The sequence below is a fragment of the Ochotona princeps genome, chromosome 5, assembly GCF_030435755.1.
Source record: "Ochotona princeps isolate mOchPri1 chromosome 5, mOchPri1.hap1, whole genome shotgun sequence".
Classification (NCBI taxonomy): Eukaryota; Metazoa; Chordata; class Mammalia; order Lagomorpha; family Ochotonidae; genus Ochotona; species Ochotona princeps.
The window spans coordinates 91,158,594-91,273,630 of NC_080836.1; the positions used below are offsets into that span (position 1 = coordinate 91,158,594).

The following is a 115,037-nucleotide window of genomic DNA, read 5'->3' on the forward strand; positions in this document are numbered from 1 at the left end:
GCCGATGCGCACCGATCCGAAGCCGGGAACCTGGAACCTCTTCCGGGTCTCCCACACAGGTGCAGGGTCCCAATGCATTGGGCCGTCCTCGACTGCTTTCCCAGGCCACCAGCAGGGAGCTGGATGGGAAGTGGAGCTGCCGGGATTAGGACCGGCGCCCATATGGGATCCCGGTGCATTCAAGGCGAGGACTCTAGCCACCAGGCCACGCTGCACCACTTTTAACTACCCTACTTGAGTGTTCCTGTCTTACATGAGCAACATGAGTTCTGAGGTACCACCCTAGCTGCTTCTCCATCATGACATGCTGTTGTCCTTGGCAGGTGGGTGGAAGCAGCTTGCCATTATACATTCTCCCCAGGATAACAGCTTCTCCTTCTCACATGCACCTCCTTCATGTGGCCAATGAAAGGGGACTGCTTTTTTGAGGGACAATTAAATGGCCTGGAGGATTGCCCTCTCTGCAGGTTCCACAATGCTCACAAAATACCTGCTAGCAGGCTATGCAGCCAGCAGGTAGAGGCTGGAGGCCTACAGGCGAGTAGAGGCTGCAGCTGTTCTTTCAGTCCTTTCTCTCCTGGGCTCTTCATGGTAAGTGCTAGGATTACTGGTGCTATCCAAAAACCTCTGGAGAGTTCCACAGGCTCCTTAAATGACTACCAAAGAAACTCGGTGGTAATCTGCACTAAACTGAAGTTCATTTTCTTTATAATGTGACCGGTGCTGTAGGAAGTCCAGGCAATTTGTACAACTTCACATAACTGGTTGTTAATAGTGTCTAGTGTCTGTAAGAATGTTTCCTTTTTCAGAAATAACAGTCAAAATCTAGAGAAGGTTAATAAAGGCTTTAATTTCAAACACAAAAAAACTCTATGCATAATTTAAAAAGGAAACAAAAACAAGGGAAAACTGTGAAGGACACAGAGGAACAGTTCTGCTAAAACACAGATAAAGTGCCGCTCCTTACAAAAACCACATAAAGACCTGGAATCAGAAGTCCACTCTGAGCACAAAGAGAAAAGATCACCTCGTAAATCATGTGACCAAAGCTGCCAGCAAACCTGCTCGTGGCTCAATCAGGCAAACTCACTTCTGTCCATCTCCCTAAGGACAAAGAAAGCACGGAGGGTGGGTCAGACTAAAGTTAGGGTACTTCTGAGAAGCAAGGAAGGGAAACTGGGAGACACCCAATATGAGGTCTCTCTTGGCATGGGCCCATTCATTATGAAACACCCCTTCTTGGCTCTAGCATTTGACAAGACACACTTAGATCCTAATCCAGACCCTATTCCACTCCATATTCTCTTGTCAGTGGACATACCTATAATTTGAACTTAGTTCTTTAAGACAAGTATGCTACTAAAATCAAATGCTTATATTCATACTGTTACATTTTTCATTAAAAAATTCAAAACCTCAGACACACAGCACCTATGGGAAGGAAATGAGTTACTAAGTAGGTATAAATAAACCAACAAAGGATTGCTCAAAGTACAGAAACCAAAGCATGCCTTGGGTGTTCATGACTGCAGTAAGACACAGCAAAACTGTCACAAAATGGTCAAGCCTCATAAGTGATTGTTTTCCAAGAGGGAGAATAATAAGAATTCTGAGGCAACACTACAGAAAGACGTCAGAGGGCAGAAACCTTTGCATAGGTCTGCACACATTTGCAGTGTAAAGCAAAATAGGAAGGAAAAGGACTTCTGTTTTGTCAGAACTCCTTCATGCAATCTACATCTGCTGGATTGTTGACGATTTTCCTAATAATCTCCCTAGACAAATGTACGCTCTTTTTGTAGTTGGAGATTAGCTGTTTCCTAGATTTAAGATAGAAGTCCACATTGGAAAGTCAATTAAATTCAACAGGGAACAAAAAATAGACCCCCAAGCCAACCCCCCAACCAAGCAGCCAATAAGCGGCTGCCTAACTAGTATTTGTTGATTTGCTGTAGTTGACAGAGGACGGGGGAGAAGATTATCTGTCGTTGTTTTAACACAACCTTTCCGGTAGGTCACAAATCAGTTTACAAAACTATCTTCTCTCTTTGGTTTGGTGTTTCCAGACAACTTTCATTACACAATTGTATCTGCAGCTCTCCATATAACAGTAATTGCAGTATGGAAGGATAATCATCTCACGGCTTACTTTGTTGAGGTTTTACATCTTAAAGCTTCTCTTTTGTAAGAATTTTACCCTATAAAAAGAAAACTGGAAGAAATGTGTAGTCTAGCATTTGCCTTCTGGAGTTAATGTCTCTGTAAGTATGCTGCTGTGTCTCAAAATGTAAACAATTTACATGTGTTATACTGTTATCGAGCCATTAAAATTAGGCCTGGAATGAACAGATCCTAGCAAGTAAACAGCAAGACCAATTCATGGAGTTCCTGCTGCTTCCATTCTGTCCAGGCAAAATGTATGTGTACCTTCCTCTAAATTATAATCATTGGCTACTAAAGAAAAATGGCATTTAGCCACAAGCAACTTGCCAACAAGTTTGAACTGTAGTTTACTTTTTCTTTCAAAAAAAAAAAAAAAATCCAACTAATAGTCAAAAGCTGTGTTTAGAACTTATTGCTATCAAGTCCCAATTTAGTGTCACTTAAAGTAAGCATCCATTTGGTGTTTTCAACAGGAAGGTTCATTAGTTAAGTGTGCAAACTGCCTGGGACGGAAGGACTCTATCCTTTCCTGACCCCAGGATGCTAACTGCCCCTTCCTCCAATGCTGGGCTAGCTGATCACACTGTGCAAACAATAATATATTATCTTTTTAAAAAATCATTTTTAAATATATACAGCTCAAAAATCAACAAATCTCATGAACAAAATCCAACTGCATCTGTTTTAAAAGTCAAAGTGGAAAGCTGACAGAGTGAAGAGAGAATGAAAAGGCTACCAAGGCCACAATGATCAAACAGATCCCAAGTCCAAGTCCTAGACCTGCCAGTATATGAACACCAAGGGAACTCTTCCACCCAGTAACCAGTTCTCAACTAACAAGGCCTGTCCAAGATGTGACGCTCACATGGAAGCAGGTGCTTGAGTCAAGTGCACATTTAAACCACACACACATGCAAGCTAGGGGAGCAATCCAAATGAACCTGCCTCCCAAGGCAATCTAGGCGGATGCATCATTTCTCGTTTTCTCTATGTCTTAGTGCAGCCCTTACTTTAAAGCATTTCCATTTTTAACAGTGCTTCTCAAAATTCACTAAGGTGACAGGGAAGAGAAGTAATAATCAGCTAAGGCATTTCCTAACCACTTCACCTGTTGATTAGAAAACCAATTCTCTTCAAGCACAAAATAAAATGAGACTCCTGCTAGAAATGAAATAAAATCTCTAGGCCTGGCTTCTGAAGCACATATACTTAAATGGGAAAGAAGTGAAGCAAAATCTCAAAAGCTAGTATTTTCCACTGTCCTGAACTACTGCACCTGGACTTCCTATCACTGCAACATCTGCAGGGAGATGGTGGAGGCAAAGCATTTATAAGCAGTTAGGCCCATGTGCCGAGGCCCTTCACAATTCAATGACAACTTTAGTAGAGGTGGAACCGTTAGAGCCCTTCCAAGTTCTAAGAGTGAGGTGGGAGTTCTTGGAAGGTAATTACCCAAAAATGACATTGTACCCTCCATGAGAATGGATTTTATAAGTCCTCCAGAGATAATTGCATTTAGCTGAATTTCTACCTCAAAACTGAAGAAAACTGGAAAAGCATGAGAGGAAATAATGAAGGTTTCCTTTTGTTATAGTTAACTCTGGTTGATCCTAATGATAAATTGGAGCTCAGACAACCATTCTGTAGACTTAAGTCCCAGTCAAACTCAGTTCTTTACAGGGTTTCCTAAGCTGCTTGACCAAGCTAGTTTTGCAAGTTCTGTCAATTCAGTGATGAAAGTGGTACTGATGCTGCATACCCACTGGGCCTCAAATCACAGCACCTGGAAAGTCAGAGTCACTGTGTTATACGTCCGTGCAACTGGCTAGTTCCTGGGATTACCTAATCAATCACTTTTGAATTTTTATTCTGTTTAAGGGTAAAGTCAGAAAGCAAATGATTAAATGATCAAGTTGCATCCTACAGCTGGTGTGTTTAATTTCATGCTGATGGGGTTTTAGCTTTAGTGGCTCAGAGTTTCAGTTCTGACACAAGAACACTTCTCATGACTGCTCTCTGAGAGACAGACAGAAAAGCAAGTGTTGGCCTAACCTCCAGGAATACCCGCTGCTGGATGCTAATTAGCGCAATACTACTCTTCTAGGTTTTGCAATTTTGATTACTGTCTTTTAGGTTAATGTATGCTCCTTCGAAGAATGATACAGATGAAAAGACTCTATTTTCATTATCAAAATAATGTAGGAATCTTTCTAGAGGAAACCAAATATATCATAAATGCCAAATGTGAGATCATAATACATTCCAAAGCACCAACAATCCAAATGGGACTGCATGTAAACAGCAAAGGTATTACTGATTCATGAACTTAAACCGTCATTAGTGTAACATGGACAGCTGGTTTTCCAGTGAACTGTACTAGACAGACACACATCCAAAAGGTGACAGACTTGAGTGTAGCTGCTCAAAGAACACAAAAGTGCAGTATCAACTGCTGTGTGCATCCTCACACATTTCTCAGGCGGGCAGACTCTTGGGACAACCTCATTTCTTCTCCAAACTGTTGTGCTATTAATTTTGACCAGGCAAACTTCGGTGGCTCATCCTAACTCTTTAAGGCTACATTCATTCTGTGTGTGCATGTACACACACACATGTATACACATATATATTTACAACACACATTTCTAAGACAAAAGGAAGTGCCACTCTTGCAGGAGGAAAAAAAAAGATGATAATCAGTTACAGATGTGAGACCAAGGTTTCCATAAAACAATTAGCATGGAACATTCCATCTAACTACAATTTTTGTCTTTTGGTTTGGCCCTGAGCTGTTTGTTCCTCCCACATCAAGTAGAGGAGGGGTGAGGTGGGTAGCAGAAGGAGAAGCCGCAGTGCACACTGCCAGCCCAGGTGTGCTCCTCACAAGGCCTGCCGAGTTGTCTTCCCCACGTCCATGCTGGGTGCCTGGGAGTTCTTTTCTGTTTCCAGCAGCTCATCAAAGATCTCCCTTAAAATGAAACAAACAATTAAACAAGGAATGCAGTGGACAGACAGAAGGTAATGATAAAGCCCACACAATCCCATTTGGTGCCTAAATTTCATCAAAGAACCAGATTTCCATCTTTTTTCTCTGTCACTAAATTTTTAAAAAGAGTAGGTATTATGGCACAAAGGGTTAAGCTGTCAGAGGGGTGATTCTAGTCTTGGCTACCCTCCTTCTGGTCCAGCTTTTTGAGAGTATGTGTGGGAAGACAGCAAGATGATAGCTCAGGCACTGCTGGTTTTGGCCTGGCCCAGCTCTGGCTACTGTGGTCAAATTGGTAGTAAATCAACAAAAGGAAGAGATCTTTTTCTTTTATTCAGAAGCCCTGTCTTTCAAAAAAATACTGAAAAAAATTTCTGAGGCTGACACTGTGACGTGGTGGTTAATCTGTGGCCTGTGACACCAGCATTTCATATGAGTGCTGGGTTGAATCTTGGTTGCTCTGTTTCCTATTTAGCTTCCTGCTAATGTACCTGGGAAAGCAGTGGAAAATGACCTAAACACCTGGGCTGGGCCCCCTGCCATCCAAGCAGAAGATCCTAATGGAGTTCCTGGCTTCAGTCTGGCTCAGTGTTGGCTACTACATCTGAGTAGTGAACCAGTGGATGAAAGAACTCTTTCAAATAAATAAAACTAAAAAAAAAGGCAGCTCACTTCTTTGTTCAATATCCTACTGGGTGCTGCTGACTGGCAAGAACTGGTAACAGTCCTAACAAATATGCTATCTGAGGGCTGGCGTCTAGCCTAATAATTGAAATGCTGGATGCTGGTTAGGACACCTGCTTCCCATAGCAGAGAACCTGGATTTCATTTCCAGCTCTGGCTCTAGCTCCCAGACAGCAGGGGCAACAGGTCAAGTAACTTAGCCCCTGCCACCTATCTAGGGCACCTGGACTGAGCTTCTGGCTCCAGGCTTCAATTCTATCTGAACCCCAGGCACTGCAGGCAACTGGGCAGGAATCCAGCAAATGGGAGCTCTCTCTGCATTTGTCAAACAAACAAACAAACAAAAACTACAAAGTTTCCCCATCTATATAAAGCAGATTCTCTAGCTGATAAAACTGGAGGATAAAAAGAATTTATGAGCGGCTGGCATGATGGCCCAAATGGCTAATCCTCTACAGCAAGCATCAGTCCCCTTATGGGTACTGGTTTGTGTCCTGGGTACCCCACTTCCTATTCAGCTCCCTTCTTCAGGCATGGGAAAGCAGAGAAGGATGGCCCAAGTCCTTGGGTCCTTGCAATCATGTGGGAAACCCAGGGAAAGCTCCTGACTCCTGGATTCAGGTCGGCTCAGGTCTGGCTGACGTGGCCATTTGGGGAGTGAACCAATGGACGTCTTTTTCTTTCCTCTGTAATCCACCTCTCCAATTAAAAGAAAAAAAAAAAAAACCTTTATGATAGGATAGCTTCTATCATAAAAAGTTTTAAAGTTCCATACCTAGATACAATATGGTAAATAATTAATGTTGGATTAAAGGAGAAAATACTCTGTTTAAGGAAATATCAAAGATGAGCCCCAACTACAGAAAACAAAACCCCAAACTCAACCAATCAAGTGGCAGGAAGCAGAAGGTATGTGGGTGCTCTTTAGTCCATGACCTTAGCCCCAGCAGTTTCTCACTTGTGCATATAAAAGAAGATGTAACCGCTCCGATCCCGATTATTCTGCACAGCAGCCTCCTGGATTTTCGAGACTTCCAGGTCATTGTAAGTAAACCAAGACTGTTTCTTAATGTCATACACATCACTAATGTAATGACCTGAAACAAATAACATCTTAAGACAGAGGTTTTTAAGAAACATACTAGATTCTTCTCAGCTGTAAGGAGTTTGGGGTAGAATGTAATTGGAGTCCTGTCTATCTGTCAGCAATAATGCTCATAAAAAGCCATTCCAAAACAGGTATGAAGAATTAAGACAGGAATAGGACTACAATCGGGTAGCTTTTTTTGATAAATATAGTTTGTTCTGAGGAATTTGGGTCATTTAAGAACAGAAAAATCAAAATAGTCATATCTATTAACAATCCACACTGAGATGATCAATAAAGACTTGAGAGCTTTTCTTTGCATTCATTTTTGACTTCTTAATGGTGGGTCAGGAACAATGTGAGAGTAGTTACTGCTGGCTACCACGCTTCCATGCACAGTGAGTTTGATGTGCATTTACCTGAAGAAGAGGTGCTGCCAATGTGACTGACAACGCTGATGAGTCGATAGGAATGAGGAAGATTTCCTGTCTGGGAAACAGAAATGCACGTTACTTTGTTTGTACAAAAACAAAGCACTGGAGGCTGGCATCCCACAAAAGGGTGCTGGTTTGAGTCCCACCTGCTCCATTTGCAACCTAGCTCCCTGCTAATGGCCCCGGGAAAGCATTGAAGGATGGTTCAAGTCCTTGGGCTCCTATATCCATATGGGAGACCCAAAAGAAGCTCCTAGGTCTTAGCTTTAAATTTAGCCAGCCAATGTAGGCATCTGGGGGGCAAACCAGTGGTTTGAAGATCCTCTCTCTTTGTGTCTCTCCTCCTCTCTGTAAATCTGCCTTTCAAATAAGAATAAAATAAACCTTAACAAAATCAAAAAAAAAAGAAAGAGCTGCCAGGACTTAAACTGCTACCCATATGAGATGCTAGCCATGCAAATCACACCAACAACAGATTCCATTTTTTCTTTAAAGAGAAAAAGCAAGAGAAGGTTGCTGTGTTGCTAAGAGATTATAAACAGCTTTTCACATTTTGGGTTATTTTTAAAAACATCTTAACACTTTTATGTGGAAGGCGGGAGTACAGAAAGGGACACACACACACGCATGCACACAGAGATCTTCCATCTGCTGGTTCACTTCCTGATTGGCTGCCAGACTGGGGCTTAGCCAGGGCAAAACCAGCAGCCAGAGACTTCACCCAGGGCTGCCATGGAGGTGGCAGGGGCTATCTTCCACTGCTTTGCCAAGTGCATTTGCAGGGAATAGCTTGGAAGTGGAGCAGTAAAGAACCCAAACCAGTGTTCATAATGGATCCTGGTGCCACAGGTGGGAGTGTAATGTGCTATGCCACAAATGCCAGCTCCCTGTTTTGTTTTTTTAAATCTATATTGAAATATTATAAGTGAGTAAAAACAACAAAAACATCTAAAAAGTGATATTCACCCATTCCAGCAGCAGTGCAAGGTTAAATTTTGGCCAAGAATTTAGGTCTATGTAAATCATACACTACCAAAATGCCCATTAGGTATGATACAGTAAAATACTTTTACAGATTTGTCATATGCTTTTTAAACTCCCTATTTACATATCTCTTTATTTGAATAGCAAAGACAGAAAGATTGGGAGTATGCTCCTGATTTCCCAAATGCCTATAAAAGGCAGAGTTGGGCAAGGCCAACACTTGGGAGCCAGGAACTCAATTCCGATCTGCCATATGGGTGGCACAGGCCCAAGTTCTTGAGTCTTTATTTGCTGCTCTCCAGGGTGAATATACACCTAGCAGGAAGGCAGACTTTGCAGCAGAGCTGAACTTGAACCCAGGCACTCTGATCCAGGACATGGGTATCCCAAGTGATATCTGAATGGCTGCACCAAAACTCATCCTTTCCCCCTCCCCCGGAATTTACCTTAACCAAAACTTGAAATACGGAAACATAATAATCATACAGTTTTTCTTGATGTACAGTACCTTAAACATGTTTAAGGTATTAAGAAATACTTTAGGGCCCGGTGGCGTGGCCTAGCGGCTAAAGTCCTCGCCTTGAACGCCCTGGGATCCCATATGGGCGCTGGTTCTAATCCCGGCAGCTCCACTTCCCATCCAGCTCCCTGCTTGTGGCCTGGGAAAGCAGTCGAGGACGGCCCCAATGCATTGGGACCCTGCACCCGCGTGGGAGACCCGGAAGAGGTTCCTGGTTCCCGGCTTCGGATTGGCACGAGCCGGCCCGTTGCGGCTCACTTGGGGAGTGAATCATCAGACGGAAGATCTTCCTCTCTGTCTCTCCTCCTCTCTGTATATCTGACTTTGTAATGAAAATAAATAAATCTTTAAAAAAAAAAAAAAGAAATACTTTAAACGAGTGTTTAAAACAAAATGCTTGTGGCCAGTGCCATGGGTTTATAAGTTAATCTTCTCTGCTGTGCCAGCATCCCACATAGACACTGGTTTGAATACCAGCCGTCCTACTTACAATCCAGCTCCCTGCTGGTCTGGGAAAGCAGCAGAGGATGTCACAAGTCTCTGTGCCCTTGGACCTACATGGGAGAGCTCCTGGCTCAGCCATTTGGGAATGAATAAGAGGACTGAATCTTTCTCCCTCTGTAATCCTTTCAAACTAAAATGAATAGCAGCGCAAGAGTCCAGAGTGGTCTAGTTAATATTATTCAACAGTTTTCACTGAATAATAAATAACTGAGTTTGGAATCAAGCTATAAAGATAATACTGCTACTGGGTAGAACTAAAGGTGTTTTTGTATTTATATGCCATCATTCAATTTCTCTCTATATGAACATAAAGTGTTTAGGATGAATTTCTATTTTATTTTTTTGAATTTTACATGTAAGGCAAAGCAAAGCCTAGGAGAAAAAAGAGTGCACTGATGGCTGCTCTGGACACTGCCATGGGGCCTCTGCAGACAAAAACCAGGAGGAATTCTGGCCATCGGATCCAGTCCACGTGGAATGAGCCTTACCTCGGCGTTTCTTTTCAATTCTTCAGCTTCAGCCTCTGTGTACTCCATATCAAAAACATCCTCATTTCCAGAGTCCTCATCAGAACCCAAGGAGTCCATGAAAGAGTTGTTAAACTCTGGAGAATACAAAGATAAGTTTTCACACAAGATCTTAGGATAGACACAGAGATACGATTAGCAAGATAAAATTGTGTCAGGTACATATATTTTAATTACTCTAAGAAAACAATACATTATTAGTGTTGACTTCACCCACAATATAGAATTTAGTGAATTCGGATTATCTGTAGAATTATATTTTTCATCTTTCTGAAAAAAAAAAAATCTATTATTGGAAATGCAGATTTACAGAGAAAAGGAAAGACAGAAAGGTCTTTCACGTGCTGGTTCACTACCCAAACGACCACAAAAGCAGCACTGAGATGACTGCAAACCGGGAACTTCTTTTGGGTCTCCCACATGGGTGCAGGATCCCAAGGACTTGTGCCATTCTCCACTGCTTTCACAGACCATAAGTAGGAACCTGAATGGGAAGCAGAGCAGCCAGGACATGAACTGGTGCCCATATGAGATCCCAGTTTCTGCAAGTGGAGGATTAGCCAACTGAGCCATTGTGCCGCACTGTTCAGCTTTATTTATTTATTTTAGATTTATTTCATTTATTTAGTTATTTTTATCAGAAAAGCTGATATACAGAGAAGGAGATACAGAGAGAAAGATCTTCCATTTGCTGATTCACTCCCCAAGTAGCTGTAGCAGCTATAGCTGAGCTGATCTGAACCAGGAGCCAGGAGCCTCTTATGGGTCTCCCATCCTTGACTGCGTTCCTAGGCCACAAGTAGGGAGCTGGGAGGGAAGTGGAACAGCTGGGACACAAATTGGTGCCCACATGGTATCCCAGTACATGCATGGTGAGGACTTTAGCCACTAGCTATCACGCTGGGCCCCAGCTTTGTTATTTATTTATTTATTTTAAAGATTCCATTTTTAAAAAAAAATTTTTTTTTTAAAGATTTATTTCATTTTCATTACAAAGTCAGATATACTGAGAGGAGGAGAGATAGAGAGGAAGTGGAGCTGCCGAGACCAGAACCAGCGGCCACATGGGATCAAGGCGAGGACCTTAGCCACCAGGCCACACCGCCAAGCCCAATTCCATTTATTTTTATTGCAAAATCAGCTACACACAGAGGAGGAGAGACATTAAGGAAGCTCTTTCGTCCGACGGTTCATTCCCCAAGCGGACACAACGGCTGGTGCTGTGCCAATCTGAAGCAAGCAGCCAGGAGCTTTCTAGGTCTCTTACACAGGTGCAGGGTCCCAAGGTTTTGGGCTGTCCTCGACTGCTTTCCCAGGCCACAAGCATGGAGCTGGGTGGGAAATGGGGCTGCCAGGATTAGAACCAGTGCCTTCAAGGCAAGGACTTTAGCCACTAGGCCACACCGTCGGGCGCCCCAGCTTTATTTTTTATGAGGTTTAGATTCCTTCATCATTTCTTACTGGTAGTCTGAATAGTCATGTCTGGGCCAGGCTGAAGCCAGGAGCCAGGAACGCCATTCAGGTGTCCCACGAGGATGACACAGTCAGATCTCCTACCTTCCTAGATGCATCAGTAGGAGGCTGCATCAGAAACAGCAGCTAAAATGCGATACTGGGACCTGGCACGATAGCGTAGTGGTTAAAGTCCTGGCCTTGCATTGCATGCCCAGAATCGCATATGGGCGCCGGTTCTAATCCTGGCAGCCCTACTTCCCATTCAGCTGCCTGCTTGTGGCCTGGGAAAGCAGTCGAACACGGCCCAAAGCCTTGGGACCCTGCACCCACGTGGGAGACCCAGAAGAAGCTCCTGGCTCCTGGCTTTGGATTGGCTCAGCTCCAGCCTTTGTGGCAGCTTGGGGAGTGAATCATCAGACGGAAGACCTTCCTCTCTGTCTCTCCTCTTCTATGTATATCTGATTTTCCAATAAAAATAAATAAATCTTTAAAAATAAATGAATAAATAAAATAAAATGTGATACTGGTGTTGCAACTGCAGGCTTAACCAGCAATGCCACAAGACTTGTCCCTCCAAATGTTTTTTCTTTTTTTAAAGATTTATTTACTTTATTACAAAGTCAGATATACATAGAGGAGGAGAGAAGGAGAGGAAGATCTTCCATCCGATGATTCACTCCCCAAGTGAGCCGCAACGGCTGCTGCGCGCCAATCTGAAGCCACGAACCTGGAACCTCTTCCGGGTCTCCCACACAGGTGCAGGGTCCCAATGCGTTGGGCCGTCCTCGACTGCTTTCCCAGGCCACAAGCAGGGAGCTGGACGGGAAGTGGAGCTGCTGGGATCAGAACCGGTGCCCATATGGGATCCCAGGGCGTTCAAGGCGAGGACTTTAGCCGCTAGGCCACGCTGCCGGGCCCCAAATGTTTTTTCTTTTAAATATATCTCTATGCTAAAGAAATCTAACCCTCATAAAATAAAGGTGAAAATAGAATGTAATCCTACAGATAATCCAGATGCACTAAATTCTATATGAAGTAAACTTCATGTAGATTAGAAGTCACAGAAGAGACTATAAAATAAATAAAAGATCCATTCTAAAAAAGCAGTATGCCTGTACTGGAAGAATCCATCTTTACTTATTTTTTTAAAACCAGATTTATTTATTTATTTGAAAGACAGAGTTAGGGAGAGGGAAAGAAACCGAATTTTTCTGCTGGTTCACTCCTGAAAAAGCCTCACAAAGACTGGACCTGCACAGATCTGAAGCCAGGATCCAGGAATTTCTTCTGGGTTTCTCAGGTGGGTGACAAGTGGTCATATACTTGGATATACTTGGGCCATCTTCCACTTCTTTCTCAGGCACATTAGCAGGGAGACCGATTAGAAGCAGGGCAGCTGATGGGTCCACCATGATGGCTCAATGGCTAAATCCTTACTTTGCAAGTGCTGGGATCTCATATGGGCGCCAGTTCATGTCCCAGCTGCTCCATTTCCCATCCAAAACAGTTGAGGATGGCCAAAACCTTGGGACCCTGCACCCGCATGGGAGACCCGGAAGAGGTTCCTGGCTCCTGGCATCGGATTGGCGCGTACCGGCCCATTGCGGCTCACTTGGGGAGTGAAACATCGGACGGAAGATCTTCCTCTCTGTCTCTCCTCCTCTCTGTATATCCGGCTTTCCAATAACAATAAAATCTTTAAAAATATATATATATATAACTGAAATGCCCTTCATACCTTGAAGACTTAGCTCAGTGGCTTTTTTGAGGTCATCATCTTCTTTCTCTTTCCAAGCCTCCTAAAAAGACAAGAACAAAGACAAGATATTTAAGAGGTACTGTTTAGGCTTATTTTTCAGCTTCTTTTGAAGTAACTGCTAATAATACTTTCTGTAACCTTATGGAGGTCTGGAATACAATCTTTGGGCTCACAAAGAAAAAAAGTTACTTACTGGCCCCTTACAACATAATGTTGGGTCTCGGTACAGCAGCCTAGTGGGCTGAGGTTCTTGCCTTGTAAGCACCAGGATCCCATATGGGCGCCAGTTTGTACCCTGGCCGCTCCACTTTTCTTTCAGCTCCCTGATTGTGGCCTGGGAAAGCAGTCGAGGATGGCCCCCGGCCTTGGGACGCTGCACCCATGTGGGAGACCTGGAAGAGCTCCTGGCTCCTGGCTTTGGATAGGCTCAGCTCTGGCAATTGCGGCCACTTGAGGAATGAATTACAAGATGGAAGACCTTCCTCTTTGTCTCTCCTCCTCTCTGTATATCTTTCCAACAAAAATAAATAATACCTAAATACACACACATATAAAAAATACTGGTTCCTAAAAATTTTGTTTTAAAGATTTATTTCTTATTTGAAAGGCAAAGACAGAGAGACAGACACTATCAGAGCCATCTGCTGGTTCATTCTCCATCTGATCCCAACAGCCAGGCTTGGGCTAGACTGAAGCCAGGAGCCTGGAACTCCTCATTCAAGATTTTCCATACAGGAAGGACCCAGTACGTGGGCCATCTTATACTATTTTCTTAGGCACATCAGCAGGGAGCCAGATGGCAATTGGAGCATCAGGACTCAAGCTGGTATTCATAAGGAAAGCTGGTGTCAGAGATGGCAGTTTAAATTGTATCATCATGCCAGCTGCAATGTTGGGGGTTAAAATGATTGAAATGTTAAATTTTCTCACCAGTGACATTTGGTTTATTAACCAATAACCACTCAATGTGAAATTTACATTGTAATTTCTTTTGTTCTTACATGCGCAGATGCCCAGCACATTGTAAATACTCTTTAAATTGCTGCTTCTCCTTTCTCCTGACTTAATGGCATTTGTTGATTTCCATGATATAATTACTCCCACAACGGGCCATACAAAACTACCCACATGATTCTGCACGTAGAGCTAGGCAGAAGGGGGTTTTGTTTCCTGAGCTGACAGTGAGCTGCCTCTAGCATACCCTTCACCCTATGAGACAAAGATGAATAATGCAAGATTATGATTGACAGGTTCTGGTTTCTTTTTTTTTTTTTAAGATTTATTTATTTTTATTACAAAGTCAGATACACATAGAGGAGGAGATAGAGAGGAAGATCTTCCATCCGATGACTCACTCCCCAAGTGAGCACAATGGCTGGTGCTGTGCCAATCCGATCCGAAGCCAGGAGCCAGGAACTTCCTCCAGTCGCCCACACAGGTGCAGGATCCCAAAGCATTGGGCAGTCCTCGACTGCTTTCCCAGGCCACAAGCACGGAGCTGGATGGGAAGTGGAGCTGCCGGGATTAGAACCAGCGCTCATATGGGATCCCAGCGCGTTCAAGGCGAGGACTTTAGCCACTAGGCCACGCTGCTGGGCCCAGGTTCTAGTTTCTTAATTGAACCACCATCACCTGTTGCCTTAAAGCTTGTGCTTTATCAGGAAGTTGGCATGACTCTGAGACTGGAATCCAGGAATTTGGATATGAGACACAGGCACTGAAAGTGACATCTGTTGCATCGAATGTCTGCCCTGGGGAAGCTGTCCCAATCAAGGCTTCCAATCTAGCTGCCCACTAGTACATCTGGGAAGCCAGTGGATGATGGCTCAAGTGCTTGGGCACCTGTCCTCCAAATGGGAGACCTGAATGGAATTCTGGGCTCTCAGTAAGACTACCTGGTTCTCCCTTTCCTGTAACTTTGCCATTCAAAATTCACTAGTTTATATGAAAGGCAAATTGGTGCTGGTGTTCTGGCACAGTAGGCTAAGCCACTGCCTGCATCACTGATGCTTCATATGGCCACCGGTTCTAGACCTGGCTGCTCCAATTCTGATCCAGTCCCTGCTAATGTGTCTGGAAAGTAATGGAAGATGGCCCAAATGGCTGGACCTCTGGCATCCATGTGGGAGATTCAGATGGAGATTCAACCTCCTGGCTTTGACCTACCCCAACACTGGCTATTGTGGTCATTTTGGGCAGTAACCCAGTTGCTGGAAGATCTCTGTGTCAACTGGCTTAAAAAAAAAAAAAAAGGCAGACTGATTGTTTACTTCTCAATGGCTCTAATAGCAGCGACTGGGTCAAGCTAAAGCCAGGAGCTGGAAATTCCATGTAGGTCTCCCATATGGATGGCCAAGGCTCAAGCATCATCTGCCTTCCCAGGAATTTTAGCAGGAAGCTGGACTGAAAACAGTGCACCTGGGACTCCAACTGGCCATGCTAAAATGAGATGAAAGCACTGCAAACAGCAGTTTAACCTGCAGAGACAAAACACCAGCACACACTGGCTATTTTTACAACCTACAAAATAAAAGTTGGACCAGAATAATCTCTAGCATGCCTTCTTCTAGCGTGATTTCCTGTTGCATACTATGGTAACGGAGAGCAACCAAAAATACATTTTGTTTCCAAATAGATTTGGATTTCAGAAATAAGTACAATGAGCAATATACCTGTTTCATAACTAAGTAAGCCTTGCTAAAGTACCCCCAAAATTTTCTTTTTCTTTTTTGGATCAAAGACACATCACAGGTAAATTATTTAAAACAACATGTGATACCCAGTTAAGCACTCAAAACCCGTTAGTCACTATTATTCTACTTTGCGGGGGAAGACAGGTACAGAGAGCTCCGTTCCATGACTCTCTTACTTGCTCTTGCAGGCTCTGAGCCAGCGCCTGCTGAAGCTCTTGCTCTTCCCGTTCCCGCTCCACGTCGTACTGCTGGAGCCAATCAACATCTCCCTGAGATCCCTCTGGAGTCTTGTTTTCTTTATTCTCATCACAGTCTTTAGTTATCTCAGCAAAACTGGCAGGATCTGTGGAAACACAACATGACAGGATCTTCGAAAATCCTTTCTAACAAATTGAAGTTTCTGGACTAGAGTGACATTTACTGTTTGGAAAGCAATTTACCTTAATCTCATCTGTAACTGGTTTCAAGCATGTCAGGGTCTCAGCTTCCTCAGCACTGCTGCCATTTTGGCAAGGACAAGATTTTGTGTGTGGGGGGATTTGTTGTACATTTTGTAGCATGTGTAACTGCATCCTTGGTCTCTTCCTATTAGATACCAAAAACACGCCTCTCCAGCTATGACAACTAAAAATGACAGACAATGCTACAGGTTCTGTGGGGACAACACTGCCCTTGGCTGAGAACCACTGATTTATTGTGAAATTAGGTCATCATCAGAAGCTAGGGTTGAGGACAGGAAAGAACAAACTTCCGTATTCATAGGAAGTATCCATAATGTCATGGGATCAACTGCTAGAAATACAACATTTAGAGTAAGTGAAAAAATTAGGGCATGACTGGTACTGAGGCATACAGTGGGTTAAGCTGCAGTTTCCAATGCTAGCATCCCACAATGAATGCCACTGGGAGTCATGGATGCTCTGCTTCTGATCTGGCTTTCTACTATTGTACCTGGGAAAGCAGGGGATGATGGCCCAAGGACTTGGGCCTCTGCCACCAATGCGGGAGAAAAGGATGGAGTTTATAGCTCCTGGCTTCCACCTAGTCCATTCCTGGCTGGAAAGTTGTGGCTATCTGGGGAATAAGCCAGTGAATGGAAGATCTTTATTGGTCTCTTCCTCTGTTTCTCAGCCTTTCAAATAAACAAACAAATAAATCTAAAAATCTAAAAAACATATAAAACCAATCAAGCTAAAAAGATATTTTTCTACATATTACATGTCAACTGAGCATATTTTTGCATTAATAAACAAAATGTATGCATTCTAAATGAAAAGAGTTAAGTTCAAAATAAATACTACACAAGTCTACAACAACCTGTATATTAGGGCAGCTAAAAGTCTATGGAAAAATGGAACAAAAAAATGTGTTTCAATCTAAGTTTTTGTTGTTGTTTTGTTTTGTTTTTGGTTAATCCTCTCCTTGTTAGCACCAGGATGCCATACAGCAATGATTTGTGTCTTGGTTACTCCACTCCTCATCCAGCTCCCTGCTCGTGGCCTGGGAAAGCACTGGAGAATGGCCCAAGGTCTCAGGATCCTGCACCCATCTGGGAGCTGGAAGAGGTTCCAGGCTCTGGGCTTCAGACTGCTTCAGCTCTGGCTGTTGTGGTCATTTGGGAATGAATAAATAAATATTAAAAAATAAAAATAAAGTACGTACATTTTATAACATTAGGCTTTAAAAAGTATGTTTTGGATACCAGACATTTGTTTTCATGAAACCTACCTGGCTCTGTGATTGTTTTGGGTTTCTCAGTTTCCACAGGGTCAGGATTTTCAGGCATTTCTTGAATGTCATCATCTGCAAACCCAGTATCTGGACTGCTGGTTGGCTTGTCATCATCCTCATGATTTGGAGATGGAGAAGCTTCTCTCTTACTTATCTCTAGGACGGCTGCTATTAGCTCTTCTTCATTCATCCTGTCAAATCCTGTATTTTCCAATTCAGGCTTACCAGGCTCTATTCTGCATAATTTTGGATCCTGAAGAAGATAATTACTTTTAGATCTCACAAGGATGCCTACAAATACAGCACATCACCCGATTTTGACCTGGCTCAGCCCAGGCTGTTTCAGGCATCTGGAGAGTAAAGCAGGAGATGGAGGGGCTCTATCCGTCTGTCTTTCAAATAAAATGAAAAAAAAAAAAGCTTCAGCTTTTAGACTATTAACTACCCTTAAATATCATAACAGAGATGATGCAGCTATGTGTTCACATTCATCATTCAAATGATTTGATTAATTGGTTGTTTTTGTCACTGTGAGCATTTACTATTGTTCCTTTCACAAAATGAAGTACTATCAAAATAAAGCAAGTAACTATTTGAGGACCAATATGTGTGAAGGGAATGGGAGAAAGGAATTTGTCTAGAATGACTAAGTTCTCCACAGTCCTGATGTAGCAGTAAATAGACTGATTTTATAGTCTAACATATTTATTTGCTGATGATGGATATATAAAAGGACAGAAAAAGTTACACAACCCCCCCTGGTTACATGTTTAGAGGAAAAGCTACCTACTTTTTCCAGGTCTTCCTGCTGCTGTTCATTGCCTGATAGTTCACAAAGTCTTTGGCTGAAGGCCACAGAGCGCTTTAGCTCATCCTCACTGTCTGAATCAAGGCATAAAGGCAAAGAGCTCTTGGATTTGAAGGTAAATTTCCTGTAATTTATGGAGAAAGAAATCATGTTAAGTATGATAAACATTTGTTTTTGCTATGATTTTCATGTACAAATTCCAAAGCAAAAAGCTTTTTCATTATAGAAAAGCATTGAACAAAAGAGCTCTTAGAATACTAAAGCATTATTTTTGTCCCACTTTAAAAGAGCCATGCTTTGCTTTGAAAACTAGACAACTCTCACGCCAATACACAGCATCAGGGTAAACTCATCACTTTATGCCTATTTTTTTTCCTTGATGATCAACCCCAATGAAGTTTGCTCTTGTCTTTATAAAGTACCCTATTGAATTCATGCAGGCATAGCAATGAGTACCTGTTTTTGACAGCGAGTGCATGAGGACTAATTATTGATCTTTTAAATTATATTCCATGCACTTTAAAAAGAACAGTAACATTCCACTTATTTACTTATCTGTAGGTCAGACTTCTGGCAATCTCTATGTTCTAGAACACAGAGAATCCAAAATAAGAAAAAAAAGACTTCTGAGGAAAGCAGTTCCAAAGCTCAAGCATTTAGAGACCCTTTCTCGCCCACGAAATGGTGTATAAAATAGTACAGCAAGTTTATCAAGAAATGAGAGCCAAGAAATGAGATAGAATAACTATAACAAAAGGGCAAAAAGTTATAAAGTCATTTAATGTAAATTAAAACTGTCTTGCATTAATTAAGAGCCTTTGAGGGCAATAACATTCTAAAATACAGTGCAATAACTGATATAATACTATTCCATGTCATTAAAATACAATTGTTGCCTCCAGTGCATTTTATTTCAAAAAACAGAGTAGTGTTAACATTTTAGAAAGATTTTCATCTAAAATGGCTAAAATGTTTAAAATCTAAAAGCTTAGAAAGGCAAGTTTCAATTATATAGAAATTCATTTACGTGGAATATCAAACATTACTCCTCAGTGATATCAGATAAGTAAGGTGTTACTGTGTGTTTTTTCTAGGTGAACTGAAAATAAACTAAACGAACAAGTGGCAAAAGTCAGAAACAAGAATTTTCATGAAAGACAACATTCACACGCTTTATTTTAAAAAGAAATTAGAACAATGCAATTGATCCAAATGGGAAAGCTGTAAATAAACATAAAGAAAGATGGCACTAAGGATTAAGAGGCCACAATGGAGATCAGAACTGCACAATGGAGAGCAAAGAAAAGAGGCAAGTGGTCCACAAGGAGCCCAAGCAGTCTGTGGCCAACAGCAGCCAGAAGTCACCGCACGGCAGCCTGAACACTTCAGAGCCTCCCATCACGCTCTCAAGAGCTCCTTTTTTTGGGCCCAGAGCAGTAGCCTAGCATTTGCCAATCAGGGATCCTAGATCCTTATTTCTGATTTTATGTTCTTGCAAACCTGAACATATGAATCAGCTTATCCAGATAAATATTTTGTTGCTGGAGGGTGACATCTGGCTACTGCCTGTACCAGGGTCAAATGTTACAAAAGAAACTGCAAAAGTATCAATGGTATTCTGGTTCATAGCTCAGCCTCTTTTAAGTTTGATCGGCATGACAGGTCTTCGAGGGTCTAATCACCTTTTATTAACCACCTCTCATTCTCATACCAGTAGACCCCGGAGAACGGATGACCATGCCAAGGTAAAATGAAGCCCAATGAAACCGCCACTTGCTTGCAAATATGGTGATTTGGTACATAAAGAGTGCATTCCATTAATAATTACTACATCCACAGAAGGCAGCTTGCCTGTAGCAATGAAAAATATTCATCCTGTAAATGCATCACTTGCTCACTTTCTAAGCAGCCAAGTGGTATTGTTCATTTGTATCTTGAGAACGGATAAGAGTATTCATATCGGTACCATTTCAGAATTCTAGCCAAGTTAGTCATCTGGTTTTAATTGCACTGAAAAATAATTAACAGGAGGAAAAGAAAACAGCAGTTCCCAAATGTCATTTTATGATTATATAAACCCCTCCCTCAAAGTTCCTAAATAACGAACGAGTTAATTTTTTTTTAAAATATGATGGTACATCAATTGTTTAGAAAGAAGAAAATTTTAAACTCAAATGACTGTCTAATCAGGAACTGTAATTTTTAGTAAGATGTTAGAGGAAGTATAGCTTTAAAAAAATCTTAGCCTTTCTCCTTAGATAAACTTTTCATCTTAAATAACAACTTATACTCTAGTGTGTGTGTGTTTTCCCATCTCCCTACGGGATAGCTTCTGTTCACAGTTTCAGAAATGGTCTGACAGACTAGCGACAAGTGAAAAGAGGAGTTGCGATCCCATGCCTAATCTCAAGAAGAGGGCTTTAGATTAATATGTGTTTTATCCATTCAATTTCTAAACCTGCTCACCATTTAGCAAACTCTAAAGTGTTTCAGGATGAAAATAACATAGCAACAAATGGTAGAATAAAGTAAGATACTGACAGGCTCAACTGAACTGGTTTCATGTTAAAACTTATTATACTGTAGACTCCATTACAACCTAGATCAAAAGAATTTCATAGTATGGGTGATGGAGAATTATCATGCAAAGAGAGAACCAGTAAAGAAAAGGTGGGAAATTTGAATCTTAGAAAATAGGGCAAGCCAAATCCTTAAAAATAAAAACGTGGAGTACATAAGCACTATAACTCACTTTGAAGGTGTAGAAGGGCTGGTGATGCAGGAATTCACCATTTGGGAGGCTTTCAACGGTCTAGAACTATGAGAGAATTAGAAGATAGAGATAATGTATACAATTACATTATTAAAGAGAGAATTTAACTTACAAAATAAATTAATTTATACTATAATATCATATATCCTCTCGAAAGGCAAGTAATTACAACACTTTAAAAATTATAGGCAAAAGAGGCCAAAAGAAAATGCAATGAAATGAAAATGAAATCTTCTGATCCAGTTAACTGAAATAAACATTACTGGAAATTAAGTGTAATGTACCTGAAAACACCTGGGGAAAATTAAGTTGTCTCAATTCTTTATTTTGAAACAATAATACAAGAATAGCTCTCATTTATTGAAGACTTACTGAATGTCTGACACAGTACTATGACATTTAATGTACAGGGCCTGGTGCAATAGCATAGTTGCTAAAGTCCTTGCCTTGAACACACCAGGATCCCATATGGGCGCTGGTTCTAATCCCGGCAGCCCCAGTTCCCATCCAGCTCCCTGCTTGTGGCCTGGGAAAGCAGTCGAGGATGGCTCAGGGCCTTGGGACCCTGCACCCGTGTGGGAGACCTGGAAGAAGTTCCTGGCTCCTGGCTTCGGATTGGCTCAGCTCCAGCTGTTGTGGCCGCTTGGGGAGTGAGTTATTGGACGGAAAGTTCTCCTCTCTGTCTCTCCTCCTCTCTGTATAAATGAATCTTTAAAAAAAAAGTAGAACTTTAATGTACAATCTCATTGAACATTCAAAACTACCCTCTTACTTTGACAGATAAGTCAAGGATTTGCCCAAAGCCTTAAATCTACTAAACTGTGGCATCAGCATGGTTTCAGCACTGATCACAAAGACTCAATACTGAGACGAACAGAGGGAAGTTTGCACGGAACAAAAATAATCATTTCAAAGAAAAGCCACGAGAGAAAAAAACAAAACAAAACAAAAAAACACGAAGACAATCTGGGCATATTAATATCTTCTGAGGATTTTAGTGTAAACTTATGTAACTTAGAAAGCCAAAAAGAAACACATTTACTAAAGTTCAATCATTCAAGTTAGCAATGTTAATTCACTGTCTGAAATGCCTATTTTTGCCAAGAGATCTGGCTCTTTCTGGTACTAAGTATATGACCTTAGCTGCCGTGATGAATCACTAATCTCTCTGCATTTAAAATGGAAAAATTCAGGATTTGGACAAAACATCTAGGTCATTCTTCATCTCTACATCTAGAACTTTATGATTCTATTCAACTGGTATTCTTCAGTGTTTGAGCCTCTGCATCCATGTGGGAGATCTGGAGGAAATTTCAGACCGTATCACTCCATGCTGTTGCATCCACTTGGGATTTGAACCGACAGACAGAAGATCCCTTTCTAACAGCTCCGCCCACCTTTCAAGTAAGTGAAATTTTTTTTTAAAGAAAGAAAACATTCACTTCCAAGCTATCTTAGATCTAATGAAGCAGAACCTCCAGGAACAGAACACAGAAATTGGCATTTTTAGAATCCAGCTGATTCTTATGATTGCCCAAGGTTGATTTATATTCCCTGTATCAAACTATCTTCTAGCCGTCTAAAAACAGTACTCCCTCCAGAAGTATCTTACAAATAGCAGATAATGACCTTGGAAGAATTTTGCTTAAGCATTTTTTTCAACTATGTCAAACAGGTAATCATTTATTCACAAAATAAAGTAACAGTAAAACCTCATTCTTGGTCTGATTTTACCAGGGCATCATGTACCTTTCTCAGTCAATCTTTTGATCACATGCCAAAATGTTTTATTTCATATTTTTTCCTTTTTTTGTGACTTTTTAAACATTTATTTATTTATTTTTAAGATTTAAAAAATTTTATTTTTGGTGATGTTTACATAGTTGAGAGGGATGCATGCCCATGTGGACCACTGATTAGGGAGGAAGATCAAGATTAGGAGAGAGTAGATGCGACAACTGCCTCCAATCTCCACAGGAAGGTAGACATTCTCTCTTAAGGACTTACATGGCCAAGTGTGCATTCCAACTAAGAGCAAAAGGTGGCTTTGTGTTTTCAGTGCAATGAGATGACAGAGTTAGATATCTCGGAATGATGACTTGCTGCCCGATCTTGTTGTTAAGCGAGAGAGTCACATTGAAGCTATACCGTTTCAAATGAAGAATGAGGACTCTGAAAAACAGCAAACCGTCTTACTAACGCATATATCATATAGGTAGCTCTCTTACAGATGAAAAGAGACCGCTTTAACTACATTGGATAACTTCTGATTTAGAGAATACATATGGCAAACCTAAAATATTTCAAAGAATACTAACTGAACACTGTCCATGTGCTAGGCAGGCACTGGGCTAGACACTAAGCATAAAAAACAAAAATGAAACATGGATACTGGCTGATTAATGAAGTTTGGGTAAAATACAGTATTCCCTTAAATCGTGGAAATCCCACCAAAACACAGGAAAGAAGAACATGAATGCTTTAAATGTTGGTATAAAGTTCAATAATTATTTATTACATCATAAACATAGTTTGAAAAAGTAGTGTTATATAACCAATAATAGTAAAATAATATATATTAAATTTTTACATGGCCCATAATATAATGATGAAAATAATTACAAGATTATTTTCAACAAGAATTACTCTTTATTTTCTTCTAATGCTTATTTATTTTTATCTCTTTGAAAGGCAGAGTGGGAGACAGGGAGAAAGAAGATCTGCTTGCTAGTATATTCGTCAGATGCCTTTAACAGCTGGGCTGGGCGGGGGGAGGCCAGGAACCTAGTACTTCATTCAAGTCCCCTACACAGGGGGCAGGCACCCAAGTGTATGAGTCATCAGTTGCTGCTTCTCAGGATGCATCAGCAGAAGCTGGATTGGAAGCAGAGCTGGTAGGACTTGAACCAGCTTTCAAATACAGAATGTGAACATTCCAAGCAGTGGTTTAACCTGCAATGCCTTACCTATCTGTGCTACAATGGAAATGTCCTGCTGTCTTAATTTAAAAAACAGTATTTTGCTTGAGAAAGCTCAAAGAAATAGAACACATTTTTCCACTTGGAGAAAAAAAAAATCATATAAAAATTGTATGCTGAATCTGGTGTATGGGTCTGAAAGGCTTGTAACTTACCAGAAATACTTCATTCTTTTTGGCTACTACTGTAAACTTCCCACTTATCATACACAACATAATCTCTACTCAATGTATCAAATATATCTTAAACCACAAGAACACTTTAAAAATGACATTTCAAAAATCTTATGGAAGTAAACTATAGTTTGAGGCAAAAACAAAAAACATAACACACAACCTAAACAGGTCAGTAAACAAAAAATGTCTGATCAATGGAAAACTGCTTCCTTTCTACAGTATAAGCTTTCATCACACAGGCCACAAAATCAAAAATTAGCAAATTGAAGTTTTTCATTAAAAGAATGCTAGAGTTCATGACCTTTTCAATCCACAACTTCAGAGAAACATGGAGCCAACTGACATGAAGACTAGAAACAACATAAAAATCAAAATTTTCACTTAGATGTCAAACAATTCCAACTTTATGAAACAAGGTGACAGTGAAACTCACTGATCTGCAAAGATGAGTAAGACTAAGGTAAAAAGACTCGATAAAAACAGCAGTCCCTTTAAGCAGGAAGTAGAGGGGCTTTGATAACTGAACAAAAATAGAGGCCGGGTGTGGTAGCCTAGCAGTTAAAGCCCTTGCCTTGCACGCAGCAGGATTCCATATGGGAGCCAGTTCTAATGCCAGCGGCCCCACTTCCCATTCAGCTCCCTGCTTGTGGCCTGGGAATGCAGTCGAGGACAGCCCAAAGCTTTGGGACCCTGCACCTGCGTGGGAGACCTGGAAGAATCTCCTGGCTCCTGGCTCCTGGCTTCAGATTGGCTCAGCTCCAGCTGTTGTGGCCACTTGGGGAGTGAATCATTCCTCTCTGTCTCTCCTCCTCTGTATATCTCACTGTCTAATAAAAATAAATCTTAAAAAACAAAAACAAAACCAAAAAACAGAGTAAGACTAATCACTAGGATTTCAAATATGGATGCTTTTATTTCCTGTAAGTTTGGAATATAAATTAACAAAATACAAGTGCCATCCCAGAAAAAAAAAAAAAAAAAGAGAGAGAGAATTCCACCTACCATTTTCTCCTTCACCTGAAAGACCAAGTAGTTAGAAAACAGGAAAGGGACAAGACAACTTATTTTTTTGGAAAGAAGATTATGGCAAATAAACTATTCTATAGGGACTAGGTTTCTAAAACTTCATACTAAGAAAACTGAAGTTAATAAAAGAAAGTAAATACTTTGCAAAGTGCCACATTAATGTTAATGGTAACCTTGTTTGTGGTGATCTATTCCTGGGAAGAACTTGGAGTTGCCTTTTAACTGTATCATAACTTTTTTTGGTAACTATCTTGGTTTTATATTTGTTTCAAAGAGGTAATAGTACCAATATAAATTAATTGGATACCTATGTCAGAAAATGTTTAGTATGATTATAGAAAACTTACTGATAAAGATACTCCACAAAAGGGAATGAATACTACAAAAAAATTACTCTTCGTATTTTATTTCCATAAATACATTTGCATGTATCTGTAGCAGATTTTTACTGGGGAGCTGGGATAAGGAGGAAGACACTGATACAACAATTATAGCTAAGTATTACACATTATTAAATTTGAAGCTACTAGCCATTTCTACCATTAGCCCAAATTCTCACCAGCTACATCCTTTGATTGCTGCCATCTTGGGGCACTCTGGGCCCTTTTCCTCTTCAACACTCTCCCCCTCTCTTCACTTCTTACGTAAGAGCATTCTAAGTCTTCACAGCTCAGCTTTAATAACCTCCCTGACCAATGCCTTCTGGTAAGCTTTACTTAGTAATATTTGTATGTACTTTAAAAAGGAAAAGGTGAAGATTAGCTGATTATTAAATTTACCTGGGAAGCCTGTTAAATTTGTGCCTGACAAGAGCACACTTCCCACCACACTTCTCACAAGAATACTCAAGTTCTTCTGCCTATGAAAAGGAAAAATAAAGAAGCATGAAGTTGAATCACCTGTTTCTTTTTAAAGCCTATTTTTCTATTTTTAAAAAAATTGAAACTGTGATAAGATCTTGTTACCAATCAACATTTTATACAATAGTCCACTGGTTTTGGTAAACACTGAATCAGTCTTAACTTATTGAAATGCAAATAAGCCTCTCTATTTTCACTGGCTCAGGGGCAGGAAGTCTTGAACCAGCTTAAATTTTGTGTCTGAAACTGCAAACCTTCCTAGCTAGGACAAATTCTTATGTTCTATTTCAGAATTCCTATTTTCTCCTTTACCTAGGAAATATCTCAATTTATAATAGTAATGGGACAGTGAAAGCAGACGCTCAACCTTTTCCCCATGGATGTGCATGAATCACTGGCAAAGTACATCCAGATTTTACCATTCTGACAGAGGTAAGATCACCTTCAGGTCAGGCAGGGTTCTTGGTCTGTTAGGCGTAACTCTATCCCTTTCTTACAATGGAACTTGTTCAATAATCTGGTGACAGCCCACTAAGAAAAAGTAACTGCTCTAAAAGAATCAAATTTAGGTTGGATATCATTACCTACAACATTGAAAAAAGAAATCCTTAAAAAATAGGAGGGGTTAGGCCTGGCGCGGTAGCCTAGCGACTGAAGTTTTGGCCTTGCATGCACAGGGATTCCATATGCACGCCAGTTTGTGTCCAGCGGCCCTGCTTTTCATCCAGCTCCCTGCTTGTGGCCTGGGAAAGCAGTTGAGGATGGTACAGGCCCTTGGAACCCTGCACTCATGTGGAAGACCTGGAGAAGGCTCCAGGCTCTTGGTTCCTGGCTTCAGACGGCCCCAGCTTGTGGCCATTGCGGCCACTTGGGGAGAGAATTAGCAGACAAATCTTCCTCTCTGTCTCTCCTCTGTGTTTATCAGCCTTTCCAAAACAAATCAAAATAAATCTTAAAAAGAAAAAAATAGGGGTGAAGATACAAAGGAAATTCTTCAAAGTCCATGCTAACAATAGGAAAAGTAAAAACGGTCTAATAAAACAAAAACAAACAAAAAACCCACCAAGAGTATTCTAGATGATGTTAAATGTTTTTTCATTAAAAAAAATTCTATTTAAAAAATAGAAAAAAGATTTTTTAAACTTAGAATGCAACTCTACCAATACAAAAACCATTACTATTTTACAGATGAAGGGAGATCCTGGCAATTGTATACCAGTTCTAAGGATTACTGCAGTATAGGTCTAACTAAGCCCTCAATGCTTTCTGAATGTCATTACCACCATATCACAGACACAGGTATTTATCTACAGCTTTGGATAAACAGGATTTTTCCTTCAAGTTTCTAACAGGGCACATATAACCCAAGAAAAAGCAAAGAATATTTTTTTAAGTTCTTAGTATATAAATGTATATGTTATCTCGGGCCTGGCATGGTACCTTAGCAGCTAAAGTCTTCGCCTTGAAAGCACCAGGATCTCGTATGGGCACCAGTTCTAATCCCGGTTGCCTCGCTTCCCATCCAGCTCCCTGCCTGTGGCCTGAGAAAGCAGTCAAGGAAAGCCCAAAGCCTTGGGATTCTGCGCCCCTGTGGGAGACCCGGAAGAGGCTCCTAGCTCCTGGCTTCAGATCAGCACAGCTCTGGCTGTTGCATCCACTTGGGGAGTGACTCAACGGAAAGAAGATCTTTCTGTCTCTCCTTCTCTCTGTATATCTGACTTGCTGATAAAAAAGAAAATAAATCTTTAAAAAAAATGTATCTACAATTTGAATTTGTGTTACCAAAATTCCAACATGCAATTTCAAATAATTTAAATTAATATTTATTTAAAATAGTGAGTTTGGTAAGGTTGTCTAAAATACTATTAAATATATAAAATATATAATCAACTTAAGCAATCATTTTGCTTTTTCAATGAATTATACCCCTTTTTCTAAAACTTAAAACCATGGGGGTTGACACTGTGGTGCAGCAAGTTGAGCTACTGTCTACAACACCGACATCCCATATAAGCAAAGTTCTGATCCAGCTCCCTACTGCTGAGAAAGCACCAAAACACGGGAGAAGCATTTGGGTCCCAGCACCCACGGGGAAACATGGATAGATTTTCAGGCTCCTGACGTTGGACTTCCCAGGCCCAGCCAAGCGGTTGTAGACATTTGCAGAGCAAATGGCAAGTGGAAGATCTTTTTCTGCTGCCTCCCCCCTCTCTGTAACTCTTTCAAATAAATAAACATATAATCTTTTTATATAATTTATAAATATTTCTCATTTACAGTGCACATAAACAATTTCTCTGACACTTTGCCTTGAAGGCCAACTTTAAATTCACTGATCTGTGATATATAAAATCTAGAATGTAGAAATACTCAAGATATTACCCACCCTAAAGAAGAGGTCAAGAGAATCCTGAATTGAACGAGGAGGGAGTGGCTTTTTCCTTCGAGGAAGGTCAATGGAAAGGTCATTAAACTGTTCTCTTTTGGGAATAATCTCTCCACATCTGTAAGGAGACAAGTGAAAGCATTTAGAAAAATACTGAAGAAATACAAAAACAAGGGCACTTCAAAATGCGCAAGGAAAATATGTATCATGAAAAAAAATTATATGTGGATTTAGTCTTTTGCAACAAAATTAATTTATCCTTTAATTCCATCTTCCACAGATTATATCAAGTTCATGTATACTTGAGGAACACTGTTCTACAGAATTCATGACACTGACACTCTATGGCTGGCATAAGAAACAAACACTAGGGGTTGGCTTGGTGGCATACAAGTCGACTCTGTCAGCGAGGGAAGACATTCTACACGGATGCCATTTCATGTTCCAGTTGCTCTACTTTCGATACAGCTCTCTGCTGTATCCCTGCTCTGGGAAAGCACTGGAGGATGGCTCAAGTCCTTGGGTCTTGCACCCACACGAGACCTGGAAGAGGCTCCTGGCTTCAGACTGGCTTTGCTCTGACCACTGCGGCCACTTGGGGGGTGAAAGAGTGGATAAAGACCTTCACTCCATCTCTCCTTAACTCTATAAAATCTACCTTTCAAATAAAAATAAATAAATCTTAAAAAAAAAAAAAAAAACAGAACAAACAGAAAACTGAAAAAATCGCAATGATGAGCCAAAAGAAATGGAGACCTCAATCCTACAGGTGTATGGATGTGAATTCTATCACCTTCATGACCTTAGAAAAGGGCCTGGGCTACAGATGAGAACACAGGTAGTAATACCTCGAATTCAGTCTCTATGAGCACAGAAATTGGCTGCACTATGCCTGGATTTCAGATCTTTAGAGCTGTGAGTTAATGAATGGGTGTTGTTTTAAGACATTAAGCTTAAGGCAATTTGATTTGCAGCAACTAATAAATGAAAAGTCTCCTATATCCTAGAAACTGCTATAAGTAAGAAGTAGGACAAAATTATGTCCCCTTGTGAAGCTTTCAGCCTATGGGAGGGAAAAGAAAAGGAGAAAGACACAAAACACAAAACACTTAGAGTATGTTAGATAGTGACAAACACTGTCATGAGCTGAATGTATTGCTAGAAAGTTCATGCATGCTGGAAAGGTACCTCCAAATTCATGGTAATGGAGGTAGGGTCTTGGGGAGGCATTGGGACTATTAAGGTCAGAAGTTTAAGGCCCCCATAATGTTATTACTGGCTTTAAAGAAGCTGAAGAGGCCCATACTGTCAGGTTTGCTGTTGCATCATGGGACATTCCCAAGTCTTCACCAGGGGCTGGTGCCGTGCTCTCAGACTTCTAACCTCCAGAACCATGAACTAAGTAAACCTCTATATTCTTTCTAAATTACCCAGTCTTGGGTATTTTGTAACAGCAAATAGAAATCAGACTAACACACATTTCAACAGAAAAACAGCAAGGAAAAGGGAAGCGAAGGTTAGAATTTTGGACAAGGTAGCTAGCAAATGGTGCACAAAGTTTTCAAGAAGGCATTAGTTATGGGAAGACTCAGGGAGAGGGAATTTGAGATAAAGAGATAGCCTTCCCCTCCTCTTTTTTTAAATTACCTAACAGTGAAAAAGTAATAGAGTGAGGGGGGGAGCGGGGGATCTGGTGGGGCTCGGATCGACTGTCCCGAGTCTTGGGACCTGGCTTGTGAGGTGGGTGCTGGGTTTATGAGCCCCAGGAGTGGGGAATCCAATGGGACTTGGGTCTCTTGGCCTGGGTTCTGGGGAATGCCTACTAGGTGGGTGTGGGGTTTGTAAGCCCCAGGGGTGGGGGACTCTGGCAGGACTTGGTTCTCCTGGCCTGGGTCCTGGAGCAATGGAAACAGACCCTGTTGTAAAAGAAGAATATGGCAACACATTTGGTGCTATAGCAGAACAGAACTAACTGAACAACTACCCCAAACAAATGATGACAGCAAGAAATCTTGGTGAATGGAAGCAATGGACACTGAGAGGGTGATATCATCCTTGGATTGGTGAACTCGAAAGCATTTCAAAACTATCCAAACCACTTGGACAGAACCCTCGGAATGTGACTCTGGGTTGATATGAAGTGGCGGTTCCTCATCCCTGGGTACTGGGATGTGTGGAATGTCGTGAGTGGTTTTCCCCCTTTGTCTCTCCCCTTCCCCCAGAAACAACAAGAAACAGCAAATTTGGAAGCAATGAATTCACCCAATTTTCCCTAAACCTTGATCCTTCCCACCCTGATCCTCCATGTAATAATTATAAAAAATAAGATTTATCTTTAAAAAAAAAGGAGAGAGAGAGGAGGGGACAGCATTTAAGAATGCCAGAAAAGTACTTTCCATCGTTTGGTTCATTCCCCAAATGCCTGCAACACTTAAGGCTGGATCAAACCAGCCCAGAACGCCATTAGGGTCTCCTATGTGGGTGGCAGGAATGCAAATACTTGAGTCAACCTTTGCCACTTCCCAGGGGACACATAAGTAGGAAGCTGGTGACAGAAATGGGACTCAAATCTACATATTCAAGTCTGTCACACTATATCTCCTTCACATAGAAGGTAAGAATTTATAACATTTGGTATGTTATAGGTATGTTTTATTAACTAGTCACAAATAAATTTAAAAATGGGGAGAAGTATTCTTAATTACAACTTACGCTTTACAAATAATGGAGTGCTGAACCTCAAATTCCAAATTATTAATAACAGGGCACGTGTAAACTCTGGTAGCTGTAATATCCGGTGAATTTTCTTCTCCAGGAACAGATTCAGTCTTCCATGTTTTATTTAATTTTTCCATATCTTCCTTCAGCTGGTCTAAGCACTGACTTAAAAACTCATGAGCATCCTAAGATGACAATGATATCCTTAATCACATGGAAACACTTCTTATCACCATTATAGCTTATCAACACTATAATCTACATTAACTTAAGCACTTGGAAGTCAATGACATATGAATGAGCTCATATTTATTTTAATAAGGATTTGGGGTCCATATTTTGTGCATCAAAAACAGCAGATTTTTTAAAATGCTTTTTTAAAATTTACTTATTTCTTCATTTGAAAGACAGAGGAGAAAGAGGGTACAGGAGTGGCAGCGACACACACAGAGCTCTTCCCTCCCTTCACTAGTTCATTCCCTGGGGGTGAGAAAGGGGGCAGTGTGCAGTGTGATGGCTCAACTGGTTAATCCTGAAACTGCGGGTTGCCACCATCCTAAATGGGTACCAGTTAATGTCCCAGCTGGTCCACTTCCCATCTCCCAGCCTTTGGCCTGGGAAAACAGTAGAGGATGGTACAAAGCCTTGGGATCCTGCAGCTGCATGGAAGACCTGGAAGAAGCTCCTGTTTTCAGCCTAGCTCCAGCTGTTGTGGCCATTTGGGGAGTGAAGCAGATGAAGGAAGATCTTTCCCTTAGTCTCTCCCCTCTGTAAATCTGCTTTTCAAATAAAAATCAACAGAAAAAGACAGGATCCAGGAACTCCTTCTTTGTCTCCCATATGGATAACCAAAGGTTGAATATGTGCGTCATCTTCTTTTGATTTCCCAGGCGCATTAGTAGGAAAAAGGCTTTGGAAGCAGAGTAGCCGGGATTTAACCCATATTTTAATATGGGACGTGGGGGATGCAAGTGCAGCTTAATCCAGTGCATACATTGCCAGATGCTAGATTTTATATGCTTAACTATCAGCTGTATCAGCATGAATGAATTGAGTTCTTCATTTAAAAAGCAAAACAAAAAAAATCCTTTATTTTTCTAAAATAATTTTTGCGACTAACACAGCCCAGGTTCTTTCAATGGAGATCACATCAATACATTAAAATAGGAATAAAATGAACAGAAGAGTCATACTTAAGTTTAATGTGGATCCCCAGGCTTTTTAATGCATGATGAACAAACTACACAAATTACATTTTATTAGGTCACACACTAAAAATCATTTCAATTTCTCATCTCTAAATATTAAAAAATAATCAGTACTTACATTTTGCATATAACCAGAGAACCTCTCCGCTGTAGTTGAAATGGCGTTTTTAACCTTCTTAAGTAAATCTTTTTTGGTTTCTGAATTACAGATATCTTTTTTAATGAGTAAGTGTGCAAAGCGTCTGGTAAAACAAAAGACGAAGCGTGTTTTAAAAACCACAAGATGACAGGATTTTCCTTTAAAGATGTATTTATCTATTTGAGAGACAGAGTTACACACACATAGAGAAACAGAAAGACCCTCCTTCCACTGATTCATTCCCTAGATGGCTGCAATGGCCAGGACTGGGCCAGCCTGAAGCCCGGAACCAGGAGCTTCAGCCAGATCTCCTTTGTGGGTAAGAGAGACACAAACGCTTGGGCTACTTTTCTTATCCCAGGCTATTAGCAGGCTACTGGATTGGAAGTGTTACAGTGGGACAGGAAGTGGTATCCATTTGGGTACCAATGTTACAGGTGGGAGCTTCACGTGCTACGTCACAAATGCTTGCCTCTGGATGGCAGGATGTTTCAGACTACCAATAATGCTACAGTATCAACATCTGAAATCTCATTATTCTATATTCCTGAGGTAAAAGGTTAGAAATACAAAACAATTACCTGAGAAGCGCATTGAGTGGAATTTTCTTCCATGGTATACCTTGCTTAAGCAAGTCATTTGCAAATGATTGGAGTGAAAATAGAGACTGTAAAATAGCATTCATATAGCAGGTATTTCCCAAGTTGGAGAAGCTGAAAATGAAAGAAACAGCACATTAGAAGACTACAATAGTTCTTTAAGTCTGGTCAATATAGCAGGCTCCTCTTCAGCATGCATCAGAGTCACCAGGAGGGTTCATAAAAACACATACTGCTGGCCCTAACACCAAGTCTCTGATCCAGCAGGTCTGGGCACAGAGGGTACAGACATGTGCATTTAAAAAATATATTTAATTTTATTTGAAAGGTAGATTTACACTGGTTTACTCCACAAGCAGCTGGAAAAGCCAGAAGTGAGCAAACCATTAACACTAAATACTTCCTATTAAATAAACTGAGTACAGTTATCAGGATCAACAAATTTAACACTGATAACAATATTCTTACTTTACTACAGTTGTCAAATGACCTGAGAATCTTCTTGGAATACCTTCTGTCCCCCTTTTTCAAATGCCTACCCTCAATTTAGCAATTCCACATCTATTGCTATTAAAAACATATATGCATACATTCCTAAGAAAGCTCAGTCTAGCCTGGATTGCATCATAAAATGGGAACATAACTGCACATTAATATGATTGAAAATTTTGTGATAATATATAAGGATGTCCATGATTAATGCGTAGTGAAAAATGGGAACATAACTGCTCATTAATATGACTGAAAATTTTGCGACAATATATAAGGATGCCCATAATTAATGTGTAGTGAAACAGAGAAGCAATACAACACAGAGTTAAAATGTAATTGGAGGGCCCAGTGGTGTGGCCTAGTGGCTAAAGTCCTTGCCTTGAACGCACCGGGATCCCTTATGGGTGCCGGTTCTAATCCCGGAAGCTCTACTTCCCATCCAGCTCCCTGTTAGTGGCCTGGGAAAGCAGCTGAGGACGGCCCAATGATTTGGGTCCCTGTACCCGCGTGGGAGACCTGGAAGAGGTTCCTGGCTCCTGGCTTCAGATCGGCACAGCATTACCGGCCCGTGTGGCTCACTTGTGGAGTGAGTCATCAGACAGACGATTTCCTCTCTGTCTCTCCTCCTCTCTGTATATCTGACCTTGTAATAAAAATAAATAAATCTTTAAAAAAATAATTAAAAAAAATGTAACTGGAGTACAACCTCTTGGATTTCTACTGCTATGCTACTGACTGTATTGCTTTATGTTCATTAATTTCTCTAAGCCTAGTTTTACATGTAAGATTTAAAAAATATATCCAATATATACAACAACTGTAAGGACTTTAGAAGTCCTGCACCCCCATGGGAAATCCGAATGTAGTTCCAGGCTTGTGGGTTTGGCCTGGGCTAGCCAGGGCCACTGTTTTTTCAGGAGGAAACCAGCATCTCTGTGCCTTTCTTTCTCCCTCCGCAACTCTGCTTTTTCAAACAAACAAGTAAGATTGAAGAATACTCATTTCTTTGCTTCCAAATATTACTTAGTATATATTTCTAGTTCAAAAATTGACTAGCAGAAAGATAATGGGTTTGACATTATTTATATGGATGTGATGAATTTTTAAAAGTCCTAAAAGTTTAAAATTTTAAAGTACATTTTTATTTATTTTTATTTATTTGAAAACCAAAAAGAAAGAGAAAAGATAGATATAGCTAGACCTTTGATCTGCTAGTTCACTCCCCAAAATCCTGCAATGTTTGAGGCTGGGCCACGCCAAAACCAGAACCTGGAACTCATTCTGAGACTCCTGTGTGGGAGGTAGAGAAAACCTATTAAACCTTCACCTGTTACTTTCCAGAGAGCACATTAGCAGGAAGCTGGAACTGTCACGCCCCAGGCAATATCAAACACTTGCCTCGGAGGTGATAAATTTTTATTTTCTACTTTGTAAACATTTCAGAATTAAAGTTAATGTGACTCCTTTCCTTATTGTATTTTTGGACAAGCAAAACATACTTTAGCTGGAACAATTTATAAAAAATAAAGTGCATGTATATTTACATTTTGTAACCATCTACCTACCCTTGCAGTTGCTGCTGCTGGTGAGAAGAAAGGGGCATCCTGGGTTTGTTCCAGCCAGTATAATCCTGGTTAGACCTCAGTTTTTTAACAGAAAGAGGAGCTGGCTGAGGAAGAAATCCCAAACTTCTTTTGGCAGAAGGACTTTGGCCCGAAACATTAGACCTATTAAAAAAGAAAGAAGCAAAATAAATTTTTGAGTACTATTTATTTTTCCCTGGAAGATTCAGGGAAGACAATTATTACTGTAGTACTTGTTTAATGATCACTTTTTATTCTCACCTTCCTTTTGCACTACTCATTGGAATTCTTCTGTAAGACAGAACTGCCCATTCTCTATTCATTTCAGTATGGATTCATATACAAAAATATTCCCCGCCATGGATTTCATCCAGTACTATCATTATTTTGTTACTAGAATTCTTCTACTTTCTTCACTGGTAGCTTCTCCAGGTTGCTTCCTGTGCCCTTGGGTATGTTCCTATTCTTTTGCAGAAACATCCTTATTTTCTGGCTTCACAAGATGTTACTCATTCATTTTACATTTTCCTGCCAACCTGGAATCAATCACTACTTCCAAGAAGCCCTGGTTTCTCGTACTGGAGAATGGTGTACGTTGTTCGTTCGTAATCTGAGGCACTCCAAAATTGGACTTTGAGAGCTGACATGAAGGCACATCTGACTTCTAGCACCAAGTTCCAGTCAAAATGCAGGTTTACTAGAACATTATATAAAATTACCTTCAGACTTTGTATATAAAGTATATATAAAACTTAAATGAGTTCTGTGTTTAGATTTGGGTTAATCTCCAAATTATCTCACATGCATGCATGTATATTCTAATTAAAAAATATTCTATCTCAAAACACTTATGGTCCCAATTTTTAAAAAATATTTACAGAGGTTTTACTCATAATAGCCAAGAAACTGGCAAATAGATGAACAGTTGTAGTAGACCCAAATGACAGAATACTACTCAGCACTTAAAACTAGCAAAATTATAACACATGTGACAAATTTGGGGGAGTCTCAAATATCTAAGAAAAAGACACAAAACACATCAAAAAAAGGCAAAACTGAGGGGTCTGGTAGGGGTCCCAGGCATTTTGAATATGCAATATTTAATCTATATTTAGGAACAAAGGTCTGGGCTCACTGGTTCAAGGCCTTCCCTAGTAAAGGACATAATATGTATATAGATAAAGCAACACAAGTAAGCACAGCATTCCCCCCACTGATAATCACTCTACATATTTATATACATAAAGCTGAATACGCGCTGATTTAGTAAGTTAAGCCTCCACTTGAGGTACCAGTAACCCACATGGGTGCTAGTTTGCTCTGCAGTTGCTCTATGTTTAACCTGGCTCCTTGCTAATAACTTTGGAGAGCAGTTGAAGATGGCCCAAGTCCTTGGGCCTCTTCACCCACAAGGGAGGCCTGGAAGAAGCTTCAGGCTCCTGGCTTCATATCAGCCGAGCTCTGGCCACTGCAGCTATTTGGAGAATGAACCAGTGCAAGGAAGATCTATCTCTCTGTTTCTTCTTTCTTTAAATCTACCTTTCCAATAAAAATAAATAAATCTTAAAAACAAAACTTTGAGTTCATACTGATAGCTCATTCCAGTCAAACATCCAGGGTTGATACTAGTCTGATCCCTGTCCTTACTCCTTTCTTGCTGTGACCACACAAACCTAGCTTTTGTTGTCATCAGTGTTGTATACAAAGCTGATCTTGCATTACGGGAATCCTATGTAGTTATCTGAATAATTTGAGGAGATTCTTTTACTATTTCACATTTGACAAATCATACTGAATTAAAAAATACAGCAATTTTTCCACTTTCCAATCCCAAAACTTGTAATGTACTTCATTTTATTTTCTTATTGCATCAGCTATAACATTTAGGGCAATGCCATTCTGTTCTTGACTTCACTGGAAATACTTCTCAAAGCTTTTATTAATTGTTTACACTACTGAAGTTTTTGTAGATACTTTATTAAACTAAGGGAATAATACTCTGTTCCTCCTATCTAAAAGGCAGGTACCATATTAAAAGCTTATTTTAATCCATTACAATTCTCAAATGATTTGAAAATATTTACTCACCTTTGTATTTCTAGAATATGTACTACTGAATTTTAACTATCATGTTAAACAGACTACTGGATTCAACTGCCAGTACTTTATTTTGCCCTTTTCCATGTTCACAGTAGAAAAATGATCTATACCTTTCTTGTACTGCTGTATTTTATGTTTTATGAAATTCTAAATTAGTTATGCAGCTTTTCTGTTTTCCTGTGTTAACTTGGGTAACACTAACTTACAGTATCTTCACAGCTTGGTACTCTTATTGGGTTAGAAGGGAGGAAGAATTTTTGATATTACAAAATCCTGAGTCTGGCACAGTAGCCTACTGGCTAAAGTCCTCATCTTGCATGTACTGGGACCCCACATGGGCATAGCATGGAGACAGAAAAGGAGATCTTGGGGCTCGGCAGCGTGGCCTAGTGGCTAAGGTCCTCGCCTTGATCCCATATGGCCGCTGGTTCTAATCCCGGCAGCTCTACTTCCTCTCTGTCTCTCCTCCTCTCAGTATATCTGACTTTGTAATAAAAATAAAATAAATCTTAAAAAAAAAAAAAAAAAAAGAAATGGAGATCTTTCCCGTGTTCTGATTCACTCCTCACACAGCCACAATAGTCAGGGCAGGGACAGGCCTAAGTCAGGAGCTTCACCTGGGTCTCCCACATGGTTGGCAGGGATCTAAGCACTTCGGCCATTTCCTGCTTCCCAAGTGCATAAGCAGGGAGCTGGATCATAAACAGAGCAGCTGGAACTTGCATCGGCACCTATTGGAGATGTCAGCACTGCAGATGGTGGACACAATGCCAGCTACCTTCTCTACTTTCCTTTAAGGAAATGCCACATCGTTTTCATGGAGGCTTATTGCTATGACTGACATTTTCCTTCCTTCTGGCGGATGTCTATTCATTTTATGACTTCAAGTTCTGAAGTCCAATTTAGCTTTTTCATTCATGCTTTTGATGTGATATCTAAGATTTCACGGCCAAGTTCCAGGGCAAGAAGAATTATCCTTTTAAGTTTTCTTTGACAGTTTACCGGTTCTAGTTCATATATCCAGAGCAGTGATAAACTTGGTCAATTTATTACATGTGGAGAAAGGGGTTCCAATTGTATCGATTTTTATATGTGAACAACCAGTTTCCTGGAACCATTACTTGAAGAGACAATTCCCACCCCACTGAGTGAAATTCCTCCACTTTGAACCTCCTGACCTCTATACTCCCAAGCTCTGGTTACTGCGAATGTTTAGGGAGTGAACCAGTACTCATGAGATCTTTCTGCCTCATACCTACATAAATATAAACTACCCCCCCCAAATATGACTTAATAGGACATGTATAGTATATATGAGTATTTAAAAAAAAAAGATTTATTTACTACTGGAAATCCAGATTTACAGGGAGAAGGAAAAACAGAGACAAAGATTCTCTATTCGCTGGCTCACTTCCCAAGTGGTCACAACAGCTGGAGCTGAGCCCACCCAAAGCCAGGAGCCTCCTCCGGGTCTCCCACACAGGCCCAGGCTTTGAGCTGTCCTCAACTGCTTTCCCAAGTCACAGGAAGGGAGCTGGATGGGAAGTGGAGCAGCTGGAACATGAACTGGTGCCCTTATGGGATCCCAGCGAACAAAAGGCTAGGACTTTAGCCACTAAGCTACTGCATTGGGCTCAGTATATACAAATATTAAACACTACCTTATGTCACAAGCACTTAGTTACTATCTTGTATATTTATACTCAACAAATTTAAAAAACTAGTTATACCTTTTGAGTTAACAATTAATTTTAAAAAGAACATTTATTTACTTTCCTAATTTGAAATGGAGAGAGACATGGCAGAGGGAGATATTCTGTCTGCAGATTAATGTCTACAATGATAGGAGCTGGTCCAGGCTGAAGCCAAGAGCCTGGAATTTAATCTGGTCTCTCATATGGGTGGCAGGGACCCAAGTATCTGCTGCCTCACAGAATATATACTTCAGGAAGCTAGAAATGGAACAGGAGTGAAGACTCGAACCCAGGCACTCTGATAATGGGTTGTGGGGATTTTTTAAATAAGATTTCACTTATTTTTATTGCAAAGCCAGATATATACAGAGAGGAGGAGAGACAGTGAGAAATATCCTCCATCTGATGATTCACTCCCCAAGTGACTGCAACAGTTGCTGCTGCGCTGATCCAAAGCCAGGAGCCCAGATCCTTTTCCAGGTCTCCCATGCGGGTGCAGGGTCCCAAGGTTTTGGGCCATCCTTGCCTGCTTTCCCAGGCCACAAGCAGGGAGCTGGAAGGGAAGTAAGGCTGTTGGTATTAGAACTGGTGACCATATGGGACCCCGGCATGCTCAAGGTGAGGACTTTTGCCGCTAGGCCATGGCGCTGGGCCCGGCTGTGGGGATCTTAAATGGTATCTTTACTGTTGTATCAAATGCCTGCCCCAGCAATTTTTTCAATACAAGATACTCAATGATATGTTTATGATTTTGAGAAAGAAAACATGTTAATCTCTGGAAGACAATATAACTTATAGGAAACAAAAACAATTGAAAAATAACTAAGAGGAAAGATCTAAAATATATTCATTAGCAGGGTTCATGCAAATCTGTTTGTTTAGAATCAAGTAACACTGGTAGTCATAAACTATGCTATCAGTACAAACCACCACATATCACAATTTATTCATTCAGTGCAAAATTTTAAAAATAATCTGAAAACATTCTTCTTTAGCAATTTCTAACTAAAATTTCATGATTTTATGTTTCTCATCAACTTTAGGTTAGAGCATTCACTTAGGCCTAATGCCTAACTTACCACATCATTCAATATTCCTAAAAAAAGAGCTTTTCAACTTTATCACAAGGCATGTAACTAATTCATACCTGTCTAGGTTAGTACCAGCAACAGTGTTGTCCTTAGATCCAGCTCTGCTACCATAAAATGATGACGACTGCAATGGTAAAAGCCCTTAAAATGACAAAGGAAGAATTTAATTTTCAAGTCATTTGCTCAAGCTCACTTATAACAAAATTATACATTGGGCGTGTTTATACTCAACGTTTTCTTTCTTAAGTAAAATATTCACAAATACTATGGGAAAAGTTACAATAGTAAAGAAGTGTTCCTCTGCAGCAAATTTCTGTAAATTTTCTGACTTTTGAAAAAATTTATAAGATTTATTTTAATTGGAATGTCAGAATTACAGAGAGAAAGATGTTTGATCTGCTAGTTTACTCCCCAAGTGGCCACAACAGCTGGTGCTGAGCTGATCCAAAGCCAGCAGCCAGGAGCTTCTCTTGGGTCTCTCTCGCAGGTGCAGGGTCCCAAACGCTTTGGGCTGTCCCCTACTGCTTCCCTAGGACATAAGCAGAGAGCTGCAAGGGAAGTGAAGCAGCCAGGATATGAACTAGCACCCATATGGGATCCAGAAGCGTGCAAGGCAAAGACTTTAGCCACTAGGCTACCATGCCAGAACCCCCCCTTTTTAAAGAATATTTACAGGGCCCTGTGTGGTAGCCTACTGGCCAAAGTCTTCACCTTGTACACGTCTGGATCCCTTATGGGCACCGGTTTGTACCTGGCAGCTCCACTTCCCTCCTATATAGCTCCCTGCTTATGGCTTAGGAAAGCAGTCAAGGATGGCCCAAAGCTTTGGGACCCTGCACCCGTGTGGGAGACCCAAAAGAAGCTCCTGGCTCCTGGCTTCGATCGGCTCAGTTCCAGCCATTGTGGCCATTTGGGGAGTGAACCAGGAGATGGAATCTCTTCCTCTCTAAATCTGACTTTCCAATTAAAAAAAAAAAATTAGAGTCAGTGGTGTATAACAGCTTAAGCTATTGCTTTTTGTGATGCCACTTCCTCTGAGTGATTGCTGAAGTCCTGGCTGCTCCACTTCCAATCCAATTCCCTGCTAATGTGTCTAGGAAAGCAACAGAGAACAGCCTAAGTACTTGGACTGCCTCTACAACAACATGGGAGACCCAAATGGAATTCTCGGCTGTACGATTCAGTATGGACCAGTAAATGGATGGGCAATATCCTCGTCTCTACTGTTCATTCAAAATAAATACATAAATCTCTAAAAAAAGAATTCCTTATTGGGTCCAGCATGATGGCTCAATTAACTAATCTTCCCTCGCAAGTGCTGGGATTTTATACAGACACTGGTTTGTGTCCTAACTACTCCACCTCCTTTCACCTCCCTACTTGTGGTCTGGGAGAGCAGCAGACGATGGCCCAAAGCCTAGAGACCCTGCATTCACATGGGAGACCCAGAAGAAGCACTTAGTTCTTAGATTCAGACTGGATTAGTTCCTGTCATTGCAGCCATTTGGGGAATAAACCAGTACATAGATGATCTTTTTCTGTACATCTCCTTCTCTCTTTAAATCTGCCTTTCCAATAATGAATAAATAAATATATCTTAAAAAAATTTTTCCCCTTATTTGACATCAGAGAAACACAGAGGGGATGCTCATGCTCCCACCCACTGTTCACCAAGATAAGCAAGGGCGGGCCCGGCAGCGTGGCCTAGCAGCTAAAGTCCTCGCCTTGAACGCCCCGGGATCCCATATGGGCGCCGGTTCTAATCCTGGCAGCTCCACTTCCCATCCAGCTCCCTGCTTGTGGCCTGGGAAAGCAGTTGAGGATGGCCCAAGGCCTTGGGACCCTGCACCTGTGTGGGAGACCTGGAAGAGGTTCCTGGTTCCCGGCTTTGGATCGGCATAGCGTACCGGCCCATTGCAGCTCACTTGGGGAGTGAAACATCGGATGGAAGATCTTCCTCTCTGTCTCTCCTCCTCTCTGTATATCCAGCTTTCCAATAATAATAAAATCTTAAAAAAAAAAAAAAAAAAGATAAACAAGGGCACGTGAAGGGCAAAGCCTAGAACTGGAAACTCAGTCTCCACAACATTGAGCCATCAGCATGCTTAGAAAGCTGGAATGAGAAGGCTGAGCCAGGCCTCAAAGCTAGGCATTGCAGTGTGGGATGTAGGAACCTTAGCCACTGTTGGCTCCTTAATACAGATAAGCAGAAGGATCATAGGCAATGCTATCAAGATTTTTGAAGCTTATAATAAATTTTAATTTGAACCACTTCATCTTCTCCATTCTATGGAGCAGGTACTTTGATCATGAAAGAGTTTAATTCCACATAGAAGTAAGGAAGAAGGCAAAGCCAAAATGTGTTATGAACAATGTAAACTCTTTATATTTCTATGCCTCAAAATATTCTAGCCAATATTGGTTACAGACTGGTGCCCAATAGCCAGTCCCACATTATGCAGTATTTCCGAATAATGTAGAAAGACACAAAGCAGTTTAGGTGTTTATTTACAGTGTAGCACAATACATCATACAATTAATAAGTATCTTATATAAACTTACCTGGTGACCGATTCTCTTCTGACTGCTTCAAACTCAACTGCTTTTCTCTACTGCTGGTTAAATATTTTCTCGAGGGATCTGCCATAGCCTTGTTGTTTCTAAAGCCAATTAAAAGTCAACATAGAATATTTGTAAAGATACTGTTCTTAGTTTTGAATAATTACCACTAAATATACTGATATCTAGTGGAAAATTCATTGAGATGTCCGAAGGCAATGCCATAAGCTTAGTACAGCCTCAAGAGATCAGTAACTACTGCAAGTAAAAATTATCAAAAAAATTTTAATTACCAACTCAAGAACCAATCCAGTCCATGATGATGGTTATTCAGCAAAAATAAAGGAGTATGGGCCAGATACGGTAGCCTAGTGGCTAAAGTCCCTTGCCTTGAACGTACTGGGATCCCATATGAGCACTGATTCTAATCCCAACAGCCCTGCTTCCCATTCAGCTCCCTGCTTGTGGCCTGGGAAAGCAGTTGAGGATGGCCCAAAGTCTTGGGACCCTGCACCCGTGTGGGAGACCTGGAAGAGGTTCCTGGCTTCTGGCTTTGGATCAGCTCAGCTCTGGCCGTTGCTGCCACTTGGGGAGGAATCAGCGGATGAAAGATCTTTCTCTCTGTCTTTCCTTCTCCCTGTAAATCTGTCTTTCCAATAATAAATAAATAAATAAATAAATAAAAGAAAAGGGAAAACAAAGAAAAAGAAACAGTAGAATGACTGCGGGATACTTCTTATCGAGAGAATAGACGTACTAAAACTGGATAGTGATGATGAAACATAACTTAGTGTACTTATTCAAAATCGCTTAAAAATCACTGATGTTACTTAAAATAGGTGATTTTTATATGTACAATATCATAAAATCTTACCTACATCTGAAATTTCCTTTGTATAATTAAGCCTCCCACAAAGAACATGTTTGGGACAGGCATTTGGCATAGCAGTTAGATTACCACTTGGAATGCCCATATCCCATACTGGAGGACTAGGGATAGAATACTGGTTCTATTTCTGATTCCAGTTTCCTGGTACCATGCACCAAGGAGGCAACAGGTGATGGTCCAAATTTCATAGGTCCCTTACAATACATGGAAGACCTCGACTGAGCTGTGGGCTTCTGGCTTCTGTCTGGTCTGGCCCCAGCTGTTGCAAACATCCACGGGAATGAACCAGCAGATGAAGGCATCTCTTTACCTCTGCATTGTGAATAATTAAATAACAAATCTACTTTTTAAAAGTAGAGTTTATGGGTCCGGCATGGTGGCCTAGCAGCTAAAGTCCTCGCCTGGAACGTGCCAGGATCCCTTATGGGTGCCGGTTCTAATCCTGGTAGCTCCACTTCCCATCCAGCTCCCTGTTAGTGGCCTGGGAAAGCAGTTGAGGACGGCCCAAGGCTTTGGGACCCTGCACCCATGTGGGAGACCTGGAGGAAGTTCCTGGATCCTGGCTTTGGATCGGCACAGCACTACCGGCCGTTGCGCTCACTTGGGGAGTGAATCATCGGACGGAAGATCTTCCCCTCTCTCTCTTCCTCTCTGTATATCTGACTTCGTAATAAAAATAAACAAACAAACAAACAAATAAATAAATAAATAAATATTGTTACTATTTTAAATCACCAGATTTTCAGTTGTTACGCAGCATTTTTGTCACATAGATTTCTATTTTTACATAGTAATGGAAAACTAACATAACAGATACACATCATATGAGGCAGATTATATTTGTAGTCATAAAGGTTAGAGAACTGGCTGGTTGTTGCTAAGAGTGCTGGTTTGTTCAATAAAGAAAATGGCAATCTCATGGCTGTGTGATGGTGGTGTAGCATGTTAATTCTCCGTGTGCAGCCCTGACATCGGTTAGTGCCCAGGCTGTTTTACTTCCAATCCAGCTCCCTACTGATGACCTGGGAAAATAGTGGAGGATAGCCAAAGTCCTTGAGCCAATTATCAACCTAAAAACAGGGTTATCACATACAGTCATTCACTCACAGGAGAGTTATACTCTGGAATATTAGGAATATTAGATCCTGTTATCTGCAATTGAAAATAAAACATTACCTATAAATCATGTAACACTACCTTTGGCGTATGACTAAGCATGAAAAAGAATGGGCATATGATCATTGTCAATAAGGAATTCAACCACCATGAGTTGGGTGCTATCATACTAATGAAATCATAAGGTCCAGGTTTGGTAGGAAGTCAGGGGCGGGGAAGATGTATACTATCAATATATTATAAACCAGAGGTGGGTATAGTAGGAATGTGCCCAAGTAAGCAGTAATAGATAAAAAGAGTAGATCTTACAGGCTTTCCCCAAGATCAGATGAAGTAAGTTATAAACCTGGGCCTCATTCCTAGCTGGGTCACCTTGGCACACGGATGTTAGAAGAAAATGAAATGCTGCACTATAGCCGCATTAAGGGATGCCTTTGAAAGACAGCAGTATAGGGAAATTCTCCACTGCTCAGAGCTTTGCGAGGTCCATCTCATCATCCACTTAGTGTGGAGAAAAAAGTGCATGTCTGCAAATGGTTTGGATCTATGTTTGGAAACAAGCTTAGAAGATCTGGAGAAATGATTTATGAAAGAGGAATATGCGGAGGCTTAAGGTAATAAGTATAAAGGGTAAAGGTATGGTTTACATATTAAGTATGAGAAATCCACTACGAGTAAACAATCAAGTGGAACTGCTGATCTGTGGATGCTAGTCAATTTGTGTCCTTAATCATTCCATGGACCACAAAAGGCCCATGAGTAAGTCATGGTGGCAGAGACAGAAGCAACAGTAGGGGTTCCTCCTCATCATGGTTTAGCTGCCACAGGTGCTGACTGCCAAGTGTTCAGTCACAGACTGATGCTGAGCCTCGGATTGAACATCACAACCTTATGGAAAGCAGTCTTTTACTAGCAAATTCATCATAGCCCTTCCACCTGATAACACAGCAATTAAATCTGATTAGAATGAAGAATACTCCAAGTATGCATTTGTCTTTCTTGCTCTCAGGGCCTTGACTAGCATTACTATCTGGGTGCTCCTAAGAGTGTTTCATCTACTAACAGGAAAATTCACAGAATCCTGCTCTTGCTGCCTTACAAATAAGTAAGTAAATAAATAAATACAATGTAAAAGGGCAACTTAAAGATAATTTCATTGGGCCTGGCGGCGTGGCCTAGCGGCTAAAGTCCTCGCCTTGAATGCCCTAGGATCCCATATGGGCGCCGGTTCTAATCCCGGCAGCTCCACTTCCCATCCAGCTCCCTGCTTGTGGCCTGGGAAGGCAGTCGAGGATGGCCCAAGGCTTTGGGACCCTGCACCTGCGTGGGAGACCTGGAAGAGGTTCCTGGTTCCCGGCTTCGGATCGGCATTGCGTACCGGCCCGCTGCGGCTCACTTGAGGAGTGAATCATCAGACGGAAGATCTTCCTCTCTGTCTCTCCTCCTCTATATATATCTGACTTTGTAATGAAAATAAATAAATCTTTAAAAAAAAAAAAAAGATAATTTCATTGCCACCACCTGCAACACCAGGATCTCACAGGGTACCAGTTTGAGTATTAGTGCTCCATTTGCCATCCAGCTTCCTGCTAATAGGCCTGGGAAAGCAGCAGCAGGGTCTTTGGACCTTGGTACATATGTGGGAGGCACAGAAGCTGCTTCTGGCTTCAGCCCTGGCTGTCGCAGCCATTTGGACAGTGAAGCAGCAGACAGAAGATCCCTGTCTGTCCCTCTTTCTCCATTAACGATACCTTTCAAGTAAGTAAAATCTATCTTAAAAAAAAAAAAGTGATACATATCTAATCAACAAAAAATATTATCATAACAAATTGGCAAATAAAAACCATGACCATCATTATCAAAGAAAGGGCCTTTCCACAATCTGAACACATTTTTTTAAAAAGAAAATACTCCTATTAACGGGACATAATATGATTAAAACCATCAAAGAAAATTACTTTTTTTTTTAACTATTTTTCGGATTGACATCATTTCATAACAGCCACATTGATCACTAGATAGGTATTAGAAGATGAACTAACCTTCCATTTAAGGGATATAAAATATATTGTCTTGATGTATTATCATTTTAAGTTTTGCCACACAAGACTTAACAACATTTTGTCAAGAATCTTTCTATCTTTATTTATGTGTTAAGCTGCTTTATAATTTTACTTTGTATGTTGCTTTTATCATTTTTGGTATTTGAGGTATAATAATAAAATATGTTAAATAAAATTTTTTTAAAAAGTGAATTTGCCATGCCCTACAGGCCATTCCCCAGCCCTGCAAACTATTATTCATACATGGATTCAGAAATTAAGCGGTAGGAGAAAGCCTCACTCACCACTATTTTTAGTAACTCACATGGGGAATTTGTGCTTTTTGTCCCTCCAACATAGACCTTGCATGAGTGGTTCCCAGAGCAGGAATTCTTTGACGAGGGAGGCATAGGAAGAGAGCAATTATATTAATAGTCACTATCTTGTCATTCCAGGTTCCTCATGCTGGCTGACAAAGATAGGAATTACCACACAAGGGTAATGAACTTCAGGCTAAAGAACTTCAGGTATTTTAAAGAGGTTCTGTTACACAATGAGGACAGGGTTGTTCAGAATTAAGGGAACTCAAAAAATCACCTTAATGCTCTGAACACTGAGCAGCAGCATGCTCCTTTAGGGAATTACGATTAATAGTAATTATGACCAACTAGTAAGCACTTGGTGAGTAGAGGCTCACCTCCCTCAGAGACGAAGATCAAACTTAACAACACTAGACACACATTTAAGACCAGCAGTAGTATTAGAAGAGCATGCAAGTAATTGAGAACGAACAGAAGAAGATGACAATATCAGTTAAGGCCTAAAGACATCTGCATCCATGCACAGTACCTCACCCTGCTAAGCCTTCTTTTCTAAGAGTCTCCCTCTACAAATTGGGAAGCATTAATGTGAGGAATCTGTGATAAGATGCAATGAATTTGGGCCTGGAGCAATGGTTCAACTGGCTAATCCTCCCCTTTCAAGCACTGGGATTCCATAAAGGAGCCTGTTCATGTCCTGGCTACTCTCCTTCGCATCCAGCTCCCTGTTAGTGGCCTGAGAAAGCAGGGATTCTATAAGCCATTTAATGCACACTATGTGCGAATGCCTTCTGTTTAAACTAGCTAGGATGAAATTTGGTCCCCACAAATGGACCCTGAAACACAAATCTTGTTACTCAAAGTACAGAGCCACCTTCTGAAATATGTAGCACATTACAGACTGGCAAGCTGTTTATCATCACTACGCTTCACCACAACGTTGAAGAGTTATCCACAACGTCCTGTAAAGGCAGGCCTCCCACACTGTCCCTAAAACTAAGACTATCATCTGTATAACTTCCTGGAAAGCAGGCCTTATAGCCCCTGTACCTACAACCTGAGGGAAAATATTTAAGATGAGTAAGAAGAACCATAGCTACGGCGGTGCCTTTTACTGCTTGTAACAAGGTTCTATTGGAGATGGATACATCCAGGCTAGTCAGCTTGCAATTACCAACGAAAAGCCAACACAAAATTGTTGCGTGCCAATGTCCTACAATCAAACCTGCCTTATAATCTGGAACCATTTGGATCAAAAAATCCAATTGCTTTTGATTCTCAAACTTAGTCAATGCTAAGGAAACTAAATGGGGCAGTTTTGTTTAAAAAAGAAAAACACCAATTTATTACAAAGGAAATCTGAGGGACAGGCATACAGCAATATTATATATTACCTCCACAAATGTTCTGTAAATCTAAGATTATTTCAAAAGAAAACCTTATTCAAACAAAAACATTGACTCAATTCTTTCTCAAGTCTATAAAAGCCTACTTGTTTTACCTTTAAAGAAGTTTTAGATTACTAAAATTCTGGATTTCTGAATACTTCGTGAAGCAGACTAAAGTTTGCAAGCGCAGTCTAAAATTAACTCAATAATGATCCTCAAAGAAAAGACACAAAGAAAATATACCAGCAAGAGTGTTCCTCACAGAGAACAGACCAAATTGTTGGACAGGCTAGTCAAGAACTTACCCCACTACCTGATCTGTTGCCACAATTTCTGCCTAGCAAGATTTTATCACTGCTGTAGACCACAGAATCCTCCATTTTCCTATTCTTTGCTAAAGAGAAAATTTTGTAGTAGTTATCTCATTTCTGTTCCAGTAATTTCTATATGCATGGGGTTGAGACAGTGGGGAATAGAGATTAACTTGCCCTTTTTTTAGGTACCATACCATGAAAAGTATGGACCAAAACACATTTGGACTAGAGAAGAAGAACTGCATATCATCCATAAAGATCCTAGACTCTGAGCTGGACACAGTGTTTACAATAGGCTTGGAAGCTGTCTACATTAGGATGAGGGTAAGGGTACGCTGTGTTTGGGAGGAATGGTGAGTTTTGGTGGCCAGAGGAGGAAACTAATCATTACATGTCACACCAGTTAACTTTTGGGTAAGTACACTTCTCAAGACTTTTCCATATTTTGATATAATCATGTGACTGACCTTCTTCTGTCCAATGTGATATGCACCAAAGCAGAATATACATTTTTAGCCTGAAGGAAAATAGTATGCCACTCCTTTTTCCTGTTAACAGGAATGGAGACATTAAAGTGGAGGAGTAAAGCAGCCATCTTGGCCTACAAAATGGAAGAATGGCAGATCAATAAAGTAGAAGGAATCCAAGTCCAGGGAGTTGGCACTTTCAGATAATAGTTCTACTACCCACCCAGACTTTCTGTATCTGTTACATAAACAAAACCAATTAACACAACACTATTTTATATGCTTCTCCCCAGTTCCTTTCTGATGACTCCACTAAATTCAAACACTGGTTTACTGGTTAACTTTCAATTGTTACTTTTGTTGAGCAACTGAGACATCAATTGTCAACTGTGTAATGAGTTTTTACTTACAGAAGATTAAAACTAAAACATTCTCACATGATCAGGAAGGATTATGAACTGATGACTGCCCTGCTGTAGCAGTATTCCACTTGTTCAATACCAACAAACATAAATCTGGAAAAACTACACTCTTTGCGTTACACAGGAATTCCATACCTGTACATAGGCTGATTTTTTATGAGTAATGTTAACACGAACAAAATAAGAAAAGAATGCACATTAAAACAGCAGCTAGGTGACCAGCAATGTGGTATGAAAGGTAAAATCACTGCCCACGTGGGTGTCAGTTCATGTTCTGGCTGCTCCACTTGCAAATCTGCTTCCTGCTAATGGCCTGAGAAAAGCAGAAGGCCCAAGTGTTTGGGTCCTGTCACCCATGTGGGAGACCTGGATGAAGTTCTTGACTTCAGCCTGGTCCAGTCCTGGCTGTTGCAATCATCTGGAAATGAATCAATAGATGGAAAGAACTGTCTCTTTCTCTCTAAGTCTTCAAATAAAAATAAATAAATCTAAAACAAAACAAAGCAAAGCAGACAGGAAGAAGCACCTACTTAGAGTGGTTCAATTCTATGTTTTCTATAAGCAGTGTAAATTTAAAGAGGCAATAGAAATGCAATAAAATGACAAAGTAACAGCCAAATGGCCTCTTGGTTGAGCATGCAATGTACTATGATAAAAGCATGTAAAATTTTGCACATTTATCTCTGGAATTCTCACAAACTGAATACCATTCAACCAAACTTCTCTGTTAGCAATGGCAGAGGAAACAGTGAGCCTGTACCACAAAAACTCTTAAAGAAACTTACGATGAGGAGTCATTTTCCTTAGGGTAATCTTCATTCAGCTCTGAGCCAGACGATAGCATTCTTTTCCTCTTCTCAGTCCTATCAAGAACAGAGGAAAAAGAGATAAGGTCTAAAACTTATTCATATCATTAAAAATAACACACAGAATATTTGATGACTATTACCTAATTCTTTATATAATACATAAAATTAATTTCTTTCTTTGAGAGAAAGGGGGAGAGAAGGAGTGCCTAACTACTGGCTCACTCCAAAATGGCCACAACGGACAGGGCCAGCGCCAGGAGCTGGGAATGCATTCAGGTCTCAGATATAATTTAGCGGGAATCCAACGACTTGAGCCATGACCACTGCTGCTCAGAGTCAGCACTGGCTGGAAGCTAAAACAAACAGAACTGGGAAACAAACCCAGGAACTCCAATGTATGACGTGTTAATTGGTAACTTAAATAACCATACTTTATTTGAATTAATATTCTTGTTAATGTATAGCTTTTATTATATTGTTAATATATAGCGTGAACAAACTGTAAGACAAATTTTTATCTACTAAAATGTGATCTATATTTCTTTCCTTTTTCTTTTTTAAATAATTCATCTATCTAAAGGACCCAAAACACATTTATAAACAAATACAGGTAAGACAAATCAATCATTCTTACCGGTTTTCTAATAATCCTGCTCTAAGTGGAGATGATGTAGATGTCAAAGAAGGAACTGAACGAGGGACAGCCATTCCACTTCCAGGAACAGCCTTAACCGATCCTCTACTTGGACTACCAAGAACTTTTCTAAATGGAATATCATCTCTAGCTTCAAAACTTCCTCTTTTTGAAGAAACCTGTAAGAATAAAGCAACAGTTAAATCTTTAAATTAGAATTCTTTAAAAGGTTTGTTTGTTATTTGATAAGCAAAGTTACTAAGAGAAACAGAGACAGAGAGATATCTCCCGTATAAGATATCACTCTACAAATACCTGTAATGGCAACAGCTGAGCCGATCCAAAGCCAGGGACCAGGAGCTTCTCCTGGGTCTCTTACACAGGTTCAAGGGTTTAAGGACATGAGCCAACTCCTGATGCTTCTCCATGTCATCAGTAGGAAGCTGGATCAGAAATGGAGCAAGCCAGGACATGTACCAGAGCATATACAGGATATGGCGTGGGTGCCACAAGCAGCTTAGCTGATTCCACCATGGCGCTGGCCCAAATTGGAATACTTTCAGACCAGCTGATCATCATGGGAACAACTTTAAAAAATATTAACTGGAGACACATCTTTTAGAGATTCTTTTTTTTAAAAGATTTATTTATTTTTATTGGAAAGTCAGATATACAGAGAGGAGGAGAGACAGAGAGGAAGATCTTCCGTCCGATGATTCACTCCCCAAGTGAGTGCAATGGCCGATGCTATGCCGATCCGAAGCCAGGAGCCAGGAACCTCTTCCAGGTCTCCCACACGGGTGCAGAGTCCCAAGGCTTTGGGTGGTCCTCAACTGCCTTCCCAGGCCACTAACAGGGAGCTGGATGGGAAGTGGAGCTGCCGGGATTAGAACCGGCACCCATATGGGATCCTAGTGCGTTCAAGGCGAGGACTTTAGCCTCTAGGCCATACCGCTGGGCCCTAAATTTAGAGATTCTAGCCTCATCAGTCTGGGGGAAGGTCCATTTATAAGTATTATTTTTTAAAGCATTCCAGGTAGCTCTAACATATAGTCATTGGCATGAGAAAATGGACTTGATCCTTTCCTATAGCATTCTTAAAAACACAAAAATTTCATCACATACTTGGAGGCAGAAGGCAAGAGTAGGCTTTTATTTATTAACTTAAAATGACAAACACACGGTTCTAGGGATCACCATAAGAACTGACCCTTGGGGTGGGGAGGGGTCCTGGCATGATGGTTTAACTGGCTAATCCTCTGTCTGCCAGCACTGGCATCTCATATGGGTGCCTGTTTGGATCCAGGCTGATCTACTTCTCATCCAGCTCCTTGCTAATCACCTGTGAAAGCAGAGGAGGATGGCTCAAATGCGTGGGCCCTTGCACCCATGCAGGAGACTCAGAACAAGCTCCTGGTTTTGGACTGTGTCGGCTCTGGCTGCTGTGGTCATTTGGGCAGTGAATCAGTAGATATAAGATCCTTTCTCTTCCCTCTCTGAAAATCTGCCTTTCCAACAAAAATAAATTAAAAAAAAAAAAAAAAAAGAGAGAGAGAGAGAGAGAGAGAGAGAGAGAGAGAGAGAGAGAGAGAGAAGAAGAACTGACTCTTGCAGACACTGGTTGCTATCACCAACCTATTTGTACTCAATAGTTAATACTCTTGAAACAATACAAATAGCTTTAAAAAAATCTAAATTTAGGGTCCTGCGGCGTGGCCTAGCGGCTAAAGTCCTTGCCTTGAACACGCCAGGATCCCATATGGGTGCTGTTTCTAATCCCAGCAGCTCCACTTCCCATCCAGCTCCCTGTGTGTGGCCTGGGAAGGCAGTCAAGGATGGCCCAATGCTTTGGGACCCTGCACCTGTGTGGGAGACCTGGTACAAGTGCCTGGCTCCTGGCTCCAGATTGACACAGCACTGGCCATTGCGCTCACTTGGGTAGTGAATCATTGGATGGAAGATCTTCCCTGTCTCTCCTCCTCTCTGTATATCTGACTTTCCAATAAAAATAAATAAATCTTAAAAAAAAAATCTAAATTTAAATAGTTTTAAAAATATTGTGGTAAATGTATATTTATGAAACAACTGTGTATGGATTTCAAAGATGCTTTTGGCATTAAAATGAATTTACTTTTAAATTCCATTTTCCAGAACATTTGAAATGACAGGGACAAGCAAATTGAGATACAGAATATACTGACAGATTAATCAGATTTTACTCTACTGACACAGCAAGAGCATTTGGAGTTGTAAACATTTTAGCAAAATAACGCTTCAGATGAACACTTTGCCAGTTAAGTTTCATGTATATGGTAAGACCTACAAGATTCCTACAAGACTGAAGATGTTCAATGACTTTCTTATGACAGAATTACAAGCAGCAAAGGAAATCTGAAGTTTCCAAGGCCATCTAACTGAGTGCTTTAGAAGAGCATAAATTTATCATCAAATGAGTGATAAATTCTCAAAAATTCATAAGTCCAGTTAGTTTAAAATTACAACAATAAATTTCAAATATTTGGTAAACATCCTTGTGACAGTACTAGAACTGTCAAGATTACCATTTAAACTCTATTTCTTGAAATTATCTTACAAGAATTTTCATAATTACCATTTTTTGAAATGCTAAAAAACGCCAACAAACCTGGGTATCTAAGTAAGAAAGTTGTCTGCTTGTCTCCTTCTGTGAGGCTCTGCTGGCTCTGCTACCCAGGATGGCTCCAAAACTCCCAGATCCCTGAGAAGGTTTAATGGCTGGTAACAAAAACAGAAATCAGTTACACATCAAACTGCCTATCAACCCTTTCTCAAAGAACATACAGTATAGTATTGAAAATGCAGAGCTAAAATCTCAGGCAAAAAAAACCAAAAAACAAAAACTGGAAAGAACATGAAATAGCGGGCCAGGCGCAGTGGCCCAGGTGGCTAAAGTCCTCACCTTGAATGCACTGGGATCCCATATGGGGGCCGGTTCTAACCCTGGCAGACATGCTTCCCAACTAGCTCCCTGCTTGTGACTTGGAAAAGCAGTTGAGGACAGCCCAAAGCCTTGGGACCCTGGCACCTTTGTGAGAGGCCTGGAAGAGCTCCTGAATCCTGGCTTCGGATCGGCGCAGCACTGGCCATTGCAGTCGCTTGGGGAGTGAATCATTGGATTGAAGATTTTCCTCTCTGTCTCTCCTTCTCTCTGTATATCTGACTTTGCAATTAAAAAAAAATAATAAATGAATCTTTAAAAAAGAAACATGAAAAATGGTAAAATCTATAAGGAAAAAAATGTTAGTTTCCCATACAAATACTTGATAATTAACACTATAGAAATACTTAGTGACACTAGATGCCAAGAAAACATGCAGAAGTGACAGGTATGCCTCTAATAACACTTTTTTTTCTTTATTGGAAAAGTGGATATATAGAGAAGAGAGACAGAGAGGAAGATCTTCCATCTGATGGTTCACTCCCCCAAGAGGCCACAACTGCTGGAGCTGTGCCAATCCAAACCCAAGAGCCAGCTCTTCCGGGTCTCCCACGCGGGTGCAGGGTCCCAAGGCTTTGGGCTGTCCTCAACTGCTTTCCCAGGCGACAAGCAGGGAGCTGGATGAGAAGCAGGGCTGCCGGGATTAGAACCGGCGCTCACAGGAGATCCTAGCACGTCCAAGGCAAGGACTTTAACCACTATGCTATGGCGCCAAGCCCATAATAACACTTCTTAAAAAAAAGATTTATTTTTTTATTGGAAATTTCGATTCTCAGAGAGACGGAGATACAGAGTAAAAGATCTTCCATGCGCTGGTTCACTCCCTAAGTGGCTACAATGGCTGAAGCTAAGTTGATCCAAAGCCAGGAGCCTCTTATGAGTCTCCCATGAGGATGCAGGGTCCCAAGGCTTTGGGCTGTCCTCTACTGCTTTTCCAGGCCACAAGCAGGGAGCTAGAAGGGAAGTTGAGCAGCCAAGATATGAAATGGCATCCATATGGAATCCCAACCCATGCAAGGAGAGGACTTTAGACACTAGGCTACTGTGCCAAGTCCGTAAAATACACTCTTCAAGCATTCTCTACTAGTAGAAGTTTATCACATAGAATATATGTCTTCTACTGCAAAGAAATAATCATTAATTAAAAAACCATTCAAGATACTGTATAAATGTCAATTTACATTCAGAAAGTATTTTATAAGTACACATTAATTTGGTTAGCAATTTCCTGATGATTATCTGGAATGTTTTTCAAAATTGCAAACAGTGGCAGTCATTAGAATAACAGTTAAGAATCTACTTAGGACATTGATATCTCATTTCTGAATGCCACGTTTAGTTCTTGTCTCTCCTTTAGATTCTTTTTTCTGCTGAGGTGCACACTGGGAAGCAGCAGAGGAGCCAGGATTCAAACAGGCACTCTGGTGAAGGACATGTGCTTCCCAAGTGGAGCTACACCTGTTGTGCCAAACGTCTAGTAAAGGATATTACATCTAAAACAACTTTAATAGATAATCTTCTCAAATATATCTCTAAGTGCTTACAAAATAGTGAGAACATTTTGTTTTCTGTCAACACTTTTGTCAATGTGACAGACTGAGCATGCCTTACTTGAAATGTTTGGCACCACAATGTTCAATCTCATAGTTTTTCAGATTTTGAACTATTTCTATATATAGAATGAGATAGAACCCAAACCTAGATACAAATTTCATTCATGTTCCACCTCCCCCCACGCTCTCTCTCACACATGTCATACATTTATCCAGGGAGCATTTTATATAAAATTTTTAGTGTGCGTGTGTTTTGACTACAACCCGTTACATGAGGTCAGGTAAGGATTTTCCATTTGTAGCATCATGTCAGCATCCAACAGTTTTCAAATTTTGGATTATGTTGGCTTTTGTTTAGGGATGTTAAACATGTAATTCAGAGTTTGTGTGTGTTGAGAATTTTTGCTATCCAAGGGATATCTGCTTTTTTCCCAAATTTCCTATATGCAGTTTTGTCCACTTGTCTACGGGGTTGTACATTTCTTACTGATTTACAAGAACAGATATTTCTGTATTAGCAATATTGTCATGCTGACCAGTATTTCTTTCTTTGTCCATTTTTAATTGCCACAGTTATTTAAATTTTTTACATGAACGATCAGATTTCTCCTTTAATGAATGTAACTTTTATGGAAGAATGTCTTTTCCAGCCAGAGATTACATTAAAATTCAATCCCTTAACAGTGTTTCTATCATTGTATTAATACCCAAATCTATGATCAGTGAGAAGTCTATTTAGAAAAAGGCTGTGAAGTAAGGAACTAGTTTCATCATCTTCCCCTAAATGGTCAGCTGGTTATCTTGCTCATAGCTTACCACTGTTTGTTATCTTCATATTCCTTATTTTATGCTAGTCCGTGTAAAGCATAAGACATCATATCACGCATTATGTATCATCACAACACTTTGGTAAACTAAGGAAATTAATCCACACGATTTAAGCAAGTTGCCTAAGATCATCAAATCAGAGCCAAACACATAAGCAGCTACTGTAGTAACATAAATGCCTACATTCATTCATGAGCACTTGATTTTTTTTTTAAAAGATTTATCTTATTTGAAAGTCACATTTATGGAAAGACCCGAGAGAAGCCTTCCATCTGCTGGTTCACTCCCTAAATAGCTACAGTGGCAGAAGCTGACCTGATTAAGAATCAGGAGCTTCTTCTAGGTCTCCCACATGAGCGCAGGCACCCAGAATTTGAGTCATCCTTCACTGCTTTCCCAGGCTACAAGCAGGGAATTGGTTAGGAAGTGGAGCATGCCAGGATGCAAACTAGTGCCCATATGGAATGCTGATTTTAGCAGGTAGATTAGCCTGTTGATCCACCATATCTCTCTCCAGTTCTATCTCCTAGTCCCTTTCAATGTCCCAAAGTTTAATTAACAGAACAGGGAAGAGGCCCTGAACTGAACTCAACACTTGGAAAAGTAAGCAGTTACTCTTAAAAAAAGCCCTGGAGGCACATGATGTAACATAATGCATAAAGCTGTTGTCATCCACACTGGTATACTATATGGGTACCAGCTTGTGTCCCAGCAGCTCCACTTCTGCTCCAACTGCTAATGGCATAGAGAAGTAACAAAAAAATGTTTCAAGTGTTTGGGCCTCCACTATTCACATGGGAGAACTGGAAGAAGCTCCTGGTTTCTAGCTTCAGTTTGGTCCAGCCCTGGTCATTGCAATCACCTGGTAGAGTGCTAGCAGATAAAAGATCTCTGTCTCCCCGTCTCAACCTCTCTCTGTAACTCCTTTAAATAAATAAATCTTTAAGCTAAAAAAAAGCCCTGAAATCAAGGGCGTAAACTTTATTTTAGGGATGAAGAAACTGAAATTCAGACATGAAGTGACTTGCCCAAAACCAACAAGCAAAGCTAAGTTTCACACTCAGAGCTTTTTAAGCCCAGGGTTTTCCATCATGCCATTCTGTTCTCATTGAGTCCCAAGTCTACTGTACTTTCTATTTACTATTTTTTAAGACATGCTTTTCTGGGGCTTGGCAGCGTGGCCTGGTGGCTAAGGTCCTCGCCTTGATCCCATATGGCCGCTGGTTCTAATCCCGGCAGCTCCACTTCCTCTCTGTCTCTCCTCCTCTCAGTATGTCTGACTTTGTAATAAAAATAAAATAAATCTTAAAAAAAAAAGACATGCTTTTCTGGCACATATCAACTTTTTAATGCAGTGTCTCAATATGATAGAACAAAACAATAACAGAAATGAGGGGATCTTCAAAAAGTTCATGGCCAAGTGTGTATCATGCAACACTATTTACAGAATTCAAAATTTTGTACCAAATAAGCTAGCATTTCAACTCCACTTCCCAGAAATTTTTTAAAGTACCTTATTGATTTTTTTACTTTTAGTTTTAATTTATTCTTAAATATTTGTTACATAGGTGAGGCAATTGTAGACTGATGCAGGTCTTTGAGTGGGATGGCAAGGAATCCAGGGGGAGGTGATGAGGAAAGACCCTGCCCTCCCTCCTATAACTGGAGGAAAGGAGAGAGCTGTTGCGCCACTCTTTGCTACTAGATCACTTCAGTGCAAGGGGACAGATGGTTCCCTGGTTTTGTCCTAAGGACCACAATGAGGAGAAATGTCCTGAGGGTGTTATTTGAGTAGTCTCGATTGTTCTGAGATGGTGTTGGCTTTGCTGGACCAGGTATTAGATACTCCTTCCCATACTTGCCAGGTGTCTGTGTTTCGGTATGTCCATAGCCTTAGATACATGGTGCAAAATTTTTGCCTATAAGTTATTAAACTCGCGCTTATAAAAGTGCCTGCCTGTAAACAAAGTCCCTGACATATTCTAAAAAACCCAGAATAGCTCAAATTTCATGTCATGGATACATAATACATAGGTGCTAAATGCCAGACAACCACAGAAGTTTTATAACTAGCAGATGGAAGATCTTCCTCTAATTCTGCTTTTAAATAAATAAATAAATCTTTAAAAATTTATACAAATAACAAAACCTCAGAATAATTATTATATAAAAGCACTTAAGGTTTATATAACAAAGTGGCTTCTCTCAATTGTAATATAAACCCTCCTCCTTTTTTGTCAGTCCAGTTCTCTAGTTTTCTACATATGGGGTCAAGTGACCCCGGGCCAGTGTTGTGCCACAGCTAGTAAACTCCCCTGGGTGCAGGTGTTCCTGATTGCCTAACTGCTCTGGCTAACACTTCAAGATGCCTGGCAAGAGCAGACATCCTGCACTGTTACTGGTCTTAGAGGAAACGCTGTCAGTTTTTCATTCATGGTATGACAGTGAGATGCGTTAATGGGTAGTCAGGGTCACATCTCTGTTGGAATGAGAGAAGGAAAAGTCTCTAAAGTTTACAAAATGCTGGTTCCTGTCCAGAAGGTTCTTTTAGCAAAACAAAAACTGCATTCCACCCTTAGTTTTTAGCTAATCCTGGGAATGGAAAGAAGTCACATGCTTCTGGATAGCTGATGGGTTTTGTTTCATCAAGAGCAAGCTAGATAAGATTACAACTGTAGCCTGCTGATAGGTTTTGTCCCTTTTTGTTCATTGTAAACCATTGTTCTGCTACTAAAGACATCACTTCCACCATCTTCTTGGGTCTTTCTGCCCTTGGTTCCCCACTCCTAATGCTGTGTAGGAGGCTTCCATCTTTAACAAACCTTCCGTTTTGGGTGGGGGCAATTCCAGACTCTACAGAATTGTACCATAAAGTTCAAAATTTAAAATGAAAATTTAAAAATCAATAAATCTTGCTTTTGCACACTGAAATTGTCCACATAAATATTCTTTGGTGTGAGACAAGAATTTAGGTGGCTTTTAGTCTTTTCGTTTTTTTTCTTTAAGATTTATTTATTTTCATTGGAAAGGCAAATCTACAGAGAAGAAGATACAGAGAAAAAGATCTTTCTTCTGCTGGTCCACTCCCCAAGTGTCTGCAACAGCTGGAGCTGAGCCCATCCGAAGCCAGGAGCCAGGAGCTTCCTCCAGGTCTCCCACATGGGTGCAGGGTCCCAAAGCCTTGGGCCATCCTCAACTGCTCTCCCAGGTCACAAGCAGGGAACTGGATGGGAAGCGGAGCCGCCAGGACACGTCCATATGGGATCCCAGTGAGGATTTAACTACTAGGCTATTGCACTTGGCCTAGTTTGCAGTATTTTCACATGAAATGTCCTGTAACACTTGGGTATGAAATATATAACTATGGCCTTTATTATGCTGAATTTGATTTTGCTCGTTTGTTGAATTCTGTCAAATGGTTTTATACTGAACCATCTTATACCCCAGAAATAAATCCTACTTGGTTGTAGTGCATGTACACATTTTGTTGTGCTGTTGAACTCAGTTTATTTGTACTCTGCTGAGAACATGTGAATCAGTATTTATTGGAATATCATCTATAGTCTAGTTATTATGTTTTCTGGGTTTTTTTTGGGGGGGGGGGAGTAAAGACTTATTTATTTATTTGAAAGTCAGAGTTACAGAAAGAGGGAGGAATGTTCCATCTACTCCCCAGATGGCAGCAAAGGCCAGGTCCCAGCCAAGCTGAAGTTGAGAGTGTTTTCCAAGTCTATCATGTATGTGGGCAGAGGGTCCCTTTGCTTTGGTAAGGCCATTAGCAGGCAGCTAAATAAGATACGGAACAACTAGCATGCAAACCATTGCCCACTGGAGTTGCCAGTACTGCAGGTGGTAGCTTTACTCCCTAATCAATAACACTTGAGAGAGATGGAGGGAGGGATAGCATGAATGTGCTCCAAATCACTGGTTCCTGTAGTGGCCACAGATGAGTCACACCAAAGTTGGGTGACAGGAACTAATTCTAGGTTTCCCACAAAGCTGGTAGGAACCCTATCACTTGAGCCATCAGCATTGTCTCCCAGGAAACGCATTAGCAGAAAGTTGGAGTCAGGAGCCAAAGCAGAGCACTGCGGCCAGGCACCTCAACAAAGGTACCTTATGTGTTCTGTCACATTTCTATCCTTGGTCTTGTTCTTTGAACATTGCTCATGTCAGCCTCTACCTTAAATGCTAGCAAAAGTTCTCATCAAATCTCAGCTGATCCACTTCCGACCATGCTCCCAGCTGTTTAGGAAAGTGGCAGAAGGTTAGGGCCTTGGGATCGGGGACAAGTGCCGCTCCTCACAGTGTGGCGGCTGTGGGGGGTGCCCCTGCCAGGTCGGACCCAATGCTGGGGGCTCACGCCAAAGACACTGCCGCAAGGCAGTGAACGAGTCCTTGGCCTCCCCCAGGGCGGCCAGGGCACCACGTGGTGCCAGGCTCTGCCTGGTGGCCGCCCAGCCAGGGAGCTCTGGGGTATTGATTGTCTGAATCGCTGCTTAGGTAGCTACTTGAGTCAAGGACGCTAAGTCACACTGTCTAAGGCAGAGGCCAGGGCAAGTGAGGGACTGAGATAAGCTGAGTCAGAGCAACCACTGGCAGGCGCATGATCTACGGCTAGGAACAGGCCCAGTTGGGGAAGCTTGTGGACACCCTAACTGGGTTGAGGTTCCCACCAAGGGGCACGTGTGCTGGAATGGGGGCTGCATTCTATCTAGGAAACAGTTGTAGTCACCCGAGGCACTAGTGTGGGCTGGGACTGCATGCACCAGGCCAGTTCAGATCCCAACACCATCTGGTGGCATGGAGAACCATAGGGTAGATGTGGGACTGATTAGGCTGGGTCTCACACCCCTCTTGAACCATGCGTGAGCTGTATGTGGGTATGGACGAGCCATGGCCGGGCTGAAACATCCAACAACAAGAACCAGAATGGGGTGAAAGCCAGCCAGGAAAAGCCACTGTTCCTGCTAGGACAGGAGGTGAACTGGGTAGGGTTGGCTCAAGGACCCCCTGGCATGTGCAAAACCTGCCATTGGGAGGGGTTCTGATGGAGGAGCCTGGGCAACTCCTCTGGCAGGACACAGTCCCTGCAGGTAAGCACAAGAAGCATGATAGGAAACAGCCCAGAATAGGCCATGGAAAGTTTCCCACTGGCACACATTCAGCATGGGTCAGGAGCAGACCAGGCTCAATCAGTTCATGTCACCCACTGGCAAATCCGATCACCAGAACAGAGTGTGGGATGAGCCGGGTTTGGTCGAGACAAAACAAGTACACATTATGGAATGCCAGGGCGTGGTTGCCTGTACTGGATATGAATGCAGCACCCAACCAGCACACGTGAGATCCAGGAAGGGAGGGGCAGAACCGGCAGGGGGATTAAGGGGCTGGTCCCCTCGCTGGACAGCTACTCCCACTGGAGAGCGTGGGCTGGGATAGAGACAGACCAGACTAGGCAAGGCTACATCACCTGTGCGTCTCATGTGGACTAGACCAGGGAAAAGCCAGGCTGGGCTGATTATTTCTGCTGGTGCAAGAATAAATTAGAGTGGGTGAGGGATGTTTGGGCATAGCCGCAGAGGCTGGCGCTGGGGACTGATTCTGTCAGGTCAAATCACAGAACCACATAAAGAGTGCATAAACCGGGACAGAGAGACCTGGGAGGGAAAAAGTGGGTTCCCCCTTCTTGGGTCACTATTCCCGTGGGAGGGCATGAAAACTAGGACGGGAGCCGGGATGGCTAGATAGAGAGGCACTCAACAACACCCGTGAGGGCTGGATGGTTGAGTTGGTTAGATAGAACTAAGCTTTAATACCCATTGACAAGTACAAGAGCCGAATGGAATGTGGGACAGACTGAACTAGTCTGCTACACATACTGGCAAACCAGGGTAGGGGGCGGGCCTGGCGGGGTTTATTGTGGGTCTCTCTGACTAGGCTGCAGCTCCCACTGGTTGATGTAAGGGCCGAACCAAACTGGACTGCAACACCCATTGGTTCCAGTGCAACTTGGGACTGAAAACAGAAACAACCCAGCAATTGCAACCACCAGCTGATCGGGGTGATGGACTGTGCCAGGCCCTGTGCTTGCTAGAACATACAAGAAACTAGTCTGGGAATACCTCAAAGTTTCTTTGGAGATCTCCCCAGTCGAACTGCTGGACTCAGAACTCTAATCAGGAAAAGACAGAAGACAGAGCAGATCAATCATTCATCTCAGCTATATGTTGGCAGCGAAATATGGGGCAAACGGAGACTTTATAATGGACCATATCAATCAGTGGACGACCTCATCGAGCGAAACTGGCAGCGATTCATAACCGGAGAACTATTAACACCACTGGAGCACATATCTCAGAGCATGCCCCATATCCGGGACTCGGGGTGGGCGGGAAACCGGGTGGGGCTTCTCAGATACATGATGGAAACAATATGGACATAATGGTATTATCCACTTCCCTATCCCCCTGAACCTTTTTTTTTTCTTTTTTTTTCTTTTCTTTTTCTTTCTTTAACTGTAATTAACTATGTAAAGATTGTCAACAACAATGCAATAAAATAGATTAAAAAAAAAAAAAAAAAAAGTGGCAGAAGATATGGGACCCAGATGGAGGTCTGGGTTCCTGGTTTTGGCCTGGCTTCAAGCATTTGGGCAGTGAACCAGCAGATGGAATGAATATATTCCTTCTCTTTCTCTCTTTACTGAGCAACCTTTCAAATAGTTAAAGTAAATCTTAAAAAAAAAAATTGTTCTAATGTCAACAGCTTGGCTAATTAGTGCTCACCTGCATGAAGTCTGTTTTGATGAACTGCATCTAGAAACAACCTCATCTCCTCTGCATCCTTACTTGGTACTTTGTCAATGGACAAGAAGCTGTTATCTTGAAGAGTTAACATCAGGCGACTTTGTTTTGCTCCACTGGGTCGCAGCACCACATTTTTAATGTTATGACTTAGCTAAGCAAGACAAAAGCAAGAGTCTCTTATGAAAAACATGTAACAAAGTTAAGTTGTATAATGAATACTAAAGTTTACATTTTCTAAGTAACATCTCTCATTTTTTTCTAGTCATTTCTTTTTCAACCAAGAGAAGTGATTTCTTGAAACATTTATATCAAAGATTTGCCTGGTAAGAAACACAAACACATCCTATTAAAAACCATTTCATACAGTAATCCTAGCATTCTTTATTTTATGGTAGGGAATTCTACATTTTCACATATAGTTATAAAGTTACAAAAAATAAAAACTAGTTAATTAACAATTGTGTCCATTTCCTTTTAAAGGCAATAGCTGCTAGAATACTGACAAAACTGTTTAGATGGCTGCAATGTAAAGCATATATTAATAACCCAAGTTGCAATTCAGGAAATAATTTAAAACTCCCAATAAAATATAAAAAATTTAACTTTCCCAATATAAGAATATGTTCCTTTTGCAACTGTCTAAGCAGACTCAGTTAGCTTTCACCAAGTTACAAAGACCATGAGCACATCAAAAAACTGTTATTTTAACGATGCTTTTCCCCACAACTGGTAACTCATTTTAGCTTCTCCGAGATTTCAGAAATGTGTTAAAAAAGCAATAATTTTCATTTTCTCCTGAATGCAATTTTTTAAAAGATTTTTTATTTGCTTTTTTAATTGGAAAGTCAGATATACACAGAGGAGGCGACACAGAAAAGAAGATCTCCCATCCAATGGCTCACTCCCCAAGTGGCCACAAAGGCCAGAGCTGAGTCGATCTGAAGCCAGGAGGCAGGAGGTTCCTCCAGGTCTCCCACACAGGTGCACAGTTCCAAGGTCCTGGGCTGTCCTGGACTGCTTTCCCAGGCCACAAGCAAGGAGCTGATGGGAAGCGGGGCTGTTGGGATTAGAGCCAGCACCCATATGGGAGCCCAGCGCGTGCAAGGTGAGGACTTTAGCTACTAGGCTACACTCTGGGCCCTTGAATGAAATTTTTAAAGACTAAATAAAATCATGTGATTACTTTAATAAAGTCTGGCAGCCTTATTCCTTATTTCCATCCCTTGGCAGGCATGCACTTAGGTTTCTAAAGGTGCCCTTTGCTGAGACACAATTTCTAAACAGGGTAATGAAGTAATAACATAGTTACACTTTTTCTAAAATAAGAGAGAATCAATCTCTTTCCATTTATACATGGGAATGAAAAAACTTTACAATTTATATCCAAATTTTAAGTGACATTTTTGTAGCTCCAAGGAAGCTTCTAGATTCATGTTCTTGAGAAGAAACTCTAGTAAAACATTCACACACACAAAAAAAAGAGAGTTGCTTGGTTTACCACTTTAAAAAAATCAACTATTAAAACCCGTATTCACAAACAAACAATAATCTTGAACTTGGTCACTTGGTCACCTTCTAGCATCCGTGATTTTTGCAAGCACCCACACAGTAAGGAGTCCAACTCCTCTATCCTAAGTCTTAGGCCTCTTTGTTAAAGCTGCAGTCCTTCTTACTCTCTGAAGGTCTGACATCTCAGACAACTCAACTTTCCCAATCCTCACACACTGCTCCTTTCCCTCTATTGACATTAACAGAGGACATGAAAGGAACGGCCATGCATGAAAAACTTAGGACTCTTAATTCTTTTCTCCTTCACCTCCTAAATTTAATGGGTTAAGTCTTCTTGAAATCTTTTCAAATCTTTCTTCTTTCTTCCTTCAGAACTTTCATTCCTCATATGAACTCAATCTCGTATATGCTCTCATTCCCCTACTATATTTTGAAATAAAACCATTTGCTTGGGCTTGGCAGCGTGGCCTAGTGGCTAAGGTCCTCGCCATGATCCCATATGGCCGCTGGTTCTAATCCCGGCAGCCCCACTTCCTCTCTGTCTCTCCTCCTCTCAGTATATCTGACTTTGGAATAAAAATAAAATAAATCTTAAATAAATAAATAAATAAACGAATAAATAAATAAACCATTTGCTTAGCCTCCAATGGAATATGATTTGAGATGTTTGCTCCTTAGAACATGAGATCCCCTTACGATCAATAAAAAAAAATCAAGATCTGGTTTGGGGGCTGGGGGTATGGTGCAGTGCGTGAAGCCACCGCCTGTGGTGCCAGCACCCCATTCACTGCTCCAATTCCCTGTAGTGTATCTGGAAAAGCAGTGGACGATGGCTCAAGTGCTTGGGCCCCTGCACCCATGTGGGAGGCCGGGAAGAAGCCCCTGGCTCCTAGCTTGGGATCAGTCCAGCTGTGGCTGTTGTGGCCATTTGGGGAGTGAATCAGTGGACGGAAGATCTCTCTCTCTCTTTCTCTCCACCACCACCACCTCAATAAATCTTGAAAACATTAAAAGGATCTGATTCCTACCTAGTTCTTCAGCTTATACTCTTGGCACTGACTCTCCATTGCTTATTTACCTTAAAATAACTTCCTGACTGAGCATTGATTCACACATGCATATGTCTGTCCATGTACAGAAATCACTTTCTTCTTACTTCCACCATGTACTGCAAAATCTTATTTATCCTCTGAATCTTGAGAGCAAAAATTACATGCTTATTTATATTGCCTTGGTATCTCTGAAATATGTTTACAGCTGACACTGCATTTGGTTACTGTTAAGTCTGATATTCTTAGCCCTTAGCACAGTAACCCTCACAGTTATATGTAGGTGTTTGACAAATTAACACTGCCTGTGACCTGATCCAGAAGCGAGCTGACTGGCACTGTGGCATGCTCGTCATGCTCCTTAGGATTGACATTTGCTGAATATCTGAATACCTACTCAGTGTCTATGTGAGCTGAGAATTAAAACAATTAACAACAACAACAAAAACCGAAGTTTCTGTCTGAAAACCCTTTCTTTTATTACGATGAGTAATTAGCAGTCTCACTGGCTTTTAGAAGATATAAATATTCTTTACTTATAGTAATAATTTTTTTTAAAGATTTATTATTACTGGAAAGCCGGATATACAGAGAGGAGAAGAGACAGGAAGATCTTCCATCCGATGTTTCACTCCCCAAGTGAGCCACAACGGGCCGGAGCTGCACCGATCCGAAGTCGGGAACCTGGAACCTCTTCCAGGTCTCCCACGCGGGTGCAGGGTCCCAAAGCTTTGGGCCGTCCTCGACTGCTTTCCCAGGCCACAAGCAGGGAGCTGGATGGGAAGTAGAGCTGCCGGGATTAGAACCGGTGCCCATATGGGATCCTGGGGCATTCAAGGCGAGGACTTTAGCCGCTAGGCCACGCCGCCGGGCCCAAGAAGTGATTTTAGAGACCGAGTTCATGATTGTGCGATCTAGTAGATTCTTTTTCAGTTTTATGTACAGAAGATCTGTATCTGCAATGAGACAATGATTTCATTTTTCATCTCAAAATTCATCTGTCTGATGCACATGGAGTTATATTGTAGATATGAATTATATGAATTGAAGACCAGATGAATGATATGGGGTGTGATCATTTAAGTGTGATTTCCATGTAGATGGCACATACATGGTGGGGGTGCATATGCTTGAAATAAATATAGACCAAATAAAGGATCCATTTACGCTTGTGATGGTGTTGGCATGTTGAGTGATGTCTTGGAAGGCTTTTCAGGTACATCTCCTTATAGTTCATAGGATTCTGAAAAAAAATCATCCGAACCAGAATGTAAGCACATGAGATTGGCCTAGGTCATTAGCCAAGAGGGTCAATGTTGACGCTGCAGTGGCATGTGCCACTCAGATTATCCGCCAATTCATCTCCCTGACTCATCCCCGTGACTTCAGGGAATTCGGATAGGACCATGTATCTTCAGAGGAGACATACTTCCTTTAAAAATAAATTTGCTTCTAGCCAAAATAAAACGCAAAAATACACCTTCACCTGACAGGTTCTAAGGGAAGAAAAATAAAGTAAAAAGTTACAATCTACTAGTGATTAAAATAAAGTATAAAAATTGCCTAGTGAATCAAATCTGACCCCTTTCCCATTTGAGTAAACCACTTTTAGAAAGTATCCCGTGCATCTGGATAGCAAATGGAAAAGGAAAACCAAAGCAGGCACTGACAACTCAGTGATGGCATCTCGCCACGTGTACTTCTCTCTCCATGAGTTCCTTTCTTTATCACATATATGCCTAATACCTGCGTCAATGAACATATAAATTTTGCTCCATTGCTGTCACTAAAGACATGTCAACCAGAAATAAGATTCCGCTGCAGCAATGATTCTTCTGTTCTCTCATGAATGATAATGGGTTTTGAATTATGAATAAAAGTTTTATTATTGACCCCATTTCTTACAGTGGTGCTCCTCCCCAAAAGCAAAGTTTCCTAATAATCCAACGATCAGCAGTGTGAGCAGAGCCACATGTACAGAAGAATCAAATGCATAAAACTTTTCAAAGAATGAAGTTGGACTATCCCTCAAAATTACATTATTTGAGGAAAAACCATTTAATCTCTATGGAAAACAAAGTCTGTCACCCCTTTTGTATGTTGAACATTACCACTCCTAGAAATAATCTTTACCAATCTTACCTTACCTTTCAGAAATACTCAGGCTCCTGGACTTTTTTTTTTTTTAAGGCAGAGTTACACAGAAATAAAGAACAAGAGACAGACATCTTGGCCTTCCATCTACTAGGTCACTCCCCAGGAGCTTCATCCAGGTCTCCCACAAAGGTGCCAAGGGTCCAAATACTTGGGACATTTTACACTATTTTCCCAGGCCACCAGCAGAGAGCTAGATCAAAAGTTTAATAGCCAGGACACAAGCCAGTACCCACATGTTAGTGCACAGCTTTACCCACTAGTGGCAGCTTTACCCACTAAGGCACACCATCGGCCCTGACTGAACTTCTGCTTTTTTTAAAAAAGATCTATTTATTATTACTACTATTATTTTTTTGGAAGGGCATTTCAGATTTACAGACAGGAGACAGAAAGATCTTCTGTCCACAGGTTCAATCCCCAAATGGTCACAACAGTCAAGCAGAGCCAATCAGAAGCCAGGAGTCTCCTCCAGGTATTCCACGTGGGTGCAGTGTTCCAAGGCTTTGGGCCACCCTCTACTGTTTTCCCAGGCCACAAGCAGGGAGCTGGATGGGAGGTGGAACAGCTGGGACAAGAACTGAACCAGCACCCAAATGAGATTCGGGTGCTTGCAAGGTGAAGACTTAGCCATTGAGCCATTGTGCCGAGGCCCTGACTGAACCTCTAATACCTAAAAATTACTTACAGCTATAATGACATGACTAAGGCTTTTCAAACCAGCTTTATCAAAAGATGGTGTATTAAAAACTAATAGTAATAGGAGAGAATTTTACCAAAGGCTGCCATACACACACACACACGCACACACACACACACAAGCAGTTATCTAAAACTGCCAAACCAAATTTTATTTATATCGCTTTCAAACTTCTGAAACAAATTCTGGCTTATAGCTTAAATAGTTAAATTCTACTTCTGGGGCCCGGCAGTGTGGCCTAGCGGCTAAAGTCCTCGCCTTGAACGCTCCGGGATCCCATATGGGCGCCGGTTCTTATCCCGGCAGCTCCACTTCCCATCCAGCTCCCTGCTTGTGGCCTGGGAAAGCAGTCGAGGACAGCCCAAGGATTTGGGACCCTGCACCCGCGTGGGAGACCTGGAAAAGGTTCCAGGTTCCCGGCATCGGACTGGCGCGCATCGGCCTGTTGCAGCTCACTTAGGGAGTGAATCATCGGAGGGAAGATCTTCCTCTCTGTCTCTTCTCCTCTCTGTATATCTGACTTTGTAATAAAATAAATAAATCTTTAAAAAAAAAAAATCTACTTCTGTGCAAACAGCTGAATTAGAAAAGGTAATCTGCTAAAGGACAGAATTCTAGGTCTTGAAATTAGGAGGCAGCAGGCTTGGCAGCGTGGCCTAGTGGCTAAGGTCCTCGCCTTGATCCCATATGGCCGCTGGTTCTGATCCCGGCAGCTCCACTTCCTCTCTATCTCTCCTCCTCTCAGTATATCTGACTTTGTAATAAAAATAAAATAAATCTTAAAAAAAAAAAAAAAGAAATTAGGAGGCAGCGATGTCACTAATTTGTATCTTACCTTCTCTAATCATTACTCGCGCACAGAACAGTAAAAGCAAATGCTGTGTGTCTGCAGAATGAAATGAGGTCACATGAGATACTCAGCAGGTAGCAGTTATTAATATTAATGAGCTAGCATCAATTTTCTAAATTTTAATCCTTATCTGTAATTTTTCCTGCAAAAATTTCAGTAAAAACTGCCTTAATCCTGGCAGGTTTTTTCCATTTAAAGATTTATTTATTTTTATTGGAAATAAAGAACAGAAAGGCAGAAAAACCTTCCATCTGCTAGTTCACTCCCCAAGTGGCCACAACAGCTGAGCAGATTCAAGCCAGGAGCCAGGAGCTTCTTCCCGGTCTCCCACGTGGGTACAGAGTCCCAAGGCCTTGAGCCAGACTCTACAGATTTCCCAGGCCACAAGCAGGGAGCTGGAAAGGAAGTGGAGCAGCTGGGACAGAACTTGCACCCATACAGGATCCTGGCGCATGCAAGGCAAGGACCCTAGCCACTAGGCTACCACGCTGAGCTCCCTATTTTTTGTTTTTAATTGGAAAGTCAGATATACAGAGAGGAGGCGAGACAGAGAGGAAGATCTTCCGTCCAATGATTTATTCCCCAAGCAGCCACATCAGTCGGAACTGCACCAATCTGAAGCCAGGAGCTAGGAGCTTCTTAGCCCCAAGGCTTTGGGCCGTCCTCGACTGCTTTCCCAGGCCACAAGCAGGGAGCTGGATGGGAAGCGGGGCTGCTGGGACGAAAACCAGCACCCATATGGGTCCTGGCGCATGCAAGGCAAGGACTTAAACAGTTAGGCTACTGCACCAGGCCCAGTTTTTTTTTTTTTTTTTTTTTAATATATAAAGACTTAAAAAAACAAAAAACACAGGAGCCAGGAGCTTGAACTTCACTTCAATCTCTCATACAGAAGCCAGGGGCCTAGAGGATTCCACTGTTTTCCCAGACACATTTTAGGGAGCTGGATTGGAAGTGAAACAGCTGGGACACAAGGAAAACAGGCATTGCAGGCAGCAGCTTAGCCGCTGTACCACAACACTGGCCCTAGACCTTAATAAATGTTAACAATGGTTATCAACTCAGTTGCCTACAGGGCTAGGCTGATTACAGAAATGACTTAGGCAAAATATGAACAATTGTTCTGATCGTTACTATGTAGAAATGGTGAACCTCATACTGCCAAACAGATTCCTAAGAAGAGAAATAAAGACATACAAGCTATTATTCAAAAATGTCTATTTTTCAGAACGAGCACTGTGGTACAGCAAGCTAATCCTCTGCTTGTGGCACCAGCATCCCATATGGACGCCAGTTCATGTCCCAGCTGCTCCACTTCAGACCCAGCTCCATGAGTACAATCTGGAAAAGGAAAAGAGGATGGCTCAAGTCCTTAGGACACGGCACCCACGAGGGAGACCTGGAAGAAGCTCCTGGCTTTGGATCTGCTCAGCTCTAGCCCGTGTCACCACTTGGGGAGTGAACCAGCAGATGAAAGCTTTTTCTCTGTCACTACTTCAAAATCTGCCTTTCCAATAAAAACAAATAAATCTTTAAAAAAAAAATCTACCGGGCCCAGCGGCGTGGCCTAGCGGCTAAAGTCCTCGCCTTGAAAGCCCGGGGATCCCATATGGGCGCCGGTTCTAATCCCGGCAGCACCACTTCCCATCCAGCTCCCTGCTTGTGGCCTGGGAAAGCAGTTGAGGACGGCCCAATGCATTGGGACACTGCATCCGCGTGGGAGACCCGGAGGAGATTCCTGGTTCCCGGCTTCGGATCGGCGGATCGGCGCGCACCGGTCCGTTGCGGCTCACTTGGGGAGTGAATCATCAGATGGAAGAGCTTCCTCTCTGTCTCTCCTCCTCTGTGTATATCTGGCTGTAATAAAATGAATAAATCTTAAAAAAAAAAAAATCTACCAAAGTAACAAAAATCATTACAATTTATAGATGGTCTGTTAATATGACATTTTGCTCAATCTAAGAACTACACAAACTGAGGCTAACAATGCACAAGTGTACCCTTTTTCCGTAATTAATAATGTGGTTTCATTGACTGGGTATGTCCTTGAATTTTTCTGCAGGCTGCCTCTCAGTACTGCAAAAGCTACAATGTTCTTTTTCTACACCTTGTCTTTACCTTCCCTCTTGAACTATGGATATTGGACAGGAGAAGGGAAGGTCAGCAGAGGCCTGTCAGTTCTACTCCCACAAACCTTTCAGATAGCTTGATACCGAATACAGACCAAATCACATCACTCTCCTCCATCATGCCATTTAACAACTCCCCACCATCCTCACAATGAAACCCTACCTCATCCAGGCCCTGCTTCCCACAGCCAAGAAGATCCTCAAGCCTAGCCACTTTAATGATTCTAATCTCTCCCAAGACCCGGATGTTCTTCTTTTTATTTATTTATCTTAAATTGGAAAGGCAGATAGATACAGAGAGAAGGAGAGACAGAAAGATCTTCTGTCCACTGGTTCACTCCCCAAATGGCCACAATGGCCAAAGCTAAGCCAATCCAAAGGCAGGAGTCAGGAACCTCCTCCAGGCCTCCTGCACGGGTGCAGGGTCCCAAGGCTTCGGCTGTCCTCGACTGCCTTCCTAGGCCACAAGCAGGGAGCTGGATGGGAAGTGTAGCAGCTGGGACTAGAAATGACACCCATATGGGATCCCGGTGCGGACAAAATGCTATTGCGCAATACCCAAGACCCACATGTTCCTATGACACTCACTATATCTTTGTACACACTGAGGTTACATGTAGAAGATTTCTGTGTGTTTCCCCACCTGTAATCTTTAATTTATTCCCAAGCTCTAAAATCAAGGTCAATTTCCGCTATAACCCTCTTTAAGAAACCTTTATTCGCTTCCCTTCACTTGTTCTCTCCCCCATTCATGAGAATGTTTAAGTCCTTTTCTAGCCTCCCATTGTTCTCTGTGCTCAGTTACATCAATTGTAGCACACTGTATTATAAAGTGTTTATTTCTTTGTCTCTCTAGACTTTGCTATCTGAAAATAGAAAACACAAAATTCTCTTTAATTATAACACAAAGATTCTCTTTAATCTCTGCATTCCTCACCAGGACAGTGTCTGACACCCTGCAAACAAAAACATATTATCCAAGAATAATGAACAAATCAGCACTATCAATTTTATTCAATTTGCTGTTAAAATACACAGAAGCTGTTACAAAACTTCCTTTGTGGGCCTGGCATGATGGCTCAGTGGCTAAAACCTCACCTTGCATGCGCTGGGATCCCTTATGGGTGCTCCCGACCTAGCGGCTCCACTTCTCACCCAGCTCTCTGCTTGTGGCCGGGGGAAGGCAGTAGAGGATGGCTCAAAGCCTTGGTACCCTACACCCATGCAGGAGAACCGGAGGAGGCTCCTAGCTCCTGGCTTTGGATGGGCACAGCTTCGGTCATTGTGGCCACTTGGGGACAGAAAATCTTTCTCTATATATATCTGCCTTTCTGATGAAAATAAATAAATCTTAAAAGAAAAAGAGCCTTCCTTTGTATGGTAAACATAGGGTTATAACTACTAAATCCTTCACAAGAGGACTGCCACTACTACATTGCAAATAGCTCATCTTTTGAAGATACCACAGTTTTTCCCATGTGTATTTCAACTCCACTAAATGCAAAGTTGCTTTCATGCATTAAGAACTCAATGGGAAAAAAACATCATTTATACATAAGTTACAGAAAACACTATCTAAAAATCAGTAGACCTGCCCAGACTGAGATTCCTGTTGTTACTGCTCAATGAAGAAATTCCCTATGAAGAGTCGTAGCTCTTCATTTCTCCTTCTGTGTCATTACTGGTTAAGGTGTCAGAATAAACAGGAATATAAAACGCCATCACCATAGTATTTGCCTTCCATACAAATGTAAAAATCAGTGACCTTATATTTGTTGAACATATTATTTAATAAAACTTAGAGATAAAGATTTCAGAATATAATGTATGATAAACTTAATACTGGGTACTTCTGTTTTTTCTCCCTAATTCTCTATGACTCCTAATCATTTTGACAAAGTTTTGGTTAATCATAAAATTTTACTTCAGATACTGAACATTTTCTTAATCTTTTCTACCAGCACTCTCCTTCCTGTAGGGAAAAAACCCAAAGGATTCAGTACACAAAATTGGCAGAAACTATATCATAAAACTTTCTCTCTGTGTCTCTGCTGAGTCCTTTCTCTGATTTTGTACTAAGTGGATTGTCACTGCTGTATGCTCATCATGTTATCAGGACTTGCCCTACTTAGTAGAGAGAAAAAAAGCCAAGTTTCTTTTTCAGTAAGAAGTATGATCCGGGAATTGTCAAGCTTTCAATGGATCCAAGACGACTAAGGTTTTCTCAAACTTTGTAATGCTAATTCTCTTATCAAAGCATCAAGAGGAAAATGAAGGATAATTAACATGAAATTATTCCTCCTTCCCTTAAATCTAATCAGTTACTAAAAATTATGTTCAATGGTAAGCGTTCCATGAAAGTTCAATCAATCATATGAGGTAAAAATGCTTCTAACCCTTACCTATTTGTTTAAATGCTCACGGTTTGGGTACCCAAACTGGAAACATCCTTATCCAGAGAACATTTCTTGGTGGAGAAGGCATGCTAATGCATAAAACTACTTCTACAAAATAAACACGGAAAACCAGCAACTCTTTCTAATTTGCATGCTCTTGTTGGAAACCCATTCAAAATAAAACTATTACTTACTTTTTGGTGACTTTTACTGAAAAACCCTATAACCCTATGTAATAACCATTCACCTTTATTCTGATCCTGTGCCAAAGGCAATGGAGTCCGGCCTGGCTTGACAGCCTAGCCTTGGGACCCTGCAGCTGCGTGGGAGACACGGCGGAAGCTCCTGGCTCCTGGCTTCCGATTTGCTCAGCTCCAGCCTCTGCGACCTCTTGGGAAGTGAACCATCAGAGAGAAGATCTTTCTCTCTGTCTCTCCTCCTCTCTGTATATCTGCCTTCCAATAAAATACATAAGTCTTTAAAAATAATAACAAACACTATGGACTCTTCCTGGGAAACTACTGATATTTTGCGGTTAAGCCAGTTCTCCAGGAGCCATCAATTCAGCTAAAGAAAATATAAGCGTTCCTTTTTAAAAGATTCCAATACACAAAATTACAATGTAAAAAAAAAAAGGAATGTGATCAGCTGTATAATAATAACTACTTTACTATTTAAAAACCATTTGCTGGGGCCCGGTGGCATGGCCTAGTGGTTAAAGTCCTCGCCTTGAACGTCCCGGGATCCCATATGGGTGCCAGTTCTAATCCCGGCAGCACCACTTCCCATCCAGCTCCCTGCTTGTGGCCTGGGAAAGCAGTCGAGGATGGCCCAAGGCTTTGGGACCCTGCACCCATGTGGGAGACCTGGAAGAGGTTCCTGGTTCCCGGCTTCGGATGGGCACAGCACCGGCTGTTGCGCTCACTTGGGCAGTGAATCATCGGACGGAAGATCTTCCTCTCTGTATATCTAACTTTGTAATAAAAATAAATAAATCTTTAAAAAAATAAAAACCACTTGCTAAAAGTATTTAAAACATGGGGTCCTGCGGCGTGACCTAGAGTCTAAAGTCCTCACCTTGCATGCGCCAGGATCCCATATGGGCGCTGGTTCTAGTCCCGGCAGCTCCAATTCCCATCTAGCTCCCTGCTTGTGGCCTGGGAAAGCAGTCGAGGACAGCCCAAAGCTTTGGGACCCTGTGCCATGTGGGAGACCCGGAGGAGGTTCCTGGTTCCCAGCTTCAGATTGGCGCAGCACCGGCCATTGTGCTCACTTGGAGAGTGAATCATCGGATGGAAGATCTTTCTCTCTGTCTCTCCTCCTCTCTGTATATCTGATTTTGTAATGAAAAAAATAAATAAATCTTTTAAAAAACAGCACACAGAAAGAACTTTACGGATACATTTGCAGTGTAAAATGAGGACTACCGGAACTTGCATCTTGATCTATTTGGGTCTAGGTTTATTCCTGCTACATTCTGAAATTAACAAGTCAATCAATGTAAAAGAGTATATCTTTTGTTGACTTTATAAGCACTGTTAGATAGTGACACCTTAAGTCTTAAAACACCCACTTTCATGAGTTGTTGATACAAATTTAAAAAGGCAGATAAACTTAGTACTTTGACTTTTCTTTTGAAGCTTCTTGAAACTTTGTTTCTTTCAGGTCCTAAATTCCTCTTACTGCCTATTAAATTCTTCAATATCTACTTTAAATTCTTTTGCTCACTTAATAAACAAACAAACAAAATCCCCTACTGAACTAATCCAGACTGAAGGCAGCATTGGTGGAGATGGATATGTGAGAATGAGGTTCCCAGACTTTCAAATTTATGTTCTGCCACCATTTTCAGGTAAGGAATCTTCACACTAACAGTAACTTCATTCTCATCCACCCCAAATCCAGTTTTTTCATTCCTATTACTCAAATTCATCACTGCAGCTATTATCTCACCAAATATTTACTATCGAACACCTACTACTGCACTGTGACCATATGGGTTATTCCATGTAATTTTCACAACAATCTCAAGAGATATGGATTACTGTTATCTCTATGTTAGAGGTGAGGAAACTGAAGATTAGTGAGATTAATTTATTCAGACAGCATCAGCCAAAGACCAAGTTACATCTAATACAAGAACCTAAATTTTTGTTAAAGATTTATTTATTTTCAGAGGGCAGGCCTTGTGGGGGTTATTGTGGGTCACTCTGACTGGGCTGCAGCTCCCACTGATTTGTGTGAGGGCCGAGTGTGTGCTGGGCAGAATCAGGTTGGACTGCAACACCCATTGGTTCCAGTGGAAGACAGAGCTGGAAACAGAACCCACCCAGCAATTGCAACCACCAGCTGATTGGGGCGATGGACTGTACCAGGCCCTATACTTGCCAAGCACATACAAAATCAGGTCTGGGATCACTTCAGAAAAGTTTCTTTGGGGATCTCCCCATTCGAACTGCTGGACTCAGAACCCGAACCATGAAAAGACAGAGGACAGAACAAATGAATCAACTACCCCCACCCATATATTGGCAGTGAAAAACTGGGAAACCGAGACTCTAAGATGAACTATGTCGATCAGTGGATTCTTCAGCGACCTCATCGTGCTTGGAATGGTGAGACAGGCAGCAATTCAGAATTGTTAAACTACCAAAACCACTTGAGCAAGACCCTTGGAGCATGAACCACATCAGGGACCTGGGATGGGTGGGAGGCTGGGTGGAGCTTCTCCTTTTATCTCCCCTTTTTCCCCAGATACAGGGAAAAAAATGTGGAAATAATTCTCTTACCCACTTTCCTGTAGCCCTTGAACCTCTGTGCCCTAATTAACGATGTAAAGATTGTCAAAAATAAAAAAAATTATATGCTGGACTCAGAACTCTAATCAGGAAAAGACAGAAGACAGAGCAGATCAATCATTCATCTCAGCTATATGTTGGCAGCGAAATATGGGGCAAACGGAGACTTTATGATGGACCATATCAATCAGTGGACAACCTCATCGAGCGAAACTGGCAGCGATTCATAACCGGAGAACTATTAACACCACTCGAGCACATATCTCAGAGCATGCCCCACATCCGGGACTCGGGGTGGGCGGGAAACCGGGTGGGGCTTCCCCCTCAATATCCCCCTTTACCTCAGATACAAGATGGAAACAATGTGGACATAATAGTATTACCCACTTCCCTATCCCCCTGAACCTTTTTTTTTTCTTTTCTTTTTCTTTCTTTAACTGTAATTAACTATGTAAAGATTGTCAACAACACAATAAAATAGATTATTAAAAAAAAATTATAAAAAGATTTATTTATTTTGATTTGAAAGGCAGACACACAGAGAGGACAGAGAGGAAGATTCTCCGCCCACTGATTCACTCCCCAAGTAACAGCAATAGCCAGAGCGGTGCCTATCCGAAGCCAGGAGCCCAGAGCCTCTTCTGAGACTCCCACACAGGTCTAGGGTCCCAAGGCTTTGGACCACCCTAAATTGCTTTCCCAGGCCACAAGCAGGGAGCTGGATGGGAAGCAGGGCCACAGGAATCAGAACAGGCTTCTGTCTGTATGGCATCCCCGTGCATTCAAGGCGAGGACCTTAACCAGGCCCAAGAACCTACATTTTTAACCACTACCACAGTTCACCCTCTTCACTAAATCATGGTCATCACTTTCTATTCTCTGGTGTCAGGATTTTCCCACCAACCAATCCTTTACATTACAATGTCCTTTCCAAACAACTACTCCACCAACCTGCACTTGCTACTGGTCTCCCCGCCCTAAAAAGAGGGGGAAGGCATGATACAGACACAGAACTTGTGTACTCCAACAGAATAAAAACATTTGATAATGCCAAGTACTTGCTACCAATGCTAATTCCCTTCCCAACATTTTTAAATAGCTTATCACTACCTAGAAAATAAGTTCAAATACCTGCTTACTATTTCCTACTTCCTATTTTTCAACCCTAATACTATACAATATACAAAAAATACAATTGCAATATCGCCTTGATAATCTAAGCATGAAATGTGCTGCATTATCTATTTATTTACGTTGGTCTCAAAGTTCAATCTGTTGTTAGAATAGACAAACCACTACGCTGATTTTTCAAGGACTTTTTTTCTTAAAGACCCCCATAAAGCAAATGTACAAAGGACATAAAATCAGTGATACAGCAGTAATTAAAAAAGTAAAAGCAAGTTGGTGTTATGACTGAAAGAAGGAAGTTGATCTAGATAAAGTTTATTTCTAACTGAGAGTTTAAAAGCTGAATGATTTTATAAGAATGTTAACATTATCCAAAGTCAGAAAACCCTTTTTATCTTACATGTGCCTTAATCTGTCTGCACAACGAAAATATTTGTCAAATGTTAAGAATAGAAGCTGGTGTTTGTCGAAGGCACAATGGTTCTTACAAGTTCCAGTCTTGCTATTCAGTTAATTTATTCTTGAGAAATAAAAATGGAATAAGCACTAGCATATATTCTAGTAGGAGACAAACTTAAAGAATCACTCAGGTTAAATACACAACTACAAGTTATGAAAAATGATAAAAAGCAAAATGCAAGTCAATAGTGGAACATCAGGTGGGGGAGTGGGATAGACAGCAGGGAACAGCAGAAAAAAAAAACTCTGAAAAAGAACCAATGGCCACTTATGCCAAAAACTGGAGCTGGAACATAGTGGTGCTGGAACAGGTCAGGCAAACACAACAGCACACATAGAGGCCCTGAAAGTTGGTGTGGCCAGGGAAACCAAGAGCAATGTGGCTCATGTGTAGTGAGGAGAATGCAAGGAAAAGCTAAGGAAACAGGCAAGAACCCAGGGATGCAGTCCTGTGGACCACAGTGAGGATCTTGACATGTTATCTGAAATTCAATACGTTAGCAACAGGCTATCCACTGAAGGGTTTCAAGTCAACAAACTGACATTGAGTAACTGGGTAAAATAATAACTGGCAAAGAGAATGAAGAAAATAGGGCAACCAAAGAGGAGCATGTTGAAGTTGCTCATCTTTCAACAATAATTACTGCCTTTTGGCCATTCACTATGTTCCATGTGCTTAACTAGGCTATTTCATTGAATCCTCACGACCCAATAAGGTGAGGATTCCTAGTACACTCCCATTGGACAAGTGAGAATACTGAGTCAGACATCAAATGGAAAAGGGCTGTGGCTTGAGCTATAAAGTGACAGTGATTGTGAAACTGGTAAAGAAACAGATATATTAGAAGTAAAACAAAACTTGAAAAGAACAGGACATGTGGGACAAAGACCAAGTCAAGAATGCTAAATTTCCTGTCTTGTGTAAGTAGCCAAATGGATGATGCCATTGACGGAAATGGAAAACGTAGAATAGGGGTCTGGAGAGGAAGGACAAGAGTTTGTCCAGATGTCAAACAGATGGTTGGATATTTAAATACGAATTGAAAACGTAAGAGATCAGAAATAAAGTCTTAAGACATCCACAAATACGTGAAATGTAAAGCTTAGGGAGAAATGGAAACGCAAAAGAGAACTTAGAACCAGAGGCCAAATATCCATTTTACTTGATGGATACCTAAGAGAAAGGATTACTTTGTATCGCAGGGTTTTCCAGTTCTCCTCCAACTTTCCGCACAGTGCAACACTACTTATGAGCTTCTGCCTCTGGCGAGATTAGATCTCTTGTACCCAGTTTGGAAATGTCAAGAGTCCCTCTGGGCTCCAATCTAGCACTGAACTTTACGCAACTGCACCCACATCCACAGCTCCAAGGACTATCAACACGGCAGATAACATTCAAGCATAGACTAGGTCTCCAGCCCGGAACAACCACAGCATTCTCGCCACTCCCCCTTAGCACTTCAAGTCAAGGAGCCTCCGCTGCCCCGCCGAAGGCGTTTACACCACATGGCAATGGGAAAAGGATTATCCGGAAACCACTTCAGAACACAGGGCTCGGGCGCCAATGACATCCTCCTTTCCCGAATGACAGGTTCGATCTGCCGGCTAGAGAAAGGAAGCAACCAGACACTACCAAAACCAACACTGATGCCTGTGAGTGAAGTGAGTGAAGGATGACTGGGTGGAGAACGGTCAAGAATGATCATCAGAGTGAGGGGCATGTCCACACGGCCACACAAGTCAGCCAGAGAGACGGAAGGCCTCCCTGGAGGTGAGGGACGAGCGGAGAACGCCGACAGTCCGAGACAGAGATGAAGAGGGCCCGGGTTGGGGTACAGGGAGCCGGTGACAGTCCAGGCGGGTCAAAGGCGCGGGGAGGCCGGCAGGGGGACACCCGAGGGAGCCCCCAGAGTCGCCGGCGCGGCGACCCCAGCGCCAGCCGGGCGAACTTCACGAGCGGGAACGCCGAGTGGGTGGGCGGACCGCACCAGGCAGGCAGGGACAGACAACGGCCCCACCGAGGAGCCGCCCCCGCTTCTTACCTGTGCCAGAGGCCGGAGCTCCCGACTGGCCTGCCGAGAGCACGGAGGCCACGCGGAACGGCGAGAGCCGGCAGAAAAGACCAAAAAAAAAACTCCGGGCCCGAAGGCGCCAGGCCGCTCGCTCCCCCTGGGCAGGGAGAGCAGCTGATGGCGGGAACTATGACCACACGCAAACACGTACGCAAGCACGTACGCACGCACACTCGCCGCGCCCCAAGGTCGGCGCCTGCGCGATAGCCCGCAAACTCCGCCCCTACGCACACCCCATTCGCCTTCGCCCCGCCCAGCACACAACGAGGCCCGGACCAATAGCCGTGACCGTAGTACGCAAGCGCACTTTCACCTCGCTTCCTTTCGTCCTCCCACCATTCCCTCCTCAGGCCAACCGGGCATGCGCGGTACTCGTCCTAGCGCTCCTGTCTTGCTTTTCCCGCCCTTCCCTGGTCTTGGTGGAGGGGCAGAGTTCACGCCTCTGTATGCCGAGGAGGCGAGGACTAGTCGGCCACCGACGCCCTGCTAGTCCCAAACGAAAGGGGCAAAGGACCGCACTTTCCCGGGGACTGTGAACTCGGCCGAGGGCTAGGAGGCGGGAAGAAGCTGTGTGGGCGGGGTCAGGGGTGAGAGGTCAGAAGGCCGCGGCGGGGGGCGGAGCGAGCCGGAGGCGGATGGCGGCGGCTCCCCATCTTCAGCGGCTGAGGCGTTGAGATCGCGACGCGGTCCGGCGCGTCTGGCGGAGCAAGGCGAGCGGTGGGCGCTCCCAACATGCACAGCCTGGCGACGGCTGCGGTGAGTGGCTGGGCCGCGCGGCCCGAGGAGGCCCGGTCCTGGTGCCCTCGGCCCGCGAGGCCCCGGCTGCCCTTCGCCGTGGGCGAGCCCGGCCTGGCGTCTCGGAGCCCGCGGCCTCCTGCGCGGCGCGGCGCGGCGCGTTCCTGCTGGGCGGCGGGGCCTGCGTCGCGCGCCGAGCTCCGAGCGCCTCTCTCGCGGCCCTGGCGGGCCGGTCAGTGATGGAGGGCCCCGGCCGGCGGTTTCGGGGGCGCTCGGGTGCCGAGCTCGCCGCGGGGAGGAGAGGCTCACACCGCTGGCCTCGAGAAGGGCACCGTGGCTGCCGCTGAGCTCACATTTCAAACCTTTGTCGCGCATCTTGTAGCGAGAAAGGCGGAGCGTGTCCGAAGGAACCCCAGCATCTAGCTTTTAAGTCCAGGTACCTCGCTATGGCCCCCGAGGCCTCGAGGGAGCTGGTCCTTGCCCCACGTTGACAGCTAAACTTCGTGGCACCTGCTCCGCTGGCCGGCTCTTCAGCAGGTGCGCTTGCTGATCTCTGTACCTGGACCGTCCTGCTTCACACTCTTACACACACACGATGTGAATTTAGCGGGTTCATCGTCCCCCAGACTCCCACCTTTCATCTGCCTCAACGCCGTTTGTAATCGCTTTGACTACAACACCCTTTACAGATCCTGATGTATGGTTATTGTCTCCTTGTCTCTTTAGGAGTTAGCACATTATCTGATACAGGGTAAGAACTCAAGGCCATTGCTGGTTCAAAGAATTTAGTTGTGTGGGTTTGCTCACTGAGATCCAATGGGAACACACTCCTCTGAAGGCCAAGTTCACTTTGTTTCAGCAGGGAGATGCGATTTAAGGATAGTAAGGGACTGAGAGGGCAGTGTGTGGGGAAACACCAAAAATTTGCCTTAACTTTGTAGAAAGTGAGAAATTTGAGGTGAAGGTGCCTTGGCAGTGAGATGTTGCTTAGTGAGATGTGATCTCTGTCATTTCCAGGGTCGGTACCATCACTGTCCCCTGTCACCATGTGTCTGTAGCTGTTCACAGTGGAGATCTTTCATCTCTGTTAGGCAGTTGTCATTTCCTGGCTCTTTTGTTTCTTCTGAATTATGCATAGAATTTAGCAAGAAGCAATTGCAAGATGAGGGTGCTGCTGGTAGAGAAGAAGCAGGAGAAATGAGGGACTTCTAGGGTTGGCTGGCCCAGTCTTCCAAATTGGACCAGGTCTTCCTCCCTGTTTATACCTTTGTGACTCCTAAAACGCTGTAGCCATATGATTCGCTTTCAGCTAGCTAACTAGCTAGCTAGCTAGAGAAATAATAGCAGTGCGTAAGTGTGTGACAGGGTTTACTCCCTCTTTTAATACCTTGCTCCTAGATTTCAGCCTCAGCTGCTCTTTAATTCCTGCCTCAGTAAAGAACTATGGAGACTGTTTTGGTTTAACAGAGCTATCAATTTTTTTTTTTAATGTTAAGCTGATGAAACCTAGGGATGCCTTAGGAAGATGCATTTGATACACATTTTTTTCAAAAAAAAAAAAATTCCTGGGGCCTGTGTTGCAGCCTAGTGGGATGGCAGGTTAAGCTGTCCACCTGCAGTGCTAGCATCTCATTTGAGTCCTGGTTCCTTTCTCAGCTACTCCAGCTCCCTGATAATGCAGTGTGCCTGGGAAAGCAGCAGCAGAAGGTCCATGTGCTGGGGACCCTGCCACCAACATTGGAGACCAGGGTGAAATTCTGGGTTCCTAGTTTGGCTGGGACCCGCCCCTGCCAACTCCCACCCCTGCAGGTTGTGGCCACTGAGTGAATCAGCAAAAAGAAGCTCTCTTTGTCACTCTAACTTCCAAATAAAGATACAAAATTTCAGGGCGAGCACTGTGACACAGCAGGCTATTCCTCTGTCAATATCACTGGCAACACTTGTGGATGCTGGTTCAAGGCCCTAGATGCTTCCCTTCTGATCTACCTCCCTGCTAGTGGCTGGGAAAAGCAACAGAAAATGACCCGAGTCCTTGGGCCCCTGCACCCATGTGAGAGACCCAAAGGAAGCCGCTGGCTACCAGCTTTGGGTCAGGTGAACTCTGGCTGCTGTGGCTTTTTGGGGAGTGAACCAGTGGAGAGAAATCAATCAATTTCTCTCTCCTCCTCCCCCTCCCTCTCTCTCTTCCCCCCCATCTCTGTTATTCTACCTTTCAAATAATGAATTAACTAAATGTTCAAGTCTTTTTTAAAAATTAAATAAAATTTGGGACTGGCGCCGTGGCCTAGCGGCTAAAAGTCCTCACCTTGAACGCGCTGGGATCCCGTGTTGGCTCTGGTTCTAATCCCAGCGGCTCCACTTCCCATCCAGCTCCCTGCTTTTGGCCTGGGAAGGCAGTCAAGGATGGCCCAAAGCCTTGGGACCCTGCACCCATGTGGGAGACCTGAAGAAGGTTGCCTGCTCCTGGCTTCGGATCAGCACAGCACCGGCCGTTGCAGTCACTTGGGTAGTGAATCATTGGATGGAAGATCTTCTCTGTCTCTCCTCCTCTCTGTATATCTGACTTTGCAATAAAAGAAAATAAATCTTTAAAAAATTTTGAATAAAATTTTAGAAAATTTATAGCAATTCCTGCTGTCAGTTCTACTATCCCTGAACTCTTGTGTTCTTTTCACTTTATTTAATCACTCTTCCTTGCAGTTGTGATGGACTCCCAGAATCATCCTCATGGGCAATAGAACACGTACATTCTAAAGCAGAAGAAGGCCTGTGAAGATCAGTCAGTCTGATTCTAGCCATAATGGCTAGAACTGGTCAGGTCCAAAGCCAGGAGCCAGAGACTTTATGCATGACTCCCAAAGGGGTACAGAAGCCCAAGCACTGCCACTTCCTCAGGGAGCTGGATTGGAAGTAGAGAAGCTGTGGTTTGAACCAGCACCTAAATGAGATGCTGTTGCCACAGCGGGGCAGCTTGACTCACTGAGCCACAGCACTAGCCCATAAATTCTTTTTTTCCAGCCCCATAGTTCTTCAGTTCATAGTTTTGTATGGCTTGTGAATGGTGTTATAAATATTCTAGTGGGTAATTACAACACAATGTAATTAATGAATAAATTTAAATAAAAAAAATAAATAAATATTCTAGTGGCCTTTGGCAGAAAATTGGTTCCTCATTGCAGTTCTAAATTATCTAATTGACTGTTTCCATTTGAACCTCCTGTGGAAACTTTAGGGAAAATGCCCAACTTTTCTAACATTTATTTTGTAAAAGCCTTTTTTTTATATCGCTTCTCGGCCTTTTGGCTAAGATCAAGTGTAGAAAAGGAGAGAGAGAGGCAGAGCAATCTTTTTTTTAAAAGATTTATTTATTTTATTACAAAGTCAGATATATAGAGAGGAGTAGAGAGGGGAAGATCTTCCATCCGATGATTGACTCCCCAAGTGAGCCGCAACAGCCGGTGCTATGCCAATCCGAAGCCGGGAACCAGAAGCTTCTTCCGGGTCTCCCACGCGGGTGCAGGGTCCCAGAGCTTTGGGCCGTCCTCTACTGCTTTCCCAGGCCACAAGCAGGGAGCTGGATGGGAAGTGGAGCTGCCGGGATTAGAACCGGTGCCCCATGTGGGATCCCTGAGCGTTCAAGGTGAGGACTTGAGCTGTTAGGCCAGGCCCTGAGGCAGAGCAATCTTACATCATCTACTGACTCACTCCCCAAGTGGCCCCAACAGCTGGGGCTGGGTCAGTATAAACCCAGGAGCCTGGAACTCTGTTGGTGTCTCCCACATGGTTGGCAGGGACCTGAATCCTTAGACCATCCTCTGCTTTTGGGGGCATGTTAACATTGACCTAGATTGGAAACGGAGTAGCTAGTACTAGAACTGTCCCTCCAGTGTGGGATGCCAGTGTTGCAAGCAGTGGCTTAACCTGTTGCCCTGGCCCCACTGAATTTTTAAAAATAAGTTTGAAAATGCCATCTGGCTCTTATAAGTTTATGATACTAGTTAAGCTAAAACTTCTGGAATGATTAGAAAGTATGTCTTAGGCCAGTGTTGTGGCCTATCAGGTAAAGTGGTCACCTGTGACACTGGTATCCCATGTGGACACTGGTTTGAGTCCTGGCTGTTGCATTCTTTGATCCAGCTTCTGCTAAAGCTGAGAAAGCAGTAGAGGATGGTTCAAGTGCTTGGCCCCCTGCACCCAAGGCCAGATGAAGCTCGTGTTTTCCATATGGCTGCGAAACTATTGGGGAGATACACATATGACTAATTTGTTTTACTTGAAAGAGCTGGGGGCAGTGAGGAGAGACCTCTCCATCCATAGTTCACTCCCCAAATGGTCACAATGGACAGAGCTGGGCTGATCCAAATCCTGGGAGCCAGGTCTGCCACGTGGGTACAGAGACCTAAATACTTTGAGTCATCCCAGGCCATTAAATGCTGGGAGCTGGATTGAGAGTGTAGCAGCCAGGAGTCAAACTGGTATCCATATGGGATGCCAGTGCCATAGGTGGAACATTAACCTGCTACACCACTCTGCCAGCCCCTTCATGTGCTTTAAAAAACAAGAAAATGTCTAGGAATGAGAATGTGGTGCAGCAGTTAAGCTATGACTTGGAACATATTTATTTGAGTGTCTGGTTCAAGTCCTGGCTACTCTGCTTCTAGTTCAGCTTTGTGCTAATGTGTATCCAGCTGGATAACAGATAATGAGTGTGGTGCTGGGGCCCCTGCCATCATGTGGGAGACTTGAACTCTGTCTCTATCTCCCTACCTTTCAAATGGAAGGAAAATAAGTTTATTGTTATTTATTTTAGTTATTTGAAAGGCTTGGTTGGAGAGATCTTTCATCTGCTGATTGACTCCCCAAATGGCTGCAGTAGCCATGGCTGGGCCAGACCAAAGCCAGGAAGCAGCAGCTCCTTCTGGATCTCTTACGTGGGTGTAGAGTGCTTGGGTGATCTGCTGCTGCTTTCCCATGTGCGTTAGCAGAGAGCTACATCAGAAGAGGAGCAGCCTGAACTTGAACTGGTGCCCATATGAGATGTCAGTGTAAGAGGTGGCAACTTTACCCACTATATTACACTGCCAGACCTATGTATCTTTTGAGTGTGGTTTCTTTGAATTCCGTCATTATTTCAATAGCACACTTGGGAAAACAACTCTGTGGATAAACCTGTTTCACGTTAGCAGAGTAGTCCCATTTATTCATTTCCAGATAAAGATGATAGAAAAACAACTATTGTGTCTCTGCAACTTAAATAAGTTATGGTACAGTTTAGCTATTTTCTGTTTAATAAAGTGATGATTCACCGATAAATCATTTTGTTTGCAGTATTTGAGCAAATATGGGTGTGTTTTATTTAACTTTTGAGTGTCTTTCTACTTATCACATTAAATATTGAACCCTTTCAAAGAGATGCCAGATCAACTATTAGTAGAAACCCTGGGTTTATGATGCTTGGAATTAGCTAGTGATGACTCATTTGGTGAAGGTCTTGCCTCTGTTGAGCATTTTTTTTTTAAATTTTTTTTTTTTAAAGATTTTATTATTGGAAAGCCGGATATACAGAGAGGAGGAGAGACAGAGAGGAAGATCTTCCATCCGATGTTTCACTGCCCAGGTGAGCCACAACTGGCCGGTGCGTGCCGATCCAATGCCGGGAACCTGGAACCTCTTCCAGGTCTCCCACGCATGTGCAGGGTCCCAAAGCTTTGGGCCGTCCTCTCCTGCTTTCCCAGGCCACAAGCAGGGAGCTGGATGGGAAGTGGAGCTGCCGGGATTAGAACCGGCGCCCATATGGGATCCCAGGGCTTTCAAGGCGAGGACTTTAGCCGCTAGGCCACGCCGCCGGGCCCTGTTGAGCATTTTTAAAAGAAATATTTGTAATCTTTTTCTGTATGTGAAACATTAAGCAGAAAAGTTCCCTCCTAAATGTTGCTAAAATAAACCTTTTACCATATCTAGTAAAGTGACAAGTTACTGTATGATTATTATTAATGTACAGCAGAACATTTTTCTGATTTTGAAAGAATTGAAGAGGATATCTGATACTCTAAATCAAATGTTAGATAAATGACTGTTGTCAAGATAGGTAATGAATGATACTCTATGCAAATCCCATTGTTAAAGGGCTGTTATGAGAGTATTAAATGAAAGACGCTGGTAGCATCTTAAAAGTAATTTTTCTTTTTTTAATTTTTTAAAAAATTAATTTTTATTGCAAAGTCAGATGTACAGAGAGGAAAATCCTCTGTCCAATGATTCACTCCCCAAGTGACCACAAAGGGTGGAGCTGTGCAGATCCTAAGCCAGGAACGAGGAGCTCTTCTGGGTCTCCCACGTGTGGGTACAGGCTCCCAAGGCTTTGGGCCATCCTCGACTGCCTTCTCAGGACACAAGCAGGGAGCTGGATGGGAAGCGGGGCTGCCGGGATTAGAACTGGCATTCACATGGGATCCCAGTGTGTGCAAGGTGAGGACTTCAGCTGCTAGGCCACCACACCGGGCCCCAAGAAGTAAGTTCTTCAACTCAGAAGAGTATTTGTGATTTTAATGGTAGGCCATGCCAGATTTGGTGATTCCAGAGAGAAGTAAACTGGAGTTCAAATGTGATTCTACCATATATTTATTGTCCACTTCAATCATGTTAAACTTACCATTACCTGCTTCCCCTTAGAAGATTGAGAATGATGTGAAGTAGTCTACAGTGCCTGGAACCTAGTATACCAATAAATCATAAGTAGCGGACAGATAGAGATAAATCTTTTGTCCACTGATTCACTCCCCAGATGACTGCAATGGCTGGAGTTAAGCCGGTCCATAGCCAGGAACTTTGCTTTGTAATTTGATGATCTGATATTTTTAAAAAGATTTATTGTTATTGGAGAGGCGGACATACAGAGAGAAGAAGATACAGAGAAATATCTTGCATCTGCTGGTTCAATCCCCAAGTGGCTGCAACAGCAGGAACTGAACCAATGCTGAGCCAGGAGTTTGTCCCACATGTATGCAGGGTCCCCGGGCTTTGTGCTGTCCTCTTCTGCTTTCTCAGACCACAGGCAGGGAGGTGTATGGGAATCCTTGGAGGAGCCAAGACATGACCTGGCATCCATATGGGATCCTGGCACGTGCAAGGTGAGGACCTTCACTCACTAGGCTACCGTGCCAAGCACAATAATCAGATTCTTATTGAACCTATAGATACATTGCAGGAAATCTGTTAATTCCGTGAAATGTGGAGATATTTGTATCTGCAGAAAAAGATAGTGGTTTTTTATAGTTTTTCAAACTTGTTGGCCCCTGCTGTCCTTATTAGCATCCTGCTATTATTGTCTAGGGTTTTGTTTTTTAGATTTATTTATTGAAAGGTGAAATGATACAAGGGGAGACAGGAATGAGAGACAAAGAGATGTATCCTCTGGTTGACTCCCCAAATACCCTTAACAGCCAGGGCTATGGCAGACCAAAGCCAGGGATGCTGTCTGGTTTCCCATGTAAGTGGCATGAATCCAAATACTTGGACCATCATCCAGTGCCTTCGTGGGAGCATTAGAAGGAAGCTGAATTGAAAGCAAAATAGCCAGGACTCAGGCTGGCACTGAGACACAAGGTGTGGGAGTCCTAAACAGAAGCTTGGTTTGCTGCACTACAACACTTATGCATTAGTGGTGAACAAGGAAGATTGAGAAGTATCTTTAAATACAGAATGGGATAAGGAGGAAATCTTCCCATTCTTGTCTACTGATAGTTTCACCAGTTTTTTTTTTTTTAAAGATTTATTCATTTTATCACAGCCAGATATACACAGAGGAGGAGAGACAGAGAGGAAGATCTTTTGTCCGATGATTCACTCCCCAAGTGAGCCGCAACAGCCGGTGCTGCGCCGATCCGAAGCAGGGAACCTGGAACCTCCTCTGGGTCTCCCACGCGGGTGCAGTGTCCCAATGCATTGGGCCGTCCTCGACTGCTTTCCCAGGCCACAAGCAGGGAGCTGGATAGAAAGTGGAGCCGCCGGGATTAGAACCGGCGCCCATATGGGATCCCGGAGCTTTCAAGGCAAGAACTTTAGCCGCTAGGCCACGCCGCCGGGCCCCTAGTTTCACCAGTTTTTAAATGATAAAAGAATCAAGGTATTGTTTGAACTCTAGGACAGTATTATACAGATTTAATGCAATCCCAGTCAAAATTTCAGCAACGTTCTTCTCAGAAATAGAAAAGATAGAAACACAAAAAACCACAAATAGCCAAATGTATCCTGAAAATAAAAGTAAAGCTGGGTCTGGTGCAATAGCCTAGCAGCCGAAGTCCTCACCTTGCACACACCAGGATCCCATATGGGCGCCAATTCTAATCCCGGCAGCTCTGCTTCCCATCCAGTTCCCTGCTTGTGGCCTGGAAAAGCAGTCGAGGACGGCCCAATGCTTTGGGCCGCTGCTCCCGCGTGGGAGACCTGGAAGAAACTCTTGGCTTCAGATCTGTGCAGCTCCAGCCTTTGTAGGCAGTTGGGGAGTGAATCATTGGACGGAAGATCTTCCTCTCTGTACATCTGACTTTGTGATAAAAATAAATAAATCTTAAAAAAAAACAAACTCAGGCTCCCTAGCTCTCAGGACAATACAATTAAAAACCTCATTGACGTTCCACCCAACTTCAGTGAGATTGCTCTACATTCAGAACTCTGCTTAACAACACCTGCTGGCGTATATGTGGGGAGAAAAGGTACCCTACTTCACTGTTGGTGATTGTAGGCTGATGTAACCGCTGTGTAAGTCACAATGGAGAGTGCTAAGACAACAGAAAATTAATTTGCCATATGACCCAGCTATCCTACTTCTGTGATTATATCCAAAGGAAATAAAATCTGCATATGAGAAAGTAAACTGTAATGCTGTATTACAGCAGTGTAATCTATAATAATGAAGACATGGAGACAACCCTGATGCCCATCAAAAGAGGAATGGATAAATAAGTTGTGTCACATCTATTATGTGGGATACTATTCAGTCATTAAAAAGAATGAAGTTCTACCATTTGCAACAAAATGGTCCCTACTAGATACTGTTACACTAAGTGAATTCAGTTAATCCCAAAAGGACAAATATCGGGGCCCGGCGGCGTGGCCTAGCGGCTAAAGTCCTCGCCTTGAAAGCCCCGGGATCCCATATGGGCGCCGGTTCTAATCCCGGCAGCTCCACTTCCCATCCAGCTCCCTGCTTGTGGCCTGGGAAAGCAGTTGAGGACGGCCCAATGCATTGGGACCCTGCACCTGCGTGGGAGACCTGGAAGAGGTTCCAGGTTCCTGGCTTCGGATCGGCGCGCATCGGCCCGTTGCGGCTCACTTGGGGAGTGAATCATCGGACGGAAGATCTTCCTCTCTGTCTCTCCTCCTCTGTGTATATCTGGCTGTAATAAAATGAATAAATCTTTAAAAAAAAAAAAAAAAAAAAAAAAGGACAAATATCATATAATCTCTCTGATATAAAGCAACCTTTATCCAAATACAAGACCAATATGTATATATAAACATTTTATGTACACATACTCAAACTGCATAATGTAGACTAGCATGCTGAGAAATAAAAATATTTTGCAGTATGCATCTCTGTTTCCGAATAAAAGATGGACTCCCAACGGAACTGTCAAATACATCTTGACAATAGGATGCTAGACTTTCTGTCATTGCTGATACCTACAGTGTCATGATGCACGTAAATGTCAGAATGATTTGTGGCTGTTATTGCAGGATTATACTATTTTAATAATATAGGGAAAATCAGTTGAAGGGAGGGGAAATCCCTGAGCGTATGAAACTGTATCATAAAAAAATAAATTATAAGTATCTTCTAATTATTCAATTATGTTTTTTTAAAAGTACATACAAGAGCCTGCATAATGGCTTAGTGAGTAAAGCTGCTACCTAAAATGGCAGTATCCCATACGGACCCTGATTTGTATCCCTGCTGCTCTACTTGATCCCACTCCCTGCTCATGTCCCTAGAGAAGCAGTGGAAGATGGCTCCAGTGCTTGGGTCCATGGCTCAGCCCTGGCCATAGTAGCCACTTGAAGGGTAAAGGAAATAGAAACCTTACTATCCTTCTTTCCTCTCCCTGTAATTCTTGACTGAACCATTTTTAAGATTTACTTGGTTTTGTGATGGTATAGGTTGAACCACTGCTCTGCTGTGACCAAGCTCCCTGCTAATACAGCTGCGAAAGTAATAGACGATAGCCAAATAGTCAAGCTCTTGCACCTATGTGTGAGACCCAGATGGAGATCCTGGGCTCCTGACTGGCCCATCCCTGCCTGTTAACTGCCATTTGGAAGTGACCCATGGCTCTCTCCCTCCGTCACTCTGCCTTCAAATAAATGTTTTTAAATGCACGCATTTGTTTTTTTTAAAGTGCAACAGCATTTTTTTTAAAGAGATTTATTCATTTTATTACAGCCAGATATACACAGAGGAGGAGAGACAGAGAGGAAGATCTTCCGTCCGATGATTCACTCCCCAAGTGAGCCGCAACTGGCCGATGCACCGATCCAAAGCCGGGAACCTGGAACCTCCTCCGGGTCTCCCATGCGGGTGCAGGGTCCCAAGGCTTTGGGCCGTCCTTGACTGCTTTCCCAGGCCACAAGCAGGGAGCTGGATGGGAAGTGGAGCTGCCGGGATTAGAACCGGCGCCCATATGGGATCCCGGGGCGTTCAAGGCGAGGACTTTAGCTGCTAGGCCACACCACCGGGCCCCAGCATTTATTTTTTTTTTAAAGATTTTTTTTTTTAATTGGAAAGGCAGATATATAGAGAGGAGAGACAGAGAGGAAGATCTTCCATCTAATGATTCACTCCCCAAGCGGCTGCAATGCCCAGAGCTGATCGGAAGCCAGGAGCCCCTTCTGGGAGTTTCCCACGTGGGTGCAGGGTCCCAAAGCTTTGGGCAGTCTTCGACTGCTTTCCCAGGCCACAAGCAGGGAGCTGGATGGGAAGTGGTGCTGCCGGGATTAGAACCGGCGCCCATATGGGATCCCGGGGCTTTCAAGGTGAGGACTTTAGCCGCTAGGCCATCAGGATTAGAATCAGCTCCCATATGTAATCCCATTGTGTGCAAGACAGGGAACTTAGGCACTTGGGTACTGTGCCAGGCCCAACACCATTTTTTCTCACCTGCTCTAGCCCTTCTTTCATTTCCCATCCTCTGTTTAAAAAGACATTAATTTTTCGGGCCCGGCGGCGTGGCCTAGCGGCTAAAGTCCTCACCTTGAAAGCCCCGGGATCCCATATGGGCGCCGGTTCTAATCCCGGCAGCTCCACTTCCCATCCAGCTCCCTGCTTGTGGCCTGGGAAAGCAGGAGAGGACGGCCCAGAGCTTTGGGACCCTGCACCCGCATGGGAGACCCGGAAGAGGTTCCTGGTCCTGGCATCAGATTGGCGCGTGCCGGCCTGTTGCGGTTCACCTGGGCAGTGAACCATCGGATGGAAGATCTTCCTCTCTGTCTCTCCTCCTCTCTGTATATCCGGCTTTCCAATAATAATAAAATCTTTTAAAAAAAAAAAAGACATTAATTTTTCAACTTGTTCAGTTTTTGTAAAGGTGCTTCTAAACTTGCAGGATTCAGAAGGCAAGTAAGATAGCATTTTTCACTGGTTAGCATCAGTCTAGTGAGGCACTGCAATGGTGCACCAATGTTTTATCTAGGAAAGATGTCCAGAATATTTTCACTAATAGCTAGTCCTACAAATTAGTAATTAAAAATGTAAGAATATTTCCTTTTACTCTCCCAAGCAGTTTAGTTCCTCTGCGTGTGTTTAAAGATGTATTTATTGGACCCAGCACAATAGCCTAGTGGCTAAATCCTCCCCTTGCATCCACCAGGATCCCATTTGGGCATTGGTTTGTATCCAGTTTCCTGCTTTGGGAAAACAATAGAGAATGTCCCAGAAGTTTGGGACCCTGCACCCACGTGGGAAACCTGGAAGAAGCTCCTGGCTCCTGGCTTTGGATGGGCTCAGCTCTGGCCACAGCAACTTCTTGGAAAGTAAACCAGTGAATGGAATATCTGTCTCTGTATCTATCTCCTTACTTCTGTATATCTGATTTTCTGATGGAAAAAAAATTATCTAAATAGCCTCACAATTTGGAGTCTTTTTTTGCAGTGGGTGACCACAGCCGTAGGAGCACAAAAAAGTGCTGAGTGTTGGCCTTCCAGGGTGCCAGACACCGTGTTCTGCTGGCATCAGATCAGTTTGTAGCTGGGAATGGGGCCTGGTGTTTGGGACTCATTGTAAATTAACCAGTGGCTCCTGGGCCACGGGAGAGTTAAGAGGATGCCACACCCAAATCAGATTGGCTGTAGTGGGAGTATTGGGAATTCACCGATCAGTGGGTACTACCAGGATAGATCTGAGTTGCTGAAGCAGTGTTTCTGAGGCCTCCTTTAGTTACTGGGTTGTGAGGTTATCCAAAAGACTGCAGACAGGGGACCTAAAGGTAAAATGTGGTCATTGTTTGCCCCATGCTTTTCAAGTGATAGAGTACTGTAAATCAGTATTTTCCATCGTCTGATAGGGATAATATTTTCTAAAATCACTAGTTCCTAAGGTCCAATCTTTTAACAGGATGGAAAGGGTAGATGCGCTGATAGTACTTCTTTTGCTATTGGGAGCAGGTGGGAAGCCATCTCCTGCCTTCTATCAGTGGTACTTTAGAAGCCTAGAATTCCTTGAGGAGCATCACTGATGGGGGTGATGAAACAGCTTTTAGCAAATCATGGCAAGACACTTTAAGAAGGCTTCAGATGTGTGCTATTTTAGTGCATTTAGCAGAACCTCTTGTGCTCCATTCTTTCAGACAATTGAAATGATACACATCAAGCCAAAAGCTTGTAATCAAGCTTCCATTTATAGCAATCCATTATTCAGGTTGCACAGTATAAATTTGAGCCCCCTGAAAGTCCGTCATACACTTTATTCTGTTCAGCAAAGTCCGTCATACACTTTATTCTGTTCCTTGTCTGTGCAAAGGTTAGTTAGGCCATCGTTCTGTCACATCTACCTGTAGGGAGAACTTTGTAAGTCCTGTGACATGCTGTAGTGTATTTCAGTTTCATTCTAGGGGATATCAGTAGATTAAGTCCGATGACCATTACCATTACCAATCTCAATTTTTTTTTTTACCTAATCTCTTATTCCTTATGGTTTTGGGAAGTGAAATGGAAAATACTGGGCATAGAGATAGGAATCACTTTGAATTTGTTAGAAATTTAGAGCTGAGGTAGCATAGTCATTTTTCTAATCTGCCCATTTTCCAACTAAGTTAAGGAACTTAACCAATCACAAGGCTGTTTGACAAGTGTGTAGAATCATAGAAATACACAAATTGGGGGAGAATATTGCAGCTCTTTTAGGATTTATTATTTTTTTATTGGAAAGATATACAGAGAGAAGGAGACAGAGAAGAAGATCTTCCATCTACTGGTTCACTCCCCAAGTAGCTGTAACTGCCAGAGATAAGTCAATTTGAAGCCAGGAACCAGGAGCTTTTTCCATGTCTCCCTTGCGGGCACATGGTCTCAAGGCTTTGAGCCTTGCTTAACTGCTTTCCCAGGCCATAGCAGAGAGCTGGATGGGAAATGGGACGGCTGGAATATAAACTGGTGCCCATATGGGGTCCCAGTGTGGGCAGGGTGAGGACTTCAGCCACTGAACCACTGTAACGGGCACAATATTGCAGTCTTTACTACAGTGAAATTGTTTTCTGAATCTATGAATAGCTCTTACACGAAGTAATGGTTCTCAAAGGGATGGAATTAGGGTATATATACAAATCATTAGAAGATAGGACTTTCCTAAATTCTATAGGTATTCTGCTTGGTGGAGAAGGATGTTAAATAGGGTGGAACTTGTAATTGGTGGGGAAAACATAACTTTCTCTCCCAGGTTATAGGAGTGACCTTTTGGCATAATAGCTGTGATGCTGCTTGGGGCATCTACAATTCATTTTGGAGTGCTTGGATTCACACCCTGGGAAGCAGCTGGTAGTGGATTGAGTAACTGAGTCCCTGCCATGCCCATGGAAAGTCAATTGAGTTCCAGGTTCTGACTTCTAGTCTAGACCAGTATTGACTGTTGTAGGCAGTTGGTGTGTGACCCAGTAGATGGGTGAGCCCTCCCTTCCTTCCTTTCTTCCTTTTCCCTCTCTCTCTCTTTTTATTAAAATTTGCATTCTTTTTATTTGAAAGATTTTTAACAAAGATTTTAACAAAGAAGGAAAGACAGAGATCTTCTGTTTGCTGGTTCATTCCCCAGTTGGCCACATGAGTGGAGTGAATCGATCAAGACCAGGAGCAGCTTCAGCTTCTGGGTCTCCCATGTGGATGCAGGAGCCCAAAGACTGGAGTCTTCCTCCATTACTTTCCCAGTTAATAAGCAAGGAGCAAATTAGAAATGGAGCAGTTGGGACATGAACCACACCCATATGGGAAACCAGTGCCGCAAGGTAGAGGATAAGCAATATGTGCCACTTGGCTGGCCCCCTTTTTCTGCCTTTCAAATAAATAAATAATCTAAAAGAACTGTAACGGGCATAGGGATTTTTCAAAAATATTTATTTTTATTGGAAAGGCAGATTTACAGAGTCAGAAAGATGTTCCATTTGATGATTCACTCCCCAAGTAGCTACCATGACCAGAGCTGAGCCGATCTGAAGCCAGGAACCCTTCTGGATCTCCCCCATGGGCCTGCAGGGTCCCAAAGACTTGGGTCATCCTCTACTGTTTTCCCAGGCCATAAGCAGAGAGCTGGATGGGAAGTGGAACAGATGGGACATGAATCTGGCATTCGTATGGGGTCCCAGCAGTAAGGGGAAGTTAACCAATTTAGCCATTGCACTGGGCCAAGTACTTTTTCTTTTTTTTTTAATCCGTACCAGTCGAGTGGTATGGTACTGCCCATTAAGCTGCCACTTAGGGCAGCCACACCACTTACTAGTGTCTTCATGACCAAACCCACCTCTGTTTCTTATCCAAGTTCTTGCTGATACCTGTCTTGAGAAACAGCGAATCATGACTAAAGTACTTGTGTTCTGATTGAAGTTAGCCTACTGTGCCATGGTACTGCTTCATCTGTGACATTAAACAAACAGACAACAAAAACAGTGCAATGGCTCAATGGCTAAATATTCACCTTGTGGACACAAGAGTCCCATACAGGTGCTGATTTGTATCCCAGCTGCTCCATTTCCCATCCAACTTCCAGTTTGTGGTCTGGGAAAGCAGTAGAGGATGGCCCAAAGTCTTGGAACCCTGCACCCACATGACTAGAGGAAGCATCTGCCTTCACATCGACTCATCTCTGGCCGTTATGGCCTCTTTTTTTTTAAAAAAAAAAGATTTATTCATTTTATTACAGCCAGATATACAGAGAGGAGGAGAGACAGAGAGGAAGATCTTTTGTCTGATGATTCACTCCCCAAATGAGCCGCAATGGGCTGGTGCAAGCTGATCCGAAGCCGGGAACCTGGCACCTCTTCCGGGTCTCCCACTCGGGTGCAGGGTCCCAATGCATTGGGCCGTCCTCGACTGCTTTCCCAGGCCACAAGCAGGGAGCTGGATGGGAAGTGGAGCTGCCGGGATTAGAACCGGCGCCCATATGGGATCCCCGGGCTTTCAAGGCGAGGACTTTAGCCGCTAGGCCATGCCGCCGGGCCCATGTGACCTCTTTAGAATTGAACCAGCGTCTTCCTCTCTGCCGCTCCTCATTTCTGTATATCTGACTTTGCAATAAAAATAAATAAATCTTTAAAAAAGCAAACAAACAAATAGAAAAAGCACAAAAAAGGGCCCGGCGTCATGGCCTAGCGGCTTAAGTCCTCGCCTTGAACGCCCCGGGATTCCATGATAGCGCCAGTTCTGGTCCCAGCAGCCCTGCTTCCCATCCTATTCCCTGCTTGTGGCCTGGGAAAGCAATTGAGGACAGCCCAAAGCCTTGGGACCGTACACCCACTTGGGAAACCTGAAGGAATTTCATGGCTCCTGGCTTCGGATTGGTGCAACACCAGCTGTCATGGGCACTTGGGGAGTGAATCATTGGACAGAAGATCTTCCTCTCTGTCTCTTCTCCTCTCTGTATATGTGACTTTGCAGTAAAAATAAATAAATCTTTAAAAAAAAAAAAACAGCAGACAGAAAATCTCTATTACCTTTTCTGTATAAATCTGCCTTTCCAATAAAAACAAAGGGAAAAAGTCTAACAATAAACATTTGCATACTTTAATACAATCCAGTTAATCTACAGGATGGATTTCTAAATATGAAATTATTAAAGCGTGTGTGCATTTTAGGTTTTCATCAATAATTGCCAAAGAGGTTGGATGAGTTTATATCAGATGTGTATTTTTAGGCTCGTATTTATTTGAAACATTTCCTTCAAAGCACTATTTCAATGTGAGACATTGACTCTAATAAGCGCATTTTTACTTTCTTATTTTTATCTAAAGCCCGTGCCTACTGCACTGGCTCAGGTGGATAGAGAGAAGATCTATCAGTGGATCAACGAGTTGTCCAGTCCTGAGACAAGAGAAAATGCTTTGCTGGAGTTGAGTAAAAAACGAGAATCTGTCCCGGACCTTGCACCCATGCTGTGGCATTCATTTGGTACTATTGCAGCACTTTTACAGGTGAGTCTATGTACATGCCTGGCATTACACTCCTGTTCTTTTTTTTTTTTTTTTTTTTTTTTTAAGATTTATTTTGTTTTTATTACAAAGTCAGATATACCAAGAGGCGGAGAGATAGAGAGGAAGATCTTCCATCTGATGAATCACTCCCTAAGTGAGCACAACGGAGCCAGGAACTTCCTCCAGGTCTCCCACACAGGTGCTGGGCCATTCTTGACTGCCTTTCCAGGCCACAAGCAGGGAGCTGGATGGGAAGTGGAGCTGCTGGGATTAGAACCGGCGTCCATATGGGATCCGGGCGTGTTCAAGGCGAGGACCTTAGGTACTAGGCCACGCCGCCGGGCCCCAGTCCTGTTCTTACACTAGTGGATTTCTCTGCTTTTGCTGATCATTCTGAAGACATTAAGGTGATTCTTCAAACATTGGTTTTGTAAGAACCTGTTTTAGAGAAGTCTAAAGTGTTAAGATGCAGATTCTCAGATTCTTTCCAAGAAATTCATTTAAGTCAGTCAGATGTAGGTCCAGAAATCTGTTTTCAAATATTTATACATCCACAAGATTTTCAGTCCTGGCTACCATGCCAGGCCCCTCTCAAATTTCTGATAATTAACTTTCCAAATCTGTGAAGTATAGATTTGCATTCCAATTCCTACTGCATACAACCAAGAAATTATCATTAAGGGAAAATTTTCTATGTAAGGTTTTACAATTAAAATAACTAGAAGGGGGACCGGTGTGGTAGCTTAGTAGCTAAAGTCCTCACCTTGTATGTGCCAGGATCCCATATGGGTAACCCTCTTCCCATCCAGCTCCCTGCTTGTGGCCTGGAAAGGCAGTAGAGGATGACTCAAAGCCTTGGGACCCTGCACCCGCGTGGGAGATCTTGAAGAAGCTCAGGACTCATGGCTTTGGGATTGGCTCAGCCATTGCAGCTACTTGGGGAGTGAACCAGCGGATAAAAGATCTTTCTCTCTGTCTTTCCTTCTTGCTGTAAATCTAACTATTCAATAAAAGGAAATAAATCTTAAAAAAAAAAAATACTGGGACCCAAGACCTTAAATAAATACACAGAAGGAGGGGGCATTGTTGTGACACAGTGGGTTATGAGCTCCAATTTCAGTCCCAGTTGCTGCACTTTTCCCTGTACGGAGCCCTGGAAAGCAGCAGAATATGTTTCTTCCAGGTGAAACTCCTAGCTTTGGCTTGGCCATACCCTGGCCATTGTAACCTTTTAGGGTGTTGAATCTACAGACAGAAGAAATCTCTCCCTCCCTCCCTCCTTTGTTTATAACTCTGCATTTTTAATTAATAAATAAATGGAAGTTAGTATAACAGTGAAGATGCTAATATTGCACATCTTTTGACGTGCCTCGATTCAATATCCAGCTCCAGGGCCTGACTAGCTTCCTGCCATGTGTGTAGGTCTGGATTGCATTGTAGGCTGCTCCAGCTTTGCCCAGTCCTAGCATTGCAGACATTTTGACAATGAATCAACAGATGGGAATCGTCTGTCTCTCTGTATTAAATAAATAAAAGTAAATTAGGGTCAACAGATCTTTTTGATACAGTCTGTTTTGTGCACATATCCTCATTCATAGGCTAATGTTCCTGTAGCCCCCTTTTTTTTTAATTTGCTACCTAACTGAACTCAGACCTCTTTGTGAGGTATGACATTGATTTAATAACAATTTCTGCTCATGGTTGCATTGTTAACAACTTTTAAATGGTTAAAAGTAAGTTTCTGGCAACAAGAACTATAAAAATCCAGGGATCCTTCAAGTAAAAGATTCAGTAGCTGTAAGATACAAGAAGAAAGTATGGAAAGCCATAGTTGCCACCACAGAATTCCTCGTAGAAAAACCTATAGAGCCATAGTAACAGAACTGTGTGAACTACTTAGTCAAGTGTGTCTGCAGTGGAAGGATAGGAACGTTGTTTGTTTCTTTCTTGGTTCAGTTCTACTGGCATCTGCAGAATTAAGAGATTTGGGAGTATTGGAGTTTCTGTGTTGTTTTTTTTTACCCCTTAATTATATGGGAATCGGGCTATATATAGTTATTTCTTACCTGTACTCATTTCCAGCTTTGTTTGTTTTGTTTTTAGGAAATTGTAAATATCTACCCATCTATCAACCCCCCTACCTTGACAGCACACCAGTCTAACAGAGTTTGCAATGCGCTGGCATTGCTGCAATGTGTGGCTTCACACCCAGAAACCAGGTAAGGGCTTAAAGCAAGTCATTAGAGGAGGTGTATACTGAATATATCCTTAACCTTTTGCTGAATGATGAGAGAAGGTCAGGCAGTGGGGTTGTGTGTGGGTATGAATCTTTAGGATGCTAACTTACTTTTTACCCAATAAATGTAGCAATGAACTAAAAATAGCAGCTTTGATGAGGCAGCCATTTCACACAGTAGTTAAGGTCCCAGGTGGGACTCCTTGGTGCCTTATCAGAGTGCCTAGTTCCAGTTCCAGCTACACTTTTGATCCAGCTTCTTGCTAATGTGCATCCCGGAAACAGCACATGATACCTTGAGTATTTGAGTTTGTGCCACCCACAGTCATAACTTGAACTGAGTTTTAGGTTTCCTGGCTTTGACCTGACCCAGTTGCTGCTGATGTGGGCATTTGAGAATTGGACCAGTGAATAGAATAATCATCTTCCCAACCCTTCTTCTGCCTTTCAAATTTTATTTATTTTTTATTTTTATTGCAAAGTCAGATATATATATAGAGAGACAGGAGGAGAGACAAATATTTTCCATCCGCTGATTCAGTCCCCAAGTGGCCGCAACAGCTGGTGCTGAGCTGATCCAGAGCCAGAAGCCAGGAGCTCTTATTGAGTCTCCCACACTGGTACAGATTCCAAAGTTTTTGGGCCATCCTCAACTGCTTTACCAGGCCACAGGCAGGAAGCTGAATGGGAAGCAGGGCTCCCGGGATAGGAACCAGCGCCTATATGGGATCCTGGGATGCAAGACGAGAACTTTAGCCACTAGACTACTGCGCCAGGCCCTGCCTTTCAAATTTTAAAAGGCTTGGCACAGTGGTTGGCACACAGTGGTTGGCACAGTAGTGTAGCCCTCCACCTATAACACTGGCATCCCATAAGGGTGTTGGTTCGAGTTCTGTCTGCTCTGCTTCCAGTCTAGCTTCCTGCTTATGACCTGGGAAAGCAGCAGAAGGTGGCCAATGGCCTTGGATCCTGTGGCCATGTGAAAGACTTAGGGGAGGTGCTTGACTACCAGCTTCAGATCAGCTGCATCAGCCCAACTACAACCATTGCAACCATTTGAGGTATAAACCAATGGAAAGATCTCTATCTGTCTATAACTTTTTCAAGTAAAATAAATAACTTTTTTTTTTAAAGCATGTGCAGAATTCACAGTGGTTAAGACACTTGGATCTGAAAATCAACTCTACTGCCAGTTCCAGCTTCCTGCTAATGTATACATTGTGACTCACGTATTTGCAGCCCTCATCCAGATGGGAAACTTAGATTGATTTCCCAGCCATAGGCTTCACCCTGGTCTACTCTCATCTCTTGTGCTCATTACTTGGGGAGTGAACTGGTAGATGTCATATCTCTATTCTGTGTGTTTCAAATAAATAATATTTTAGTAATATTTGTTTTTATTTGAAGGGCAGATTTATGCAGACGAGGGACAGAGAAAGATTTTCTGCCCACTGGTTCACTCCTCAAATGGCCTATCTGAAGGTATAAGTCAGGAGCTTCTTCCAGGTCTCCCATGTGGGCACAGGGTCCCAAGGCTTTGGGCCATCGTCCACTGCTTTTCCAGGCCACAAACCAGAAGCTGGATGGGAAGTGGAGCAGCTGGGTCAAAACTGGTGCCCATTTTGGATCCTGGCACTTTCAAGGCAGATTAGCCAATCAAGCCATCTTACTAGGCCCCAGTGATGATAGCATTGACTTTTTTTTTTTGAAGATTTATTTATTTTTATTACAAAGTCAGATATATAGAGAGGAGGAGAGACAGAGAGGAAGATCTTCCCTCCGATGATTCACTCCCCAAGTGCCCATGACAGCTGGTGCTGCGCCGAGCTGATGCCGGGAACCTGGAACCTCTTCCGGGTCTCGCACGCGGGTGCAGGGTCCCAAAGCATCGACTGCTTTCCCAGGCCACAAGCAGGGAGCTGGATGGGAAGTGGAGCTGCCGGGATTAGAACTGGCGCCCATATGGGATCCCCGGGCTTTCAAGGCGAGGACTTTAGCCGCTAGGCCACGCCACCGGGCCCACCATTGATGTTTTGAGCTAAGTAAGTCTTTGTGGTAGGAGGAGGGAGACAAGGGAGAGTGCTGTCCTGTGCATTGTGGTATGTATAGCATCATCTCTGGCCTCCACCCAGTAGCTTTCAGTAATCCTCAGGTATGATAGCCCAAAATGTTTCCGGATAATAGTACATGTTTCATTAGAGGCAAAGCTGCTCCATTTAAGAACCAGTAGTTATAATATTGGTTACTCAGTACCATGTCAGTTATCTCCATAATGTTGTAAATTGTTGTTGATGTTATGTTGGGACTTATAAGTGGTCAGGATGATACTCTGCCAGCTCAACCTTCAGACCAGAGATGGTCTCCCCAAGAGACCGTTGAATGTATCTGGACAATAAGACGCCGGACTCTATGCTTGGTATATGCCTGCAATTAAAGAATCTTGACTGGATTTGAGCTGTAATACTGCAATAAGGTGGAGGAATCCACCATGGGGGAGGGTACAGGGAGGGGTTGGGGGAATCCCAGAGCCTATGAAACTGTCACAAAACGAAATGTAATCATAAAAAAAAAAGAACCAGTAGTTATAATGATGACTTTTGCCATTCTCTCTCTGGTTTTTTTTTTAATTATTATTAATTACATTAATTACACAGTTTCATAGGCTCTGGGATTCCCCCAACCCCTCTCCCTACCCTCCCCCCATGGTGGATTCCTCCATCTTGTTGCAGTATTACAGATCAAGTTCAGTTAAGATTCTTTTTCATTGCAAGCATATACCAGACAAAGAGTCCAGCATCTCATTGTCGAGGTACATTCAACTTTTAAATATTCCTTGCTCTTGCATGTTCTGTAACCACCTGGAATTTGAATGTTGAATAACCTCAGAAGTCTACTCTTGACTCTGAACGTGAATTGTTTTTCTTCCAGGTCAGCATTTCTCGCAGCACACATCCCACTTTTTTTGTACCCCTTTTTGCACACTGTCAGCAAAACACGTCCGTTTGAATATCTTCGGCTCACCAGCCTGGGAGTTATTGGTAAGTTAGGCAAGCCTAGTGTCCTTATTCTGCTGTCTCTGTTGGGTGTTTTAATCTTGCTTCCTGGGCTTGTGTTCACTTCTGCCTAGGGGATTGTCTCATTCATTAATAAATTATTAGTGTCAGGAACATAATGACTCTGCAGGAATTATTCTAAGAATTTCTGATCAGCTATGAGATGTAACATTTAGGATTCAATTCAGTAGAATACGTAGAAACATTTACTAGAACTTTTTTTTAAGTTTTTTTTAATTGGACAATCAGATATACAGAGAGGAGGAGTGACAGACAGGAAGATCTTCCGTCCGATGATTCACTCCCCAAATGAGCCGCAATGGCTGAAGTTGCACTGATCCAAAACAAGGAGCAAGGAGCCTCTTCTGAATATCTCCCACATGGGTACAGGGCTCCAAGGCTTTGGGCCATCCTCAACTGCTTTCCCAGGCCACAAGCAGGGAGCTGGATGGGAAACAGGGCCGCCAGGATTAGAACCGGCGACCAAATGGGATCCCGGCACATGTGAGGCAAGGACTTTTAGCCACTAGTCTATCACAGCAGGCTCCTAGAATTTTAAGGTGTAAAAAGGCTTAACAGTGCAACAAGTATTATAGGAATAAGAGTTTGAATTTGGACTTACTGTTATTGTGATTTTCTCAGTTGTTCTGCTATACAAGTTTACTTCACAAAGTTAAATTTTTCTGTCCTGAAGCAAATGTTTATGCATACAAGGATGTATAAATGCCTTTTACTTAAGAAAATAAGATATCCCCTGTTTCACATCTCATTCTCTTGAGTAGTAAAGAATGGGGCTGGCATTTTGACCCAACAGATTATACTGTTACGTGCAGTGCCATTATCCTAAATGAGCACCAGTCACAACTGTTCTGCCTCTGATCCAGCTCCCTGCCATCTGCTTGGGAAACTTAGTTGGGGTGCTTGGCTCCTGACTCTACTAGGCCATTGTGGTCATCTGGGGAATGCACCATCAGGTGGACAATTCTGTCTATCTCCCTGTTTCTCTATAATTCTGCCTTTCAAATATGTAAAATCAATCTTAAAAAAAAAAAAGCAAAATTCACTACCAGAAAACTACAGTAGTAAAAACAGTGTGGTATTAGTGTAGAGAGAGATTTATACATTAATGGAATAGGATTAGAGTCTGGAAGTAGACTCACACATTCATGGTAAATGGAGTTTTTATAAGGTGCAAACACAATTTAGTACAGAAAGGATAGTTTTTTCAGTAAATAGTACAAGATCAACTGGATGTCTAAAAAAAAAAACCCACAGTCCACACCATTAGCTCCATGCAAAACTTCAATGGATTATAAATCTATATAAAACCTAAATAAAGTGTCCAGTGCGGTAGCCTAATGGCTGAAGTCCTTGCCTTGCACACACTCCAGGATCCCATATGAATGCCAGTTCCTGTTCTGGCTGCTGCACTTCCCTTCCAGCTCCCTGCTTGTGGCCTGGGAAAGCAGTTGGGGACGGCCCCAAAGCCTTTAGAACCAGCACCCATGTAGGAGACCTGGAGGAAGCTCCTGGCTCCTGGCTTTGGATTGGCTTAGCACCAGCCAGTGCAGCCTCTTGGGGAATCAATCAGGGGATGGAAAATCTTCCTCTCTGTCTCTTCTGCTCTCTGTATATCTGACTTTATAATAAAAATAAGTAAATCTTTTTTAAAAAGCTAAATAATAATTTGAATCCACCTTAGGCCATATTGGGTTCATACTGGTTGCTGTGGAGTTTAGATGTATTTGTAGGTTACCTGTTCTGTGTAAAGCAAATAACATTCCTTATTAATAGTAGAGTTTTGGTTACTGAGATCCATGTTTCAGTAGAGCAGTGCTTCCTAGAATGAAGAAGTTAGTGCCATACTGTTTCTATCACCTGGTCAGTGATGTCATTTAATTGTGTCAGTTGTTAGAAACCCACGGAAGAATTGGAATGAATGCTGGGAATCATCTGTTGTGTTCTTATAAGATAAAAAAAAAAACGGGTCTTTTGGGGCCCAGCACGATAGTATAGTGGTTAAAGTCCTCACCTTGCACACGGCAGGATCCCATATGGTCGCTAGTTCTAATCCTGGCGGCCCTGCTTCCCATCCAGTTCCCTGCTTGTGGCCTGGGGAAGCAGTTGAGGACGGCCCAGGGCCTTGGGACTCTGCACCCGCATGGGAGACCCATAAGAAGCTCCGGGCTTCAGATTGGCTCGGCTCTGGCCATTGCGGTCACTTGGGGAGTGAACTATCAGACGGAAAATCTTCCTCTCTATCTTTCCTCCTCTGAATATCTGTCTTTCCAATAAGAATAAATAAATCTTAAAAAAAAAAACAAGTTTTTTTTTTTTTTTTTTTAAAGATTTATTCATTTTATTACAGCCAGATATACAGAGAGGAGGAGAGACAGAGAGGAAGATCTTCCCTCCGATGATTCACTCCCCAAGTGAGCCGCAACAGCCGGTGCACGCCGATCCGAAGCCGGGAACCTGGAACCTCTTCCGGGTCTCCCACGCGGGTGCAGGGTCCCAATGCATTGGGCCATCCTCAGCTGCTTTCCCAGGCCACACACAGGGAGCTAGATGGGAAGTGGAGCTTCCGGGATTAGAACCGGCACCCATATGGGATCCCGGGGCTTTCAAGGCGAGGACTTTAGCCACTAGGCCACGCCGCCGGGCCCACGAGGTGTTTTTTAAAGGGAAGAAAGTTGTGGCGTCAGGACTACTATTCAAGTGTGACCTTAGTTCTTATTTATAATTGCTTTTCTCTTGAATGTATTTTAATACTGATGAAGACGTCTCCTAAATAATGTAGGCAAAGAATGGACTGTTAATATTACAACATTGTCTTCTAAGTGGGATAGAAATATGTAAATGATTGACTGCAGCTCACCTACATGATAGGCAAACTTGGTATCATTCAGTGGAGCTGATGAAATCAAAGCATGTTATTTTATTTATTTATTTTTAATTGGCATGGGATTCTGGTGTAAAGGCCACAGTTTGTGTGTGTTAGTTTGAATCCCACAACCCATTTGGTGAACAAAATTAATTTTAACCGGAAACCCCAACCCTGTAACAATTTTGTTTGTTTTCTGTAGGGGCCCTAGTAAAAACAGATGAGCAAGAAGTAATCAACTTTTTGTTGACAACGGAAATTATCCCTTTGTGTTTGCGCATTATGGAATCTGGAAGTGAACTCTCTAAAACGGTATGTGCTTTACTTAGAGTCTCCATTGTGTTGAGTCTCAAGCTGCTCTTTTGTGGTTGCAGCATCATTTTGTGCCTCTCTAGAGTTTTGAATCTTGTGTGAATGTATTTTATCTCTTGAACATAAATTGTTATAAACTGATCGTTTAAACACCCCAGATGATTCCAAAGGATATCAAGTTAAACACTAAAAATGTATTCCTTTCCTATTTAAACCACTTCTCATTCCACAGGCACAATATAAGTGTAGAATTCCAAAGGGTTTTTTTGTTTTGTTTTGTTTAATAAGGTTCATGCACTTGAGCTTCTGTTTACTGTGCACTTTAACCTTGAACACTACTAGCTGCTAAATTCTTACTTCATTTACCCTGTCAGCTCTGTGGGCTTCTCATAGAAAATATTGCATTGAAGGGCCCGGCACGGAGGCCTAGCAGCTAAAGTCCTTACCTTGAACCCAGCAGGATCCCATATGGCGCCAGTTCTAATCCCAGTTGCTCCACTTCCCATCCAGTTCCCTGCCCATGGCCTGGGAAAGCAGTAGAGGATGGCACAAAGCCTTGGAACCCTGCACCTACATGGGAGACCCAGAAGAGCTCCTGGCTCCTGGCTTTGGATTGGCATAGCTCCAGCCGTTGCAGTCACTTGGGGAGTGAACCATCGATGAAAGATCTTCTCTGTCTCTCCTTCTCTCTGTATATCTGACTTTGCAATAAAAAATAAAAAGATCTTTCTAAAAAATACTGCATTGAAAACTTAGTCACCCTGATTTTTCCTCTTGTAGGTGAATTTGTCTTTCTAAAGTAGCTCTTCTGTGTGTTTCTTGTTGTTGAATATTTTAAAGATTTGTTTATTTTTATTGTAAAGGCAGATCAGATTTATAGAGAGGATAGACAGAAAGATCTATCCACTGATTCACTCCCCAAGTGGCCAGAGCTGAGCAGATCCAAAGCCAGGAACCAGGAGCTTCTTTCAAGTCTCCCATGTGGATGCATGGTCCCAAGGGTTTGGGCCATCCTCCACTGTTTTCCCAAGCCACAAGCAGGAAACTAGATGGGGAAGTAGAGCAGCCAGTATTAAAACTGGTACCCATGTGGGATCCCCAGTGCATGCAAGGTGAGAACTTTATTCAGCAGGCTATTGCACTGGGCCCACATTGAAATGATTTTAACTTGGCATTGAGTATTTTATGTGGTGGGTTCTGTGGCATAGGAAGCTAAGTTTTCCACCTATCGTGCCCGAACCCCATATGAGCACTGATTCGTGTCCTGGCTGCTCCACTGCTGATCTACCTTCTACTTATGGGAAAGCAGTGGAGGATGGCTCCAGTCTTTAGGCTTTTGTACCTCCTTGGCAATCTGAAGGAGGCTGTTGGCTCAACTCAGCCTCAGTGATTACAGTAATCCAGGGAGTAAACCAATGGATGGAAGATCTCTCTGTGTCTGTTTTTCTCTCTCCCCTCCCTCCCTTCTCTGTAACTGTTTTTCAGATAAATAAGTTTTTTTTTTAATATGCAATAGATATATACTGTAAAAATTTCAAATAGTACCAACATGTATACAACTTTAAAAATGCCTCTTCATACCCTAGTCTCAGTGGTAACCCACTGTTACTACTTTTTAGTGTCCTTCTAAAACTAGTCTGTGTTGTTTAATCTCAGATTATAGCTAGTTTTATTTAGGATTTATTATTATTAATTAGAGCAAGCTCCCATCTGCTGATTCATTCCCCAAATACCCATAAAGGCCAGAGCTATGTCAGAGCAAAGCCAGGAGCCGAAAACTCAGTCTGGGTTTTCTGAAGGCCTCGCAGAAGCCTGACCACTTCATCCCTCATCTGCTGCCGGGCAGGGGACTTACTAGCAGGAAGTCACAGTCTGGAGCACAACTACAACTTAACCTAGGTACTGATGTGGTGTGCAGGTGTCTTTAACTGCTAGGCCAAACCACTCACTCCCAATTTAACTTTATATTCAGTCTCCCCCCCCGTTAGTTTCTGCTGTTATGACTATATCTCTTTTATGAAATTTTTCTCCCTTTTTAAATGTTTTCTGAATTCAAATTTCAGTTTCTTTGAATGTGTTGATAATTATCATTTGTTCCCTCTTCTTGGGATTTGTCTGCACAGTTTTCTATATGTAGCATTTTTGTTTGTTTTGAGGATTGCTATTCGAGCTGGGGAATACCTGGCTTCTGGGCCGTATAAGGCCCACAAATCATGGAGCATGACCCTAACAAGGCAACCACAGGGAAGACTTGAAACTCAGTAGATTTACAAAGTTGACAGTTTTATGTGGCCTGCAAATATTGTTATAAATATCTAAATGGCCAAAACCCGAGATATATGGAACTGAAGTTATTCATTAACAGATGAGTAAGTAAAGTGTGTGTGTGTGTGTGTGTGTGTGTGTGTGTGTGTGTTAGAAAAGAATGAAATTCTGTCATTTACTGCAAAATGGTTACAATTGGGGACATGATCTTGAATGAAATAAGGCAGATATAAATACACAGATGTTACATGTTCTCCCGATATAGAAAGCTAAAAAAAAAAAAATAGAAATGCCCGAGAATGTCTGAGTGTCAGTCTTGCTGCAAATAAAAGTGGGGCTTAACTTTAGAGTTTTAAGATTTTTGTTTCGATTTTGTGTGTGTTGTTTATTTTTAGCTTTTAAAAGTTTTTAAATTCATCTATTTATTTATACATATTTGAAAAGCTTAGGAACAGAAGGAGAAGTCTTCTGTCTCCTGGTTCAGTCCCCGAATATCCACAACAGTCAGTATGGGCTAGGCCAGACTGGAGCCGTTAACTCCATCCAAGTCTCATTGGTATGGCAGGGACCCAAGTATTTGAGCCATCACCTAAATCCTCCCACAAAGTGCAGAGGCAGAACTTGAACCCAGACACTTCAGTATAGGATGCAGGAGTCCCCAAGAAGAGACTTAACCCACTATGCTCACTGTCCTGCAGCAGTGGACTTGGTGCACAGAGCCAATAATAACACTGTGGACTACTGACTGATGGTCAAAAGCTGAACTTTATTAGTGGCATCAAACTTTATACACTGAGTGTCATATAGGATAAGGGAGGAGGTATGGAGCTTATCAACAAAGCCCATCAACTGTTTCTATACTTTTGTTTGGAACTCTTTTGTTTTGTATATTCCAAGTGTTCTCATTCACATGCTGTCCACTCAACTGTTTTCATACAAATGATATCCATTTAACTGTAGGAATGGTACCCACTCAGTTGTTCTCATACAAATATTATCCTTTCAGTTGTAATCCTGTGCTTGCTGACCTAGGGTCACAATGTCCCTTTACGCTATACCCCAACATTAACCCCTTTGTGGCTTCATCTTATTCTGTTTTGGCCTTCTGGGAAATGAACAAGTGAATGGAAGAGCTCTTTATCTCTCCATCTGTGTAAATCGGCCCTCCAAAAATAAATGAATTTATAAATTTTTTTTAAATAAAAGATTTTCCATATATAAACAGAATACTAAATCTTACATCATAATTGGCTATTCTCTGTTATTGAATGTGCTAAAATATATTCTTCAAGCTCTGAGTTTTCAAAACTTATTTCAAATATTCAGAGGGTTTTGTATTACCTGGAGAACAAATGTTCTTAACCTGAGTTCCTTGAATTAGTTTCTTGGTGGCATTTTTCTGAGCATTGAGTTTATAGCTCTCTTTAGATGCCTAAAGGAATGTGTGAGTTCCTTGTCTGATAATAAACAAGAATCTGTCCTTCTCTTCATTAATTCTGATCTCTTAATTACACATTCAAAGGCATTTCTGATTTTGACAGTCACTTTTTTCTTATTTTGAAGTTACAAAGAAAGGGAAAAACAGAAATCTTTCTGCTGATTCACACCCCTGATGACCACACCCTACAACAGCTTTTAACCTCTTGCTACATTTCATTTATCAGGCAGGGTGGGATTCATTGTGGAGAGTGGTTTTGGCTTTGGTGTTTGTTTTTTGGGGGAGTGGTGGTTTAAGCCTCCAGAGGAAGCTCAGTTGTTGGTAGCATTGAAGTTGTTGCTCTAGGGTATAGCTTTGTTTGTGCCTAAGAATATTAAGATATTCTGTATTGGGCCTGGCAACGTGGCCTAGTGGCTAAAGTCCTCGCCTTGAACGCCCAGGATCCCATATGGGCACCAGTTCTAATCCCGGAAGCTCCACTTCTCATCCAGCTCCCTGCTTGTGGCCTGGGAAAGCAGTGGAGGACGGCCCAAAGCCTTGGGACCCTGCACCCGCGTGGGAGACCCGGAGGAGGTTCCAGGTTCCTGGCTTCGGATCGGCGTGCACCGGCCGTTGCACTCACTTGGGGAGTGAATCATCGGACGGAAGATCTTCCTCTCTGTCTCTCCTCCTCTGTGTATATCTGACTTTGTAATAAAAATAAATCTTTAAAAAAAAAAAGATATTCTGTATTCATAGATAGGAGAGCTTCTGTAACCAATTTTTACGAGCATTTGAGCACCTAACATCCTCATATGCCACTTTTGGAAATTTGAAATCATAAGATGCTCTGTTTCTTTTCAGTGCTTCTACCACTAGAAATACTAAGGACATAATAGTTAATGTGTAAATCTATAGCTATAATAACGTGTATCCATCCTACACCTATGTGGGAGACCTGGATGAAATTGTAGGTTTCAGCTTGTTCCAGCCCTGGCTGTTTCAGGCATTTAGAGAGTATACCAGCAGATGGAAGGTTTCTCTGTGCCACTCTACCTTTCACGTAGATGAAAATAAATTAAAAATAAAAAGGATGTGAACACAAAATTCTTTTTTAAAATGAGTATATATATATTTGAGTGATAAATTGTGTATAATGTACTAAAGTTTCTAACTTGTTCAATTTTCTGATTGATAGTCATTCCTTTCATTTTGTTTCCTTCAGGTTGCCACATTTATCCTCCAGAAGATTCTCTTGGATGACACTGGGTTGGCTTACATATGTCAGACTTATGAGCGGTTCTCCCATGTTGCCATGATCTTGGTGAGTTCTTTCATTCTTCCCTTTTGCAACTACATCTGACCATAAAACTTAATCCCTTTGTAACTGGCAGTAAACAGCCTCACCTCAGTTTTCTAACTAGAAATAACAGTCTGGAACCTTGTGGAATGACTCTCAGACTGTCTGATCTGATGTCAATTCACATTGTTTTTGTGTATTTTTTCCTATCCCTCCCCATATTGGGGGGAAACAGGGTAAAATGGTCCTGCAGCTGTCCAAAGAGCCTTCTGCCCGTCTGCTGAAGCATGTAGTAAGATGTTATCTTCGTCTCTCAGATAACCCCAGGTAAACATTTATAGGATTTGTAGAAGTTCTTAGGGAAATATTCTGTTGAGTGGTATTCCCTTCTCCTGGTGTAGCTTCTGCATCTTTAGGACAGGGAAATTATAAAGCTATAGTTTATCTAGGACAGAACTTAAGTTCCTTTTAAAATATGAAGTACTAAGTTTAAAAATCCATCAGACTTGTATCTTGCACTCTAACTTTGTATGCTACTCTAAAATTCCAGAGTCCAGACAATTTCAAGGGAAACCTTCAAATGTATTACTCCTGTGGTTTCAGCTTTCTATTGTAACTCCACTTGATCAGAAAGAGAGGTATACTTTCAAAGATCTCTTAGAAAGAAACACAACCCAGAGGACTTTTAAAATTGTTTCTAATTCTCTCCTTGATTCCTGTAAGTCTTTGGAGCTAATTGTTTTCCTGTGTTCATAAACTTTCTGCCAGAAAGCATACATTGTAGATATAATGCACTTTAGAAATGTTTGACCTTTTGCTTGCAAATCTATAATTTATGCTGAAAGCCACTTGCTCAGATTCTGCTAAACCACATTGTGAAGTAATTTCTGTATTCCTAGGAAAAGGGATAACTTGATTGAATGTGAACACACTCTCCCATCACTGAGGTTATATAAGCCCCGCCTGCTTTTTAACCATTTTGTTCTGTTCTTCAGTAGTTCCTGTGTTCACCAAACCTGAAGATGTATTTAAAATTCTACTTGTGCAATGAAAACAAATCGGAGTACAAAAGCTATATAATTGTGTGTAGAATAACCCTATAAGTAGACTTTTAAATAGTTAACATTTGCCTTTTTTAGATTTTCAGATTTGACTTTCTGCTGGTCATCTTTTCAAAGAAAATGAAACATTTAAAAGTTCATCTGATAATGCTGTTACCATAGTTAATGTTTTTATTGCGTATCTCATTAAGGTTTTAAAATAGGAGACAAGAATTTTCTGTGATAATAATAATTGTTAATTTAGCATAGAATTTTTCATATTATAAGTGAGGTCCTATCCCCTGTTACTGTGCTGATTTTTGAACTCTTTCATTTACTATGACCCATATATTTCTAACATAAGTATTTTATCAACATTTACTGTAATAAATCAGAAAGCAGTTTGAATCGAAGTCAACTGTTGCATATCTTATTCCATTTTGCTTTTGCTTGATATTCTATGTTGGGGGTATTATTTTAAGAATTCTTACAGGTACAAATCTTGAAGATGTCTGAGCGTCTTTATAATAGAAATGTTAGAGAATTTTAAAGCACTCCTTAATGTAACTTGACAGAACCATAGATTCCCAGGATACTGTATATATCTAAGAAGGGGGTTTTTCCTTCTCCCCAAAATGTGGGTTGATGTGTTGGTCTCCCTGGTTGGTCTGTTTGTTTCTGATGTAGGGCACGTGAAGCACTCAGGCAGTGCCTCCCTGACCAGCTGAAGGATACAACCTTCGCCCAGGTGCTAAAAGATGACACCACCACGAAACGCTGGCTTGCACAACTGGTGAAGAACCTGCAAGAGGGCCAAGTCACCGATCCCCGGGGTATTCCCCTACCCCCTCAGTGATCCTCCCCTGTCCCCTTCCACTACTCCCCAAGTTGGGGAACGGAGGGACAGCCACGAGGAAAACAGCTCAGGTTTTCTCGCCGACCGGTAATAGACAACCTCAATGCTGAACCGCACTGGAGAGAGGGGCACGGTCCCCCTGCTGAGGTGTATGGGCTGCCATCTCAGGCTGTCTTGAGGACCTGGGCCCCTCAGCTACGCCCAGGAAGTGGGCTCCTGACACAGCAGTCTGCCACCACAGCCCCAGGAGGGTGTCAACACCAGCAAATGCTGTGTTTGCAGCATGCCCAAGATGACCCTTCTCCTCACCCTTACCTAGCCGAGGGACAGGAGACTGGTGGCAGCAGCGGCACTCTAGGCATGGTGAATGCCTGGGACCAAGCCACGGGGCGTTTTGTTTTGCCTTCCTGGAAGACTCAAGATGTGTCTCTTCATTCTCTATTTGTTTACTTTGTTTTATTTTATTTTGTTTTGTTTTTAATCTCAGAGAGAGGTGTTTTTAATGGGCATAAGCTGTAAAATTCAGCTAAACTTTGTCAATTGGCACTGTTTACAAGACTGTTAGCTGCATAAGCTCAATAAAAAGTTGGTCTGGGCATTACATCCCCTCTGACAGGCCAATAATGCATTGAGCAGTTGGGAGGAGTGGATGGCAGGGGCAAGTTGTAAAGCCAAAGGACAGCAGGCCCCACCGCCTGCTCCCCTTCCTTCTCTTGCTTCTCCCCCAGGCCTGGATCCCACGGACCTCACCCGGCTTTCTGGCTTTAGCTGCTAGCTTTTCCAAATTAGTACTTTTTCTTTTGCCACTTGCTCATATTAGGTTTAAAATGGGTGTCTTGATTCTTTAGGCCGTCCTGTACTGGGCAAGAGGGGTGGCGGCGGCCCTCACTATCAGTCCAAGTCTTCAAAGATGTCTTTTGGGTGACTTTTAAAAGGGAGGTGCCTGGGATTTACAATTATAGGCAACTTGATCCCACTCTGAGTGTGCATTTCAGTAGCTCCATCTATCTTCATGATTGTATTTGCAACAGTATTAACTAAATGAGTTCATTTTATTCAGATTTAAGATGGAGGGCTGGACTCAACTCACTCAGTTTGGCCTTTTTTTTTTTTTTTTTTTTTTTTTTGATATATTTGTCTTGTGATTTTTGCGAACTACAGGGTTGCCACTAAAATTTTTCACTGGTTCATGTTGTGCCAGAGAATTCCCTTTCTATGGAGCTTTAGGTAGCTCTGGTCACAATCCACAGACTTGAACCTGTAACATAATCTGCCTTGCTGTCCCCCAGTTCTCGCTCCTGCTAGTACTTCTCTTTCTCTCTGTCTCTCTCTCTCTCTCTCTCTCTCATCCCATCTCCAAAGATGGGTCGCTAATCCAGCTCTAGAAAGAGCTGTCCACATGTTACACAATTGCAAGTGTCTGAACAATTTTGGGAGAGTGTCCAGCGCAGGCTCAGAAACCTTTGCAGAGGCAGTTTTGCCAACACAAGGGCTCTTTCAAGCCGACTTTCACAAAAGGAGCCGGCCCTGTTTGTTGGCTTCTGTCTCTTTAGAGCCAAGAAACCAGTCCTTCAAGAACCTAGATGCAGCAAGGGCAGAATAAGCACTTACTCCCCTGCCTTCCAAAAATGAAATCAGGCCAGCTCTCAGCAGCCTGCAGAGGAAGAATCTAGGCGAAAGGGAAGAAGAGCACAGCGTAGCCATCCTGACTCCCTTCACCGCAGTCTGTGATCTGGAGAGTCCAAC

General features: G+C 42.3%; 2 protein-coding genes and 2 pseudogenes across 6 annotated transcripts; 2 read left to right on the top strand and 2 right to left on the bottom strand.

The window, feature by feature from the left end:
- Positions 1-4,863: 4,863 nt before the first annotated feature.
- USP37 (ubiquitin specific peptidase 37) lies at positions 4,864-80,699 on the bottom strand. Of its 2 annotated transcripts, XM_058665003.1 has the most exons (22): positions 80,500-80,699; positions 63,265-63,436; positions 53,763-53,872; positions 51,119-51,297; positions 50,461-50,538; positions 42,721-42,818; positions 40,215-40,299; positions 35,256-35,417; positions 33,181-33,312; positions 32,579-32,702; positions 31,247-31,437; positions 28,535-28,652; positions 26,068-26,147; positions 23,116-23,280; positions 18,318-18,459; positions 17,525-17,780; positions 15,973-16,139; positions 13,083-13,143; positions 9,851-9,966; positions 7,340-7,409; positions 6,792-6,930; positions 4,864-5,131 (listed from the first exon to the last, which is right to left on the bottom strand). In XM_058665003.1, exons 2-22 carry the CDS (start codon positions 63,374-63,376, stop codon positions 5,044-5,046), a joined length of 2,673 nt encoding a protein of 890 aa, XP_058520986.1. In that variant the 5' UTR covers positions 63,377-63,436; positions 80,500-80,699; the 3' UTR covers positions 4,864-5,043. The 2 variants fall into 2 exon arrangements, with proteins under 2 accessions (XP_058520986.1, XP_058520987.1); XM_058665004.1 differs by lacking the exons at positions 40,215-40,299; positions 42,721-42,818; positions 50,461-50,538; ... (2 more) ...; positions 63,265-63,436; positions 80,500-80,699 and adding exons at positions 21,088-21,153; positions 35,535-35,634.
- On the bottom strand, positions 56,958-57,078 carry LOC118757955 (small nucleolar RNA SNORA36 family; annotated as a pseudogene).
- Positions 80,700-80,952: 253 nt separating the features above from the next.
- CNOT9 (CCR4-NOT transcription complex subunit 9) lies at positions 80,953-114,603 on the top strand. Of its 4 annotated transcripts, none has more exons than XM_058665008.1 (8): positions 80,953-81,285; positions 97,749-97,928; positions 100,032-100,147; positions 103,093-103,202; positions 106,304-106,413; positions 111,321-111,419; positions 111,631-111,722; positions 111,946-112,528. In XM_058665008.1, the coding sequence occupies exons 1-8, from the start codon at positions 81,262-81,264 to the stop codon at positions 112,019-112,021; spliced, it is 807 nt and encodes a 268-aa protein (XP_058520991.1). In that variant the 5' UTR covers positions 80,953-81,261; the 3' UTR covers positions 112,022-112,528. The 4 variants fall into 4 exon arrangements, with proteins under 4 accessions (XP_058520991.1, XP_036349025.1, XP_004576884.1 ...); XM_036493132.2 differs by lacking the exon at positions 111,946-112,528 and adding an exon at positions 112,535-113,106 and having other exon boundaries at positions 80,955-81,285; XM_004576827.2 differs by lacking the exon at positions 111,946-112,528 and adding an exon at positions 113,123-114,603 and having other exon boundaries at positions 80,959-81,285.
- LOC118757878 (U2 spliceosomal RNA) lies at positions 84,548-84,638 on the top strand (annotated as a pseudogene).
- Positions 114,604-115,037: the final 434 nt, after the last annotated feature.

Bases quoted from the DNA above. Each gene is read 5' to 3' on its own strand.
- USP37 (XM_058665003.1), bottom strand. From the start codon at position 63,376: ATGTTAACTCTTCAAGATAACAGCTTCTTGTCCATTGACAAAGTACCA. The intron at 35,418-40,214 runs GTATGAATTAGT...CTTTTTTAATAG, and splicing joins GCTGGTACTAACCTAGACAG to GTCTAATGTTTCGGGCCAAA. The intron at 26,148-28,534 runs GTGGGTAATATC...TCCTTTTCATAG, and splicing joins CTCTTGACCTCTTCTTTAGG to GCAGAAGAACTTGAGTATTC.
- CNOT9 (XM_004576827.2), top strand. From the start codon at position 81,262: ATGCACAGCCTGGCGACGGCTGCG. The intron at 106,414-111,320 runs GTATGTGCTTTA...TGTTTCCTTCAG, and splicing joins GAAGTGAACTCTCTAAAACG to GTTGCCACATTTATCCTCCA. The intron at 111,723-113,122 runs GTAAACATTTAT...TTTCTGATGTAG, and splicing joins CGTCTCTCAGATAACCCCAG to GGCACGTGAAGCACTCAGGC.